This window comes from Opisthocomus hoazin, chromosome 6, assembly GCF_030867145.1.
Source record: "Opisthocomus hoazin isolate bOpiHoa1 chromosome 6, bOpiHoa1.hap1, whole genome shotgun sequence".
Lineage (NCBI taxonomy): Eukaryota > Metazoa > Chordata > Aves > Opisthocomiformes > Opisthocomidae > Opisthocomus > Opisthocomus hoazin.
Genome location: NC_134419.1, coordinates 31,763,215 through 31,872,604, shown reverse-complemented (window position 1 = coordinate 31,872,604; position 109,390 = coordinate 31,763,215). Strand labels below are relative to the sequence as shown.

General features: G+C 47.6%; 4 protein-coding genes across 11 annotated transcripts; 3 read left to right on the top strand and 1 right to left on the bottom strand.

The window, feature by feature from the left end:
• Positions 1–12,215: 12,215 nt before the first annotated feature.
• On the top strand, positions 12,216–43,059 carry SOAT1 (sterol O-acyltransferase 1). 8 transcript variants are annotated; one of them, XM_075422550.1, is made up of 16 exons: positions 12,216–12,306; positions 15,572–15,701; positions 23,555–23,613; positions 29,187–29,335; positions 29,432–29,491; positions 29,921–30,028; positions 31,732–32,014; positions 33,172–33,250; positions 33,944–34,025; positions 34,742–34,787; positions 35,909–36,038; positions 36,446–36,543; positions 37,070–37,168; positions 37,681–37,816; positions 38,604–38,749; positions 39,605–43,059. In XM_075422550.1, the coding sequence occupies exons 2-16, from the start codon at positions 15,578–15,580 to the stop codon at positions 39,659–39,661; spliced, it is 1,656 nt and encodes a 551-aa protein (XP_075278665.1). In that variant the 5' UTR covers positions 12,216–12,306; positions 15,572–15,577; the 3' UTR covers positions 39,662–43,059. The 8 variants fall into 8 exon arrangements, with proteins under 8 accessions (XP_075278665.1, XP_075278664.1, XP_075278671.1 ...); XM_075422549.1 differs by having other exon boundaries at positions 15,568–15,701; XM_075422554.1 differs by lacking the exon at positions 12,216–12,306 and adding an exon at positions 12,318–12,423.
• A 1,530-nt stretch (positions 43,060–44,589) lies between these two features.
• Positions 44,590–62,862, top strand: AXDND1 (axonemal dynein light chain domain containing 1). The gene is given in 25 exon segments (XM_075424101.1): positions 44,590–44,686; positions 45,140–45,321; positions 45,691–45,791; positions 46,383–46,513; positions 46,866–46,950; positions 48,067–48,123; positions 48,245–48,347; positions 49,028–49,048; positions 49,050–49,150; positions 49,642–49,779; positions 51,212–51,319; positions 51,944–52,064; positions 52,620–52,721; positions 53,844–53,951; positions 54,390–54,624; positions 56,620–56,833; positions 57,442–57,535; positions 58,203–58,411; positions 58,973–59,019; positions 59,022–59,068; positions 60,038–60,283; positions 61,015–61,152; positions 61,304–61,512; positions 61,866–62,017; positions 62,765–62,862. Coding segments are annotated over 25 exon segments (3,144 nt in total).
• A 3,478-nt stretch (positions 62,863–66,340) lies between these two features.
• NPHS2 (NPHS2 stomatin family member, podocin) lies at positions 66,341–73,397 on the bottom strand. The gene is made up of 8 exons (XM_009939588.2): positions 73,121–73,397; positions 71,394–71,497; positions 70,397–70,469; positions 70,009–70,091; positions 68,948–69,151; positions 68,177–68,232; positions 67,259–67,337; positions 66,341–66,619 (listed from the first exon to the last, which is right to left on the bottom strand). Exons 1-8 carry the CDS (start codon positions 73,395–73,397, stop codon positions 66,341–66,343), a joined length of 1,155 nt encoding a protein of 384 aa, XP_009937890.1.
• A 2,119-nt stretch (positions 73,398–75,516) lies between these two features.
• On the top strand, positions 75,517–94,529 carry TDRD5 (tudor domain containing 5). The gene is made up of 12 exons (XM_075424145.1): positions 75,517–75,531; positions 76,454–76,692; positions 78,282–78,740; positions 79,550–79,677; positions 82,431–82,648; positions 83,570–83,776; positions 85,797–85,863; positions 86,816–87,016; positions 88,269–88,430; positions 90,459–90,608; positions 93,055–93,271; positions 94,096–94,529. The coding sequence occupies exons 2-12, from the start codon at positions 76,461–76,463 to the stop codon at positions 94,293–94,295; spliced, it is 2,241 nt and encodes a 746-aa protein (XP_075280260.1). The 5' UTR covers positions 75,517–75,531; positions 76,454–76,460; the 3' UTR covers positions 94,296–94,529.
• Positions 94,530–109,390: the final 14,861 nt, after the last annotated feature.

Here is a 109,390-nt window from a genome sequence, read left to right as displayed (position 1 = left end):
AGCCAATGAGGGGCTCTCTGTGGAGGGAGGAAAGGGCCTGGATGGCCAGTGTTGTAGCAGAAAAGACGAGTGCGACTGTGTGTAGAGACTGCCAGCTCACTGCAGCATCTCAGGCATCCCGATTCTTCTTTTATTTGGTCCTGTGTTTTTGTGTTAGGTAGAGTGTGTAACTAACCACCCTCAGGGATCATAACTGTGTGGCCGGTCCTTGTGTACATATCTATTAGCTATAAACAGCAACACATTAACTGCACTGAGGTTTTGCAAGAACTGTACCCGCCGTGGTATAACCCATAACCTTCTCACAGCCGCCATCAGAGTAAAGCCAGAGCTGGGGAGACGTGGAATAAGCAGGTTACAGGACTTCTTCAGTAATTGTTTTCCTGACTGATATATTTCTGGAGGCACTACAGCTGTGCCGCCCTTCCCCAGCATCTGTTTAAGGCACGAAAGGTTGTAGAAGGGTATGCTAATTAAGAACACCATAAAGAATGTTGTTTGTTTGCCTTTTTTCCCTGGAAAATGTTGCCTCTACTAACCAAAAATGATGACAAGTCTCTGCATCTGCTGGGAATTGCAAATTAGTACTCAGCTTGCACAGTGTGATCACTGATACAGTACATTTGCTGAGGTAATATGAGGTCTCTCCACAGTGCTGGTGATGATTCAGGCTTTTAGGCATTTGTCTGCAGGTGGGTCGATAGGAATTCTGTTTTGCCACCAGAGTTTCAGAGTTGCCTTAATTCATGTTTAGGAGCCTATTTTTTGTGGTTCCTAATCTGAAATCTTACTCGCTTGTTGGACAGCGAAGGGGTTCTCTAGTTTGCAGACAGAAGCTCTGCTTCCTGTGTTTTCTGTTTTCTCTGCCTAGAGGTTTGTGGCCATAGAGCTGACATTTGGATAAAGGATAGCAAACGCTTCAGAGAACAAGGTACCATGGTAACTCCATCAGCACCCCTGAGACCAACCTCGTTCCACCTTAGATTCCTCTGATGACTACTGTACTTTGAATAATTTGTAATTTGAATTAGAATAACCATTTGAATTAGAATAACCATGATAGTCCAAAACAAAATAAAGGCTACATTAGCCAGAACAAAAATGTCCTTGTCTTGTTTTTCTAAGATGTAGAACTAAAATAAGATGGAATGAGAATCATAGCATCATTTAGGTTGAAAAAGAGCATAAGACTCCAGACTTAGCAGTGCTTCCCCTCCATGGTCCTTGCTTCACCTGCTAGTTTCCCCTTATACCTCCTTCACCTCTCTTCTTGCCTCCTCACCCTGTCATTCATGCTCAGAATACTTCACCAGCCAGCGAGTTACTGGCACCTTCGCTTCCCTTTTCTAAATCATACTGAAAACCGTGTTTGCCAAAGTTGCCTTTGTTACAATAACTAATCTCTCCTGGTATTGCTTTGAGCTGTAAATTGTAATTGCACTCCTGGTATTGTTTTGAGCTGTACACACATCTGAATTTAGTCTTTGATCTTATAAGGAAGCCCGAGGGTAAAATTTCTTGCAGGATTGCTGCTCTGTGTTATAAATTTAGGATGGCAGGGATCCAGCCTTGCTCTGGACCACTTTGGTCTGTGTCCTGGCCATGAATGGTGTCCTAAATAATTAAATCACTTTTTAAAGTCAAAGTTTGGTCTAAAATATTGTTATTGTTTCATTCTACAAAGTCCAGATAGATTCTTCTTTGGCAGGATTTTTTATTTAATTATGCAAGAATTGTAAGTGATTACTTTATCTTTCAAATGACATTGTGTTCCTTCCTCACACAGTTATGTAGTATTAAATATCCACGCTTTTCAGCTTCCAGCTTTAATGTTATTTCTTTACCAATGCTCAGTAATGTGAAACTACTCTAAAGAAAAATGTAATTGTAGAACTGAAGCAGGAGGAAGCATCAGGGTTTTGTAAGCTGTTTCTGTGAACGTGTATGTATGTGTGTGCACACAGAAGAGACTGGTACCCAAGAGAGCAGCATGTACATTTGTAATTGAATCTCACTGAAATTTAAAACTTGTTCTTTCTGTTAAACATGCAAATATTTCTGTTCTCTTTGCAAATTCTGCCTCTCTGCTCATTACCAAACCTTTCAGAAAAGACATAAGCCCAAATCTTCATCTGATCAGGCTCTTAATGTGTTTTGTGTGGTCTTTATTTAGACTGTAAAATTGCTGAAGTAGGAAACGTCTTATAAAAAAACAGCTACACTGTCTCATTTTGCGTCCAAATTCTGCTCCCATACCAGCTGTGTGTGTTTGCCTAGCAGCAAGTCTTCTGTTAATGAATGACTTGTTCTCATTAGCTTGTCAGGCTGGATGTTTAGCCTGTAGTTCCCACTCATACAGAGCAGCGCTCCTTCCCTTGTAGCTTCTGGTAAATCAAACAATGAGATACATAAAGCCTTGTGTCTCTGCGTCTGACCTTTGTACTTGTAATCATTGACTAACACAGAATGCCAAAATCAAGTAACTAGCTGCTGGTTAAATGTATTTAACGTAAGCAGAGTCCTATGGACTGCCTGGTGTGGGGATTGTTGTAGGCTTTACCATCGGCTGCTGCTTCTGAGCCTTCTTTAAAAGAGGGGAAAATTAATTCCCTGATCGGCAGAACCAAAGGAGTTGCACTCGATATGTTTGTTTTGTGAAGCTGAGGTCCAAAGTGGATTCTCTGACACCTCAGAGGTTTTCAAAATGAGGCCCTGAGCCACCTCATCTGACTTTGAAGCTGGCTGTCCTTTGAGCTCAAGTGATCCCTGCAAACTTAAATTCGTATTCTAACAAAAGTTGAGTTCAGCTGCCGGTTTCCTCCATTCAGAGCATTAATTAAGACTCTGTCCTCTAACTACAGTGAATTTTTCCCAAAACTCATAGGAACTGAATATTTCTGGAACATCTGTCTCTCTGTCTGATTTGCATAAAATTAGCCAGCAGGTTCACAAGTCACTGGGAGGTAAAAGACAGCTGGGGCAGACAGACGCTCCCTTCCCCACACATGTAAGACAACTGTATAAGCTTTGTTTTCTTAAGAAAACCTTTCTTCCCTTTGTTCAGAAAACTTGTCAAGTGTGCATCTAATGAGGCCTGAAGTCATGCTACGTCCTCCCAGCTGCAGCCAACCTGAAATAATACCTCCCCAGAGCTAACAGCACATTTCGTACAGCTGAGGTATTTACTGTGCAATCCGAACTATGCAGAGAAGTTGAGACATTTAGGAGCGAAACCCGGCCATCTTCTTTCTGATAGTCTGAGATGATAGAGTTGCGCTCACACGAGCGTATATTGAAGTCTGCCTGGTGCCTTGTCCGTCTCTGCCAGCAGACACGGGAGTATGTCTGTTACCTCTCTGTGTCATCATCAGCTTTCTCATACCCGAGAGTGACAGAAAGGGGAATTTGACCTCAGCGTGCTAGAGACCGCCTGGCTGTCTGCCTTTCCCTTTTTGTCTACTCTTTCTTAGGATGCAGTCACACTACAAAATTACCTTGAGTCATCTGTCTTGGAAGTTTTTACCGTGGGTTTCTTGTGATAAAGGGCAGACATACTAGGCGCATTAATAATCTGCGCTGCTAGGGGAGATGCTGATATGGCGTGAATCCACTGTGGACTGTACCTGCTTCTGAGATGTCCGTCTACCTGAGCCAACTTCCCATCCCTCCCCAAAGTCGCTTCTGCAAGGGAGCAGTTCTATAGCTTCAGTCCACAAAACTTGCCTGATCATTCAAGAGACTCCTTCAGCAGCCATGGCAGCAGATTATTCTGTTTCCCTTTCTCCCGGTTTGCAGAGAACACACCTATCTTCCTCTGCTTTTGATGGCCCTGGAAAACATTCTGTCTTCCTGGGAAAGAGATTCAGAGTGCTTCTATTTTCTGCCTCACAGGGAAGCAGAAACTGTGAAATTATCAGCATCCTCTGTTTGTATGTTCCCTGGAGCTGTTATACAGTGCAGTCTGAAATAGAGATCCGGCCTCAGGGATTTGCTAATGATGTATTCAGCCTCAGCATGGCACATGCTCATTCCTGAGGAGTTACTGAGTTAGCATTTATAGTTCTACACTTTTCCTCTGAGTAGATGAAACCGTCTGATTTTCCCTCAGCACTGAGGTCTTGCGCGTTGGATTCTCTTCTCATGACAGCTTACTTGGAATGTCACCAGAAAGCTTTCAGCCTGGATCCTTCCTCCTAAAATCACAGACTACAGTAGCATCACGCCAGAGATTCTCCTATAACTTGCTGTCTGATCAGCAGGCAACAGTAAAATGAAGTCTTGTTAGACACCATTTCAAAATAATAAAATGAAGAATTCTGTGCTGAGGATGGGTGATTTTTGTTGTGGGCAATGGAAGCCTTTTGCAACTGGGTGAAGAAGCTCATAAATAGGAAGCAAGGAGCAAGGAGTCGATGAGGAAAGCACAAGTGGAAAAACTGTGGGGAGCGAGCGCTGCTGGTTGTTTCAATGGTGCTGACGTGGGTCCCTGCTGTAGAGAAATGGCAGTTGTAAAGGATGAAGTGATTTCACTGGAGCTTTACCCTGTTCTCTGTTTGGTTTGTCAATTCATGGTTCTCCAGCCACTTTATGCAATGAGGGAAGTTTTTGTGGTGGCAAGGGTTGAACTAACAGGAACACTTTTACTATATATCATATTAACTTGCTAGTGAAGACGAGACCTCCCTTGCATGACCTACATGCTTGAACCCAGAATCCCTCTCCTGGGCCTGCCATCTTCAGATTTAAGTCCTTTAAACAAGCTCAAGTCTTCATCTCCTCATCCATATTTCCAAAGTATGTAAGCCTCAAGGCACTAGGCCAACAACGGAATAGTGCTGAGCACAAAGATGTTTTTGTAACCACATCAACTCAGCCCAATGCAGATCAAATGCAGCAAACCCTGCAGATTGCTTCACCTCCCAGTGTAGTTCCACTATAACCTCCCATTTTTGCTGGTCCTCAGCTGATAGCAAAAGCTCCTCTTTCAGCTTTGTAACTCTGACTTTTATTTTTTTTCACTTTCAGTGAAATGCTGTTGAGAGCTGCCAGAGACTCAACTGTGACATAGATCTATCTGAATTCAGGGTTTGGAAGTGTTCCTTCACGCTTGTCATCTCCTTCAATAAGCACTGCATTGTACCAAGTCTGTACATTCTTTACTGCTCTACTTGTTGCTATGGCCAGAGATGCCAAGTTTCAGTCCGACTCTTTTGGGAGACTAGACAGAAATCTGGATTTTCCTTCTGCTTTGTTTATGCTCCTGGCTCCTACAGTGTTCTCCCTTACCATCACCCAAAACTTCTTTCCAAGGCAGGAAGGTTGGAAACCACTGCGCTCTCCAGTCCCTCAACCTGTATAACCAGCAGCGGTCTCTCCTTGGCCTGCATCATTGCGGCAGAGAAGCGAACACATGGATGGATTCCCTCTCTAGGCAGTGGTTTCCAAAATCGGGAGAAGCAGAATGGAACAGATGGGAATGGCCTTGAGCAGAGAAGAGGGAAGCTTTTGGCAGGGGAGCTACAAACGCATGGTGTTGTTGGTCCCTGTCAAGCTTGGGAAAGGCTTTCACAGAAGGGAGAGCAGCAGGACGTGCTGCCTCATTGCCATGGAAACAGCCAAAGAGCTGGCTGGGCAGATTTAGAAATGTCTCCTGCTTGGGACTACTTTCGGTAGGTGTCATCTATCTTTGCAGAGCTTAAAACAAGGTGGAAAAGAGGAAATGCCCAACAGTGAAAGCTGAAAATGTGTTTTCTTTCTTGGTTTACAATGGAGAGTCAATCTTACATGGCTTCATGAATAGATTTGTTCTCCTTTGAGAAATAAGGCCTGGTTTTGATGGGGATTATTTTTCCCCATCTCCTCATCTTTTGGGGGGTCTTTCATTACAAAGATCAACCACTTTTGGCATTATGATTCTAGCTGCCATGTCAATGCCCCTAGACTTCTCCATGGTGTTGCCCATGCATCTTGCAAGCACACTGGCTACCTATGTGACATTTCTCTGTAAGATCTCTCCTTGATGACCCTAAGCATCTCATCCTCCTTCAAAGAAGCTGATCTGTTCTCACCGTAGCAACTCCATGTTTATTTCCCCACACCTTTCAAGTCCGATACCTTTCCCACAGCCTCATAATGATATTTTTGTAGACAGTCTAAAAGACTACCAAAAAAAATATTTATATTACAGCTCATGTATGAAAGCCCTGCCCTAAGAACGTGCTTGTTTCTACAACTGGGGAGTGGGGAAAGCCGTGGAAATCTCCCACATTAGAAAAGTGAAAAGGTTGGTTACTGCGCACAGGAAGTTATTAGTCCCCATCACCTGCACTTTGCAAAGGACAGAATAGATGAGACTGTACAATTACCTGCAAACAACTGTCTTGGGAATCCTCCTGGACCGGTCATTCCATATGCACTGATTCTCTTCCATGTCCACCAGCAGTCCGGGCATTTAAACTGTAACAAATAAACGGGAGACAATGAAATGGTAGAAATGGTAGAGAGTTGGGGTTGTTCAGTCTGGAGAAGAGAAGGCTCCAGGGAGACCTTCTAGCAGCCTTCCAGTACCTGAAGGGGCCTGCAAGAAAGCTGGAGAGGGACTTTTTACAAGGGCATAGAGTGATAGAACAAGGGGTGAGAGCTTCAGGCTGAAAGAGGGTAGGTTTATATTAGATGTAAGGAAGAAATTCTTCACCATGAGGGTGGTGAGGCCCTGGCCCAGGTTGCCCAGAGAAGCTGTGGCTGCCCCCTCCCTGGCAATGTTCAAGGCCAGGTTGGATGGGGCTTTCAGCAACCTGGTCTGATGGAAGATGTCCCTGCCCAAGGCAGGGGGGGTGGAACTAGATGGTCTGTAAGGTCCCTTCCAACCCAAACCATTCTATGATTCTGTGAAAATACTGGCTTACACTGTTTTGTCTACATAAGCACCTTAGCAGCTGTGAGGAGAGAAATAGCGAGCTATTTTGTGTTTACTTAGGAAAAAGAGAATGCATCCACATTTTTACAAAATACGGAGAGGAAGAGATTACTACTACAGAGTAGTAAGCAGTCATTAACCTAGGTGTAAAATGTCTAGTCTTCCACCTGCTGTGTCTTACCTTCCCAGGGAAGGGTCCCAGCTGTGTAACACAGCTGGCAGTCTGTGGAGTCACAAGGAACATGTATGGTTGCTACCATAGGAACAGGAAGGAGACGCTGGCCAAGTCCAGTGCTGCGTTTCCACAAAAATATTTAGAAAGCCCTTGTACGCAGGAGAGTCAGGACTAGTAACTAGACCTGTTTGTTCTGGAACTCATTTCTCTGAAGTCACTCTTCCAGGGCTGACTGCGCATTTAATGCCGTGTCTTCCTGCTGAAACAACTTCAGAGACCCTCGCATGGAGGCAGTTCAATATTTTCATTAATTTTAATAAGCAGCAGAATACGCTGCAAAATAAATCTGAGATTGGTTTGAGCTGGTGTCACAAGGAGAATGATGATAATATATGGTGTGGCTGGGACCCAGGTGAAGTTCTTTCTGAGCCTAACAGAAAGAGAAAGGTGGTGTGTTGCAGACAGTAGAGAACAATGTCAGAAAACACAGTTCACTTAGCAGGGTTAGACTGTAGTTACACCTATACAGATTCAATACCTTTCATGATTTGATGCTTAGCCAGATTAGAAGGACCTTCTCCTTTTTAAATATACTGAAGAAATAACCTCCTCAGTTTGAACAAACAAAAAAACCCCCAACTTTTAGACCAGCCCAGCTGGCAAGATTCATTCTATTACTTCAAAATGGTAGGGAAAGGAAAAATTATTTGCTCCTCAAAAAAATAACGCAGGTTTCCCTTTTCAGCAACAGAATCACAGCAATTAAGTTCGCGCTTGCACCTTCTGCTTGGTCGTGGCAAGAAACTCAACGTTTGAATTTCTGAGTGTGGAGAGAAAGCCAGCAACCTGCTGGCTGGCAGTAGGGCTTCGCCCCTTTGTTTTAAGGATCATTTCAGTTCAGTAGCAAAAGGTGATGTGATCTTTGAGTAAGGATGCCAGTGCCCTCTGCCGAGAGAGATGCGATTTGTTTCTCTCCGACCGTTTCATCTGCCGGCAAACCCAGCAACTTCATCGCATAGAAAGTAACTGAGCGAGAAATTCCTCACTGGAGTCAGAGTTTAATTCCTGCTGCTTCTGTATTTTCTCCAAAGTTTGCTAATCTGAATCTCTCTCACCAAATATTTTGAAAACTCTATGCCTCGTACAAAGTAAAGAGGAGCAAGGGTAATCCCATGCAAAATCTTGACATGATGATAGCAGGAGCTGTGAAAACTTGAACCAGAGTTTTTAGAAAGCAGTATTTGTTATTTATAAACATTTCAGGCATCCTCAACAATGTGATGTCTGCTGGAGCTAGGTTTTGGGTTTCCTGCCAAAATTCAATCATGCGTTATCAGATGAGGCTGAAGTCATCTATGGTTTCTTAAAAGTTTTGGGTTTTTTTCCTTAACTGCAGCACTTGCCTGACTGAGTTTGGGCATCAGTCTTATTTCCACACCATTTTTTCTGGTTATGCAAAAATGGAAGTTCATTCATTGCTACATTGGTAACCGGCTTTGCATTATAGATCTAACATTACTGTCATTTTGTTATTTTTTTAAGAAGGGAAAAAGTTAAGTGAAACTTGTAACAGTATTTTTAACCACTCGAGGGAGCTCTTTCATTTAGCCATTAGGATGTTGCTGTTGCGCATCCATACTGGGAAATTATAAACCATACTTCTAAACAGCTTATACTGCACTTTACTAAAATATGTGAAAGTATTGAGGCTCTTGGGTGACTGACTTTAAAGTCCAGATAGAAGTTTTAAAGGAATGAATCCTTCTGCTCAATAAATGCAGGCATCATAAACAGCCACAGCTACTTACTCCCTGGGCTGACTGACACCAAGAATCTTAAAATAGAAAATAAATTAGAGTTACACAGAATTAAAAGTAGGCAGCGTTAATCACATCTATTTTGCATCAGTGCCAAAAATGACAGGAAGAAACAGGACCAGGCACAGATTTTGTTCAGGGCTTGTGAAAGCCTCAACCCTCTGCCTCACCTCACCAGCCGCCCCCACCTCTCCGTAACACTGGGCAGTACCGGCCATGCTGCTGCCGGCCCAGTGCCTCCCCGGGGCTGCACAGACCCCAGCAGCCATCGTCTGCCCTGGGCAGCACAGAGGCGTGAAAAGCGAAGGCTTTTCTGTGTGCTCCCTGCGAGCTGATAGGCATAGGGCAGGCTAGGCCGGTGACCACTGCACCGAGGATGTCTGCAGTCAGCGGGCAAGGTGATGGCACATAGTGTGCGCAGGGGAGCTGTAAGTGGTTATACAGACTGCGGGGGGGTAGGGGTGGGGAGCGAGAGAGAGAGAGAATGAGGGAAAGGAAAGGAAAGGAAAGGAAAGGAAAGGAAAGGAAAGGAAAGGAAAGGAAAGGAAAGGAAAGGAAAGGAAAGGAAAGGAAAGGAAAGGAAAGGAAAGGAAAGGAAAGGAAAGGAAAGGAAAGGAAAGGAAAGGAAAGGAAAGGAAAGGAAAGGAAAGGAAAGGAAAGGAAAGGAAAGGAAGGAAAGGGAAGAAAGAAAGAAAAAGAAAAAAGAGTAAAAGAAAGAAGAAAGAAAAAGAAAGAAAAAGAAAGAAAAAAGAAAAAAGAAAAAACAAAAATAACAAGAAAAAAGAAAAAATTAAGCAAAAAGAAGAAAGAAAAATAAAAAAAGAAAGAAAAAATAACAAAGGAAGAAAAAAGAAAAGAAAAAAGAAGAAAGAAAGGAAGAAAGAAAGGAAGAAAGAAAGGAAGAAAGAAAGGAAGAAAGAAAGGAAGAAAGAAAGAAAGAAAGAAAGAAAGAAAGAAAGAAAGAAAGAAAGAAAGAAGAAGAAAGAAAGAAAGAAAGAAAGAAAGAAAGAAAGAAAGAAAGAAAGAAAGAAAGAAAGAAAGAAAGAAAGAAAGAAAGAAAGAAAAAAGAGAGAAAGAAAGAGAGAGAGGGGGGAAACAAGCAGTGCTGCAGCAATCCAGTTGCTGCCTGGCAGTGGGTAGGTGAGGGCAAGCGAAACTCAAGCAGAAGGCTGGGGTGTCAGGGCCACAGGTTCCCATGCCAACAAACAGGCAGGACCACGCAGTGATTCAGTCAGGAGCACTCAGGAACAGTGGTGGTTACGCAATCGTTGAGCAACGCAACCCCTAGGATTAATGTAAAACCCTCTAGAAAATCAAGAATGCAAGCAGCATGGCGACAGGCAGAGTAAATGCTGTAGCTGATGAAACAGCGCAGCGATTTGGACTGGTGAAGACAAAAGCAGATGATGGGTGTGAGTTGGAGGAAGCAGAGGTGGAAATGCCCTCTTCCAATTTCTTGTGTAAAGGATAGGAAGAAAGGTAATGAGAGCAGGGCGCTTTGCTTTTCACCCTTGGCGAGCTGCAGGTAAACTCCCTTGAGAGAGAAGGGAAGGCAGGCTGCGAAGAGCCTCTGCTAGGGAAGGAGTGAGACCAGGGAGGGAGCTCAGTGCCCATCACACCGCCCTGCTTTGGCCTGGGAGATTTGTCAAGAGGTGCTAATAAAATCTGGTGGCACCTATTCACCACCTCTTTAAGGCAAAATAGGAAAAGCAAACCGACTAGCTCTGAAGGTTATGTGCCCTTCTTTTTGTTAAAGGTTTCCTGCCGCCCGGGGTTAGGGTTTGACTAACTTGATGAAACAGTTTCATCAGCAATTTGTTGACCTTTAGGAAACTTTTGGAAGGTGGGTTTTTTTTTCTTTTTTGCTTTTCCACTTGCACACCCCACCAATGCTGGCACCACAAGACACCAGTGTAAACACCTAGCACAGCATTGTCAGCGTGAGGGCACCAGTGATCACATGTAGCCTGGCTTGACAGTATCTCTAAGCAGCATTGTGTTAAAATCGACTTCTTAAGAATAGGGGCAAAGTTATGTGAAAATTCCTGGTGCTATCACCCATGCAGCTATTTTGCATTTCAGCAACGATGGGACTTCTTTCTTCTATAAATTAAGCAGCATGAAAGATTGGTGGTGGGATAATAGTGTGAACACACAGAGCAAACTAAATCTGTTTCAGACTTTTTCATTCAGCGGCTCTGCTCCGAGTCCTCACAGATATCTAAAACAACTTTGGAGTGGTTCCAACAGAGTTACACATTCAAAAGAGCGCATCTCGAGTGGGTGTTGGTCAAAACAAATTTGTTTTATTAACAGGTCTGATAAGGTGAAATGTGATAGTAATGTTTTAATACTCCATTGTAGCTTCGTACTTTGGTTTGGTTTTGTTTCAAGGCGCACCCGAGTATGGATTGCGCATAGCACAGCCCTGAAGTCGTGAGAAGGAAAAGACACGTACTTGCTGGTAGAAAATTAGCAGCTTAGTTCTCCTGACTTTGGGAAAACTTTCTCATTCACACGGTGAGATGCTGCTACCGAGAGGTTACTAGAGTTTGTTTGCTGGTGACGTGTTCCAGTGACTCACCGTCTGTCACGAGCCTGTGTCTGCCTGGGGAAGGAGAGCAAACGAGGGAGCAAACCCCCGCCTTTCACCCAGGTTTTGGCCCTCCGGGGTACAGGCTGGGGCTGGAAGGAGGCCTCGCCAGCCAGGCCCCCTTCTCGGCTCCCACCTTGCCAGCCAGCCGTGCCTCTCGCTCCTCAGGGCAAAACTTGTGAGGGGGAACACCCCCTTAGACCCTGCTTCTCGGGGAACGGGGTGCCACTCAGATTGGCAGGCGCTCCATTTTTCCTTCCCTTTACAAATGTTTGCCCTCGCCCCCGTAAAGCCGCTTGGAAGCGCCTCACCGGGGAGGACGCGCGTCTTTGCCGAACCCCAGGGGAAGCGCTCGTTGAGCGGCCCCTCCTGTTCCCGCCGAAGGATGAGGGCAGATAAAGCCGCCGGGTCCTCCAAGCCTCCCAGCCTTGAAATCAGTTTTCCTCCCGCGGGGGGGTGCGGGGAGGAGGGGGGGGGGTCCTCAGGGCGAGGAACAAGGCTCGGGGACAAGGCTCAGCTCTGCCCCCGCTCCACTTCCCGCCTCAGAGGGAGCGGGGTCAGCCGGCGGCGGCGGCGAACGGCGCCGGAGGGCAGGGGGCGCGTGGGGGAAAGGCGGGAAGCTCACGTGCCGCCTCCCCGCCGCCCCCGCCCCCGCGGAACGCCTCCCAGCCAATGGGCGGCGCCGTCGCTTCCCCCTCCTCCCCCCTCTGCGCTGTGACGTGGGCGAGCCCTAGGGAAGAGGCCCCGGCGCGCGGCGGAGGCGGGAAGCGGTCGCGGGGAGAGGCAACGGCTCGGTCCCCCTGAGGTGACGCTGCCGGGGGGCGAAGACGGCCGCTCCCCCGGGCCTGGCCGGCTCCGCTCCCTCCTCTCCGGCGGCTCTAGGCCCGGCCCGCCCCGCCCCCGGCGGCACCGGCGCTCCTGGGTGGGGGAAGCGGTGCCCGGAGCTCTATCGCAGGGCCGTGCGGCTCGGGGGCCGGGGGAGGGGGGGGGGCAGCGGGCAGCGGCCCGCAGGCCTCAGGGTTGGGGCGTGGGGGGGGAGCTGGGGGCTGGGTCCGGCTGCTGGACCTCGTCCGCCGGGTGAAGGTGTGGGGCTTGTTTCCGGGGGGTTAGCGGGGAAGGGGGCCGGGCTTGGGTGCCCTTGGAGCAGCTTCCACTCTGATCTGCGGGTTTCGGTGGGTTCGGGTTTGGTTTTTTTCTTTCATTTTTTACCTGCGGAGTGAGCTGTGGAATGACCTTAACTTTGTTGGGGTAGCTGCCCGCTTGGTGCAGAGCTCTGCCGACGCCGGGAGTGTAGCGCAGCGGGTCCGCTGGGCAGCCTTGTGCCCCGGAAAAAAAACTGGGAGGTGTTTGGGAGAAAGTTATGATTTGGCGTACGCAGTGTTGGAGGCAGAAGATGTGCCCTCGCCATGCTGCCGAGCCTGGCGAAACGCAAAGGTGTGCTTGCTGTAGGGTGTTGCTTTACCAGGGCATGCTTATAATTGCCGGTGTTTCGAAAGGGGAGATGAAGAAACTCAAGGTTTCTGAGACCTTTTACGAGTACCATAATGCAGCCGTGCCTATAAAATCAGGGAGTTTCTGTTGCCAAGTCTGATAACGGGATGTGTCTGTGGTTCTGGATGACCTGCAAGTGCCCAGTGTGATGTAAAACGAGTGACTATTTACAGCTTGTGAGGGCGATGTCGTGTAGCAAAGGAGGTAGTGAACGTTTCGGATTTAATCGCGGCGTTTTGTCATGATTGATGTGGTTCTAGCAGAGATTAGAGGGGAGGTCTGGTGCCGCTGTAGGCACTGACGTGCTGATAGTTGCTTAGGTACTGTAATGTTTTATTTCTCATCATATGGAAACCAGACTGGGAAAATGTTTGTTTTCATAGATTTCTCCTAGTATAGTTCTTGTTTGGTGTGAAAAAGGCTTGTTGTGATCACTTAACTGATCTGAATTCTTTAAGTTAATTGCTTTAACTTTTTTTTCCTTCCTCTATCCTGAAATTCTGTATTTTTAACTCTTTTCTATTAGCCTTTCAGTCAGATACTCCAGCCACTCTGCACTGGAGAGGAAACAGTGCCTTCTTCACCTCCTGAAGAAGCTGAAAAGTGTGCTGAGAAAAAAAAATTAGACTTGTGATCCTCTGTTAAATCTGGAAAACCTGCACCTTTGAGGACAGATGTGGCTCACAAGAACAGCTTAACTTGGATCAGAAGGCAGCGGAGGGACTTTTTAGTGGCTCCAGAAGTAACTTGTTAGTGCATGAATCCGTGTGGGAGCTTGATTTTTTTTCCTCCTCCATGGCTCTATAGACCCTGTTGTGTGATCAGAGTGATCCATTCTTATTCTTTGTTAGGGTTTTGGGCGTCTCTCTTGTGTAAGAGCAGAAAGATTGAAATGTCTGCCTGTCCAGGATCTCCACCTGGTTGTAAGCCCCAGGTGGGTGAAAAGATCCTTTGCTCTCATGCTCTCACCATGTGGCCGTGTCTGTACTGGAACCTTGTGGGAAGGCTGGGAGCTGGAAGGAGTGATGTCTTCGTGATGGTGACCAATTTGTGTTTCAAGGCAGGAGGGGTATGCAGGAGGGCTGCAGCAGTAATGGTGTACAGAGCTGGTAGAAGTGGCCGTGTCCTTCTAGCTACCAGTGAGCGTAGTTATGGTAGGAATATTTATGAAATTCTTGCCTGTTTCTTTCTGTTCTTCGTGCAAATGCATTATGTAAATTATGATAGTGTGAGCTATCAGGTGTTGTACAAAGCCAGCTGGGAAGTTTATCATGTTTATGGTCTTTGTTTTATAGTTTGTAGACCTGTCTGTGATCTCTTGGGACAGAGGGACCTAACAGAGGCAGTGCAGCAAGAAGTGGTGTTGATTGAATTAGTGAATTGTTGTTTAGTATTGTAAAAGGGTTTGTTGGGGTTTTCCCACCCCCCATTTGCTGTGATGCCCAAAAGGAGAATGGGAGACTTCTACCAGAGGGACAAACACAGGAAGCTGAGTCCTGAGCACGTCTGATCATAAGTCTTATTCCCCTTTTGCAGAAGTGCCAGCCTCAGTATTCTGAGGAAATCTATCCATAAATAATTATGTTCTGCCTTCTTAGCTTTTCTACAAGTGCATGAATTTTCCTTGCCTAACAGCTCATCTGTGCTGGTGCATGCATTCTGTTCACTAGCAACAAAACACATGTCTATTTAATTTGTGCCAAGGTGAAAAAAGATATTAAAAAGGAGAAGTGTTGGTTTGAAAATGTGGTTACATACAAGCTTGTGGTTTTCTGGAAGTCCGGTTCTGAAAATTGTCCCTGGTTGCAGCTACATCTTTGAGAACTTCTTGAGCTGAATTTTGTGGAAAGTGTGCTGCTCGTGACCAGGTTAGGAACCCCTTCCCCTCTTTTTATCGAGAATTTTCTGTTTTCAGCCTAGCTGTGGTGCTTCAGGTGTTCCCTTCTAGCAGCTTTGCCTGAAGCAGTGACCTTTGTCATTGACTCTGGCGCAGTCCAAACCTGATTCTCTCTTCCTGTTTTTCCGTGGTTTGCAACGCAGCCGTTGTCTGGCCAAGCAGAGTACAAGGATCTATTGAGGAAGCTGCTCATTCAGTAAGAACTGAGATCTTGACAAGAAGGGGCTTGGCTCAGGCAAAATAATGCGAGTGATTCTGCAAAACCAACCTGCCTGATCTCTCGGAAGACAACTTTTACTGTCAGACTGACAATTGGAAAGCATTTTCAAGGGCTCTTTGGACTTCTAAAAATTTCACAAAGGCTTAAGTAATATTACATATTTAGGAGGTTTGTAGGGGAAAGGAGGGAGCTGTGGGGAGATGTTTTGGTAGTGGTGGGGGAACTTGCTTGGTTTCTTTGTTCCTTTACTGCGTGTAGTATGGGAGAGGAAGTGTGATCCAGTAAATGACTAATACAAGCGTGTGCTTAATTTCCCCTACCCTTGCTCTGAGTTCATGATGGAGGCAAGAAAGTCTAACTTTAGTGCAGAGAAGGTTCTGTAAATTTATTCATGAACAATGCAAAGAGTAAAGAAGTTTCTTCTGTCACTAATTACCTGCTATCCTTTTCTGGTCTAGCTAGGCAACAATGGCAGGTGAAGACTGTGTAAGAAAACGCCAGTCTGGCTCCACTACAACCTGCAAGACCGCTGAGAATGAAGAAACGCCGAGGAGACCTGAGAGCGAGAGGTTATTTCAAAACTCGAGCAATGGTGAGACTCTTTCACTCAGGATTAGTTGCATCTCTGGCACGTGATCTCCTTTAAGCTGTCGTTTGTGGCTCACAGCTCTTGCCTCTTTCATGTCAGTTTTTCTGCTCATAGAAGGGCTTCCAAGGTGGAGCTCCCTGTGTACCAGCTGCACTTCTTCAGCAGGTTTAGGTTGTTTGGAGTGCTGTCCCGCAGAACTTTCCCTCTGGAGCTGTGTAGTGCAGTGCTTACAGGGATCTAGAGTAAAGAAAGTGATGAATTGTCCCAGGAGGAACATGTGTGATGAGGAGGAGATGCTTTAGTGCTGTAAATGTTGCAAATGCATCTTGACAACTTGGCTGCAATAGTGTAGAACAACACAGCTGAGTTAGTATTCATTTGTGTCACGGGCATCTTAAAAGTTACGTGGCTTATGGTTGGCTTTGTGGCTTGCGTCCTGTCCCTTGATTTGCAGGGGCAGTTGTGTGGCAGCTGGAATGGTTTTGCCTGTGGACACTGTGACTGTCTCTTAATTCCTGAGTTATGCTGTGCCACATGCCAGCCCAGTGGATGGTTAACAATGAAATCACAGCTTGTTTTCTTTCTCTTTGCGTGACGGAATAAGCAAAGCACTGAACTAGTTTATCACGATGTGCCACGTAAGTGTAAGTTCCAAAACCCTAGTGCCATGACTCAAGGAGATAATTGTTACTGGTATGCTTCTGAATATTGTTGCTGTTTCGTAGTACTTCTTTCAACTGAAACGGGGGTTGGAGCAAATTGAAGTTTAGGACAAGTCAGATTTCTTCTTGCAAAACATATGTTGGAGAGAAAGCCATCCCACAAACTACTTGGAGAACTGGAATTTTAAGCTGGTGGTGGTACCAATGTTTTAATTGAATCAAATGGGACTGTTCCATTAATGCTGTTTTTAGAAAATTGCAAGGAGTTGATGGCTACTAAAAAACAGTTATGATGGGTTTAGAAGCAGGCTTCTACCTTTTTATCTATGGAAACAGCTTAACTATTGTGTGTGAATTTGAGTTCTTGCAAACTTGTGGGTAAAGAATAAATATAGCTGTTATAATTAGCACTTGATAGGTGGGTGTGCCTGTTTTTAAAAGCCTTTCATTTCAGTACCTCTGAGATGTGGCACAATGTCACTGCAGGTGAGATACTGTGGGTGCGTAGGAAGTAAACATTCTGGGGTACATCTCTTGAAGGTGTACTGAGCTTTCATACTCGCCGTGCACTTGGTGGGTTGGCTGAGAACAATGCAGTGTTTTGAATACAGTAGAAACTTCAGTGAAGGACAGTGGGGAGGAATACTGGTTAGTTAAGATTAAGTGCCTCTTACCTTCTAGAGCTGCTGTCAGTTCAGCACAGGTGTCACAGAGATACTTGACAGTTACCAATTTCTGCAGACTTTTTGCTCAGCACGGTGATGGGGACAACAGGAACTCCACAGGGAGGTAAGAGACGGGAATCTAACGTCTGACCGCATTGCAAACCTGAGAGGAACATGCGTCGCTTGGTCAGAAATACCTCCGTACGGTGGGGTTAGATCAGCATCTCTGTGGCACAAAGGTTGGGGCTGTACAAAACTGAGGTGTTCGCGTGTTCCAGATAGTGGCCTCTTGATGTAGTCCAGTATGCTTGCGCCAGTAGGTAGGTTTTTGTGTGAAAACATAGCTGAGGTGGAAGAATTTCTCAAAGGGAGTAGCCGTAGACTTCTTTTCTCACTTTCTTTTATCCTAGCCATTCACTTCTGAATAGCTGTTTCTAAGGCACTGGTTCTGATGTATACAAAGGCAATGTGAGGCTGCTGTGTCTGGCAACATCCTCTTTAACGTCTTAACCATGGGCGTTGTTTTGAGTTTTAGACAAGATGCATGTTTATTGCAGTCAAGGGATTCTAGCCAGGTCAAGACAGTATCTTGTATGCAAGTAAATATGTGGTGTCTTTGTAGCAATTATTTCTGTAGAAAAACTAAATCGCTAATGTGATTTCCCACCCTTGATCCTCCCTGATTAGCAAACATAATCTGCTTTTTAACTCAAGAGTTAATGTGTCAAGGACCAATTGACTTGTTTCCAGAAGCGTGTGAACTTTCTGCAGAAACTTCTAGGCCGTTAGTCCTTTCTTTATTGAAACTCAAATGCATTGGCTGATCTGAAATTGCTTGGAGGAATAATTTTAATCCATATATTGGCTTTAGAGCTACATTAGGTCTGACTCTTCTGTTTGTATAGTTTAGGTATTTTTTTTCCTTTGCCTCATCAATTCTGCTGAAAACTGTCTCATTGCTTGCTGAGTTCTAAGACTGAATAGTTTGTACTCTGGTACCTCCAAATTTAGAGCAGTGTGGAAATATTCATAGCTTTGAGATTGCCAGAAAAATTCTCTGTCCCTTGATGTGTGTGTATCTTGTAATCATTCAGCCTGTAATTTCACTTTGGCAGAGTAGCTGAACTTCAGTCTCGTTTATCACTTCTCTTCCTTGGATTTGCTCCAGTGTCATAATTAAACAATTAATTTGGTCCTGGCATAGAGTCAACAGGTGATCTAGGCAGCAATAATTCCCTGTCAAAAGCCAGGCTTCCTTAATAAGATTAGTCTTGCATGTTTTCAGCTGGAGATACATAAATATGAAACTGTTCTGCTTAATGGGATATTGATATTGGATGGTACCCGTTGCAGGAAAACTTACCTGGAATGAGCATAACAGAAACTGCACAGGCAGATCTTAGAAGGTTAGAGAGGACGTGGCTCTTAAGCGTGTATCTGAGGGCCTCTAAAGTGCGAAGATTGCACCATTCAAAACAGTAAACTTATGGTTGGGGAATATGCCCTTGTTTCCTCAGAAAAGGATTAGAAGTGTCTCCACAGACTGATCTGCAAACAAGCGATGTGGCATATCTTTGTTTGATGTGAGTAAGCCTGTTTGGTAATGCTGGCCTTAGAGAGGGGTTGTCATCTTCCAATGAAGAGGTTACTATTGAACATCGTCGGTGCAAAAGTTCATGCAGCTGCATGAATTGTGTGCGCCTCCTGATAGATGTAGGAGGAGGAAGTTCTGAAACGGGAAACAATTTGGAAAGCTTTACAGTTTGCTGTCTGGCTCACAGCAACAAGTGTTCATTGTATCAACAGGCTGTTTCTTATGGATTAGTGAATTTGGGAATGAGATGTTTGAATTGAGTTTCTTGGATGTGTTTCAGGGGATGGATCAAGCAGAGCTGTCTTGTCTGAGATGAGCTGGATTTGGGTAATTCTAGGCGCTGTCGTGTTTTGCAACCTGTGGGTTTGGTGAAGCCGGAGCAGTTTCTTTTGAAGAGCCTGTGGTGACGCTGGCATGACACAGAGAATGCTGATGTTTCCTCCTGCTGGTGAAGAGGCTGTTTGGGTCCAATGTCCCTGCAGAAATGACTTTTTAACTGAATTCTTTGCCCAACTGTGGCACAATGACCTATGGCCTGTACATTCTTTAAGCAGGTCAGCTGAGCTCTGGGAGCAATTGAGTCATAACTCATCTCTGCTGAGTGGCCATGTAAGTCAGAATAAGGCTTATTAGCATCAAATTATTAGTGTCTGTTGTGTTGTACCAGATATGGAAGACTTTCCCTCTTTACAATAGCCTTGCACTACATTGGCTTTAACATTGCTCTCAGTCAAATAATAACTGCAGTGTTTCTAAAGACAGAGCCTTTGAATCCAGGTATCCAACAGTAACTGGAAATCCTTCTGCCTCTGTTGCTTTGACCTTTTGAGTAGTAAGTTGTCTGATCAAGAAATAATGAAGATAATATTTTTAAACCCTTTTAGGGAAGGGCAGTATTGGGTTCAGTTTCTCTGACTTTCCATGAAGATCCTGGAGCTAAACAGATCCTGACATCATTAGGGGAAGGTGCTTCAGAAATGAGTGGTGTGCTTCGTTGTTCTGAGAAGTGTCTTTTTTTTTAAAGTACATATGACAATAAACTGAAGTTTATTTGAGTGCTTTTCTGCAAACAGGCATTTTTGTCTTGAATGCTGTGCAGGGATTTAGATGGCACCAGTCTCCCTGGGTGATTTTAACTACCCAATAATAAACTTAATGCCACAATGCAGGAACAGTTTGAGTTGGCAACAGCTCAGAGTGCTGGGCTGCAGGCAGCTTCTGTGGCTATTGAAGTCACCACAGGCTGGGACTGTAACGCTGCATGCAAGCCACAGCTTTACTCAAATGACTTCTTCCCACTTGTGCCCTCGGTGGACTGTAGCAGTTAAATAAAATTAATGCTTTTTGGCACAGTTAATTTTTGAGAGCTTGCTTAGTAGAGTGCTGGCTAGCGTCTTGCGCAGGAGGTGGTTTTGTTGGATCCCAAGCTGCAACACGAACGGATCATGTGAGTGGGATGCTTCTCTAGTCATGTCAAATGTCACTTATCTGTAGTGTATAAGAGCAGGTTGAGGAAGGAACAATGAGATCCTTTAAGAAAGGTAGTTTGTAAATCTCTTGTGAAACTTAAGTTGCTCAAGTTTTCAATAATAAGAAGCTTTCTCAATCTTCAGGTGATCTTTTGTTAACCTGGTTTCCTCTGGAAAAAAAACAAACTTTCATTTAAAGTAGTCATTGTTCTATTTTTTTCTTCTGACTTTTGTATGTGCTTTGATTTTTGGGCTGTGCAGATGTGTTACGTCCTACAAGGATTGGTTTTTACAAGCCTAAGACAAGCGATCAGCCACGTAAAGATGTTATCGATGTCTTTGGGAAGGGAACGGAACTCCCTGTAAGTTGAAACATCTGCCTGTGAGCAAAGCTGTTTGAAAGCAAACCCTGCTTCAGTCTCCTGTGAAATTTGCTACTATTTCATACTAGCCTTCGAAGATGATTTTCTTCCTTATGCCTTTAAACGTACTTCCTATTTTCTTAAGGCGTATCCTGTCTTGCTTTAAATGCTAAGGTTTGCTTGCTGTCTTGTGCAGCCTTGAGTCCATTTTTGTAGTGGTATTGCAATCCCAAAATGATACAGGGGCATCCAGTCTGCATTTTCAGTGTCAAAGGAAAATGAGGATTTAGACTTCAGCAGCGCACAACTCCTTTCTAAACTCAAAATCATGGGATGATTCTCTTCTCGAGTGACCTCACAGAACCTAAGTAGCAGCTTGCGCAACAGAAGATGAGTGATTCAAGAAGATGATGAGTTATGTGTTCTCTGGTATCTGCCTTGTGACGCAGCTTGAGTTTATGGGGCAATGGAACACAGCAGAATGAGTTGTTTCTTCTTCTGCAGGAGAATCTTTGTTCTGGAAAAGAAGCAACAAGCTTACAGGTGGTTTTACATGGGTTTATGAGATGCATATAACGAAGACATGGAGATTTTGATTTTAAAGCCTTTAAAAGATGCTCTGTGTCTAGTCTGTGCATATATGCTGGTGTGTGGGTGGATAAAGTGATAGGAAGGACACTGCATACAATCTAGGAATTACAGCGTCAGCAGGTCAGAGACTGGCCTTGTTTCCTGTACAGCTATTAAAGCTGTACATTAGGTGTCTGTAAAACTGTATCCATCTTTAACGCCTTGTAAGTCAAAAAGGCTGTTTTATTTCCAAAGTGCGCCACTCCCGGGTAGCTATAATAAGTGAGGCTTCGAATGCAAGATCTGACAGGAAATATATGGTCAAAGCAGCACTTATTAATTTTTAGCTTAGCTTACTAGTGCAACCACTGAAGTCTCATGTGTCCTGTCTTCTTTGGCCGTGTTGGACAGCTTCAAGGAAACTTGGTAGTCTTGAAGACTGGCAGCTGGAAGAGACACAAAATTCTTATCTTTTTGCAGGAGGAGGTTAGTTGTGCTTTGAGCTCAATGGCTCTGCTCTGTGTTCTAGGAGGTAAGCCCAAGGTGGTTCTTAGCGTAGTGGTAGTAGCGAGGGGGGCTATGAATGCAATTGTGCAGTGGCGCAGAGAGGGAGTAGAGCCATTGAGGTGATGTGAAAGGGATACAGTTCTGCTGCTTGTGGGACAGATTGGTGTTTTGCTTTTTTAATTTATTGTCGGGGAGAAGAGGGAATCCATGTGAGACCAGAAGAGCTTACGAGCTGAGTGGGACAAGGGACGCTGTAGTGGTACCTTACACTCTTCTGGGTTATTTTCCAAACTGCTGCTGTTTGGCAAATGTAACAGTATGATGAGCTTAAATGCTGAGATAATTTTATTGTCTCGGAGGTGAGATGCTTAGCAACCAGGAATTCTATTTTTGTAAAAATGGATCTTTGCATGTAGCTGAAAGTTCATGGTATTAAGCAGTTTCCTTGTTTGTTGTTGCATTACAAGGCTGCTAAGTAATAGGCTGTTGTTGCTGGTCTGTTTGTAAGTCTATAGCTTGTGTAGCAGTTTATAGACAAAAAATTATCCTCCTGCTCGGCTGGGGGAGGAGTTAATGCTAACAACAGCATAGCTTCATTGAAGATGAAGTCTCTTGCCTAGGTAGACCTGCTTCAGAGATGACTCGAAAACTTCTTAGAACTGGTTTCTCATAAGAGCACCTTTGGACTAGTGCACATTGTAGAAGCACTTGCTTTTGTTAAAACAGCACGCTGCTTTTTGTGTGCATAGGCTGTGCACATACAAGGAGGACAAGATGAGGAGGCTGCATTATGAACGGGGATATTGCTATGAATCTGTCTTGTCACACAGCAGCACAACATTGGCACCTTTGCGGCAAATCTGTTAGCTCATGCTTCCCTGGAAGGTTACTGGGGAATCAGTTCAGTATCCTCGTTTTCTGAAAGTGGTTAATGTTGTGTTAGAAACTGAGCATGCAAGTTGTAATGCTAGCTGCCATGTGTTACTGTGTAAGGTACCCTTGTATCTATAGTTGCCAAAGGACATGCACAAGGCAAGGTTTGTTGCTGCCTTTTCACTCTGACTAGTATTTTAGGGGGGTGGATATTGCTGCTTTAACCTTACTTTTCCTTCATGTGCAAGACTCTGTTTTAAGTAACTATCTTCCGTGTTGTAGTTCTTATTGGAGTAGTGAAACACCAGCTGGCTTGCCAGCACTCTACAACCATTGCAGACAAGCCTTGTCTTAAAACTCAACCGGTCTGAAATGTCTCATGTGTGTACGTTGTTCCTCTCGATGCAATAGAGGCATCTCAGGTGTGTATAGATCTTTACGCAAGAGACAGGTGGTGTTTGAGGCTTTACATATGAGCCAATGGTACTAGTAATGATAAAAGTCAGACGATGTTCATGGTGTGGTTAGACCTGACTTTGCTTACGCGATGGAACATTGAGGAATACCTTCAGCCTGATGTCTAGCACTTCTCCTGGGGGCTGAAAGGGGCGGGAGTAGCCAGGTTTGAACACAGAATAACCTTCCAGCTGGCCATTTAGCCTGTCTTCAGAGCTGGTTATGTTATTTTACAGATAGTTGTGGCTTGACTGACTTGGCAATGTGGAGACCTCCAGACAAACTAATTTTGTATCTAGTTCACTGTACATAAGATAAAGCTCTGATAAAAGATCAGCACATTTGCGTATGACCTTCTAAGGGTTGTTCTAATCGCTGCTTCAAGGCTAAATATGTTTAGGGACCTTGGGAAGATCTGCAGGGCTGCTGATGGAAAATAAAGCTTTCGAAAATCCAGCATGTTATCAGCTGTTGACTGCCTTAGTGTTGTGACCCTAAATGGCTGTTTCAAATACTTGGTCATAGCTTATGAGTTTCCTGAAGCTTAGTTTTGTATTTGCTGGGACCCTGTTAGAAGACAAAATTTGCTAATGAAAAAGCGGTGATTGAGCTACCGTATGTTGTGCTTTCCGTGATCTCAGATGTGCAGCTCGCATCACTGAAAATGCAACTGTTAAATATTTGCTTTCCTTCCTTAGGCCGGGTTGATGTTGACCATGTGATAACAAGGAAAATGCAGCTAATAGCAGAAGCTGAGGTAAATATACTCTAATGCTTGCTTGTGGGGAAGAGCGGGATAATTGACCCTGAATGTCTTTAGGAGGGTCACTAGTCCTGGAACACAAATATCTCTCTTCAGTCATAGCTGTGTGCAGTGACTTTTATATAGCCCTCATCCTCTCTTCTGGCTCTGCATAAGAGAGGTAGTATTGTCAAATGCGGCTCTGTCTTATTTGACCCCAATAGGTTGAAGCCCAAACATAAGAATGATAAGTAAAATGAACTTCTCTCACCGCTAACTTTAGGCAGTGTGATTACCAGCTAGCCTGCTTGCATATTTAGTCTTTAAAACGCTCTGTGTCCTGCTATCCACTGAATAAAGGGTAGCATGTAACCTGCATCCCACAGCTTCTGTTGCCCTGGCTGTGGAGATGACCTTCCTGAGCCTTGGTCCCACTCTGTTTGTCACTGAGAAATGTGCTCAAAGGAAGTAGCACTGGGTTTTTCTACCCTCGTGGGCGTCTGTGTGAGCTGCCATTGTCTTAGCTTATGTTAAGGTGATTTATGCCCAATTTAAAAGAAGTTAGGTAACAATGAACTGCACCCTCGTTGTTAAGCATTGTTTTGTAGCATGCATGTTCTTCAGGGCACATCGTCCTGCACGCTTGCTTCATCTTGTTGCAGAGAATTCCATGGTAAAGATGAAGTAATCACGTTGTGCCACCCTTACATGAATGTTAGGGAGTGGATACTTGTGAGACAGAAAAATATCTTGCGCCATTGAGATGTTTTCCTGTTTTAAAGTCTTTTTTGTTCACATCTATAGGTGGTGTGTAATTTATACCAGATATAATTAAAATGTGTTTAAATGTCTTCTGCAAAGGGTATACTGCTTTTTGTGCTGAAACTCCTAAAATTCAGCACATTAGAGGGATAGTCAGCTCTGAATTTTATTTCATACATTGTCTTCTCTGAATGATTCTTAGTGAGGACATGATAGGGCAAGCCTTATATCTTTTCTCTGCAGACAAAACAGCCACTGCAAATCACTATGTTGGTAACAGATGCCTGCACGAGAAAGCTTTGACTGTTAAGTGCACGTAGCTTTAAGTTCCAGGGAACACAAGCTGGTTGCGAGGGGAAAACGTGATCTTGGATTTCTTTCTTCAGGAATGTCTCTTGTTTCTAAATTTTTTTTTTTCTGGCCACCAGCTTTGAGACACGCTAATTTGTAGACAAGGTGATTTCTTACCCACAATGAGGACTGAAGGAAACCAGCAGTGGCACTTCAATTACTGAAGTTTCTCCCAAAGCACGGGGAGTTCAGGTTTTAAACCCTGAATTAGGCAGCTTGCAAATTTCTTTAAGGTTACTCAAAGCTACAGTAATAGCTATAAGGCTAAGTAAAAAACATATGTCTACTGCAAAATTCCTGAGAATTCTGGAGTGCCTAGCCCTTTCGTTGGGTGAACTGAACGAAAGGCTTAGATTGTGGTTTATTTTTTAGGTGATAGGTATCTGAGGTGTAGACAGATGCTTGACTTCTGGAAAGTGCTGGTTGTTGGCAGTTCCCACTGATTTAGATGGGATTTGTAGTTGCTGGGTGTTATATGAAATAGAATGCCTTTATACATCTGCAGTCTAGTCTGATAATTTAGTCCTTTGTTCATCCTGAACTGAGTTGAGAATTGTGTGTTCTGTCACTTGGTCAGGGCTGGATGTGGTCATGTTTCAGTGACTGAAATTACTAAATCTGTTGGAATGAGTAACATGCCCGGGAACTCTTGAAACTTTCTCTTTGTAAGTAAGCCACAGGGTTACTTCCCTCGACTTTCTCTGAGTTCTCATCAATTACTGGCCAGCTTCTGGCTGGCATGGCATTCTTTTTGTATGTGCCCTTCTTGTTCCTTGTGATGATCTGATTCTTTTGTTTAAAACTTGTTGGTGACAGCGGAGTGGCCTGCCTGCTTTCTTGTCTGAGACTTCAAGCATACTCTAGGAAATGTGGTTATGTGCTCACCATTGCGGGAGGCTACGAGGAGGCTGTCAGTGTGCATGCCCTGTCATAGTGAAGGCTGGTGGGAGGTGCATTCTCTAAAGTTTCATTTCTTTGGTGACTGGGTGAAATTTACTTGGCTGATTGAGCACTGACAGTTACTCTGGCAATTGCTCAAGTAGATCACCCTTTGAATGGCAGTAGTAATAGTAGATAATACAGCATGATATGTTGTGCAGTTTTGTTGTACAGAATTACAGTCACTGTACGGTCTATGCTCTGGGTGTGTTTTCTTTAGTCTGATGAGAACTCACGCCCTGCTCTCCCACTCCAAACACACACGCATGGTGATATCAGCCCTCGAGGGCTGATATTAGGAGGAGGCAATCTCAGCAGAGTGCTAACTAAAGGGAAGAGGTAGTTTAAGGAAATAATTACTGTTAAACTTTTGCAGAGAGGAGATTAGGCTGAAAAAAGGGGAGAGACTTTTAAAAATCGAAGTGGCGGGTTAGCAGGAATGGATAGTGCTTTGTTTGGCATGGAAACTTGAGCGTTCCAAGAGGAGCAGGAATTACTATTTGACTTTTTTGGTAGGAGTATGTGCATGCAATGCTGTGAAAGCAGGCTATGCTGGAGAGCACTGGTATCTTCTGTTACAGGCTGTACTTCCAAAGAACTCAACAAACTTTTTTCTCCTGTTTTTAAAGGAACAAATCCACATCTCTGCAAGAGACAATCCTCCGCCTCACAGAAAAGCAGTATCTAAGAGTAGCCACCTCCTAAGAGCTTCTGTTTTGTTAAGCACTGCTGAAGCTTGTTTATTCTATTCTGGCAGCTGCCAAATAGGGGAAAAAGGTTTTTATTAAGTTAAATATTAATCTGCTGCTTCTCCTACTGCACCTTCTGTTTCAGGAGATCTCTCTGGAACTGACCAATGTGAAACAGGAGGAATGTAGAGTTCTGATGCATCTTGACTTCAGAGTTTTCTGGTTTTGTGATCTCATTTTGGATTGTCTGGTATTACCTGCCGTAGAGATAAACTTGCTTGCTTGGCTGTTGTCACATTAGACAGTAGCATTTTATAAGAATACATCATCTGTTTAGTGTGTCTTGTTAGCCTGAAAGCTTTGCTTCTGGAGCGGGCTTTTTAGCTTAGTCTATTTGGAGTCTACTGTATAAGATTGGTCTAAGCATGCTTGGAAAACGAAGGCTGTATCATGGATGACAAGTGTCCATCAGTGGAAGTCGGACTTTTTAAAACATAGGTGTGGAAAGAGGTCTGTGTAAGAGACAAACATATCACTGCTGCGGCTTAGAGCTAACAAATCCTGTTTCAGTTGTCTGGCTTCTCTTCATAGACTTTGTGCCTGTTCCTTCATAGCAGAACCAATGCTGCTCCTGCTTTCTTAGCACAATAGGCACTGAAACAAAAACACCTACTGACAATTGAGCTCAAGTGTCACAAATGCCTTCTTGAGGAGGCATCATTTTTGTGCACAACTTGCAGGCGCGTTCTTTCCCTCCTTGAAAATTGATTTCTTGGTTTTGTTACTTTTCAGCCTTAAATATTAGAAAGCAGGTAGCAGTCAGGAGTTCTGAAGGTGATCAGGGAAACATACGTGTTTCTTAAGCAGCTGATCAGTAGGAAGACTAGATGAAATAATATGCAGTTATCGTGTGGGAGGACTTGGACCTTGAAGCTGGAGACAAATGTGAAAAATCCCAGGCAAAAGGATGGTCAGAACAATTGTTGGTAGCAGATATTTGCACAAAAAACCAAAACACAGTATGCAATTAGATTTGAAGTCATTTCTTGAAACTTGCCTATCTCCTGTGCTGAAGATGAAGGCTATCTGGCAGAGTGTCCTGAAAAGGCTATGGCTCAGGAACTCGGGGGTTAGCTTTCAGCCATGCTTCATCACTAGGCTCAGGTATTGGGAAAAGCATTTGGTGTCTGAGGACTTGATGTTGAGGAACTGAATTCTCAGGCGTCTTATGAATCGCTGTCTTCTGAAGTGCTAGAGATCTTAGGATCTTTAGATTCCCAAGGTTCTCACTGAAATACAGTGAACACATTTTGCCTTTTTCTTTCCTTGAGGGAATTAGTTTTGCCTGCTTTTTTCTAGTTAGAAGAATAACACTTATGCTACTGTGTAAATTTAGACGCTGTGCAAATCTCAGGATCCTCTCTGCATATAAAGAGTTAGAGAATTTGCACTGCAACAGAAAGCTATCCAGAGCTCACTGTGGCACTTTCTGCAGAAATAAGTAACTTTGAATATTTTATCATTAAGTTTCTTCTAAATGAATCTAGTTTTAAAAACTCTGCCTGGGGTATGGGAGATCAGGCCTTTGAAAGTTTGTGTTGTGAGGCTGAATAGCAGATCCAACTACATTGCAGACAGGAAAATACAGGAATGAATTAAGTGTGCTAGTTTTCAGGCAAGACAAAAGGTATATGAAAACATCTTAGCATTTTACAGTCTGCCTTTTGAAGATGAGTTATAGCCCTTGTCTGGATAACTTCGTATTGGGAGGGTTAAATAACGTTTTCCTTTCTAGAAGACGAAGTCTCTATCAGGTGAAGCAAGCAGTCTTTGACCAGGGGGGTCCGTGCTTTATCCACAGCTGATTATTTTTTTTTTTCACTGTATCAGTGCATTTTTCCAAAAAGATGGTAGAGAGGGGGATGCTCATTTATGGGTGTTCAAGCACTCCTAGAAGTCGAGGCCTCTAGTAAACTAGATGCTTTAGAAGTTGCCTCTGCCAATTAAAATGAGAGAGGAAAAGCATGAAAAGGCTAAAAATGGTGCAGCTTTGTCACAACTGGCTGTAACAGAGAAGGCAACCTGTATAAAGCTGTCTGAGGAAAAAGGAGCATAGGAGATTCAATGGGGATATTTGATCCCCTGAAATCTTGGACTTCAGTCTTGCTGCCTGCCACTTTTCTGTCTCACTTCTCAGTCTCAATGCTTAGCAATGTTGCCCTGTTTTGTTGTGCTAGTGAAAATTTTCTGTGCATTCTGTAATTTCAGTGGTACATGAAAGGTTCATCCAAATGGTGGTAGCAGTGGGAGGGTAGGTTTGACCTTTCTTCCTCTACTTTTGTCATTGGGATCGCTTCTGCCTTAGTGCATAAGAGCATCAATGGTGATTGCTTAGCCACAGGTGTGAAAAGGTCCATTTTTCCCTCAATTAACACTAGGTGGGCTAAAAAGTAAATCTTGTTTGTACTTGTTTTGTATGCAAAGAATGTAACTGGCTAAAAACAAATGTTTTCTGGGGCTCATGTATGAAGTTTAGCTCAGCCTTCTTGGTACCATGAAATACGTGAAATACCTGCTGCTCCAGACATATATGACAATCAGTATGTTTACTTTGCTCCTCTGTGTTGCATCTGACAGAAGATAAACATTATCCACAGTCCTCTGGCCTGAGGTGTGTGAACAGGCCAGGATAAGCCCCTGATCTCGTCCAAGTTGGCACCAACTGTTGGCAGATGGTGCAGGATTGTTGTCTTGATGCCTTGCTCTGGGATAAAAAGGAATGTAAATATTTTATGAAAATGTATCTAGAGAATTAAACATTTTTCTGCTCTGTTTTTACTCTGTCAGCAATTGAAGCCAGCTTTTATGAAGGAAGTGGACAGTCACTTCACAGAGTTTGTGAACAGTTTGGTGGCAAAATCAGCGCTCATGGATTCGTCATCTTCAGCCCCCCTCTTCCCAGCTTCCTGTGCAGAGAAGGAACTGCATAAAGCCAAGTAAGGCAGTTTTTTAAGTTGTTCCTGTGACAAGATAATGTTTCCTGGAAGCCTTATTTCCTTTGTGGTCTCAAATGTTCTCATCTTTGTTTGCAGGACCTTGAGGGCCCCTCCAGAACATGGGAAGATCTTTACTGCCAGGAGGTCCCTCTTGGAGTGAGTAACTTAACCTCGCGTGTTCCATTAAATTGACTGAAAATACCCTTGGTATCAAACTAACTAGCCTTTGCTTTGAGGTACTCTTCCCACCACCCCCTGCGGTCTTGTGTTCAAAACCATGTGGACAAATCTGTTTAAGCTTCTCTGTTTCTTTCTAATCATCTCTACTACAGCTTCCAGGCTTCCCTGATGTAAACCTTAGTTACAGTCCTCTCAGGACCACTGAGATTATGGCTAATTATCCTTTGTCTGAGGACAAACCGAGGAAGCGTCTGTGTAGACTGCACCCAAATTGTGCGTTAACTTCCGTCTCCTGAACTGGGGTGGCGGTGATGTCAGCTTACTGTGAAGCCCTTTGGAAGCTAACATACTGGAGGTGTGATGCGCTATGCGAATGGCCTGACAGCATTTGAATCTCTCCCTTAGTGAGCTGTTTGAAGTGAGTCACATCAGGACGATCTACCACATGTTCATCGCGCTTCTCATTGTCTTCATCCTCAGCACACTTTTAGTAGACTTCATTGATGAAGGAAGGTAAGAATGCTTTGGGAAGACAGGACCAGGGCTGGGAAACGCTTGCTTCCAAAGCGCCAGCAATACATGAAAGTGCAGAATGGTGCAGAACGAAGGGGGAATCCTTCCTTGGATGTTGTTGGAAGCGGGGGTTTCAACTCGACATACTTAAAAGCTGGAATTCCTATTGAGGGGGCATGATCATTTCAAATTGGATAGCTAGATATTGGGCAAATCCTACAGAGTGGTGTGTCCCGCGAGCATTATGGCCAGCACGGTTCAGACCAATGTGCTTTGTTCATCACAAGGCTGGCAAAAGGGAGAGGTCATCACTGAATGTGGACTACTTTAGTTGAATATCTTTAATGAGATGGTAGCTTTCGGCTGTTTGCGTTGCTTGGAGAATGTGTTTAGAAAAAACTTTAAATACTTCAGCAGTCCTTCCTCTGCTTAAAAATGACAGTTCTGGAACACTGTACTTGTGCTTAAATAAAAATAGAACTTCTTGTTTTTCCTGGGGAAGAATCTGAAGGACACTGGCACAGCCTCTAAGATTGTGCTTTGCAGGTAGCCATTTGTGAAGAAGATTGTGAAAGACTGCTTTCTTCACACTTGCTTGTTGCTTTAAATAGTATCGTTTTGGCAAGCTGTGTCCCATGTACACAAGTAGGATTACATGTTTATCTGGCTGATTACCTGGTCTTCATTGTACAAGACTAGAGCTGTATCTTGTTTATAAGCGCTATCCCCCTTGCCTAGGTATAAGAATGGGCTCATGCACTATTGAATATTGTTTAGCTGATCCTAACTTAATAGTGTGTGCACATTGGGGGAGAATAGGTATTTACCTCTAAAATCAACTAATAGGGCTGGATTCTCCAATTACTTAAAAAAAATAACTTCTGTGTTCTCAGCTAGGTCTGATAATTTGGATCCAGTTGCAGTTGAGCCTCTGCATGAGAACAAATAAATTCTGTTGGTGTACTCTACTGCCTTCTCCTCTGACCTTTGTTTAGAAGAGCTGCTTATGCGTAGGAGTAAGCTATGGTAACTTTGATAACCAGTAAAGTTGAACATCCTTTTGTTTATGTCCTTATATTTCAAGCTTGATTAATGCACTGAAGTACCTGGTACACACCCGTTGGACATATTTGGACTGACTGTCTAATGACCCTAAGCATTTTGGGTGACATCTAAACTGAATCGATGTGAATGCCTACAGATTCCACAAAGCAGAATTAAATTAGGTTTGAGTGCTGGATACATCATTCCTACAGAGGTGGGGAAAAAGCCTCTTTAGGTGTTAAACTCCTGGGAAGTAATAGTGATGGTGTCCTGGGAGCGTTCTCCGAAAGCTCTTTTGGACCAGCAGTGGATCGTATAGTCACGTGCTTGTTCTTAGCAGGGATGAGCTTGAGTGTACTCTGAAAGCACATGCTGGTCTTAAAGATGTGCCTAAGCCCTGTGGGATTTTGAAGGTAAGCTGTGCCTGACAGCATTGATGGCGTGAGTCCTTCATCTCTTATTTTCTGGTGTGCTTGGGAGTGGTCACTTAAATCTGCCACAGGCAGTCCTCTGTGAGCTGAAAATTGCCACGGTCACTATCTAGACTGTCAAACTGTTATGATCTGGAAGCTTGGCATTTTGTAGCCACTTAGTAGAGTAGAAGTATTTCTGATGAAACAATGGACACTGAATATTGTCCCTTTCCTTGTCCCTTCTAGGCTGGTCCTAGGATTTGATCTCTTGGTCTTTGTTTTCGGAAAGTTCCCAGTCGTCTTCTGTACTTGGCTGTGCATGTTCTGTGCCACGGTTATCATTCCATACCACCTCTTCGTCTGGTGGGCCCAAGGGTATTGCAGTTCCTCCCATCGTGTAATCCACTCTCTCTTCTATGGGGTGTTGTTCACGCTCTTCCAGACAGCTGGGCTTGGATTTGGACCAACATATATTGCTGTATCGTATGCCCTGCCTCCGGCTTCCCGCTTTATTGTAATACTGGAACAGGTAGGTCCCTACCCAGTATCTTTGGATGTATTGAATCTTGTTTTCAGAATGGAAAGGGTCCTGCTTCCTAAGGAGCGGAGTGTTGCTTTTAATCATGAAATTAAGCCAGGGCTGTGGATGGAGTTTTTCTTTCACTTGAAGACAGACTTACATGCAGCAAGTCTAGTGAGATAAAGCAGGTAGTAAATTTCATTGTGACCTGGAAACCGTGTGGGTTTTTTACCCTCTAGGTAAGATTTTACTGTGGGTTTTTTCTGAACGTACTTCAAGGCTGAAATTCCATTTATTTCTACTTGTCTTGTGGATGCTAAATGCTTAAAACCAATTTTAAGAACCTGTTGTGCCATAGTTCACAAGGAAACTGTAACATTCCTCTTAAAAAAACAACAAACAAACAAACAAAAATAACCAACCTCACACACACACACAAAAAAACCAAAAAAAAACCCCACCAAAAACCAACAACAGAAAAAGCAAGTACATGGTCAACAAGTGGTTCCTGTTTCTCTTTCTGTTCTCAGAAAGCAACTGTCTTTGTTCTGTAGTCAGAACGCTACTGAAAGTGGAATTTTCTTTTCTGAGGGAAGGAGGGGAAAGAGCACAAGAGTATGAAGGACTGGTCAGACCATCAGGCTGAAACAAGGATGGTCAGAGATGACAGTGTAGGCTTGAAGAATTAACTTTGGAGTAGCCCTCCTTTTGGTCCTTCAGGGACTATTTATGTGTGGCACCACCTTATTCCAGTGTAGTGGCAATTGCTCTAGAATACATCTAAATTCAAGGAGTCAGTTTCAAGACTTTGAAACATACTGGCCTATTGAAATGGAAAAAGATTTTTTTTTTTCCTCCAATTTGAAGGTAATGTTAATTGGTTAGTGACTTACTGGTGTGATTCGGAGGCCTTGTATATGCTAGGGTCCTGTGAGTGTAAATGAGATGTGTTTTGACTCTACTGAGTTGTGATTTTTAACGCATGTTTCACCTTGTGGTGTTTTAAATTCAAGTCAGTTAAACAGGAAGCAGCCCTTTCCTTGTAAAAGGGGTAAATTGGAGAGAAACAACAATGTTGAAGGCCTTGCCTTAAAATGCTTGATATAGTCTTTATTGGGAAGTCGAGAAAGTGAGAAAATTAAACTGATACTCTCTCGGTCTTACAGGTTCGTCTCATAATGAAGGCTCATTCATTTGTCCGGGAGAACGTACCCAGAGTCCTGTCCTCTGTAAAGGACAAGTCCAGTGAGTAACTTGCCCTACTTTTTACTTTGGCAGCAGTGCACCACCAGCTCTGTTCTCCGTCCGTTGGTTTGAGCTGGCCTCATGAATTGGAGAGGCAGGATTTGAGTTTGAATGGGCAAGTGATGAGGCTCTAGGCTGGACTTCTGCATCATAATTTCAGCCTGAACCTTTTCATTTGGTATTAGGCAATGAGCTAGACTGTTGTTCAGGCCTAAGTCATTGCTGTGTCTTAAGTCTTGCTTCAGCAGGACTCTTTATTTCTGCTTTCAGGAGAAAAAGGTCTGTAGAGGCTGCCTGCGCACCTCCATTTCAATGCTCTAGTAGAAATGACAGCAATTGTAGGAGCATAAAAGCTCTTTCAGGAAGGCATTCCAGACCTGAACACGAACCTGTGTTGATACAGGCCTTCCAGCTTCATCTTCCCTAGGAGAAAAGGGAATTTGATATCCAGGTGTTAGCACCACACGGCCCGTTAGTCATCCTCACTTGTTAACTATGGCTTCATGGGGAGGCGATTCTGTCTGATAAGTCTAGTTTGTTTTATTCTCTGCAAATCCCATGCCTTTAGTTCCAGACTGGTTTTCTTCAGGTGATAAGGGTTGTGTGTTGTGAAAAGGGTACTGGGGAAACCGACCCTTGAGTAAGCAGACAGATTGCAGAGTGTTGTTGTTGTTTTATCTCCCTCTCTTCCAGGCACAGTACCTATTCCCAGAATTTCTCAGTACCTGTACTTCCTCTTTGCTCCCACCCTCATCTACAGAGACAACTACCCCAGGTAATGTGAGCAACGCCAAGAGAACAGAAGTAGTCTAGAAACGGAAGCCAACATCAAGCGTCCCTGGATGTCATCTATTCAGTTGATGAGTTGGAGCTTTCATAAAGACGTGGTTAAGTCGGTAACCTGGCAAGGGCAGAACTCGGTCATGAAAACTTACTCTAATGCTAATAGTATTTAGACTTTACAGTTCTAATTTTATTCCTGTGGGAAGTGCACTTGAAGTGAAACAAATTAAGAGCTTGCTACTGAATATCCAGTGATACACAGTTCCTGCAATAGGCTTATGTGGTTTTTAAGTGGTGCTAACAAGCAGCCCTGTCTTGGGGGTCTGAGGAGGTAGGCTGAAGCCTTTAAAACTGGGAACTCACAAACTTTTCTGTGCTTTGCTGGGTTGCGGTTTGACAGTGTCAAGTCAGCAGTCCTTTACCTGACTGTCGGACAGATCCCCACCTCCTATGTAACTGCGTGGTGCTGCCCTCCAGGTGCTTTTCCGTTTATGGAATTGTCGTAGTTGTCCTGCTGTAGTTGAAAGTGAGCAACCAGCAATTGGGCAGACATCTCTTGGATGTCAGGAGATTGAGAACTCTGGAATTCAAAACCCCCCCCCCCTTTTTTTTTTCCAGAGTATAGGTCAATAAAATCAATAATTGAAGCTAGGTTTTTGCTGCTTTGAGGTCCTATTTAGATATGATATCGTGTGTTCTTTTTCCTAGGAATCCCACGATAAGATGGGGCTATGTAGCTACCAAGTTTGCACAGGTGAGTAGTGCAGCTTTCTGAAGAGTGCGCTTTCAGACATCATCTAAACTGTGTTGCTAAACAGTTCTCCCTTTAGTATTAAATCACTGTTCCCTTGGTGTGGGCTTACCAGAAAAGAATGTTTTGGTGACTAACAGAAACAGGGATCTAGCTGCACTGATGGTTGTGTCCAAAGAAAAAAACCAAAGTAAATCCTTGGTTAAACAAGCCTTTAGGCTCCATTCCAATACAAACAAAAGCTGCGTGTGTGTGGAGCACTACCCGTGCTCTGTCGCTCTTTCTTTACACTGATGTTGTATTGTCATGCACAGGCACCGCTATCTGTGTGCAGATATCCAGACCGATTTTGAAATAATAAGGCTGGGAGTCCAAATCTTCAGTGCTTATTTGAGCTCAATGTTAACCTGACCTTCACGATTGTCTGGACGTGAGCTTCAGTTGCTTCATGTGGATGTGTTTCCAAGTAATGGCGTTGCATGATTGAAACTTTTACTGTCACACAATGCATTCATGGCTTAAAAAGCAAAACAATATGAAAAAAAGGGGAAAAAAATGAAGTGTGAAAAGGGCTTTGGCTGCCTGCTCTTTGACAAAGCACATACCTGGCTTACAGCAGTGAGAGTATTTAAAGCAGTGCCTGGCACTTTGACCTCAACTTCCAGAACAGGGGTTCATGAGCCAGAGAGGGCCTGAGGTGATTTGGCCTGCAAACATCTCCTTTGAGATAAAAGAAAAGTGAGCTTTAATATTAGATTTAACTACAGTAAGTATTTTTCAATTATTTCTGCCCTTGTCTTGGACCTAGATCACAGGGTACTTTCCCCACTTGCTTTGGCATTAGCACAAATCTTTTGTTAGAACTTCTGAGTTGGTAGGACTAGGAGAAACAGCTGCTGTGGTGGAAAAGACAAGTTCATTTTGCTCCTGGCTGTCAGTGTGCTACAGAGATGGCTGCAGTTTACTTTCTGCCTGGACCCTTAGGGAAGTTTATTAGCAGTAATGCAAAATAAATTATTTTGACTTGTGTTGGCAGCTCCTGTTCCTTTCCTAGAGCTGTCAAGTGGGAATGTGTTAATTTGTGCATTTCTCTTACGGAGTGAGACTTTTCCTTTTTGTTCCAGGTGCTTGGTTCACTCTTCTATGCCTACTACATCTTTGTGAGACTTTGCATTCCTCAGTTTCGCAACAGTAGTCAAGAAACCTTCAATCTCCGAGGGCTGGTTCTCTGCATCTTCAACTCCATCCTACCAGGTGAGACCTGGATTCATGAGTGACCTTTAAGGAATGGGCAGAAGGGAGGGGAAGCACTTCGTATGAGATGCACTCATGACAGGCAAAGATCAGCAAAAGAAGTCTGGCGGGCAGGCTTCAGCGTTACAGTGTTAAACTTTAGAGTCAGCAGCACGAAGTGAAAGCTTGGCCTTGAATTTGACTGTCTCAAAATGCAAGTTCCAGGCTCAGTGGCAGCCTTGCTGTTGCCATCTGCCGTAAGCATGGCCTGGTGTGGTGAGAGACTGAATGCTTTTGCTTTTTTGTATAGAGAGCACAAAGCGTGTCTGTGTCAGTGCCTGTATGAACAGTCTGGACTGCATGATGTGGTCTTGCTTATAGCCAAGAGAAACCGCTCCAAAACTAGTCTGGCTCTACCTTGTTTCTAGGTGTGCTGATTCTCTTCCTGGTTTTCTTTGCGTTCCTTCACTGTTGGCTTAACGCGTTTGCTGAGATGCTGCGCTTTGCAGACAGAATGTTCTACAAGGTAAGAAGCAGGAGTTATAAATTATAAGGCAAGCTTTATAAAGCTTCTAAAACTAATTTTCCTACCAAGAAGGAAAGAGGAGAAAAATGAAGATTATCATTCTACAATACGAAGCATCCACGGGGTTTTACTTGTTTTATGCTGTTAGGGCTTATGTTTGTTGCTGTGCTGTAGAATGGATCTGATTTCTCCTTGGCAGTCTGAATTGCTATTGAGGTAGTATACCCTGCGCACAAATAGAACCAGCCGCCAGACTTACCGAGTAGCTCTGTCAGCACTATTTTTATTCTTTTATCATCTCAGCCACTGCAGTTTGGGATAAAAAAACCCCAAAACTTTGATAAATAAAACCAAAGTTTGATGTACAGAGTAGAATGTTGAAAGTGTGATCGAATGCATTATTTCAGTGTAACTTGTTATATTAGCTTGGTGTTGTTCTGATTGATATTTTTCAACTTGATATCCAAGAGACCTGTAGCATGTTTTATGCTTAATTAGATTTACACTCTTTCAACTGTGCTTTCAGGACTGGTGGAACTCCACTTCCTATGCAAATTACTACCGAACCTGGAACGTGGTAGTGCATGACTGGCTGTATTACTATGCCTACAGGGACTTCCTTTGGGTGAGTAACAAGCAGATGTATTCTTTTTGTTAATTAATCACTTAACTGCCAAGGAAGACAGTACATTTGTCAAGACGCAGCATCACTGTCCATTGAGAAGCACAAAAATGTCTTGCCTCAGCTGTTGTGGGTCGCCAGTGGGCTTTTTAGAGATCCATTGCTCATTTTTGAGTCCTTAATGTGTGCAAAATGTGAGTCTGAGACGCAGGAGTATAAGGATTGACTCAACAGTCTGATCTCACGTTGCGCAATTTTGATGAGCTGTGGTGGATAGTTCATGAGTGGGCTCAACCTGAGTACCTATGCAGGAGGCCAGAAACATGACTGAAGTAAACCACCTAGAATCCAAGGTACTCTGTAAAGTGTTTAGCATTTCATGTGTGCCGCTTGGCTGGAGCGGGCACTTCTTAGCTCAGGTTAAAAAAAAAAAAAGCACCACACAAAAGTTGAAACAACCGTACTAAAACCACAGCGGAATATCTTATAATACTTTGTATTCTTCTCCCTTCCAGTTTTTTGGTAAGAAGTTCAAAGCGGCAGCCATGCTCTCTGTCTTCACAGTATCGGCTGCTGTGCATGAATACGTTCTGAGCATCTGCTTTGGCTACTTCTATCCAGTTCTCTTTTGCCTCTTTATGTGCTTTGGAAGTAAGTTCCCAGGAGAGAGTATGCAAGTGGGTTGTGGGGTTTGTTTTTTAAAGAAGCACCTCTGATAACGATGCCAGTTACTCCTCAGGCCGTAACGCACAGAACTGTTTCTTGTCCAAGAGTTGCAATTGTGGGTCCAAACTTTGTGAATGGATTTTTGTAGCTGAGTAGTTCAATAGATAAACATGTATATACACACACTGGGTTTGCAGGCTTGGGACTTAGACGAGCAAGGTACTGATGGAGAGGAAGAGAGCTGTATGTAACATATTGCTGTTCATGTGACACTATGTATTTTAATAGCATTGCTTCCTCTTTGCCAAGCCTTGGCTGAATTGCTGTATGTCAGCAGGTTGGAAGTCTTCCTCTTTGAAGTCATAGCCTAAGACAAGTATTACTTTGCTCCTGCAGTGAGGAAGAGAGCCCATTTAAAAGTTAGAGCTCTTGCATTTAATTTTGGGTTTTGAGTTAGAGGGCTCTAAAACTCTAGGCCACCTCTGCCAGCATGTCTTAGTCACCAGTGTAACACCAACAATATTGATCCCCAGAGGCATACGGCTGGGCCAGCTTGTTGGCAAACTTATTGGAAGTAAATGTCAGAATCAACTCATGGTATTTGCTCTACTGCCAAGCATAATCAGATTTTCTTGCGCTCTGCTGACCTCACGGAGCAGCCTTGTTGCTCCAGAGGTGAAGGGAGGGAAAGATCTAACGGAGTCAGTTGGTCTTTGATCCTTTAATCCCGAGTTTGTTTCTGAACAGTGCTTCTCGTTTCACCTCTTTCCAGTGGTCTTCAACTTCATCCTTAATGACCGTCGGAAGGGGCCCATCTGGAACGTGATCATGTGGACGTCGCTCTTCCTGGGCCAAGGTGTCATCATTTGCCTCTACAGCCAGGAGTGGTACGCCCGCCAGTACTGCCCTACGGAAAATGTGAGTGACCGACCTCACTGCGGGAGAACTGACTGTGCAAGTGGCTCGTCCCTGCCTGCTGAGGGGACAGCGCTGAAGTTAAATGGCACGAGCCTTTCTGGCAGTGTGCCGTATTGCTTCATTAGGAGTTACAGAGTCTAGACACTGTAGAGAACCTAGGAAAGCTTTTTCTAACAAAATTGCCTTCAGAAGTGATTTTTCTATGCCAATGGGATTTCACTACTTGAAGCTGAGGGTGTTTTTCCCCAGTCTCTGAGGATGTAAGCAGCTACTCGAGAGTACGCTGGGCCGTTCGGGCTGTGTGAATGGAACTGCAGTGCTTGGCCAGTGAGGTCAGGAGAAACTCTTGTAGGAGGCCACAAAAACTGAGCCTGTTGTGCCTCTCTGGGGCTAGAGTGGGCAGCAGTGAGAATCAGTTGCCTGTAAACGATCAGTCTCGTGTTTTGTTGGTGTTACTTTCTCTGACTTACAACTCATTTTCTTGGTACCAGATTCTGTTCTACGTAAAACTTCTTGCTGTCTTTGTTGGTTTCAGCTTTAACCAAAGGCATCCTCAGGCAAACTCTGTTTTAAGTTTGATTTTCCTCAATTAAGAGTTTGCCATTGTAAATGACTCATTTCGTGGTACCATGTGCCGCTAGATGTAGCGTTTACCTGATGTGTCAGAACTGGGGTAGGGTGGGTGGCAGACAAACAGCTTGTGGCTGTAGCTACATTTCCACACACTGTTTAGTGAGGATAAGAACAGCGTTGCGGGATGTGCAAATGCGGTTTGATCTCTCCCATTAGGGGAGTTTGACTTCGGCAGACCGCTGGCTGCCTGTCACTAACTTGCTGCCTCTCCTTGTTTTGCAGCCCACGTTCCTGGACTACTTAAAACCACGCTCATGGTCGTGTCATGTGAAGATGTAAAAATGATATGCTCTGGCCGTGTCATCGCAGAAAATCAGAGTTGTCCTCCAAGTATTTGGACCAATGACCTAACTCATTATGGACTTTTTCTAAGGGAAGTTGTGCCTCCTGATTGCTGGGGAGAAACTGTATTTTTTTTTTTTAAACGTTACTGAGGCAAACCAGTTGACCTGGATTGCAACAGGCTTCCTAGGCAGCATCTACTACGTGCTGTCCCACTTTGAGCCATTTCCATGCCAGTAAAGCACTGAGCTGAAGGTGGAGTCCGCTGGAATCCTACTCACCCAGGGGTCCCCCCAAGCTGCTGCTCTTCTGGATGACAGATAGTCTAGTCAGATTTGCTGGTAGCTCATTCCTGGCATCCGTCCATCTCCTTTAGCTGTCCCTTTGCAGTGTTTTTGGTTTTTTTTTTTTCTCCCTTTTGGTAATGGGATGTCTATGAAACTTCTGTTCTTTGTGATCCTGTCTGCTGCTGTGGTGCAGACAAGTGGCAGAGAGACGGGGTCTTTGCCTCCTTGCTCTGAAAATAGCCAAAGTATTCCTGGATGGCTTTGAACTGCATTTGATGCGCGCTGGCTGCCTACAGATGTAAGATGGGCAGAAGAAGAGGGGATTGTCAGTTTACTTGTGGCTGCACTGGAGAATCAGGTTCAGAAGCAGGGCACGGTGTGTGCAGTCTTTATGTGACTTTACCCTGAAAACTGATGTTGTCTCTGTATGAAGTTCCCAGCTGACTTGCAGCATTTTTGTTCTCCGCAAGCCCTTGCAACTTGAGGAACAGTTTCTTCTAGCTCTTTCTTTCTCTTGCTTCAGATTCCTTTAACACAATTAACTTGTAAAGGAGCTTTAGCTTTAACTGGGCAGGTGTTTGAAGGTATACATGTTGTTAAGGCTTCCTTTAGTGAGAAAGGCTTGAAATACTACCACCCAACTGTAAGAAAATGCAATTGGCTGTACAGGTACCTGGTGCATCCTCTGAAGCGGCCGCGTCGCATTCGGTGTGCCAGCGCCTTGTGGTGCTGCTCACTAGAGCGTGTTGTAGCAGCTGCTGGCACCACTGGTGGGAGAGAAGGGCTGGCACAGTGGCTGGGCTCAGAGCTGCTTGGTCATTTCCCTGTCTCTGCTCTTATGCCAGTGGGGACTTCAAGTGAAGACCGGTTTCCTCGGTGTTGCCCTCTTCTTTCTGAAGAGGTAGGACATCTTCCCATATGCGCTGCTAAAGGGAGAAGCGTGACGTGAGCTTGGTGTTTCAATACCCATTAATTGGGTAGAGTCCCTTCAGTTTCCTTGGTCTGTCAGACCTAAGCATGAAAGGGTACGAATGTGGTATCTGGGTGTGTATCGCTCTGGTTCCGCTGGAGCTGTGCTGCCATTCTGATGGAGGTACCTTAACGTTGGTCACAGGGATTTCTGCATTACTCAAATGTTCTTTACTGACGCTTTTTGGTAAACGCATTTCTTGACTGACCTACAGCCTAGGTATTGGATACCAGCAGCATTGGGGCTGTTGACGCACCTGTCTCCCAATCCACATAAGACTATCTTTTGGGCCTCTGTTTTTACCAACCTGAGTCAAAAGTAATGTCGTAAAAGCTAGGCAATACTTGAACTCCTCCAGGTTTTCGGTTTTCTGTGAGAAGGAATCCCGCTCTTCAGAAGGGACAACTGTGTTAAGTCAAATTTGCCAAATACAGTGTTCGCATGTGTGGCTCTCCTCTGAAAATACCTCCACTAGCGCTTGCTTGTGAAACATTTGGGCTCATGTTGGAGGAAGGGGTTCGTGCATGTACTCAAACTTGGCAGTATTAGTGTGTAAAATCCTGAGAATGAAATGGATTACTTTATCCTCATTCAGTTTGGTTAATCCTGAATCTTTCACCGTACTGTTTGTGGGAGGGACAGAAGTGCTGCAGCATCTGAGGTTCCTTTTTGGGGAGAAAACAAACAAACAAAAAACCCCACCTGTTGGCCAAACAGCTTTGTCACCTCCTTAGCAGAGGATGAAATTCAGTCCAGCACTGCTTGGCTGTGGTGCTCACACATAGAGATGTAACTGCCCTCAAACGGGTGCGATGGATTAGGGACTTGGTTGGTCATCTTGATGCCCATGTCAGGCCTTGTTGCTGTCTTGGTGTTCTCAAAACCAGATCAAATCATAGCACGCTGTGCCAAGGTTTGGTGATTCCCTTGCAGCTGGCTCTGTCGTATTCCCGATGAAGAATATCAGCATTTAGTGTGTCAGCACCCTGAGTATTTGAAGCCTGAGGGGCTGAGCACCTGACGAGCAAGAGGCAAGCAGAAGGGGAAGCTCAGCTGTTGGAATTAGTTTTTGACAGGGTGAGGTTTTTTGCCTTGTGGATCGAGGCATCTGGCAATGGTGCTGTCAGGGCATTAACAGCTGGGATTACTTTCATGGGTTCTTAAATTGCTTTTGAATGTGGGCCTACTTTTTTTTTTCTCAAGAGTACTGGAGGGCAAATACTAATTCTTTTGCACATTGCTTGTTTAATTAGAGTCAATCATACCATGTTTGTTTGCATGTTCTTAGGCTGTGAGTGCCAGAGCTGGCAGTATGGTGTTCTGGTCAGTAATGAGGATGCCTACTTTACAAGTTCTTAATAACAGTATATACTGTTTTCTGTGGTTCTTGCCAACACCAGAATTGTGCAGCTTGCTTCCATAGTAACTCCCCCAGTTTTGAGGTGGGAAGCCTCCAGCTTTGGAACGGCAGCCCGTACAGCGGGAGCTGCTTGCTCAAGAGCATTACAAAAATCAATATTAAAACCAGCGCATACTTCACCGTATTCGTGCAGAAAAGAGTTTGTCCTCAGGAAGACTGAACTCTCTGCGGAGCCTTTATGCCTAGTATGTCCTTTCCGGTGGGATTAAATTTAGCTTCCAGCCTTCAGAGGTGAAGCAGCCGTGCGCCTGAGCGCCTGACTCTGTGCTATCCTGCGACAGCCGTCTGAGCAAGGCTACACGCTGTGGTGGGAGGGGGGGAAATCCTGATGTATTTTTATAATATGGAATGGCGTGGTTAATGTGAATCAGTCCAGCTGCTAAAGGAAAGCCGAACTGTTTGAGCTCCCCCTTCTGCCCTTAGGTCAGCTGGAAGGACAGCAGCCCAGCCCCTGCGCTCTGTGGCATCGGGGTTCAGCCTTGTCCCTTCTCCCCATGCTCGCAGCTGGGGCCCAGAAGCCATCACTGCCCCGTCCGCTGCGGTGGCACAGGCGGAGGACGGCCCAGCAGCCACTGCATGCTGCGCTGTGCCCGGGCCCTGGCACCAGCAGTTCCCTGTATGCAACCCATACCCTGTTCTGTCGTGCAGAAGAGCTGTTTATAATCTACTGTATTACAGCAGTTGAAATATATTTTGCTATTAGGGGAGGAAAAAAAAATCGCCTTGGCCTGTTTCTTTCTTCTCTGGGGCTTCTGGTTTGGGAGGGGTTGCAAAGGGGAGTGGGGCTGGGGGCAGAGTAAGAGGTGGGGGGTTGCTTTTCTGGGAAGTGGGTGGCTGTGGGGACAAGATGTGTGGCGGGGGAGGGAGGCAGGGAATCTTCTAGAAGGTGGGGAGAGCCCTGTGTTTCCCTGGTCATGGAGCCAGGGAGGAGCTGCCCACCAGGTACAGGGGGCTCTGCCTCAGGGGTCTGGGGGCTGCAGGCCAGCGGGTGTGGGGTGGCCAGAGCCCCTTCCCAGGAGCAAGGAGGGGAGAGGGATGGAGACGGCTGCCCTGTGGCAGGCGCACGCCTGGAGATACCAGGCAAGGCCGCTGAAGGGTAGGGAGGAGATCCCCATGGCTGGGTGCGCAGGAGGAAACTCCACAAGCCCTTCTTCGGCTCCTAACAATCAGCAGATGTTGGCACTAAATACCAGTGGAGGAGGGTTGTTGGGGGTTTATAAGCCACGCATCAGCTATTGCATCTCTGCTAGAGGAGAGGACATCCTTGGAGGTGCTGGGGAGGAACACGGGGAAGGAGTTGATAGCTCTTGGAAGAGACCAGAGTTGCTAACCACTCCCTGTTTAATACATGTTCAATTGGAGCAAGTGCCAAGTGTGTATCACGTTTGTGATTTCTGCCTTTATTTTGGGCCCTGAGAAAGGTTTGTGTGCCAAGAACGTGGTGTGATATTTTTCCAGCTGCGTACCACACGTGCTGGTCAAGTCTTGTCTGTGTCCTTAAACTCTAGCTGCTACTGAACAGTGCTATTAATCTTCCCATCCTTGCTGGCGGGGATACCATGTACTGCCAAACAGCTGATAAGAAATTTCTTTTTTTCCCTCTTTCTGTTGGAAGTTTTAAGCAAATTTTTGGATTTTCTTTCCAAGAAACCCTTTACAGGGCAAGACAAGCTCCCTGGCAAGGCGACTCCTAGATTATACCTACACCTGTGAACATATATCTGAAGGTGCAGCAATGTCGTTAACCTAGTTAGAAAACACAGGACACAAGGATACAGCTCAGGAGGCCGAAAATTTTTCCTACCAAAATCATTTGTAAAGAACAATACGTACTGGCAAGGCTAGCAGGGGGAAAAGGCTTCAGAAGAGAATTCATGGAGATTACGAAACTAATGGAAATATTTTTTTTCATTAATAAGATACTGCTAAGAAGAAAAAGTGGTAAGATTAATAACTAGAGAGAAATACAGTTAACTCTCTGGCCCAGTTCAATGTGTAAAAGAAGCGGTTGTTCTTAATGTGGTTTGTAGACGGAAAAAATGAGCGCCGCTATGGAGAAAGCGGCAAAGCATCAGGGGCTTCCAAACTGATGTACCTAGTGTCAGGTGTAAGGGTTTGGGGTTCTTTTCCCAATAAATAATAACAAAAAACTGCTAACCCTGTGAAGGACAAAGGCAGGTTTCATTCTGTTTCTACGTCCTTCGTTACTGCAAATGTCCTTGGCTAAGCGTTAAAATAAGCATTCACCATGCCCGCGCCTGGAGTGCCAGCTCCCGGACCGCGAGCCGATGGAAGGAAACGGAGCAGTGCCTCACGGGCAGGCTCGGTCGGCCGGGACCGCGGAGGTAGGGCTGGGCTGCGGGCTCCGGGGTTGTGGGTCTGACTCCCCGTCCTTCCCGCCTCCCTCAGCAGGTGGGTGCCTCTCTGCATTCAGTTTTGCCTTTGTCTAGGCAATCGCTGGTATTTTAGGGCATTTGTGTCTTTGCAGAAGGCCGACAGCTAGCAATCCACGGGAAGGGAGATGGCTTTAGAGAAACACACGATCTTTAGTTGCTTACAGCGTCCCTTGGCGTCTGTGCGCCTGGCACCTCAGCGCAGTCTTGCGACTGTACTTTATCTCCCATGGTTAGAAGGTAACTGCTGCTCTAGGACTCACTGGAGATCGAACGACCCCTAAAAATGGTGAGCGGGCAGACATCTTGCCATGGTCTTTCTCAGCCCTGTATTTTATCACCGGTTTATGCCTTCACCAGCAGAATAAGCGCTGTTGAAATGGTTCTGACAGTGCTGTTTTCCAGAGATCCACAAGCTGAGGGGTACCTCGAGGATGCTTGGCCCCATCAGGCCTGTTTCTTCCTCCCTGGAGCGCAGTTTTGTTCCGGAAGAGGTTTTCTGAAGCCTGACCTGTGCCAGCAGTTCCCCCTACAGCCCAGAGTACTTACAGTCCCCGCAAACCACCAAAACCCCAGTGGGCTTCAGGGTGAGTGTGTTTCCCTCTCCTGCCTTTGTCTGTCCAGAATTCTCTTCGGTGCAGGTGCGTGTTCATTCCCTGGCCAAAAGGGAAGTTTGCCAACCTCATAAGACAATTTTATCTTACATTGCATCGCTTTTCTGACCGTACCATTTGATGCAGATCCAAAACATCGTCTTCCAGTGCCTACAAAACGTGCTTGCACCCCGGTGCTGCAGTGAAGCCCTTGCCGAGGTGGTTTTGTCCACATGGGTTTCTTTAGCCCCAAGACAGAAATAATGATGCTGAGCTTGTTTAGACGGCTACCCTGACCTCTCCCACTTCTCCTCTCCCGTGTTTCTTGCTAAGAAGGGACAGCCACATGTGCCTTGTCTGCAGGGCTGCCTGCAAGCCCCAGATCGGCTTTGGCATTATCCTAATCGTCGGAGCAAGTTCAGACACCTGACGGACCACCCTGTCAGTTTGACAGGCGCTGGAATGTAAGCAAAGCAGGGATAAGGAGTCCAGGGCGGTGGAAAGACGCTAGAGCTAGGAATGTGGAGCTAGATCTCTCACTTGGTCTTTTTTTAGGGGAGGTGGTTCTGCTGCCTCACGGGGCTGGGTGAAGGGACCAGCTGTCCTGCCCGGCTGGAGAGATTTGAGGGAATGACAAATAAATGAGTTGCTAAATTAGCCATCCTTGGAACCGTCCTTCCAAAGGATGCCAGGCTCACAGGGATGCTCTGTGATTCACGATTAAGGAAAGAAGCTCTTCTGGCTTTAATGGATTTAGCAGGGAGTAGCTTTACACTTCTTAGTAAATAAGCAACGCTTAATGACGCTAAGAAATGAAAAATGTTTTTATCAGACAGCAGATATGCATGCAATAGGGCATTGGCAGCAGATGTGAAAAATGGATAGGCAACGCGAGGTTAATTTGCCCGAAACCCATGATCTCATCTGCCTTTGGCCCAGGGGAGGGAGTCCTGGCCGTGAGCTTGGGCTGAGCAGCACAAACCCGCGCTGGCAGTAAGGCAGCAGTTGGGTTGCCTGTGGGGTGGCCACTGAATGAGCTCTTCCCTCCGCTTCAGGGATGTCTCTTACCTATGTGACATTGCCACGGGCCAAGAAGCTAAGAAAGCCATGACTGGCAGAAGCTCTTCTGCGGAGAGTCATTGGGAGCAGAGCGCGAGCTGTGCTACAGTCCCACGCGCTCCTGTGAGTGCCACCGTTCAGGTGTTTGGATGTGTCACTAGCGAGAGGGGAGGTTCTCACACGTATCCCCCAGTGTTACCCCACTCCTAAACCTCATCGACTCTCCTCGTGGCTACAGCCCCCCCCCCCGGCTCCCCCACCACAGCTCAGAGTTGGTCGTTTCAGTCTGCTTTCGGACGTAGATTGTTTCTGTCAGGGTCTGGATGCACAGAGCGGGAAAGGGAAAAGCGACATGAAAAGCTGCTATGTGAGCTTCCCTCTCCCGGCTGCCAAACCTGTGTCCTCTTTGGGCAGGAATTGGGAGTCTGTCCACATCTTTCGTGTTGATGTTTTGTGCTCTCTCTCTTTTCCATCCCCAGTGAGCACCCCCGTCGATAGTCTGGTTCCCAAGGAATTTCACATTGTGAAGAACAGGGGAGTATTGCCCTTGACGTGCTTCGATGAGTGAGTGATTTCTGCTTTACGAAGGTTTGTCCTCAACCATTTGGAGCGGGGGTATAAAGCGATGAGAGGCTGAGGACACTGCCCAAATACACCTCTTGCCTTCGGGAGGGGAAAAGTACAAAAGGGGTGATTGTACAAATCCCGTGCCACCGACCAGGCTGCAGTTAACCCTGCGGGGCAAGGTGACCCTCCTCTCCTCAGTCCCTGCTGCTTTGGGGGTGGCTAACGCAGAATTTCCTGCACGCTCATGCTGCTTCTCAGGGGGGTTCAGTAGCTGGTTGTGAATGTAGAAGCTGAAGTCTGGTTTCATCCCTTGAGGCAACGTTTGGAAGTTTTTTGCTGCTGCTTGCTGCTTCTTTTTTTATTTTTTTAAATTTTGATTAGTTTAGAATTGCTTTCTGCCATAAAGCTGAGCAGGCTTTTGGCCATTCTTACTCTCACTTTATGCTTGGATAAACCTAGACCTGCTGGCATCTTGAATCTGACTACTCTGGTGGGGTTTTGTTGGTTTGTTTGCAGGGTTTTGTTTGTTTGCTGTCTCCTCTGTTTCTAGTTCTTCAGGCTGGGGCTTTTGAATGGAGTTTACCAAGCCTTGCCCAAAAAAGGCTACTGAGACTCCCCTTGGTCTCTCCAGACAACTTACTAAATTTAAAGGAGCTTCCTTCTCATTGTTCAAGGATTAGAATACTAAGATTAGGAGTGAACTTCTCACAGCCTCTTTGCCAACATGATGTAACAGAACATTATCTTATTATTTCAGTGGTCTCCTGCGCTCGGTCTCTGGGTGGGTGTGATGTGGATACGTGCTAATCCTCTGGCCCCACCACTAACCTTTAAACCCATTGGTCACTTCTTAGCCAAGTACCATGAGAGGTCCTAAAGGGAGAAGGTTGCGCCAAGATTTCTGTTGTTAGGGGAAGAGCTGCAGGAGGCCCAATTCTCACGTTAGGCTCTGGATGCTCCCACTTAAGAGCAACCCTGTAGACCCTTCTCTGCCTCTCCAACCTTCGTCAGGTTGTACATGGGACAAAGAGATTGAAGGAGAGAGTGGGATCCTGTAGCTAGCACTGGAAGGGTTTCTTTTCCATCAAGTTCTAACATTTGTGTTCGTCTCAGTAAATACACAACGCTCCTCAAAGACCGTGAAAAGAAACTACGGCTGTTCCCATCCCTGTAAGTACCGCCCGGCGTGAAGTTGTTTTCAGAAAAAAACCAGGGGTTTGAATTTCATTTCCTGGGAAAATATCATAACATGCCATACAGAATAATGATGTGTCTCCTTCTGGTCTGTCAGGAAACCTGGGAGGTCAAAGGTCATCCAGCTGATGGAGGTGATGGACAGCATGTTGGAAAAAGCTGGAGTAGACAAGATAATCAGAGTAACAGGGCCTTCACAGGTGGGTAACTCGCTTGTACCTGAACAACTTTCCTGTACCCAGAAAAACAACATCCTGTTTTCCCCAGTGTTTATCTAAGGTGCCTGCTAGCAGCTAGTTCCTGCCTAAGCCAGCTGTCTGTAGGTTATCAAATTACCAGCAGTTTTCTCTCCTGATCTTCTGTTCACCTTCATCTGATCCACGAAGACCGAACAGTTAGCTTGCTGACGTTATTATTATGGAGGAATGAAGGCAGTAGCTGTCTCAGCTCTTTGTTGGGAGATAAGCTGCTGTGTTACAAAATGGGCCACTGGAAACCTTCATACACCTAAAAAGGAGATGTCAAAGAGCATCTGTACCTTGCTCTGTCTTATTTTCTGTTATTCTTGCATGGTGATGGGGAAAGATTTTTGAAAAATGTAGAGCACTGCCTCAGTAGGAACTCGAGCTGGAATTAGCAGAGAAGCTCCCATGGATGTTGACAGGAGGGTAGTCAGGATAGTGCATAACGCGTTTGAAAATTAACCTGTGGATGCATGCGGGGTGGCTCTTTGCCTTCCCCTTTATACCTTTAGTAGTATTATGCCCTTAAAGGGAAACCTCCTTCAGAAGAAATGAGAGATCTGTGCTAACCTCTGTTGGTAAAGCAGTAGGCTGGTCAGGTTCTGTGCAGCTGTGATTTTTCTTGCCTGTTTTGCCAGCTGCATGACATGCTGGAGCTGTTTGAAGGTGGAGCAGAATATCTACAATATCATTTTCCATGAACTGATTTGGCAGGTCAGCGTGGAATGCGTGGAGAGAGGACAACTGCTTTTGAAGCTCAGGTCATCATTAGCCAACCCTTAATCCCCCTCTTGATTTATGGCAGAGTCCTCTTAGGGCTCAGCGTTAGCTGTCACAGTGTGTTCCTGATGTCCTTGCTGAGCAAAGCCAGCCCGTCGCGATGTCATTGGTGTGTGGTCTGATGCCAGGAGTGAAATAGGATTAGTTAACAACCGGCGGTAATGAGCCTGTTAGATAACCTGGAGCTTGAAGTCAGTGGCATTGTCATCACACTCGAGACCGTGGGCACCTCACTGGTGTGACATTCAGTGGAAGTTCTCACACATAGAGTAGCTGGGACTTCTCTCACAGCCAGGAGTTCCTGAGCTCAGATTACCACTATTTGTAGCAACTAAATTGTTCCAGAGTGTTTAAAATTCCCAGTCCGAATGCCCAAAGGATTGCCTTCTAGATAGCTTCTTGTGCAGTGAATGGGGTAAGAGAGATCTGCACTCTTGGGTAAATTCCCTTTTTCACTCTTTTTTTCCTGCAGGCAGAGGTACATGGGTCTCCTGGAGCGGATTCCTGAACAGATGAAGACCCTCTACGAAAAGATGATGGCACAGCGTTTGGTCAACAGGAATATTACAGAAGAACTACTCTATATTAAAGAATCTGTTGGACAGCTAGCCAGATCTGAATCCTGCCTGATCCTAAGAAATTATGTCTATGCCCTAGTCTTAGTCCATTGATTTTGTTTGGTTTTCTAATAGTCCTGCCATAAGAGCAGGAAGATAATTTTATTATTTGAAGTGGAGCTCCAGAGACTACATTTGGGCCTCCTCACACTCTCACTGCACCCTCTTAGTGACAAATAACATCAAAGGATGGGGGACTGCAGAAAGGGGTTGTTGGAGCAATGTGCGTGCAAGGGAAGGGGAGGTCTGCAAGATGCCTTCCACCCCTACAGCGAGATGATTGTGTTGGAGGAAGAAAGCCCTGCGTAGGGGTGTGATGGTGCAGCCCCCCCTCACACCTGGCCATCCCAGACCAGCCAACATTGTATTCTTGCTTGCGCTGCAAGAACAGCTAGCTGGTGTGCAGTGAATCAGGACGACTTGGCACTTGCCGTGTCTTTGTATGAGAGCAGTGAGTTCAGCCGATCAGGTGCTTCCTGACCGCACCTGAATCTCCTGATGCCTGGAGTCGCACCCGACTGGTAAATGTCAGAACTGTACATTTGGGAATTGTACAGTTGCTGTCTGCATCGTGTGGACTGTGACCAGGATGGAAAATTACTGATACCTATAGTCAACCATCTTGAGACCCTATAAATAGTGGCACCGAGGAAGGCCCTTTGAGCTCTTCTGGTCTGCAGCGGGCTGCGCCCAGTAACTCCCTCTGAGTGGGACACCCCTCAGAGTAACTCAGGAACTATTTGGGCTGATCTCCTCGAGACTCAGCCTTCACCCATTGAGAAATCATTTGATTTGAAGTGAGTGTTTCACTGAACTCGAGGGGCATGTTTGTGATTGTGGGTGTGTAAATCGATTCAAAACTTAATATTCTGTTACTGTGATTGTAATAGCAAATTCTTTCTAATCACCCTGTAAATGCTAAGTTAACCAGTGATTAACAGCTGCTAAATCCCTGTGATTCTGTCTTTCTTTAAACTGTGAACACACACAGAATTTCTGCTAAACATATTCCTTAGACATAAACCGTTGTGGTCCAAGGCTCTGGTTCTGGATCCAGCCGCATCTAGGCTCCTCTCTGAGAAGGAGTTTAGAAAGCAAGGGGGTTCAGTCTGAACCTGGTGACTCAGCGGGAGGGTGTCCCTTACCCCTTACACTTTTTCTTGCACTCTAGAAATCACTTTCTACTCAAAACCCCCTTTGATTTTGTATTCCATTCATTTAAGAAGTAATAGAGTGAACCTTGCCAACAAATGCTGTAAGATCACATTTTCTAAATTTTCAGTAAAATCTTTTCTTGCAAAACCTTTGAGTGATGATTTAAGCGACCTAACCACTCATCCACGACAGGGGCCCACCAGTCTGTGCTTGCCAGAGTAGAGACTTTTGGGTTGGGCTCAGTTGCATTAAGCCTGTTCCCTGCTGTTTCAGTGAGCTGTACGAGGTACAAGAACGTGACGGCAAGGTGACCAAAGAAGCAGAAAAAGCTCAAGAGGAGCTAGCTACAGCCATGCAGGAGGCTAAGGGGAATGCAGAGTAAGTTGTTTTCAAAGCTGAGGTTGGGAGATTTCTGCGGCGTGCTGATTTCATTCTCTTGGGGTCACTGGGAAGGAGAGGTAAGGGCTGATTTCCTTCTGGGGAAGAGAGCTTGGCTGTTTATGACACATGCTGCTATTTTGCTATAAATACTAAACCCCTCAAATGGATAGAAAGCTGTTCAAACATTTCTAGTTTTAAGTCATGAAACTTGCATTTGTTGCTCTGGTGCTGGCATTCCCTTTTTTTCATCCCACTTTCACAGCTGGGGAGCTCTTCATAGCCTAGCAGAGCCTGCAGCTCTGGACTTCTGTGGGCATCTTCAGACACCTGAGAAATCAGGGATTTAGGTGATTGGTGTCAGAGTTGTGGTGCTTAGGCACACAGATTCCCTTACAGAGATTTGTATTAATCCTGAATCTAGGTTGCAATGGGAACGTCAACAGAAGGGTGTTGTAGGGGCTTAGGAAAAGAACCTGTGAACTTACTGGCTGTGCAGGAGGTGACAGAGGAAGGAAGGAGAGAGAGGAAATGTCTGAGAAAAAGCAGTAGGAATTGGGAGAAAGACAGCGTAAACGTGAATGAGGAACACTGGTGTGCAAATGTCATTGTCTTTTCTTCTATCCTCTTGGACGAGTATCAGGACTTATATGAGCTACAGAGAAGATGACTGGAAGAGCAGGTTCTGCTGCTAGCCCGAGAGAGAGACATTTGGAGCTCAGCTGCGTATGACCTGGCTCTGAAGGTAGGTGCAGGAGATCCATGATATGCTGCAAGGTATGAAACATCACAGCTAGCAGCCTTGTTCCAAGAGCAGATTTCAACACAGAGAACATTTTTATGCAATACGATCAGGCAGTAACACACCTCATACCTGCCCTGGCCTCATTTCCTGTAGTCTGTTGTATTTCACACACAGCATTGTTGGTACGGTTCTCCAGGTTCTGTGCAGGAAGAACTTCTGTGAAATTAACATTTCCGTTCAGAGATGGGTTTGACTAAAAAGTTTCCTAGTCCTCATAATTTAGAGTATCATACCCAGATCCCTTACACTTCCTCACAAAGTATCATTCTTGGTTATTTCTGTGCTTCCTTGTTTGTGTCCCCCTTGTTTGCGACCTCCTACTTTATCCCATTCCTGTTTAAAATCTGTTAGCAGAACTTATGGGACTGTCCAGGAGTTCAGATGTTTATTTGTAAGGAAAGTGGACTCAACCGCTTGATGTAAAGCTACCTTGTTAATGTCAGATGCCTCTCCTCTCAGAAAAAAACAAATAATGTTTAGGGGTTTTTTTTTCAGATAGTAGCCAGAAACCAGCTCATGTTGGTTCGCAGGCTCCATGTTAGTGGAAAGACACTGACCAACCTTCTCAGGAATTTCGTAGTCCTCTGGGCCTCGAAGGTAGGGGCCTGTCTGTGCTGGGTGCCTGTGCAAAGTGTGGGTACGTGTGGCTGGCGTAGCTCTGCAGCTCTCAGTAAAGCATTCCATGCTTTGGCTGTTATTTGAACTTTCGAATCTTGGTCTGGTTTCAAATAAGCATTAAAATCTGAATGAGTTCAGTCTGCTTTTCTCTCTTTTTTCCACGTCCCCTTTTCTCCACCTCAAACTTTTCTCTTTTTTTCCCCCATTTCCCCTTTTATTGTGGCTTTCTTTGCTCTCCCTGTTCCATCTCCACAAAATCAAAACAGGCCCAGGCTAGTGTAATTTTGGCCTCATAGATACGGGGCTGCATCGTCTCTCGGTGGCATACAAGCAACAAGCAGTCAAGCGCTCACCGGCTCAGTGCAAAACAGGCGCTGACTCTTGAGTGCAGTGAGATTTGGTGCAGTCTGCACGTCCCACACGGCTCTGCTTTTCTGCTTGACAGATTTATTTCAATAATCGGGTCTCTAACGGTAACTCCAAAGAGATGCTGTGTGTTAGTGGTTGAATTCAGTGGACCTAGGATCATACCCTCCTGCTGCAAACTAGAGTGTCCTTTTTGCAGCTGTCGTTGCTATAACAGATTTCTTCTGTTTAGTTTGGTTCATTTTAACTTGAATGCATACACATTGATGCTTCAATAGAGCATTCAATTCTTTCATGTACTGATACAAAATGACACTGAGAGACAATGAGGTTTCAAGTCCAAAGTCATTTTGTATGTTAAGGTGATTATATATCGCAGGCTTATTGTTAGTTCATTGTGATATGTTAAATAAAACAAAGCATAAAAGCAAGTATAAAATGCAAAAATATACACAGTGTGTGCATTAATAAAAGACACCACTTTATAGATATCAATCATAGAGTTAATGTCTGAATTTTGAATTGGATTTTCCTTTTTGCTGGAAATAACGTATTTTCTTAACTGACACGCAGTGTTTGTATTTCTTGGAGTATGAGAACAAGAATCTCTGAATAGAGCCTGGTGGTTTTTAGTTCTCTTTCAAGTCACAATTTTTATCACAAACTTGGTATGTGTAGAGTATATATCTTGACTCTTGGTTTTACCTTAGCTACTAAAGGAGTTTTTCCTCTCAGCTCTCATCCCTTCTTTCCCTCTGCTTTAGCTCCTCTCCGATGAATGAAAAGCTACTGGATGAAATCCTACAAGATATCAAGAATTTGATACATATAAGATTTTGAGAGGTTAGACATATTATTGAGTGGTATCTGCTCAGCAAATTACTACGTGTTAGCTGAGCACCGGTGAGCATCTATGCCCATCACAAATGCGAACGAAAACACATCAGCCCAAATCTTTTGTGCTGAAGCTTAATCCAAGAGTCTACACATGAGAAATTATAATTGTCCAATATCATGGTTCAACCAGCGCATCAAACTTAGTCATGCATTTGAGCGCTGTCTGACCGACAGCTCTGGTGACTGATAAATGACATTAATCTGTAGAAGCGCTCATAAGTGTCACCAATAAGTTTCCAATTTATTGTGCTATCTACTCGCTATGACATCTTTATGCTCATGGACTCCTCGTACTTCTCTTACCTGATTTCCATTACCTTTCTGTAGCAGCCAAGGGGGGGCTGAGCTTTTAGGGGCACGGCGAGCTTGGTGCTCTTCTTTCAGATGCTAAAAGAAGACCTGCAGCAGTACGGAGGGGAGGTGCAGCTGAGGAAGACTGAAAGCCTGAGGAGCGCTGCCAGCCAGCAGGAGCACTGTATGGAGCTGGGACAAATGGTGCTGAATCGACATCGGGACTTTGCTGGAGCGTTGCCTTCTCAGCAGGCTGCCCTGGAAGAAATAAACCACCGGGCGTGTGAACTCTACCAGCAATACAACATAAGGATAAGTGGGAGTAATGGTAAGCGATGGCCAATTTTGCAGTTCAGTCTTTCCTTGGAGATGCCAGGAAAGCGGCAGGTAATAAAGGACCAGTTCACATAACCTGTACTGGCTTCTTCCAAAGCTAAAGTCTGACCCCCAGATATGTGCTGGAAATCAAGAGCATTCAAGGGATAAACTCCAAGAAACTTGACTTGAAGTGACATGTAAAAAGATATCTGAAATTTTAAATGTGATGCAGTGCAGAGAACATGTAATGCGGGTATAACACAGGGAAGTCGCCTGTTACGTTCAGAGGGAGTGTGGGCAGTTTGTGATTATGTGGATAATTTATGGGAAAGAAAATAAATATAAAAGGAAAGAATGGGTGTTTAAAATGTAAAGTAAAACATCATTTTGAAGATCATTAACCAGATAACACTGTCTCAGAGGGTAATAATTTTTTAATTATCACTAATGCAAAGTTATCTTAATCTAGATATTGAATTATCCTGATAATAAAGTATGTAAATAAATGTTTTCTTTGCTGATATAAAGTTATCGTGTCTTGTGTAAGATAACAAACATTTGTTGGGTAATTTGCAACCAACCTTCTCAACTTGTGCCTCTGCAAGCCCTTGACTCATTTCTGATTTCAGAATTGTTTCATCTCTGATGTTTTTTTTATCATCGTGTTTCGTTTTAGCAGACTAAAACTAAACTGAACACGTGCTGTCAGGAACTGCTACTCATGTTTGCTAAGATGCTTCTTGTACTGTCATTTTCTTCTTTCACTCAGGGCTATGCTGTGCTTTTCCCTACATGACCTTATGCTACATGTTATATTTCTGCCTACTAAAGGAGCTAAGATGGAATGCTAAGTCTGTCCGTCATGAGAGACAGCTAAAGGAATTAAATATTCCCAGTAGTTCTCATTAGAAAGTGAGAGAAAGAAGAAGAAATGGGGCCGTAATTGGCCAGACACCAGCACGACAAAAAGTTAACAGCACATTGTCAGAAGCCTGGATAGTTAGTTGTGATCTGAGCAAAGGGCTAGGCAGCACAGTGCAGACATCTGGTGCAAAATTGCTTTACCCAGTAAAGTAAAAAAAAAAAACCAAAACAAAAAAACCCCCACGAATTTTAGCCTATTTTAACGAAGGCTTTGGGAACTGGACCATGGGAAAGGTATTCTCTCAATCCATACGAGGCAGAGTATTTTGAATGGGTTGGATTCATTTTTGCACTGTAGCGTGATGGCCTTTCAGTAGAAAAGAAAAGGTATCTCTTCTCTTTACATTGCAGCTAAGGTAAACACAGTGAAAATGAAAGAGGTTATAAAGAACAGGTAAGAGAGCACACTGAGAACTTGGTAATTTTGTCCTGTAAGGCAATGGCACTCAATTACGGGAAGTAAGTATTTATTATCTTCTAAGATCTGATTACCTGATCTCAAGCAGCATGTGGCAGAAATACAAAGCATTTGGTATTTGATGACAAGGATTAGAGATGCAGAGAGAACAATGAGATATGAGATTGTTTTAGACAGGAGATATGACAGGACTTACATGAAATCTATAAGGTTTGGCTTCAGGTCTTTGCTTTTATTTGGTCTTCCTTGATCACATCTTAGAGCCTTCACAGTGTACCTTCTTTGTGAGAATTCAGTGAATGAACAAGTAATTTGCTACCTTGTCTGGGTATTTTTGCACATCTGTTCTTACTATATCACCTATGTCTTTGAAGAATTGGGTTGTAACTGCAAAGCTGTTTTAGACAGAATTATATTAAGCCTTTACCCAACAAGGGAGCTAAATTTGCCAAGACAAGAAGAAAAGTCAGGGCTTCAAATCAAGCCCATTTTCTTTCAGCTTGCTTTGAATTCAGTGCTTACTGAACAGCTCATTCATAGTCCTAAGTAAAGTCAGTTCCCACATAGGCTGTTCATCCCTCTTGGCATCCCCCTTTGAAACCAGCTTTGTTTTTGTTGGCTGAAAGAATTGTAATTAAAGGTTCACATTTTCTTCTCCCACAGGCACAGCTAGGTTTTTGGCAGCCTTGGTGAGAAGTATGGAAGATTGGTTATTCAAGGTGCAAAAGCTGAAGTAAGGTTCTGGCATGCACGAAGCTGAGCTGCGGGCATTTTATCACAAGATTCCTGCGTGGCTGGCCCAGGTGGATGCTGTGATGAGCTGTATAGGCTCCAGCCAGTTGCATGAAGCTGAGAGGGATAAGAAATCACATTTTCTGTAAGGACAGAGGTGTTAATTGTGTTTGAGCTGGCCTTATATGTTAAACTACACTCATAAGAAAAGAGAAATGTTTTTTTGTCGGGACTCTGGTGCAGAAAACTGACAGTGGGATAAACATCATCTGCTGAAGTGTTAAAATTATTGGTGACTGCCTTTCGTTGGCTTTGATTTGGCAATATCTGTGGAAACAGTTGGTGGCTTCAGTTATCACTCCTGGAACTTTGTCTCAGTCAGAACTGCCACCTGCTTTGGGAATCTTGACATTTGAAGAAAAACCAAAAATACGTGATTCATTTACAGTCAGATTTGTGGGGGCATATCCTTCCTTGTGGTGCTCCATTGTCTTTGGTAAATATCATCAGGAAAGAAATTATGTGCAGAGCACACGTGTAACATCTGTGTAAGATTACTTGCAAGTGCCAAGTTCGCCCACAACTATAGCATTAACAAAAAAGCCTGTGTCTTGTTTCCAGGATATAGTATTACTAAAATACGTTGTTTTCCTTGAGCTGGGAAGCAAAAGGTGTCTTTGAGACAGGAGATCCTTGGGTCTGGTGCACTAGAGGTCACTTTGTTTCTGGATTTGTTTTGTTTTTTTTTTTCAGGATGGTACCTAGAGAATTTTTTCAGATGATTCAGCAATGGGTTCTGTCCATGAATAATGAGGTTGACAAGAACATCACACATCTTAATGAAAAAGTAAGTGCAAGCCTGAAACTGCTGGGGATGAGAGCACTATATCTAGTATTCACTCTTTCCTTTCATCTCCATCCAGCCAGAGCACAGGTGTGAGGAATGCTTGTTTCTCCTTCAACGCTTCCTTTCCTGTTTGAGTAGAGTTGTGGCTTTTGTCTTCCAGCCAAAGGAGCAGAGGAGAACTCCTCTAAAAATAGCTGCAAGGTCTCCTGTACTGTGCGTGAATGCAGTTTTATTGTTTTGTCTTTAGCAAGCACTTCCTGATATTTGCTGTTCAGAGAGCTGTTGTGGCTGCTGGCTCTCTGTGGTTTTGCTTCTTTCTCCCAGGACAGTAGACTAGAGTCTCTCACTGTGCAATTTTCAAATGTTTTATAAGTGTGGGGTGTGATTTTTGGTTTGTTGCTGAATTCTGGACATGAGAGTGTGCTGATAAGCAGCATATTATCCTAAACAAGAACTGGGCAAAGGATAGATTCGTAGCAGGAGAAGAAATGTTTGTAATGGGAATGAACATGGGAGAATAAATGGTGAAAACACATTTCTGTCATTAGGTCAGTTTGCAAACTGAATTAGGTAGGACATTAATTTACGTCAAATGCACTGACTTCAGACTATTTGGCAAGCCTGGTCGTTTATTTCTGGTTTAGGTTTGCTCTGATGTTTTGTGCAGATGACTGACCTGCACCGAAATCTGACCCTGTGGCTAGTGAATTTGCTGAGACACATGACAGCAGACCACTTGTCCTGGGAGTGTCCCCAGCCGCAACAGTCAGACACCGAGACAGATGAGGAGCTCAGGATTCTTGGGGCTCGTAAGCTGGAGAGGGAAGCTGAAGAGCTGGTTGCAGAGATGGGCAGACTTTCTGGTTCTGTAATCAGGTATAAGCAGAGGTTTTCCATTTCATCTAAGGGGCTTTTCTGAAGAAAAAATGTGTAGTGTGCTGAGAGAATGATCATGGTGACAGATCCCATCAGTTTGGTTGTCCTTGGATCTTTCCCCTTACTGGAATTTGTAGGGAGCCTAATAATATAGGAACACCTAAAGAGAAAGGCAGTGCCTGCTTTATACCTAGTACTGCTATAAAACATGCTAGCATCTGTGATCGCATGGGCTCTGCCCACACTTCTGAGGGTGACTTCCGAGGACATAAGAGTAGTACAGGCAGCAAGTCTGCAGTCCAGGTCACCTGGAGCAAAGCCTCTGCTTGATTCGAGATCTGTGCTCACACGTCCTCTGTGCACCTCTGTACACCTCAAGCTGTCCGAGAGGTCGCTGTGTGAGTGGAGCAGGCAAGGATTGCTTTCTGCAGACTTCTTTAGTGCAGAGGTAAACAGATAGCTCCTGTGTCCTACTGACAGCAGCGGGATCCTGACTGAAGGGAATAAAGTACTTAAGGGCGGGCACTCCTGCAGGGCCAATGACATTCTGCATCTTTGCAGCTGCTGCTGCGAGATTGTCAATGCAATCATTCAAAAGAAGTGGTCTGAGATGATTTAGAAGCTGATTTTGAGCTGGAGGAGCTGAAGATGATCAAGGTAAAATGTGCCTGTTTTCCAGCTGTCTAGGTCTAAGGTAGAAAAGACTGCATCTGCTTTATAAAAGGTAGAGAAAAATATATGTGAGGGTTTCAAGTAGGAGGGAGACTCCTGCTATCCCAGTGGATTACCCAGGTCCCCCAAGTTTCCTACTGACTCTGCAGTCCTGGGAAGCAGATAAACCTGGGTCAGGTTGTATTCAGTTTTCATATTTCCTTACCCTGTTTCAGGGTATATATGTAAGGGCTCTCCTGCAAGATTTATTCTGTATGAGTGACAGTATATCCACCTCTGGTTCAAAGCTTGTCAGAGCCATGTACATCCAGACTCGAGTGGTGCTTAGGAGCTCCTGGAGGTACTTGGTGCCGTATACCCTTATATGGATGCAGCTGAAACTTTGTGCAGTCAACTGACCTACCTGCTGCCTCCTTATTCTACACTTGCACATGAAGCTCTCAATTGCTACCTCTGTTTAACCAAGCTTTGCCTGCGCTTTAGGAATGCGAGAGGTAGAGCCTTCCTGAAGCCCAAGGCTTTCCTGAGCACAGGCCAAATGGCATTGCTTCAAAGTATGTAAGAAGCTTCTCTGCAGGGATTGAAAATACTTGTGGTTCTGTTCTGCATTACCTTAGTGAGTGAAAAATGGACCCCTGGGATTTATGCTCGTTTCTCCCCATGTGGGCTGGGGCAGTGGCTGTGACATAGATGTTCTGCACTGGCCTGAGCAGAAGCCTGTTGGAGGAATTAGTTGATGGGAGTGATTAGCTGGTGACAGATGCCATGTCTGAAAACTTGGAGAAATGTGTTTCCCTTTTCCTTTGTAGGATGAGGATGGAAGGGTCCAGGTAGGTCACTGGAACAGATAAAGACAGAAAGGTGGAATAATTTAACTGACTGAATGAATATGATAACAGCTATTTTTCCTGCTCAGTAATCCCTGAATAATAGTTTGCTGTTACGTCTTCCCAGACAGAGTGCTGTAATTGGATTCAAGCATGTAGTCTTCTCCTTTCAGAGGTCAAAGGCACTCCCGTCTCCTTTCTGCATTTAGAAGAATTGAGAAACCTCTTTGGATCGGAGGTAGAACTGAGAAACTTCTTTGGATCAGAGGTATATATAGACTGCAATTGCTGTTCTAGGTTGAACCAGTCTGAAGACCTGCTTCAAAACTTTTCCTTAAGGAAGCAGCTACAGTTCAGTCTGAGGGAGGGTTCAGCATGGGGACCTGTACACACCCAAAGCGGCAGCTAGAACTACAAGGTGTTATGATTGTAAACTGGTTAAAAATCACAGTGCTTCTTGGGAGGGCAGGTCTGAGGCAAAACCAGAGCTTCAGTGGAGCTAGGACATTTTACTCCACTGATAGATCAGTTCCCCATGGTGTAGGATAGCTTTTGCTTCACCCATTGAGGTGGACTTTGGCTGGAATGCTGGTGGTTGCCTTGCCCAGATCAGGCTGAACCTCCAGTTTAATTCCTTACGTGCTAGATGCATGTCTGACACTGCCTGTGATAATTAGACATGTTTTGTAGATGGTTGGCCTGGCATTGGCCTAATTTCATGTGAAACAGGCTAAATTCTTATGAGGAGGAAATGGATGTAGATCTATTGTTTTGAACAATTTGTTTGTGCCAGTTCTGAACTCAATCCCCAGGCAAAGTGGCACTGTTCACGACCTTGCGTACAGACAGTGCTCATGTGCTGCCTCTCATTTTCTGTGTGCCATGGCCTATACAAAGCAGGTATGCCACAGTGGGTCCTGCTTATGTAATGTTCAGTAATTAGCATATTTGTTTGTGATTTGAAATATATTCATACTTAGGATCTCCTAGGTAGCTGGAGTGCAAGTCTAAATATGTGCAAGAGAAAGTCAGTTAGCTTTGCCTAGGTTGCTTGGATGGACAAAGGGAGCGTGCTCCTAACCTGATCCTGATGGTGCCTTACAGGAATTGCAGTTCAAGCTTAAGGACGCTATAATTTCTTCAGCTCAGGGAGAACTTGAAGCTGAAGATGCCAACAGCAATAGGAAACTCATAACAGAGGAAGAAACATTAGAAGCCAAGGAGGAAATAGCTGTTCTGCAGGTGACTGTAGTGGCTGCAACATGCCGCTTTCCAGCAGCGCCGGTTTTTTTGTTGCTCAGAGTATGCAATGTGAAACAAGGCTTAACAGCTGCCTTGAATGCCACTAGGCTAATGGTTTCTCCTATTTCTTGTTCCCTTTCTCTCTCGGCAGCAGGCAGGTGCTGGTATGGATTATCTGACTGAGGACAATGAAGCTACTGCAGACATGATCAGATATGTAGGACATGACTCCAACATCCACCTGAAGTCTCTGAAGTCAGACATCGTTTCGGTTACAGGGGTAGGAGTCTCCACTGCACCCACGGTTTTAGCCTGTTGGCAGAGATTTGGAGCAGGGTTTCAGCTGTCTGCTCAGATTTTGTTATGAGACCCCATTTAACATTTGCGTCAGACCTGCTGGGGCAGTGCAAGGTGCTGGTGTTCTCCCTGCTTCCTCTCTGCTTTGTATATACCCTTGCACAAAGATCAGCATCTCACCCTTTGCTAGCAAACACTGAGTTTTAAAATTAATTCAGTTTGCAGGGTTTACGTAGATGTGTCATGAAGTCCTTTATAGATCTTTTAACGATGCCCTTCTCTGAAACCATAAATGTGTTTTATATAGTCAGCCAATCCTACTGAACACTCCAGCTTTCTAAATCTTTCTTTTGGGTACCTTGCCAGCAGCTGCTCAGATTTCAGGTTTCAGCATTATCTTTGCTTCTGTCTTTCAGAGAAAGAGAGATCCGTGCTCAGAATGCAGAGAAGAGATCTGAAGGTCTTGAAGAGAAGCTGGAAGAAGCTCTGCAGAGAATCAAGGAGCTGGAAAGTGAGCTGGAGAAAGAGGGGAAAGTCATCCCAGAAGCAACACATAAAAAAGGGGGAGGTCAGGAGAATCAATATTCTGAACCCCCTCCCAGACTCAGAAAGGGAAGGAATCTTTGAGGACACCTCATTCATCTCTTGTTTAGTGCAGGACCCTCTCCTCCTGGGCACATCCTAGGGTTTTGTCTAGACTCTTTGCCAGAGGCCAAGCAAGGAGGCTTTTAAGATGATTGCAGATCAGGGCAGGAAGAACTGCTGAACATGGTCTGTTTTTAAGACGAAATAATTTTGTTTGATGTTGATGTATGACACAGGGTCTATATCTAGGAGATCACCGTAATTGACTTCATCTTCCTTGTAAAAGAGTGTTCCGTATTACAGTCAAGAAGATCTGTTTAGGATCACTGATTTGGGGGTAGAGAAGAAATAATGTTCCAAGTCCCTTCGCTCTCAGAGGCCACAGACCTTTTGTGTTTATAGCACAGGACACTCTTGCTGTCTCCAGGAGTTATCTGAACACTGCTGACCTACTGTGTGGCAGTGAGTTCCTTAGGTCACATCTTTGTTGTGGATGGAAGCATTTCCTCATGTCCTTTCTTAGCTGGATCTACACTGATAGAAGAGGTGTGGAGAAGGAGAAAGAATGGGAATTAAAACTACTTCCCTTAGTCCTTCAGTGTATCCTGTCTCATTGACATCAAAGTGGGAGGAGAGGCTGATTTGTTTGTTAAAGATGTGATACCTTGGGCACGTTTTACCTCTGTGGTATTTTTAATGGCTTTGGTTTGTTGTTTTGTTTTTCTTTCAGAAAAATGTTTCCAAGAAACCATCTCAGAATTCACGGCCTGCGCAAGTCCCAAAGCTTCTTCTGGCCAATCCAAGGGATCCAGAAAAAGCAGCCATTAAAGAACAGCAATGCCTGAGTAGTTTCTTAGTGCCCATTCACGTAGCATTTTACCCCCGATTCACTGCCCTTACTCCTTACTTGTTACCCCAACATGTCTTTGCCATCTCAGCATTTATGCCGTTCTTCTGGCTGGCTCTGCCACTTCCACGTCTGTCTGTCTTGTTCTCTACCTCATCCCACAGCTCTAATATCTTTACAGCTTGTCTTCCTTGCAATACCATTGCTATCTCAACTTTCTCCTACCCACACCTCTCCTGCCTGCGTGCCCTCCTCGCCTTGTCCTGTGCTTGCCTCCTGCTTGTGTTCATCAGCCTCTTCTTGTTGCTCTGTCTCTTTCAGCCTTGTCGCTCTTGGATCGTGCAAGTAAGTCGTTTGCACCTCTTTCCTCTCGTATCAAGGGTTTTTTTTCTCAGCGCCAGCATGGCCTCGTCGTGTATCTGAGAAGGGGTACCTCCTTCACCTTCCGGGCTTCAGGTGATCCAGTTACCACCTAACCTACCTGGTTAGGAAGAAATTGTACAGAAACTGTACAGAATTGTACGGACAAATTTTGTTCATCTCTGAATCTTCTTCTTTTGAAGGTTTTGTCCTTCTTTCAGAAACTGTGAGGCAGCCTGAAGCTGTTGCATGATCCTGAAGGCCTTTCTCAGACTGCTGCCACAGGAGAGCTGCCTGCAACCAAAGTCACAAAACCCAACTTCAGGAGATGCCAGCTCACCCTCTCGGTGCACTAGGATGGCATTTAAAATGCATGCTCTGTCCCCCTGTGATTTCTGCCTTTGGCCCCGTGGCTCCCCATCTGCAGTAACCCCTACAGCCTCAAGAGTGAGGAGACCACCAGGGCCTTCTGCCTGTCGGGTCCCCAACCCAAGGCAGTCCACATGGCTACAAAGCTCTGCAAGGCCAGCCAAGCCCTGCCTGGGTTTGGTGTGACTCTGTGGCTTGACCCACTCTGAGCTCAGAATAGGAGGTGGTGAAGCTGTCAGGAGTCACATCAGCTCACAAACAGCCCTTGCCAACTCCCCCAGAGTAAATACTATTTTGGAAACATCATATATAGCTAATTCTGAAGTACATTTTTGAATGATGTTTTACTTCTGCAAGGTTTTTGAATGTGATATCTCCTGGGGGTAAAATGACAAGTTTCTGACAACTCTGTATATGTAAAAGACAGAGGATCCTGCTGGAGCAAGGCGTGTTCTTTGGAACCGCAGATGCTCTTAGCTATCACCTGCCTTTTCTGTAACTGCAGAAAAGTTCCATGCTTGGAAAAAAACTATGACTTCTGCAGATACGAGTGCAAATAGGGTAATGTGTGTGCCCAGACATAGTACTGCATGTCTCTTGACAGTTCTTTCTCAGGCTAAGTGTTGTCCCTTTGAGGCATTATCTGCAGAGGTGTTGGTCCTTGATGTGCCAAGGAATCTTGGTCTGGATGGATCATTTTACACGGAGTTAGAAACACAGGCAGTGAAGTGTTCAGAGAAAGGATCACCTGCAGCTCGCTCTGTGTAGTGTTACACCCTTTTGCCCTAGGTTGGGAAACAGGGGCCTGTTCCAGCAGCAGGAGAAATAACTAGAACGAGCCTTAGAGAAGTAACTAGAGAGCTCATGTGCGCCTGTAGAAGATGACAGAGCTGTTGCACTTCCCAGAGCTAGTTTTCCATGAGTTGATCACTACTGAGATCTATTACAGACACACAAGCAGGAGCCGCAGCCATCCTGCTGACCTCTCCTGAGAGGGTTGCAGTGGCAGAATGATTTGGATGGGAGGTCACACCAGGAGCTCGGATGCTCGTGTGATAGCCGAGAAGTTCACAGGCAGATTTTTCCCACTTCCCAGCCACGTGTAAAGAGGGCTGGTTCACCAGGTGTCCTTGCTGTGAAAAGGCTGGCAAATACTTGTAGAGAAAGTATTGAGCATTGAGAAGTAGACCGCAGGGAAATGAAAGGACTGATTAAATATGCAATATGTGGTACTTAGTACAAGTGGGACGCTTGTCCTTTGCAGCAGCAGTAAGACAGTGCGTACAGGCCATCCTCGTGACACAGCTGCATTTAACAGAAGTATTACTGATGATATATGCCAATGTGAGTGAGTGTTACCAGCAGGCAAAAAGGGACTGAATAAGACTGAATAAAATGAGTGAAAACACCAGAGTGAGCGACTGGCTGGGTAACCCCTGCTAGGCACGTGCATGATGGCCAACTACCATGTGGGCAATTAAGAGAAGGGCCACAAAGTGACCTCTGTGTTGGCCTCTACAGGCCATGAGCAGCAGGACATTGGTCCTGGGAAGGACTGTGCAGGGGAGGTCTGCTTTGAGGCAAGAGGAGATGCTGCAGGTCAAGTAAAAGGGCAAGAGCAGAGCTGACATCCACCCAAAGGGCACCAGGATCAGAGAAACCGAGTGCAGTGGTGTTTCCTTTGACAGTGCTCCCTATCTTTGCCAAGGGAAAGGATCGCAGCGTCTGTAGGTTCCCAGACATTTCAAATAGTTTTGGGGAGGGAAGATGTATAAGAGTTTTGAAGATTATAGGAGATTTGAGGGCTTTCTCTGTTCCTTCCCTGTGTGTAGAGGTTACCAAGGCAGCTGCAGCAGGCAGAAGCATGACTGTTCTGGAGGCTTTCAACTGCCTTTGCCCCAGCGGTGGTGGATCCCCCCCGTGCCAGCTCAGTGGGAGTTGGTTAAACAATCACCTCGAAAACGTCCGGACGCCCACCAGCCCAGCCCTTGTCCTGCCTCCCCCTCCAGTGGAATCGAGCAGCAGCACAGCCTGCCTGTCCCTGGCACCACCAGTGTGCCTTGAGGGGAGCTGCGGAGCCGTAGAGGCTGCCCTTTGCTCCTCTGCCTTTTCCTACTCGTCTACAACTAGGCCTAAACACCTCGGTTGCCTCTGCGTGTGTGTGTGTGTGTGTGTGTGTGTGTGTGTGTGTGTGTGTGCATGGGTGGTGACTGAGATCCCATACCCAGGACCGCGCCACAGGACCCAGCTCATTGCCTCGTCGCAGGAGGAGCAGACTGGCAGCGACCACCAACCTGCCCGTGTGCTGAGGCCCTTCGTATTCCCCCACCGTCTGTCGGGCTCCCATCTCTGCCTGCCCGACAGTTCAGTTTGGGGACGGGGGCATGTAAGTCTGTCCTTCCTGCTGAGGTGATGGGGCAGGGTGGATCAAAGCCCAGGGGCCAAGCCCTAGGGTGTCGGGGTGCCTCTGGCCCTGGGACAGGGAAGGGATGACACCCCCACTCCCTCTCCCCCCTGCTCATACATGTGCCAGCTCTGATCCTGGCACTCTGTATTTTTCCCTTTCCAAAACAAGCAAAGGCTTCTTCCATGTATGATCCACTTTATATTACAGACCTGGGCTGACTTCCCTGCTGCCTCCAGAGCAGGACCTGCTGGTGGGCTGCCTTCTGGCTCCTCTCTGAGCGTGACTGACCAGGGGCAGTGTGGCAACCATTTCTGGGACAGCTCTCAGAGCATGGGTGAGTCCTTCTTGTCTTTCGGGCTTTCTGGGAGCTTTGTGGTGCCTGTGAGAAGGCTGCTTGCTGCTGGAGGACTGTGGATAGCCGGAGACAGCAGGTTCATGGAATCCAAAGGCAAGGGCAAGATGAAAGCAGCAGGTTTCTCTGCAGTAAGGGAGTGCAGTGCATGGAGGTAACGGAGCTGAGCAGCAGCAGGGGCACTGGACAGGATCTCAGCTGCCGTCCGCAGGGACTCAGAAGCAGCCTTTTCCGCCTCAGCAGCGATCACCTACCAAGCAGGGGAATAAAGAAAGTTTCTGTGAGTCTGGGAGTAAAGAGCCATGGACCATTCATTACAAAGGGAGGTTGCCACCATGCAGTTCCCAGGGCCAGTGGGATTATAATATTCCTGCTCTGTGAAAATCATGGCATGTATTAGACCTCTTGATGCTCCCAAAACTTTGGGACTTCATGTCTAACTTGTTTTCACTAGGCCCATCAGGGCTCACAGCTGGGCATACCCTTGCTCCAAACACATGGCAGGGGCAGCCCCCAGCCTAGGCTTGTGGGAGGGGTGCTGGACACCAGCCTTATCCAGGCCTCGAGCAGCACAGTGCAAGGGAGGGAGACCAGCCTGGGCTGAGCAAGGCGCAGGGTATGTGACAGTGGTGACAGCCCTGCAGTGGGCTCCTAGAGGAGAGTGAAATGCTGAGGGGGGAGAGATCCCCTTGGAGATGACTGTGAGCCCAGGGATAACCCCTGGCTGCAGCTCCCCTTGCTAGACACAGCTCTTGAACAGGAATTAAAGGAGACATATCTTCCCAGAGCTGTACCCTTCTGTGGCGTGTCCCAGGGACCTCAAACCAGGGGTGGGAAAGGAGGGAGGGATGCTTTGGCAGGAGATGGGAAGTATTTGGGGTTGGCATACCCGCACTTTGGCCTGTCTCTGGGCCTCTGCTTCCACAGCCAGGGACTGCCGGACTTCAGCAGGCAGCTGCACGTTGTTACTGTGGTAGTAAGGGACAGGGATTAGCTGGGCTCTGGGCTCTCCTGGTAGCACTGGATGGTCAGTCTGAGGCTTGGAATGGGCTCATCAGTCAGTCTCTGCAGAGCAGGTCACTCGTGCTTTTTGCTCTCTGGGTGTTCCCTCTTTGTATGTTCCACTTCAGCCTTCTGCCTCTATTCCCATCCTTCTTTTCCAGCCTGGTTTTCTAATGACCAGGCTTGCATTATCACTAGGGAGCAGAGAGACGTCTTCTCTCTGTGCCTCTGAGGCTTGAAGTCTAACCTCACTCTTTGTGAGAATCCACTGGGAGACTGATCTTAAGACAAGCCCAGGAATTTCCTTCTGTTCATAGATTTGCTCATTCACCACTTGCCTCTCTCTTCCATGGCCCTCTATATGATGAGCATGTCCTACCTTTCCACATGGGCTTCTGAGTGCTGAGCCCATCCCAGCCAGTGCTAAGACCCTGAGGCCTCTGGTCCAGAGTGGGACACAGAGGGTTCAGTGCCCACTGCAACTCTTGGTCTACCAGAAGTGGGTGCAAACTCTGCCTGCAGCAGCAGTGAAATGGTGATCAGATCCCAGCTAAGCATCCCACCCCAGATGTCAGCGCAGGAGCAAGCACAGACTTTGCATGTGGAAGTTTTACATGAGGCAGAGGCTGAAAGGGGCAGGGGAGAACAGGAAGGTGATGGGTGAGGCTCTACCTTCTGCAGAGTAGCTGCAGCGAGAAAGCCAGAGGCAAAGAGGAAGAGGAGCAGGCAGTAGTGCAGTGAGCAGGGCAGGACAGACCCTTGCAAAGGGCCAGGGAAGTCCCCTCTACCAGCATTTCCTACCTACATTTCTGTTCTCTCCACTTTGATCCCCCAGCAGCCTGTGACGGCGTCCAAAGCCACCTGTGAAGAGGAAGATTTTCAGAGCATGAGGAGAACACCAGCCCTGCCGTAGGCCCCTTACAGGGAGTAAGACAGTGCGAGGACTTTAATTCAAGGGAGCCAACTGCAGGACTGTAAGGGAGACTGACTAGTTTTTGTGTGCTATTGTGTGAAGGCCCTCAGAAATAAAATTACTTCCCTCACTTCACTTCTGATTTGTGTTTGCCCCAGGGGTTTAGCCTGATTTAATTAGTCCATGCTGGTTCAAGTGTGGAACCAATCCAGTTCCACAGGAAACATTCAGTTCCTGACAAGTGTCATGGCCACAAAGACCCACTGCTGGAGATCCCATGTATATTGGGTTTATGGCAACTCACTCCGGGTGCAGAATACATTTCTTATGCGAATCTCCTCTCTGGGGTAGGTACTGAAGCTGGGGTATCACAAAGCACTGATGAAGCTGGTCTAAGTGGTCACTTCATGCCGCTCATACCATACTGCCTGCTACTCACTATGGCCACCTGTGTGGACCACACTGTATATGCTTTCCCTAAAGTGATCTGAGTCAAAACACAAACAGAAGAAAAAATCTCCCATTTTTCTGTGAAGGACACACATGTTGTTATTGTACCCTTGTGCAAACAAGTGTCTGTGATTTTGAGGAACTGATTATCTGAGCTTCTTTGTGGAGCCTCAGTTCACCCCCTGCTCTTCTGTCTCCCCCCTGTGGAAGCACCTTTATCTCCTGGCTGATGCTCTTCCTCTCCAAGAGAAGTTCAGAGAAGGCTCGGTGTGCCAGGAGGCGCTTTGTGGTGGTCTGCACCAGCAGCTGAATGGCACTGGAGATACTGGTCAGGGTGGTGAGGAGAAGAGAGGCATTCTCCAAACGGTAATAGCAGACGGCATCTATCTCCAAGGTAACCATGTCTTTCGTTACCACCTAAGTGGAAGACATTCATAGATCATAGGGGAGAACATGTGGGGAGATGGAGCTGGTTTTGCAAATCTGACGTAGCACAGAAAAACACACCATTACAGGAATGAAGAAGACTAGCTGGATGGTTAAGTCTTTGCAGTTTCCACCTCCGCTACTGACTGACCTTGGGCAAACTATAAAACCTCTGTATCTCAGTGCCCCGAGCGGCATCTTTGTGTCCGTCTCCTCAGTACAGCTACTGAGTTAGGGACAATGAGCAGTTGTCACCCTGCCCACTGCTGCCTGGTCCACTGCTGTTCTGAGTGCTCAGGCTGTGTCCTGAGGTGTGTGCTCGGTGCTGCTGAGTACTGTCTCCAGAAGGACTTGCTGTATACCATGGGGGTGAGCCTGGAGATGCTACCAGACCAGGACTGTCCGTCTGGGAATGCAGCAGCACAGACAACAGGTCCCAAAAGGAGAAGAGGGGATGATTTTTTTGCCTTCCATTTTCTCAGGTGTTAGGGTTACTCAGAGATGTTTTTTCAAACTTTTCTAGGCAGGGATGAAGGCTGGAAGTGTAACAGCAGGGAGACAAAGGGGATTTCTCATACGTTCACAGGAATCCAGGAGCTGGGGCTTTGCAAAGAAGGCCCAATGTAAGATCTGCAGCGAGATCCTGAGAACTGGCAGTGCTGAACAGTATCTCATGGCTAATGAATTGATGCTGTGTGACCTGGGACCAGAATCACTATCTTAAACGTAAGCTGCTTTCTTAACATCAAGGCAAAATCAGGACTCCCATCAAGCACGTGACCAGTCACAGGGAGATGTCATGATAAAGACATCCAAAAATTAATATAGAGAGGAGGTGTCCACCATACCTGATGGAAGGGAATCTCTAGGGTTTTGAGGCGGAGGTCTACCTTGTGATATGTATCCAGACAGGGAAGGAAAAAGAAAAGGCCTGTGGGAGGAAGAGAAAGGCAGCTGATGATCACCAGAAACACAAAAATCGCCTCTCCTGCTCTGGGGATCAGGGGATGATTTGGCACGCAGAACTACAAACAAACAGCAATCATAGGCCCAAGTTCTGAGGCTGCTTTTGCAATGGGAAAAGCTATTAGAAGGTACTTGTCGTAAGAGGAAGGGAGCAAAGGCATCCCATCTCCTGACTGGCTGTGCCTGCTTGGAAGGCACCATCATGTGAGCTTTGGTAGAGCGTGAAGAAGAGCAGCAATGTGGCTGGGGGGAGCTTAGTAAACACCTTACCAGGCCCTCTGGCTCTGCCAGGAAGGAGATGCCCAAGTCGGAAAACGATGGCTCTCTCGTACTCCCTCACTACCTGCAGAGGGAAACAAAAGGTAGGCTGGAGAGGAAGGTGTAGGGCTAGGGAAAGGGGCCTCACCAGTACAGGAGGATGTCTGTTCTGGGAAAGCCGTGCAAAGGGAAGGCTTCAGCAGGGGTGAGCTAGTGGAGTCACCTGTCATTGAGTCCCTTTACCCCCTCAGAGGACCTGGCCCAGAACTGCTGCTGGCCTTGTGTGCGAGCTGCATCGGAGCAGCCCTGTGACAGCCTGAGATTTGGTGAGAGCATCCCATGTCAGAGCTGCCCAGGGTTTCCCAGTATGAAGCCAGGATTCTGCTTCTTTATAGCCTGGCCAAACTTGAACATCTTGAACTAAAATTTTCCATGTTGGTTGTTAGCCTCTAAGGGAACCGTGTGTGTGCTCACTGCATAAGATCGGAGCCATAGTACTGACACTCTTGTTAAGCACAAGTTGTACATGAAACTTTGTGAGAAGTGGGAGTCAAAATACACCTACCTTTAGCCATGCTATAAATCTGAGAAAAGGGGAGGAAGAGGGAAAATTTGCTATTAACTGAGAGATCAATCTCTCTTAAAATTTTTAATTCAAAACCTATTTACCCTGCTGCTGCAATTTAGCCATCTTTGGGCTTGGAAGCCTGAAGGTTGTGTTTGAAAGGGAATAGACCTGAAATTTTTTTTAAAAAAGGGAAACCTAAGCCCCTGTCTGCTGATACTGCACCAGGAGTATTCGATAGGTAGCAGGTTGATCCCTGTGCAGCCCTCTGTTGCAGCAACGTATGATAAAGGATAAGTCAAAATTAATGATAAGTTGAAGAAGTGTAAACAGAGTCTTAGAACAAAAAAGCTCTATGCTCAAGTCCAATACATGCTCAACCAGTGAGTTACACACATCAGACACCAAATATCAAACCTAGCAAGGCCCCGTGACTATTCTCACCTTCATGCAGAACCAGACAGAAATGGGGAAGGTCATTATGACGAACAGGAAAGACAAGATGGTCAGCAGCCACTCGCAGATACCCAGACCAGGAGACTTTACACCTACAGAGAAATTCAACATGACTGTGTTAGGAGAGGACTGCTCCCAAAACACTGACAGCCTGACAAGTGCCTGCACAGATCAGCTTCAGTGCTGTCCTTCGCCTAGACCCAGTGTCTGTGAAACTTTTGGCTTGCTCTGGAGCTGTGTTAAAGAATACTCCCTGCCCCAGGTGGCCAGGAGCTGCCAGGGTGGACTGATGGGTTTTGTCTCTGCTTTACTGGCAGGAATTGAGCCGTGCTTCTCCACAGTGCCTTGACTAGAGAGCAGCCTTTAGCCTGAAGACCCGTAGCCACCAAGTAGTGTTGAAAGGCTTGGAATGGGCAACTTTTTGGCTGAGCTGGGATCCCAGAAGCTTACCTGCAAAGATAGGCTAATGGCAAAGATTGTAAATAAGCGATAGGTTTCAACACGCACAGCCTGAAGCGTCCTTCTTCCCTGTCAAAGTATCTCAGATCCTTTTTGGAACGGGATTTTATTGGCATCCCAGCTCCTCAATGTAGTGGGACCAAGGCACTGGTGCTGCTGAAATCTCCCTGTGCTCTCCGGCAGTCACATCAAGGTGCTGGAGACTGACTGGGGTGGTCAGCCCCAGATGAATATTACTTTCTACATCTCCCCAAAGTGAGCGTGGGTCATCTTGATCTGGTTGCCCTTTGTTGTGCTCCTGCCTCAGGGAAAATCTGCAGGTATGGCATGAAATCAGAAGGAATACTTCTGGCTGTACCTAGACCCAGAGAAGGGACCATGTTTTCCAGCAGTGAAGTTAGCATCCTGCATCCCTCCCATTTTGAATCCCTTCTAGCCCTTCCATCCCTGCCTGTTCGCCTTTGCAGCTCTCTGCAGAGCCACCAGGTCCTGAGGGAGGTTCAGATCCCGAGAACCTGCATGATCACTCTAGCTCCACAGCACTGCTCGCCAGCTGGGATTCCTGTACTTGAGGCAGAAAGAGGCAGTTGAGAAAAATTAGTTCCCGGAGAGACAGGAGCAAGTCTGAACCTTCGTGTCACTCTAGGACAGCAGAGTCGCTGGTAGGGAAGCGGACAAGTGATGCTGGCTCCTGTAATACACATCTGCCATGCCTGCGGTGATGCTGGGTCCAAAGAGGCCCAGCCATCCCTCAAGAAGACTCACAATGCACCCTCCTATCATGGCAGGCTGAGAATCTGCCTAACACACGTCCTGGAGAGGAGCTCCTCTCAAAGGTTGTCTGGAAGGGGAGCTACAAGCGTGCACCTCAAGCACATTTCTTCCCCACAGTGCAGTTCTTTGGGCTGTGAACTGGCACTGAGGCTAACTCCGTCCACCTAAAGAAGGGCAAGCAAGAACAGGAAGCGAGTAGAACATGAACAGAACTGGGGAGCTGAAGCACAAAGGATGCTAGGGATGTAACTGCTTGTTGCAAAGTTCATTGCTGTGCTAGACAGTGCTGACCAGCCTGGACTGACTGCAGAAGCTGGCTGGGAGGCTGGCTGGAGTCTCCCATATCCTGTCCCAAGGATAACTACGTGTCTGTGCAAGGTGGGTGTGATGACACTCACCGTGCAGAGAGCAGAGTCATACTGTGACCACACAGGGTCAAAGAGCCCGTAGCTTTCTGATCCCTTCCCTTCCGTAAGCCATACCTTCCTCTTGCTGCTCGCTGTCCAGCAACGCCATTGCCTCCATTTCTTCATCAGATATCACATCGTCCACATCCACCACCGTGGATGTGTGTACCCTACCGTCAGTCCCTGCGGTGCTCTTGATCTCCTTTGCTTTCTCCTGCTTTACTTCTCCCCTTCCTTTGCCAGCTTCTCTGCTGCTCTCCCTCTTCTCTCGTTTGCTCTGTGTAGCTGAGGACTCTCTGCGTCTCTTGTGAGACTCCCTGGAATTGCTCCGAGACCTCTTATCCATCCTCATCTGTGCCGAGGAGCATGAAGCTGCCTGAGGGAGTAGGATGAATCTGTGCTTGAATTTATTGCTGCAGGCAGGAAAACCAGGCAGGGGAGGAGAGAAGGGGAGGTGTCAGATCAAGGGGGCTAATTTCAAGTTTTATCACAGGCTTGTCAGACATAATGGACAGTGAAGAGAGCAAGCTGTTTTCCAGCTGCTCTGGTCTCATCACGCATGGCTGTGGGGATGGGAAGGAAGTTTAGACCCGCACAGGGTGGACTCCAGGAGGAGATTCTGTTTGTGTCTTCCTGCCTTTGGAAAGAAAATACAATCAAAAGCACTCAGATGATTTTTAGTAAATGGTTTCTGCAAAGCTGTTGAAAAGCAACCTAAAAGTAATTGTCAGACAAGTGTCTCTGAAGACCTCAAATGGCAAGAATGGCCCAGAACAATAAGTACCAGGGCGAGAAACCTTTACTGGTGAGACCAGTGACTTAAAGGATTGTTTGGAGGGAGTGTTGTGGAGAATGTCTGAGTGTGTAGCATCTCACACTGGTATGCTCGCTAGAAACCCTATGGCTGCCACAGTGATGGGATGTCAGCAGCAAACTGCCTCTCTCTAGGGTCACCTCTCGTTTTAGCAAGGAGGGAAATTAGCTGGTCCCAGTTCACCCATGAACTTCCCTGAAGGGGTGCAAAGCATGGAGGCCATTGCAGGGTTAGAGCTGTTGAATCGAAATTGCCAAAAGAGTTTGTGCCTAAATGCCCACCTAGTTATCCGCAGCAGAAACGTGGCAGAGCAAATGCAGGAGCTTTTTCTTTTCATGCCTCACAGCCTGTGGTGACAGCTGCAGAAACCTCTGCAAGAAACACTTTTAAAGTCTTCTAAAGTCACTGACCATGCTAAAGAAACCAGCACCTGGCTAGAAATCATACTACAGCAAGACCTGGCTAGAAAAATCGTATTACAGCAAGACAAGGCTGGAACGTAAAGCGGTGACTTCACTGTCAACGGGGCAGTGCTGAGCTCAGGAATGCCTGGCCTCTGGTGCGGAGGAGCAGCTGGAGGCAGCCAGGAAGCCAGCTGGGGAGGTGCTGCTCTTGTTTTTTCATGGATTCCTATTTTATTAGAGACCTGTGGCCTTCCTGGAGTCAGGATATTGCAGGCAGGGAGGGAAGGGGGCAGGAGCACCAGCTCCCTGCTTTCTCTGCTCCACCATGCTGGGTGCCTCGTCAGCAGGTCACCGGGGAAGCGGTGGATGGAGAGGGATAATGGCAGAGGAGAAAAGTTGGGTGAAAATGGGGTGTAATTAATGAATCTGTACAGTGTATTTGCTTTGGAAGTGCTCCAGAATCTTTTGTACTTTATTGTACTCCTCCATCCCCACGGGATGTTTTCGGCTGCTACCTTGGGATGGGGAGAGGCTTCCAGAGCACGTGCTGATGGGTTTGCAACCTTTGCTGTCCCATAATCTGCAGACTCAGCCCTCCTCATGATATGGAAATAGACCATGCTGTTGAGGTTTCTCAAATAAACACAAACCCTTAGCAAAAAGCCATCGCAACTCAGCTTACCACGCTGTTTGGCCTTGGGAAAGTCACTTACCATCTCCCCGGTGCGTTTTCCTCTCAGCGGGACTGAAAAATACAAGACTACCCCTAATTATCTTGGCGTTTGGGTTTATAAACATTGTTGCCTTAAAGGAACTGGTCCTTCTTTTGTGCATGACTTTCACAAAGCACTAACTTTTCCTGTCAGAACTACCAAACACTGGTGAAGGCAGGCGAGGCAGCTCGGTGCAGGCCACGGGGCTCCGTCTGGTGGGGCCACGCTGCCTCCCCGCCACGGCAGCTCCGTGCAGACTCTGGGGCTCGGTCCCAGGGGACACCCTCCCTCCGCACCGCGGCAGCTCTGTGCAGGCCTCGGGGCTCGGTGCCGGTGGACACCCTCCCTCCCCGCTGCGGCAGCCCCCCGGCTTCCCGACCGGCCACCGCCCGCCTCAGCGGGCCGGCGGGAGGCCGCTGAGGGGGACCGCGTCCGCTAGGCGGCGCCCTTGTCTCCCCGCCGCAAGGCGGCGGTGCCCCGCCCTCGCGCCCCGGAACGGCGGGAAAGGCAGCGCGCAGGCGCAGAGCGGGGTCACGTGAGTGGGGCCGTGGCCAGGTGGGTCAGGGGAGCGCTGGGGCGGCCTCGGGCTCTGGAGGCCTGGGGGGGGGCCCCCAGGCTGCGGTTCGGGGGCACAAGAGTCTCTTTAGGGGGCAGTGACCCTGTGGGGCAGAGGGGGCAATCCCCAGGCGCGGGTTTCGGGGTGCAGGGATCTCTATGAGGAGCAGTGAGTGCATGGGTGGGGGGGATCCCCAGGCCCGGGTTTCGGGGTGCAGGGATCTCTATGAGGAGCAGTGAGTGCATGGGTGGGGGGGGATCCCCAGGCCTGGGTTTCGGGGCGCAAGGAGCTCTGTGAGGAGCGGTGATCCCCTGGGGGGGGGGGGGGATCTCCAGGCCTGGGTTTCGGGGTGCAAGGAGCTCTGTGAGGAGCAGTGATCCCCTGGGGTGGGGGGGGATCCTCAGGCCTGGTTTTAATGGCGCAGGGATCTCTGTGAGGAGCAGCAAGTGCTTGGGGGGGGGGGGGGGGGAATCCCCAGGCCTGGATTTAGGGGCACAGGGATCTCTGTGGAGTGGCAGGGTTCATAGAGGGCAGTCCCTGGTGCAGGGGTTTAGGGGTGCAATACACGCTGTGGGGATGCAGTGCTTCTAGGGGCTGTGAGCCAATGGGAACTGGCAGTGAGTGCAGGAGGAGTATTTTTCTTCCTACTAGCTGCTGCGTTTGGATTTAGTATGAGAAGAATGTTGATAATACACTGATGTTTTCAGTGGTCTCAGCTGGGACAGTGGGTGCCAAAGGGTGGCAGCTCCAGGGGTGTAGGCAAGGAAGTGCAGGGGTTGGTAGGTGGTGGGTGTTGGTGAACCTGGCTTGCTCACCTCTCCCCCCACCAGCTTTCAGCTGCTACGTGGTAGAAAGTCTTTTGCCTGTATTTGAGCAGCTGTGGTACAAGTTGTCTTCTGCTTGCTTTTGTTTCCCCTTTAGTGCAGACATGTCGAAGCAGGCACAGCTTATGGAGATGCTGAAGAAGGAGGTGAGATCGCTGCTAATGGCTGCCAAGGAGGGCTTAACCCCAGTACAACTGGAGCAGGAGTACAAGGCCATGATCGGCAAACCTCTCCCTGTACGTGACCTGGGCTACCGATCCACCTTGGAGCTGGTGGCAGATATGCCTGAAGTTGTCAGAGTCTGTCCTTATGAGAAAGGCACTTTTGTCCTCAAAGGTGAGGTTTAGTTCCCTTATGGGTGGAGGAGTTGTTTGGAACCACATACTGGTATGTGCAGGGTGGATTCCCAGAGCTGTAGGTCACATATATCTGTTATTCTTTTTCTCATATAGCTCTGTTTAATTTCTTGTCTTTGATGTTTCTTCCTGTATTTTGATCTGCCTTTTAATACTTTTCCGCTCTTTCCTCCTGAAAAATCACACAGGCTTCTGGTTATTTTTGTACATTTTGCATTCTGCAGTTAGTTTAGGAACTGCAGCAACATTTCTTATGGGTACACTAGAACTGGTAAGCATCGCTTTTCCTGTAAACGCAGACTACAACAGGCACTGAAACCAGGTATGGGGCCTCTCTGGAAGAAGCTGTAACTGTTTCCCCCCTGTCACCATGGGAAGTTTAGTCTGGGTCAAGGGATCTCTTTTATTTTCTTTTTCTTTGAGAAAGAGCTGTGGAAACAAATGGTAAGTGCAAAGAGTTGACTGGGGAGGGTGAAGTGGTTTTTTGTTTTTTTTTTTTTTTTCTTTTGGAATGCTGCAGTAAGACAAGAAAAAGTTGTTTAAAACTTGGAAAAGACCTGGGCTGGTCTCCAGGGAGACGTTGCCTGGGTGCGCGGGTGCTCTGTAGTGGGGGTTTACTGTAATTCTGGCTGAGGGGAACAATGAGCCGTTTACTGTTTTCCCAGCAAAACTCGTAGCAGCTGGATTTCCTGTTGTGATCCTGTATCCAAGAATTTGATATGCCTTGCTACCTGGATCTGGATTTATAGGGTTGAGGGTGCAGATTGGTTGCTGGCTATTAAATCTGGTTCAGTCCACTTTGCAAAGGGAGAGGAAAACTGATTGCCCTGCTGGAAATGAGCAGTGATTTGGTGTGATTGCTTTTGAAAGAGACACCTGGTTCTGAAAAGGAAAAAGGAAAGGAAGGAATGAAGAGGAGCTTTGCTTGTGTAGAGCTTTTAATGGTGCACTGTTGTCCTGGTTTTGGCTGGGATAGAGTTAATTTTCTTCCTAGTAGCTGCACTGTTTTGGATTTAGTATGAGAAGAATGTTGATAATACACTGATGTTATTAGTTGTTGCTAAGAAATGAAGGACACTTTTCAGTTTCTGATAATCAGCTAATGAGCAGGTGTGCAGGAGCTGGGAGGGAGCATAGCCAGGCAGCTAACACAAGCTGAGCAACGGAAATACTCCTTACCATAGACATCATGCTCAGTATATAGATGGGGGTTGGCCCAGAGAGTGGGTACTTTTTCTGTGAGTTTGAACTTTTTCCCTGAGGTCCACAAAATCCACGAATTCCGTGATCACTGCTCGGGGACTGGCTGAGCAATCAGTCATTGGGCGGTGAGAAAAAATTGAGCCGTGTACCACTTGATTTGCATATTATTATAATAATTATTTCCTTTGTTGTCTTATTTAACTGTCTTTATCTCAACCCATGAGTTTTACTTTTAGTCCATTCTCCTCCCCATCCCACGGAGGGAGGAGGAGCGAGTGAGCGGCTGTGTGGTCCTAGTTGCTGACTGATGGGTTGAACTACAACGGCTGGTTTGGTAGTCTGATAGTTTCTTTCTTTCTGTTGTAGCCATTGCAGATGAGACCACTGAAGCAATTGCCAAACTGGTTGCCAGACAGAAGAGAAGTGGTAAGGCACGGAAGAATGCTGCTGTGAAGGCAAATGCTGCTTCTCCCTCTAAGAATCCACAGAGTTTCCCTCAGAGGGGCAGGGCTCCAGTCCTGCCAGAGACCGTGAAGGCTGAGCTGCAGGTTCTACTGAGTTCCTCACCACTTCTGCTCTTGGACTTTGATAAGGCCTTCTTCAGACGCTTTGGCCGGGCGTTCCAGTACACACAATATGGATTTTGCTCCCTGTTTGAAGTCCTCAGAAGCGTGTCCGATATCATTGCGATTGAGCGGACAAGAGCAGGTTCCTTGCTGACCCTGAAGAAGTACCTGGCAAGTGAAATAGAGAAGGAAGAGGTGCCGCAAGGCAAGGCGCAGGAAGAGGTGCCGCAAGGCGAGGTGCAGGAAGAGGTGCCGCAAGGTGAGGCAGTGTGTCATTTAACTGAAAGCACGTAACTCTCAAGTGCCGTGGCCAAGCAGCTCTGTTTCAGGTGGATGTTGTGGCATTTCCAGTTGCTGTAGCAGCCCCGGTTCCCCTAGGTTTTAGTACAGAGGGGCTGTGGGGTGCTGCAGAAGCAGCTGCCACAAGGAAGTTGTCTTGGTAGCAGGGAGCTCAGCTGGAAGTTTTCTACAGGTTGCCACTGTATTTTGGTGTGGGGTGAAAGAAGGGATGTTTAGCCCGTTCAGAATACAGACTTTCTGAATGTGCGTGCAGGACTGGAATTTCTAGTTGTTCCAAGCAGTAAATAACAAAACTAGAAGGATCCCCTGAACATCTGTTCCACAGACTGGTAAAGCCCTTCCGATGCGCTTTTTGAGACTGAAGGTTTAGCGCTAGTCTGAAAGGCTGAGGTACAATGTTCTATAAAAGAAAACAGACTGCAGATGTCCTCAGCGTTCCCATAACAGCTATGAGAGAAGGCAGAAAATCACATACAGTTCCTGCCAAATACCTGACTTAGATTCTGAGGAAAATTCATTTTAGCCTGATTCTAGCAATTGAGTTAACTCAGCGTGCTGACAAGAGCGAGGTTTTTTGGGTTTTTTGTTTAGTTGTGTATTTAATTTATTATTAACAGTGAAGGGTGCCTTTCAAGTGAACCCTCATGGCTGTGAATGTTACAAGAGATGAGGAAAATGGCACTTTCGTTTTCAGATGTCTTCTCTTTCTGCTTAATATGTAACACTGCATCAGTCCAGTGAACAATAACAGCCAAATTATCTTTGCAGCAGCACCTGCAGTTGAGATGCCTCCTTTGGAACCCAGCTGTGAGACAGAGAGCTTCCACCTGACAGCAAAAGAGAAGTCAGAGCCAGTGGGAACACAAGCTGTAGAGCTGGGTGATGGCCTCAAACAAGTACGTGGCTGGATGAGCGACCTATAGCTTTATGATGTTGTAATCTGGGAGTGATACTATTTTTACTGCTTTTGTTTCTGTTGAGTTTGTATTGTTGATGCACTGCTGCTTCCAAAAATCTTTGTAACTGTTTTAGATGAGTCTGGAGTTGACCAGAGTCCTGCTGACCTGGTACCTAGCTTTATATGCCTTCCAGACTAGGGATTTTTCTTGTCATGTTCTTGTCTCTTTCCAGTCTTGAGTTCTATGTTACAGATCATCTGAGGTCAGTTAGTGTCGTCTTGCTCCCTGATAATAATGGTGATACCTTTTGGTGTACTTACTTGTAATTGGACTGTAATAACTTTGTTCTGAGACCAGCTGTGTGGAATTTCTCCTGCTGCAGCAGGCAGAGTTTAAGTGTGAAGCAGGTGTGTGACAGAGCTGGAGAATGGTCCTCAGAGACTTAGAGTGCTGCAGTCTCAAGTCTACTATTTCACTGGATGTTGAAAATTTTGGGGTTTGTTGATATGTTTAGCAGTGTATTTTTAGAAAGATGGAGAAGGAACAGTACAAAGGCTCCAAACTGCCAAACCTGATTGGGAGAATTTGTTTGTGTCCCCCGTATATTTTTTTCTTTTGAGTATCTTTAGGCCTTCCTTTTCTCAGGAAAATCCTCCTACTGGGAGTTAATTTCTCTGCCAAGCTCATCTTGTGGCTGTGTACAACCGTATGGTTGGAGCGCATAGGCAGGGAAAGAGTCTCAGGAATTCTTCCCAAATTTGGTGTTTTGTGCACTAATGAGCTTGGAAGCCTGGGACTACGAGTTGGGCTTTGCGCAGCACTTCATAAAACATACACTTGAGAGATTTTTGGCAGGCTGTTCTGATCCTTTAAAGAAAGCTTAGTTTGGTATGAAGTTCACAGCGAATTCCCCTAGATCAAACAAAGTCTGCTTGCGAGGGGAATAAGGTCCTGGTAACCCCAACCTCAAGTCAGATTTCTGTTCCTATGTATCGCAAAGGGAACCTGTGTAAAGATGCTAGCAGAAGAAGTCTTGAAGGTGAAGTATTCCTCATGAAACACCCAAGTTTGCCATGTAGTTTTAAAAAATCCATAACAGGGCAGAAAACAGGCTGGAATGTGTTACTTCACATATGCAATGAACACTTGTTCATCAGGATGCTGCGAGGTAGAGGGGAAAGATGCAGCCTGATCCCCGCCCTGCTGCAAGGTATCCAAGTATCCAGTCACAGGAGACTAACAGTGGAAGTGTCGTGGGTGACGAGGACTGAGTCAATCCACTCGGCCCTGAGAACGGTGAATTATATAGAGCTGCTTCTCTCGGCAGCTTTATCTCACTGCTCTGAATAGAAGGAGAGGTGTCATCCACACCACTCTTGGCAGCTGCCATTCCAGCTTAATGCAAGGAGTTAGCCAGTCTTGCAAGCCGTTCTTCTTGTATGTCTAGTGTTAGTGTGTTCTGTTGGTTTATCTTGTCATGATTTTGTTGCTTTTCTGTAAACATGTTTTTAAGTAGATGACATCTGCGTCTTTCACAGAAAGGTCGGTTGCTAGGACCAGTGTGTGAGCTACATCATAAAGATCATGGGTGCCCTTAACAGTCTCATATGAAGAGCATTCTTGGAGCAAAACTGTCCCTCAGAAATGCCACTATTCACAGGCAATTCTTAGAGGAAATCCATGAAATTTAAGGAGGTGATGCTGTTGCGCTGGCAAGAATTCCTTCAGTTGCTCTTGAACTCAAAAATGTTAACTCACTGTTTAACTCAATGTTTTAGTCAAAATTTTAAACTCTAAAAAAATTCAAGGGCATTGTCCCTTGCTCAATCTGCCAGAGAAACTCTCATCTGCCTCTTTAAAATATGGTTAAAAGAGCCAGTATTGCAAAAACCCGTTGTTTGCAGTAGAATTTAGCCAGATAAGCAATGTGTGCTGGAAGACAAATTTTCCATACATTGACTGATGTATAATGCAGTGGCAACTTGTAGCATATTCATGATGAGTAAAATTGAAATAATTTTGAGTTCTGATGATTGGAGGAGTGCTGTTCATTGGCAGTGAAAGTAGCTGATGTCTGATTAAGATTCCCATCCCACTAGTTCAAGTGAAATAATGTTTTCAGCATTTAAAGAATAATGCAGAATTGTAAGCTGTGCTAACAATTCATTCACTCATGTACAAATTCGTGAAGAGTGAGAAAAGGCCAGAATTTGTAGGTTTTGTTTTTATCCTTGGGAGATAGCAGTAGTGTGAGTGAGATGCATTTGTGCCTTCTGTCACTTTTGAATCATTTTCAGATAGAGTTTTGCTGGTTCTGTCGTGGTCACGGAACATAGAAATAGCATCTTTTGCATAAAATCCACCAAACAGGTGGGTTGTGTCTGCGTGGTTTTTTGGTGTGAGGTTTTGTTCTGCATTTTTAGCAATACCCATTCAATACTTTTGTCTAAATATGTGCCATGACTTCAGATCCTCTCCTTGATTCCTTGCAGGAGTGTGAGCAAGGTATTTTTGTTGCACCCCTCTTTACACTGGAGGGAAGGAAGAGAGAGAGTGTGAAAATCAATGCTTCCATCACGGTGAAAGTTTTAATCAGAGTTTGCAGAAATTGTTGGGATTCTCTGATACTCTGTAATTCACAGGTCCCCAGGAAAGCAGAACTATTTTTTTACCTTAATAGAAAGGCCAGGCATGTGTGTTCGGTGCATGACAAGGCATCTGAGTGCCACCTTTCTCTTATCCCTTTGTAGCCTCAAGATTTGGAGCAGTCCCTCCTAGCCAAGTTGATAACTCCAGAAATCCCCCCAGATGCTGTTCAGGACAGAAGCCTTTGCAGTTTACCACCACTGGAGAGAAGGTGCTTGGTGGGAGTCTTCGTCGGATTCGTCATCTCTCCTAGCCAGTTCTACATCCACGTCTGCAGCAGGGAAACGTCTGATAAACTGCAGGATATGATGTTTGAGATGAGGTGCGAACAAGCTATGCTGATTCAGTACTACTGCCCGTTGTGTGTGTGTTTGTGCTGAGGGAACAGGGCACCCAGCTGTAGGTTATGGTCACTGCTGGCTTGACTATTTGACACAGGTATGCCAGTGCTGTACTGAAACGCGTACTCATAATGCTTACCCGTTTCTTTTAACTAGCAAGCAAGAAGTATGGTTAATAGCAATTCACGGTTGTTTGGAGGTGTCCTAGACAGTCCTAAACTTTAAAAGCCTGGAGAGGATGTGGAAAGGAACTTCAGAGTTCCTTTACACCTTTCTGTTGTCTGTGCTGCAGTTGCTAATGTGCTTGGGTAAGGCTTTTACTTCCATCTCCAACACTTACCAAAAAGCAACAGGTAATAGGCCTTTGTCATGCTTGTATTTGAAAGCAAAACCCCATCAGTGGCTTTGTATCAGTTACGTTATGCCCTTGGGATTCTGTTCCACCAAGACAGTGCTACAATTGCTGTTAATTGTGTGCGAAAGTAAATGCTTGATGTCCATGGGGCACATGTAAGCGTGATTATAGACCCTGCAGGCAGATGCTTTGTGTATGAGCCGGTACTCCAGAACCTGGATCATAAGAAGCACTGACGTGTCAAGGTAATGTTAAAAATTAATAACTAGAATGGCTGTATTTAGCCTCTGATTAATCCCCATTAATTAACTTTTTGTTGGACCCCAAGAATATAATTCAAATGTTAAAAGTTTGGGTTTGCATTTTTTTATTGTCATTTCAGTTAAAGAGTAGGAGAACAGGCATGTAAAGCATCTGTTAAAACAACTCCTGAAAATTTGTGTCATGGGGCCTTGAGAAATCAGGATTTTTCTGAAGCCCTGTATATTTCTCTTTGTTCATCTCCTGCATTCTATCAAGCACAATTTCTCATTATGATCTTTTGCAGACATTGTTACTCAAATAGACTTGTTTCTGATCGTTATATAATGCCTGAGTCTTCAGTACAACCTGGACAGCTTTGCTGTGTGACAGTCTCGAAATGGTGGTACCGCGTTATCATCCACCGTGTGATCAATGACCAAGAAGTAGAGGTGTTCTACCCAGACTATGGAAACCTCGAAATTGTCCAAAAGTCTTGGCTGAGATTCCTCAAGTAAGTAGATTACACATGGGTGACAGATGGTTAAGGTTGGAAGAGGCATCCGGAGGTTGTCCCGTCCAGCCTCCCTGGGCGATCTAGAGCAGGCTGCCCAGGACCATGTCCAGGTGGCTTTTGAATGTCTCCAAGAATGGAGACTCCACGACCTCTCTGTGCCACCTGTTCCAGTGTTTGGTTGCCCTCATGGAAAAAACGCTGCTTTCCAGCTGGTTGGCCCCCATCATGTTCTGGTGCATGGTGGTGTTCCACCCCAAGTGCAGGACTTCATTGAACTTCATGAGGTTCCTGTCTGCCCATTTCCCTATCCTGTCAAGGTCCCTCTGAATGGCAGTGCGAACCTTTGGTGTATCAGCCGCTTCTCCCAGTTTTGTATCATCAGCGAACTTGATGAAGGTAGACTCTCACAGAATCACAGAATGGTAGGGGTTGGAAGGGACCTCTGTGGGTCATCTAATCCAACCCTGCTGCCGAAGCAGGGTGACTACATCAGGCTGCAGAGGACCTTGTCCAGGCAGGTCTTGAAGATCTCCAGAGAAGGAGACTCCACAACCTCCCTGGGCAGCCTGTGCCAGGGCTCCGTCACCCTCAGAGGGAAGGAGTTCTTCCTCATGTTCAGCTGGAACTTCCTCGGCTTCAGTTTGTGCCCATTGCCCCTTGTCCTGTCGCTGGGCACCTCTGAAAAGAGTTTGGCCCCATCCTCCTGACACCCACCCTTGAGATATTTGTAAGCGTATATTAGGTCGCCTCTCAGCCTTCTCCAGGCTGAACAAGCCCAGCTCCCTCAGCCTTTCCTTGTAGGAGAGATGCTCCAGTCCCCTCACCATCCTCGTAGCCCTCCGCTGGACACTCTCCAGCAGCTCCTCGTTAATGAAGATGTTGAACAGTATTGGACCAAATGTTGACCCCTGGGGTACACCACTAGTTCCTGGCCTCCAACTAGAGTTTGTACTGTTGATCACCACTCTCTGGACCTGGCCCTTCAGCCAGTTCTCAGTCTACCACACTGTCTGCTCATCCAGTCCATACTTCCTCAGCTTCCCTTTGAGGATCTTACAGAACGCAGTGTCAAAAGCCTGACAGAAGTCAAGGCAAGCAATACCCACTGCTCTCCCCTCACTTAGCAAGCCAGTCATTTTATTGTAGAAGGTTGTCAAGCTGGTCAAGCATGACTTGTTGAGTTCATGCTGATTAATTCTAGTCACCTTCTTGTCCTAGGATTAGTAGTTCCATCACCTTCATAGGAATCAAGGTGAGGCTGACTGGCCTGTCTTTCTTCAGAAAGACATCCCAGCATGCAGATTTCCTGGAAAGGATCTGGGTTTATATTGCATTAATGGTGCCTTGCAGCCCCTTCCATACTTACATGCCAATACCTCAGGTGACATTAAGACTGTTTTGCTGATTGCTCCAGGCCTTTTGCTCATCAACCCTGTCCATTACTCCCTCACAGTGACTACGGGCTAAAGCCTTTCGTGTTTCTGCCTTCATTCCTCAGTCTTTCTTCTTGCCACTGTCTGTCACTATGGGGCAAGCTCCCTAATTCTCTTTCCTGGGCTCTGTGAAGCAATGTAAACATCCTCCTGAATGGACGTCAGTCCAAGTGTTGTGCGTTTGCAGTGTCAGAGTTATTTGTTCTCTGCAATTCAGTACCTTTTCCATATTTTCTTCTTCCCTCTCATTTGCCTCTATTCATGCCTGGCCATTGGCATTCTTTGGTTCAGAAGTCATTGTCCTCTGTCCGTAACTTTGCAATAATAAGGGGTTATGAAGGGAGGATGCTTGGGCAAGGGGAGGCCTAAGGGGCGAGTTGTTATTGCTGTTTCTGCTGTGCCCCTTCTCTGGATATGGAGTGTTTTCCAAAGCTTCTCTCAGGTTCTGTTCATAAGTGCAAAATGCAATACATGCCTCTATTCCTAAGCTGATTTGAAAACCCAGAAGAAGAGGAAGTTCTGCTCTTCTGTCTGGCTTTGCTCCGTTTTTGCAGTTTTGGTGATGGCTTTGTTTTGTATTGTAGGTGGTGCTACTTGAAGCTCCCTGCTCAGGCCATCCCGTGTTCCTTGGCGTGGGTAAAACCCATGGAGGTATGTGTTCACGTGCAGTTTTGTTTCTTGGCATATGTATGAGAGCTGCCGAGTAGAGGTTGGCTTTTTCTCCTGATAAGGGCAAACTTTTGGATGGATTCGTGTCCCACTGATGTTTACAGCAGAATGGCCGTTACGTTCGGCAGAGTATTACTGCGCAGGTCTCTGTCTCTGCAAGTGATCACCCTTCCACTGTCTGTTTTCCTTATGATCAGAGTATTCTTGCTTGCGTTGTTGCAGAAGCAGATAGGTACTGTTAAGCAGATGACCAAACTTGTTTCTTCCTCTGCCAGTAGTTTTCCAGGGTCCTTCTGAAGCCTTGGTAGCTCCAGCCCTCCGTTTCAGAAATTTCTTCTGTGATGGAGCTTTAAATGAGTTGGTTTGATGCAGTCAGCATAGCCAAAGCATTACAGAGGTCACAGGAAAGTTACTCTGTGCTGGGAAACCACTTGGTCAAGAAGCCTGAGAAATACAATCACTGAAGAAAAGCATGTGAGCAGAGTTGCTTCTTATGTGTTTTAAAGGCGTGGACTTCCTCTAGTTTTTGAGAGTTAAAGAATCACAGTTTCCATTGCAGTGAGGCTTAGCAGCTTCTTAAAAACTTTTGAGTCTTTTAATGTTTATAATTGCATGATTGCAGGAATTTAAAAAAATAAACCACCCCAAAACTGTATTTTAGGCAATTGTGATGAAATCACTGGTGAATGCCATCAAACCATGTTTGGACGTAGGTATTTAGGGTGAAAGGGCATTCCCAGTGCAACCAGCATGGCAGGCTTTGGGGTAGTTTGATTTGGTTCGGTGCTGGGCAGCTTGTCTGCCTGACTTTCCTGTATTTGTCCCTAGCCTGACCTAGCTTAATTGCCTTTTTGACAAGTGCCCACAAGGGAAAGTCTCAGGCAGTGGATGTTGGTCTGTTTATAGTAACTTCACGTTCTTGTTTCTTCCTCAGGGTAGGTGGTCCAATGCAGCAACTCTCCTATTCAAGAAGCTGTGTGGCTCCAAGCTACTTGTGGGCATCGTGGATGAATATGTGAACGGCATTTTGCATCTCTTCCTGTGCGACACATCCACTGAGGAGGATGTCTACTTCCACTGTGTCTTGAGGGATGAAGGATGTGCTGACATCTGTGGAGAGAATATTCCTTCCCAGGTCAGGAGGGAAGCGTGTTCTGCTGAAGGGAAGGGCAGGAAAAAGATCCGTTGGGTGCCTATAATGGGAAGATCTTTAGCTTGAAGGAAGTAGTTTTGCAAAGAGCAAAACTAGTATTCCCTGCTTTGCTGTAACTTACCATTGTGTGACTGCATCCCATGGTGTCTGACTCTGTGGAGAGAGCTTGCTTTTTGGTTAAGGCAGAATCTGATGATACAGCAGAGATGTTCAGGTTTACTAGAACAAATTGTTTTCATCCTGTCTTCAAATAGTGGATTAGAAGGTTTTGATGGGTTTTTTTAAGCTGATTAGCTTGTTAGTATTGCAGATTCATCAGGAGCTGACTCACAGCTTGGATAAATAAAATGGAAGAATAAAATCGCTACAAATGTTCTGAGCATAAGGCCAAACTGAGATGGAATTGAGAGGTTAAGAGATGTGTTAGTTACTTCACTACCTGTTGTTAATTTCAGCAAGTTCTGTTAATCATAATTTGAGGCCCCTGATTCATCCAAGCAATTAATGAGAACAAGTTGATTAGATTTTATTGTCTGACTTAAAGTAGTGCTACATTGTGGCAGGGGCAGTTGAATGAGAAACAAGGTAGTAAAGTAAATTATTTTGGCCTTCTCTGCTGTAGGCATTGAAGATTAGTTATGTCATTAACAAACTGCATTACGGAAATGGTCTTGGTTTAAAAAGTTTCTTACTTTGCCAGTGAAATGTACACTGTTGGGCAGTGTAATCGTGGTAGTTTGCATGTTGTGCCTTGGACAGACGTTCAAGTTGTAAGCCAGCGCAGAGCATTTATGATTTAGGCCCCTGTGTGTCGTCATGTGAATGTCTCAGCTCAGTTTCAGTAAGAACTGTGTGGATATGAAAACTCCTGGAAAGGTGCTGTCACAATTTTATATCTCGGCAGAGAGTCCGGCCTGACAGCCCAGAGTGCTTCTGTCTGTTTTATTCAGTAGATGCAGAATGTATGTTTTGGCAGGTTTAGATCCTGTGATTATATTTTTGCATGTGTATGTCCAATTTTGGGGGGAGGGGGGCATTGCTGAGTAATTTGTTGCTGGTGGGAGAGGAGTTGATTTTCACAGTAAGAGAATTTCTGCAAGAATTTGGAGCTAACTTGTGGGTGATGTGCTTCTTCATAAAACCTATTGGAAATTTGCTGAATCCATTTTATTCTTTGTGGTAGTTACACCAAGGTTTTCTTGACTATACTGGGGTTTTGGGTTTTTATTCCTAGGGATTCGAGGAGCTGAACCCTTCGGCCTTGTACGTTCAGCCCAGTGGAAAGCAAGAGAATGTTGAACTAATGGAGCCAGACCTTCACTTGCAGCAGGAATCACTAGAGGCAGATAGTGAAACTGCAACCTCCGAGCGGAACAGGGATGAACAGTGTGACCAGGTGGGAGCTTGACTGTGGTGCAGCTATTGTTCAGTGAAATCCGCCCCAGGGCTTGGTTAGACATGTGTTGTTTTAGTCCCATGCAGGTTTTTTGTGGAGTTGTTTTTTTTGCTTTTCTAAAACGCAAGCAGAACAATAATACAAAAACAATTGCACATGGACCACAAATAACACCTCTAGCTGCTTGTCCTCTGACCCCTTTGCAGACTTTAGGGTGTCTGTGTGCTCAGTGATTTCTCTTAACCTCCCACATGCACCATAATTTTCCTGCTAGAGACAGAACAGACTCAGTTGAGAACTCAGAGCAGTACCAGATTCCTGAGATCAGTTTGACTTAGCACTTCTATGTTTGGCACCCCTGGGAGCCAAGAAGTAGTGTGTGTTCCTCTCGCATTTCTGGGGTTTGGCAAACGGTGTGTAATAACTCGGAGTATCATTTAAATGTGGGAAAAGACCAGAAGAACTAGTGGTGTATTATTTGCATTAAGGGTCTTGCTCGTTCTAGACTAGCGTGAAAGGAAATGATTTGCTGTCCTGACTGTTGCAGGGGGTAAGGCTATACACAACTACAGGTTTATTAGAACGGTAACTCTAAAGGTGAATGATATCCAGATCTCGATATCTGCTTTACACCTTTGATTTCAGAGCATATTAAAGAGAGGAGCCCTTTGCTATTTGACAGGTGGAGAATTTGATGAACAGAGGGGTTAAGCAGGGAGTAGAACCCAGGGTCTTGAGTGCAATCTAAGGCAGTACGGTTAGAAGCACCAGGAACAATTGTCTACAGGTGACTCTCTCTACTTTTCTGTGTTATTTAAATGGTAGCATTTTCATGACACATTTTATTATAGGGGCCAAAGCACCTTTTCAGTAGATGTCAGCTGTTGAAGTGTTCAGCAGTGGGCTTGCTCTGGGCCTGTTTTTCTGACATTTCTCTGAAATAAGAGTAGAAGCTAGTGTAATGTTAGCAGCTTCTAAAGCAGTCATTTTACCTAGGTTTTGTTTTAGCCAACTGTGTTTCTGTACTAGAGAGGCTCTGTATAAGCTATCTATCTTGGATGTTAATGGCCGTGCACTGTTGATACATCATTTGAGCCAAAGGTGCCAAACCAGCGTCTTTATGTATTTGGAAGAAATTAATGTGGCTGAGACTCTACAAATCCGAGTTTATTGTGATTTTTATGGGAAAATCTGGTTAACTTGTAGCAAGATTCATGTACATAAATGTCAGACGTAGCTGGCAATTTGGAGACTAGAGGAATGTAAATGCATTCAGGTTCTCTCCTGTCTGATTTCAAGGGTCTTAAAATCCTTTTTGAGAAATTGCAGTCATCTAGATCTCTCTTTGTTAGATTTTAACCGTTTTCTTCTCTGCTGTTCTGTTCAGGTGCCCAAAACAATTCCTTCTCTTCCTTGGTGCCTCATTAACATGATCATGAATGTCAATTATAAAGTTACTCAAAATGTCTTGAACTGGAATGAAACGTGTCTGGTATGACACTTGTTACTGCTCAGCTAGCATTTTCTGGTAACTCCTCTTAAGCAGTGGGGAACTCCCTTTGCACTGGCCAATCTTAGATTTGCCTCGTCAGGATTACCACCACCACCCCCCTGCCCTTAAGTGCGAAATGGCTGGACACTGTTGTAGCAGCTCTGATACGTTAGGACACTTCTCCGTGGTAAAACTTCTCAGAAGGCAGCAAGCAATAACTGGAAAACATTGCTTGAATAATGCTGTACTTTACAAGTGATAAGTTTTACTGTGGAGCAGAGAAGTTAGTGACAAGTTAGTTTCTTGTTCACATTGTTTCCCATCCTTCCGTGTTCGTTCTGTCCTTTCCAAGTAGCCCAGACTTCTCCAGATAGGCATCTTAAAACTTCCAAGCAGAACAGAAAAGCTCCTCTGCATTTCTCTCTCGGTTAATCTCCAAATGGTATCATCTGATTGCTCCGTAATTTGCTCCAGTGGATCCTGCTTTCTTCTGCCTGCACTAGCTGTACATTTTCTTGCTTTGTCCATCTCCTTAGCAATGGCATCTCTCTGCTAAGGAGGAGATACAGGATGATGGGCGGCCACTTCTGGATGAAGTCAGTGTCCTAAGAACAACAGACCAAGACCCTGAACTTGCACAGCAGGATACAAATGAAACTGTTACAGAGCTTGTGGCAGTGGCTAAGGTAATGGCTTTTTTCTCAGCTATTGCTGTTGAGAGGGCTTGTTCTTGTTTTTAGATTGTTTGAATAACCCTTGGATTGCTTTGACATGTATTTTCTTTTTTTAGAAAAAGTGACCGACCAAGAAATAATGACTGGTTATTAGCATGGGCTCAGAGCTGTAGGTTTTCCTCTTTACGGTTGTTTCTGGTGTTACTGATGATGCCTTGACATGCCAGTGGAGCACAAGTGTATTGTGGAAGCAAGACCGACTGCTTCAGCACTTCATAGATCAAGCCTGGCACTTCTTCATTCCTCTGCTTCCCCTCCATTCACAGTTCTGAGGATTGCTGGGAGTAACTGGGAGTTACTGTGAGACCTCTCTGCATCACACAGGCCTCTCTTCCTGAGTCAGGAGAATGGGTTTGGAAGGGTTACGTTTTGGGCTGTGATTTGAGGCATTACGTGGTGCTGGTGTTGCAAGTTTGCTTTTTAAATAGTGGTTAGTGATGAGTCTTAACGGGGCCTGCAGCGTGGCGTTTTGCAAATGCTCCGCTCTGGGTTCAGCGGGGAGCCAGTTTCACTTAGGATTTGTTGAGCCACAGAAGGCATTGCCAAGCTGGAAATGGGAGCGTGCCTACAAGGTTCTGGACAACCACAGCTCCTTACACATCTGGAGGTTGATAGTGGCTGAGACAAAGCATTTTCTAGAAGGAGGAGAGGAAAAGCTGGAAGAATTGATGGCTCTGGAGGATGTTAGCTGAAAGGGATAGACAGAAAGCAAGCTGGGAAGAAGGATCTTGAGGGAATGAGAGAAGAGAACAGTTTCTGGTGGGAAGTGTGGGGATGAGGATGGAGGCAGGTGGGTAGGTAGCACTAGGGTCCTTGTAAGCTGACTTAAATGCTCCCCTGCAAGTATTAAAGTATGTGAGTTTCAAAGCATAGGAATTTCCTAACTGGATCAGAGAAGTCCTGGGCACTTTTTCTGTCGCTGGCTGTGATCTCTGTTACAGTCTTTAGAAGAAGTGACAAGAACTTCTATTAAGGAAGACCATGGGATGGAAAAATAATCCTGCCTGTAGACAGGGGGGAAACAGTGCATCGGTCAGCTAGTTATGAGGACAGACAGGAAGATTTCCGTTCTCTGATTCCTGTTCGTCTCTTGGCCTCAGGGTGTTGTAGAACTTAGAGCGGTGTTCCCTCCCTTCCAGTTTTCACTGCTTGTGTTTTCCTTTTCAGTGGTGGTGGGCTTAATTGCATGGATCTGGAGGGAGGGTAAATACTGCCTTACTTGCTGCCCCTCACAGCACTCTCTAGGATATCCTGTCTCCTTTGCCTCTTCTGTAAACTGAACAGCCTCTTTTTGAATGATTTCCATCCCAGCTTTTTCCAGTGCTAACAGAATTTTCTAGTGTCCACCCTTGCACTCTGTTTCTGCTTTGTCCTGGAGTGGCAGTGACACTACCTGTCCCCCAACAAGGACATCGTGGGTGGCGAGGGGAGATAATAATCATGTTTTAACCCTGTTCTTTCAGTTGTCCTTGCACTCTATTTTTTTACTGCATGTTGGGCAGAGGTTTTCAGTGGGCCGCTGGTATCAAGCTGAGTAGCTGGTTAATTGGACTCCAGTGACGCCTGTGATTCCAATTATTCTGTCCTGGCATCCTGTCAGCACTGAATTTCTGCTGCTCAGCCATGTAGCTCTCCTTGCTGCTTCAGGAGTGCCTCATGGTCCCCTCCTGGGAGTCAATTTAAATTGCTTAAATCTGCTTGTGTAAAAGCAATTGTTTTGTTCTGGGTGAATCCTCTGAACACTCACCAGTGGGTGAAGCACCTCTGGATGGTGACTCACCCCTTCTGAAGATGGATACCTTTCTTCTGCTGCCTTGACAACAGAAGAAGCCTAGAGAGCAAGCACCTAAATTTTGAACAGCTGTGGCTGGGCAAGGTGAATTGCTACTTGTCTTACCATTTCATTATTTTTCTCCTCCATGCTGAATTAACAAATAGAAACGCTGGCTCTAGGGAGAGCTACTCTAGTATCTAGTCTGTGTCTGAGACATGGGTGATCATTCCAGGAACTTAGGTTTAATATGTATTCTTAAGCAAAAATGCAGAGGGACTTCCTCTGACTCGATTCCCACTCCCTTGCAGAAGCTCCCTGTCGTTGCCAGCATCTGTTCTGCGTGGGGCTGCTGAGAGATGAGCCAGCTGTTAATTCTTTAGCAAAGACATGGTGATTTGTATCCTGTAATAATCTGTCACTCTTTTTAGCTTGCTGTGCAGGAAAAGCTGCCCTTTGGCCAAGGTTGTGAGTAACTAGTATTTTAATTTTATTTTTTAAAAAATCGTCCAGTTGCTGACATTCCAGTTCTTTGTGGGCTTTGAGAGCTAGTAAAGATCAGGGCGGCTAGTGAACAGAGTGTGCGCTAATCACACCCTCTCCTGAGTGTTTTATATACATTTGCAGACACCTCATTCTCTTGGAGAGTCCTCAGTGCCTGCTGTCTTATTCAAGTCAGTGGAAGACTTTTACACCTCCTTTATCTACTCCAAGCAACCGGCAGAAATGAGCCAAGATGACCCTGATCAGATAGAAAGATTTTCCAACAAGGCCCAACTTCGTGAAGCTGTCCATCCCTCTGTTCTACTTATGGCAATACCGTTTATGCTGGACAACCGTAACAGTACGAATAGATTTGTCAGTAAAATTTAACACGGCAGAAATCTGAGCAGTCTGTTACTGTGCTAGAGGAGTCTTGCAGTCACTATTGGGTGTCCTAGGCCTGGTGCTGCTTCTTTGCTAGAACAGACAAAAATGTTGGTGTTTCCGTGGGATGGCGATGCGACAATCGTAAATGACTGGATGCAATGCATCGGTTTGACCTTTGTGCAGCAAAATGGATTTCTGAAGGTTTAGTGGGAACAAATGAATTGAGGGTTATTTCTCTCTCTGTTGACTTTTTTTTGTCTTTTTGAGACTTTCTGCTGCTTTCATGCAGAAGTCTTTGTTTCTCCACTCCATACGGTAGCCGGCGTTCGTTCCATGCTGACAGTCTCTCAGTCTCCCAACCGTAAGGGACAAAAGCAAAAGGTCCCTGTGGAGGTGTTTGTCTTCCCTCTTCCAAATGATGAAAGAATTTACAACACCCAAAGGAGAGTTGCCTGATTTGCAAGGTAGACTAGGTGACTTGCCGAAGGCAGTGCCTCTTTGTGCCTTGGAACAGAGCTGTCTGCCATCTGTCTGGAGTGGAGGCCCCGTTCTCCAGGCGCGAGCTGCTCAATTCACATCTAATTTCCCACCTCTGGGGAAAGGGGGTTGACCACTGGGAGGAGAGGGAGAGGCTCTCTTGGGTTGTACCATGTTGGGCTCATCAAATACATGTGCAGTAGAAAGTCCTCTTGCCATGACCTGGTAAGGTCCAGGCAAAAGGGATTTCAGCCTAAACTGTAGCTCTTAGAGTTGCCAGTGTAGATACCACCTTTCTTTTCTGTCTCGCTCCTTATGCAGGTGAAGAGAAAATGAAGAACCAAGACCTTCCCGGGAGTCTTGCTGTTGGCCTGTGCAGTGCCCGTGGGCTGTCTGACCAAAGGCTGTCTCAGAAGCTGTACGTCCCTCCCACCACGCTGCCTGCGGTGTTGGCAGCTGTGCGCTTAGCCACTTGCAGTGACTACTTCCAGTGGCTCGCTGGCCTGAGAAAGAGGGTGTGAGACGAGAGGAGAAGCTGCAGCTGGAGCAGCTGCCTGGGAAGGCTGCCTAGAGCAGTGAAGGCCCTCTGTATTACCATGCTGTCATTTTCTTTCTTCAGAAATGTTTAATCCCTGTGAAAAACTTGGAGTCTGACATCTGCTCAGATGTGCCTGGTACATGTGATGGCTGTTAGTTTTACTTTCAGGAAAATAGCTTGGTTTTGTTGTACTGATTTATTGCTCCTTAATGTAAAGGTTCAGGAGAATATCGAAGTGTCACATCGTGTTCTGTATCCTTTAAGTTTAGGAGAGGGAAACTGTCCCTCCCTCCCTCAGTGCACGAGCAATTTTGATATTGTGGCGGGAGATGTTTTTGGCTTTTAACACTGGATGCTCTACACACTCCTTGCTGTTAGGAGCTGCGTATCTGGTTGGTTGTATCCCAGCTTAGGCCTCAGTCTGTGGAAGTGCCGGTAATCTGCGAAAAGAAACCTCCTGCCGCAAGAAAAAGACGCTCCGATTTGTTGGTGAATCAAGATGCCACATGTACAAAGCATGAGGAATCTCGTGTTACAGATATTGGGTGAGATCGACAAAGAATCCAGTGAGAGAAAGCTTGGAGCTTGACATTGGCCGTGTTTATGTAGCTCCCTATCTGTGGCAAGAAATCCTCTTGGGCTTGAGTTTATGAATGCAGAGAAAAGCTGTGAAAATAAAGTGCCCTAGTTATGAATGCTGGCATTCAGCTGGTTTGCTGGTGCCTAGGCTGTTCTTTGGGGCTTCAAGGGCCATTCTGTGCCCACCTGCAAATGTGCCGGAGGTATACTTCACCGCAAACCACCAAGAAAAGCTCAAGTGAGGGCTGAACATTATTTCTGGAGTGGATTAAAGCCCAGCATAAGAGGATTATTAGTTGGACTAGATGATCTTTAAAGCTCTCTTCCCACCCAAACCATTTGATGATTCCATAAATATTTTGTTTAAATTTCAGGGGTAGTTTTGGATGTGAAAGGGCTTAAAAAAAAATGGTAGAAAGAAAATCTGGGGCTCATTAGGCAATGACTGCACAGAAAGCTAATGAAGGAGATGGGATCCGAGGGGTGAGGAGCTGTGGCTTGAGCAGGGGCTGTACAGCCCTGGGGCGAGGTTCGGAAGTTGCCTGACTTCTCTGGTCCTGTGTTCAGGCTGCGGGCCGGGCGTTGGTGCACACGTGTTTGTCATCCAACATAGGGAATGGCTGAAGCAGAGCTGAGCTCGGTCAGAGCTGTCTGGGCAAGGGCGTGCTTGTCTCCAGCAGCACCCTCTCTACTGCAGAAGTCCCCTTTGGTTTCGGGGAGGTGAGAATTGTGGCTGCGGTAGGGTGTCCCAAGGAGACCCCCCCCATGTCTTCCCCTGCCTGTTGCCGAGCTGGAGGAGCTGTCACCCTGTCCCTGCCGCTGTTGGGTCGCTGCTAGGTGGCAGCCAAGGCCAGCTCTCTGCATCTTGGCTTCTTTCAAACTAAAATTCATCTTCTCTGGGTGTCTGGGACGGCGAGGGAGACGACGAGGTGGAGAAGACCCTGCTGGGTGGGCAGCATGCCCATGGCTGGCTGGGGCTGCCTCTGTCCCTGCTCCCTGCCTGGGGCACAGTGGGTCCCACCACTGCCGGAAAGTGTAACTGGGGGGTTCTGGGGATGGATCCCACCGCTGCTCAGCCTGGACTGTCCCAGGAAACTGGGGACAGGGAGGTGCTATGGGGGCCTGGAAGGCGGGGACACAGAGCTTACTTGTGTGCAGGAAGGGAGCCAGTAAACGCTAAGCAGTATCAAGGAATCCCCTGCGCCTTGGGAGCTCCCTCTGCAAGGTTGGGGTGGGAGGGAGCGTATTCTGGGCCATTACCACTGCGCGTCGCCCTTTTTGTGCACTGTACCTGGGTACCTGCTGGAGGCGGGGTGCAGGGCTTTGCTGCGATCCCTTCTACCTTTTCTGATGCTTAACTGATGAAGATAATAATTTTTTGCTATGAGATTTTGCCATTCATATGTGGTCTGTAAGTTCTTGATTAGTTTTTCAACACTCTTTCGATTAGGATAAAAGGTGCATGCAGAACTGAGCCTGGAACTCCCAGCACTGGGGGGCAGAAAGCTCACCCAGAGCTGCTCCCCTGCTCCAGGGTGACCTGGGCTGATCTTCCCAGCTGTGCGGTGGCACCTCCCTTCCCAGAGCAGCTCAGGTCTCGTTTCTCATGCCCAGCGGGTCCCTGTTTGGACATTTGTTGCTTAAGGCAGTGTGAAAAAAGAGAAAGGTGCCTCGAGGACTGGAAAGCGATGCTGTGTTCGTGTCCCTGCTGCAGGGCATTGCTGTGCCGGTGCTAGGCAGTGGGGAAGGAGAGGTGGCTGTGCCGGGGCCACGTGCTGCCGTGTCGGGGTAAATCTGAGCAAGCTGTGAAGTTCAGAGGGACTCAGCCCTGCGGAGGTGGTTGATGAGGAGGAGGAAGGTACTTTGCTCTGCGACAGCCCGGTCTCTGCAGGTGTCGGATCGTTCTTGGAGGGGCTGGGGGTCCCCCTGTCCTCCTTGAGGAACATCTCCACGGGGCTCTGGGGGCCCTTCCACTGGAGCGCCTGGCAGGGATGCCCTTCGGATGCATGTGCAAAGGGGTCCTGCTCCCCTGGAGCAGCTGGAAGCGGAGCTGACTTCCTCTCCCTCCTCCATAGCTATGGGGTGGCGGTGCTGCCGGCAGAGGTTATCGGCTGGGAGTCCCGGTGGGAGACAACCAAAATGTTTAGAGCAAATTAAAAATTGAAAGACGGCGCAGCTCTGCAGCTCTCCCTAAAAGCCGGGGTGAAGCAAAACGCCGGCGAGGTGTGTGCTCCAGGGACTCGCTAATGGACTCGGGCGACGGCTGGGGTCAGCCCTGCCAGGTGGAGGGAGCCGGGGCGGACGGCTCTCTGCCCTGCTGGGGTGGTGGGAAGCAGGAGCTGGCATTTCGGTGATGGAAGCATGGGGTCCCCTTGAGCTGGACCTGGAGTAGCTCGAGGAGGACTCTGGTGACCCCCCAGCAAGCCCCCAGCTGCGGGTGGGTCTGGGAAGGACGAGGAGTGATGCTATGGGCAGGGATTTAGTTTCAGGGGGGGGTTATGGAAGAGTTTCTCTTGGCATCGGTGAGCAGCTCACTGGCCGTGGTGGTAATCGGGTGCTTTGAGTTCTAAACGGGCTGTCAGGAAGCATTTTGCTGGCAGGGAGGAGGCTGGAAAACGACAGCTCGCTTGGGATGAACAAAGTGCTGCGGAGGCGGCCGATCGCCTCCCTCCCAGCACCCTGATGTGCAGAGGGCGTGGCGGGAGCCTGGGTGGGGGCACCCGAGTGATGTGCCGGGGACACGGCGGGTCCCGGGCTGGTCCCTGCGGTGGCCGCTGCCACCGTGGCTGGTGCTGTCCCAGCATGGTTCAAATTTTCCAGATGGGTGCATCAGCCCATCCCCTCCCCACCCTGCTGCGCTTTTGGGTCAACCCCTGTTTTGCAAAGTGGGGTTCAATTCAGCAAGTCGTTAGAGCCGATAAACCAAAATCGAGTGCTTCTGACCCCAAAAACCTTTCTCTTTTTATTTTTAGATGTTTTTTCGGATGGAAATTGAGTCTTTCCCTGGTTTAGGGAGGATAAAGCTGCACTCAACCCTGCATCAGATTGTTTCACCTGACCCATGAGTAAACGCTTTTCTTTCCTGTGACCTGGAAGGATTTCTTTTTCTTTCCATTTGGCAAGAAAAAAGAAAAAGCCAATTCTCAGTACAGGTCACTGCAAAACAAGGTCTTGAGCTGGAGCTAGCTTTTCATCCCAAGCACTGTGCCAAAACCCATCAGCTCTTCCCTCCGCTCCCGAGCGCACGCGTGGGTCCCTGGAGTGGCTCCCTTTTTCTTGCCGTAAAAAGCCCCGCTTTCCCCTGCCTTTCGCTGGGAGCAAACAGCTTCCAGGCGGGAGAGCAGCCTCTGCCACTGGGTTTCAGCTGAGCAGGCACGGGGACGGTTCTTGTGCCTTGCTGGCTTCTCAGATGGTGACTTGGCAAGCCACCCCTGGGGTGGTTTGTGCCAGCTAAACCCCCTTCATCCCTGCAAAAGCTCGTCTGGGTTGGGTTTGAGTGGGATGCAGAGAGATTCCTGCTTGCGGGGAGGAGGGTGAAGGAAGCGTGGGGCAGCAGCGCTGCTGGAGAACCCTTTGGGTGGGAAACGTGGCCAGCGCTGCCTTTTAGTTAAACCAGAGCTGTGTTTTGGGGCGGCTGGGGCTTGGTGCCAGCCGTGGGTGTCTGCACGCATCCCGTCCTGCAGAAATAGGGGTGCGGGTGTCCTGCTGAGCACCTGCTTGCATCAGAGTGGGTCCTCCCATCTCCAGCTGGGACCTGGCTGCTTGGGTGTTGTGTCCAGCATCGGTGATGCCGCTCCAAGCGTGCTCCCGAAGGAGAGGAAGAAGGGGGGGGGACCTCACTGGTGCTGTGCGATGCCTCGAGCTTGCAGGTGGGGAGAGGGAGGTGTGAGCAGCACGCATGGCATGGGCTACTCCGCATCCGAAGTTTTGGGCAGTAGAAGCACCAGCCCCTGGGGACCAGTGGAAATTGGGGATGTTGCTGGTGAAACCCTTCACTGACGCTGCTGGATTGGCTCCTTCCTATTGAGAATGGGTTGGCAGGGTGAGCAAGCAGGGCTCAGGACAGGCAAGGCTTCCCCCCTAGCCCTGCCTGTGTGCTCCCACCCCTCCCCGCTGCCAGGAGATTTCTTTTCTGGTTCACCTCTTCCAAGGCCGAAGCTGATTGCAGAGGGGTTGCAATCTCACTTGTGCTTTTAATCCCACTGCTGTCAAGCTCCATTAGGAGGTTTGCCATCATCTTGCTACCTCTGGGGCTGGGCCGCCGCTCACCCGGCCTGAAATGAAGACAAGCCCGGGCTACACTGGAGTGGGCAGGGGCCGGGGAGGCAGGGATGCTTTTGGGGCCATAGCAGTGCCTGCTGCCCTCCCCAGCACTTCCAGCCGTCAGGGAGGTGTGAGACCAGCTCGTTTTGGTGGCCTGGTTGCAAGGATGGAGAGGAGCTGGCGTGGCAGCAAGTCCCGTTCCCCAGGCATTGAGGGTGCTTGAAAACCTTTCGGCGCTGCAGCCTCAGCCCATGCTCTGCTCCACGCCTGGAGCACGGCTGCATTTTGCTAACCCACTCGCGACCTCCCCCTGCTCCCATCGCAGCGCGGGCGGCTGTGTTCACGCTGCCTGCAGCCGGGCATCCCTCGCCGCCCTGCTGCTTGCGGCTCCCGGTCCTCAGCGGGAGGAGGTGGTTGCGAGAAGGGGAGCTGCTAGGTGAGAAACTGGGGCTGAGCATCCTTCCCAGCCTTGCAGAATGGGCTGCACAGCTCGGCAGTGGGAGGGGAAGATGCTGTTGCTCGTCCCTGCCCCGACCACCGATGCCGTGTGGGCATCTCTGGGGACTTCCAGCATGCCAGGCTATGGGGAGGTTTAAGGGCCTGCCCTACGACCAGCCCAGCTCATCATTGCTCTCCTGAGCTTGTTCCCAGCACTTTCACAGCATCCTCTGCCCACAGGCTTGCAGCTGATGCATGAGGAGAGCAGGAAGAAGGGCGGGGAGGGTGCGAGTAGGGAGCACTGGAGCCCTAATGGTGCCTGGGGGCTGGCTGGGGGTCATCGGCGTAACGTCTCGATTTTCCCCGACCTCTCTGCCGGCTGTGCAGGAGGAGGGCAGCCCTTGGCCGCCAGCGCCGGGGCTTGGCAGGCCCTGCCATGTTGATTATGGCCATAGCGGGGCTTTGAAAGGCTTCTGTGCAGCTAGGGAGGCTGGGGAGGGCTCTGCTGCAAAAAGAGGGAAGAAAAACCTTCCTGGGGCTGCCCCGTGTTGGCCCCGCTCGGAGCCCCAGGTCCCACAGGGCGTGTTTTCTCTGCCAACCCGATGCCGCACTGTGCCCACCGCCTTCGATGAACCTCTGCCGAGCCAAGCAGGGCTGGTGGAGGGACCCCTCCGCCGATCGATGCACCGCGCTTCCCCGAGGAAGAGGCGAGAGCCGACCGGTATCACCTCCCCGCGGCCCCTCTCCCCTAACCGGGGGCTCTTCCGTGGGCACCGGGACAGGGCGAAACCCCCCAGGGCTGCTTTTTCTTGCTGGAGAGCCCCGGTTTGCTGGTGTGATGCAGCGTTTCCTTCCCGGCACCGGGAAAAGCTGCTCAGCTGCATCAAATATTTAGGCTCTGTGTCCGTGGGAGGGCAGAAGGAAAGATGTGGCTCATGGCAGTGCTGCGTTTGTTGTCGAGGGGGAGGTGACATAATTCTTCCCCATGGGACCCCCTGTCTTGGCTGGGGAAAGTCCTCCCTTCCCCTGGGCCAGGGGGGTGAAAATCAATTTTTTGGTTTCTCCAAGTTTTCCACAGGCGCTGCTGTTCCCAGAGCCATCCCAGTGGAGACAGCTGGTGGTTTTGCCCCAGGTGTTGACCCTTTCCACCCTTTTTTATCCCAGACTTGCCCAGACCCCTCCTGCAAGGATGCCTGCTCCCTTTGCACGGCTCACGCTGTGTCTCCCGGGGAGGATGAACCCGGAGGGATGTGTTATCCCAGTTTTTGGCTAAACAGCCCGCAGTGTGACACGGGACAGTTCTGCCATATCTTCACTGTCTCGAGATAAGGTAAAGAGCATCCCCAGCCCGTGGCAGGGCTCCGGAGCACACGGATAAAGCTCCCTGTTGTGCATTTGCCACTAAACAAGAAAAATAATGAAGACAGATGGTGAGCAGCCAATGGCTCCTTAACCGGGCACTTAAAAATTGCAACACGGGGTGGGGAATAGAAAAATAAAAAAAAATCTCCCCTGACTGCTCCAAATACGACTTTAAGTGGTTCATAAATCAGAAAAAGCAGGCCTGGCCCGGAGCTGGGCGAGCCTGCCATGCAGATCCTGGGCAGGCAGGGTGTTATTGGAATTCATGCTTTCTTAAACACGGGCAAAATTTTATCTGGAAAGATAGTATATCACAGAATCACGGAACCATAGAATTGTTTAGGTTGGAGGAGACCTTCAAGATCATCGAGTCCAACCAAGATCTAGAGCAAGAAAGTCTGTTGGGTGCTCGGTGGGCGCCTTGCTGTGCCCGTGCCGCTGCTCGCGCTGCCAATGGGGATGGGCAAGGCTTGTGTGCCCGGGGGGGGCTGCACAGATTTCCCCTCCGTAGCTTCGAACGCTGCGCCTGGGTACCCCCGGGCTCTCCCGCTGCTTCCTGTGCCCGTGGGATGGGGGATCAGAGTGGCTCTCAGGCGAAGCTCTTGGTCCTGGGAATACGACGGGTTAATGCTACGCTGCTGCGTAATTGCAGTCCAAAGCTGTAAACCCCCACCCAGGGAGGGGAGGGGGAATGTCCGTTGCATCTCTGGTTGTAAAATACGTGAGGGCTGAGCTTTAATGACATTTATCTTTGGGAAGGAGACAGCATAGCTCTCGCCTAACGACATTACTCGAGGCTCGTTCTGCATCCGAGACGGATGCCACCATGGTGGGCAGCCCTGTGTCCCCCTGTCTGCCTGCTGTGCAGCGTGGGCAGCCCCGGCCCTTGCCGCCCGGCTGGGAGCTCCTAGGCGGTCCCAAGTGATGGAGAAGGATCTCTTTTTTTGGGAATGTGGCCTCCCATGACCAGTTCCCAGGGGAAGACAACCATCTGCCCCATTGAATGGGTGCACAGGTGCCATGTCGGGTCTCTCCTCCAGCCCACCGCGATGGGGGAGGTCTCTGCAGTCCCCTAAATTTATTGGATTTGGGGGCGTGCAGCTGCGCAGAGACCTCCCAGCATTGTCAGGAGGTGTGGCACCGATGCATGGGCATGTGTGATCCCTGGGTTGCATGACGGGCACGTCCCTGGCCGCGTCGTGGGGATGACGGGGAGAGGTCGGGGCTGCCGGGCAGCTCCAGAGTGTTTCTTGTGTGGCCATTTGGGTTTGTTTTCCAGTGCTTGAGCAGGCAAAAGCGAACCCACCGGGGTGTGTAATGACTAATCCACGCCTGGCGGGAATGTGCTGCGGAGGGGAAAGCTGCGCGTCGACTCTGCGCTCCCCAGGGAGCAGGTAGGCGTAGGGGGGGGTCTGCGGCGGCTGAGCTCCCCAGGGCCACGCTGGGAGGGAAGGAGGTGCACTGAGGGCATCGCGGCATCGCGCCCAGACGCTCGAACAAGCTCTGTGCATGCTCCTACCCCCCCAGCCAGGAACATGGGAGGGCTGAAGGCTGCGCTGGCTGACTCCCAGGGTCCTTTCCGTGGGTTAATGCTCCCACTTACAGCCCTGCAGCCCCGCTGTCTGGAGCGCACAAGGCAGGGAGGTAGCTTCAGACCCGTGAGGAGCGGGCTGGAGGCTGGCGGGGATGGCATTTTGCACTGTCAGGCTTTTTCTGATTGATACGGCAGCCCCAGGCTCTGCTAAAAATGAAAATAAAAGCAAGATCCACCGTGGAACAAAATAAATTCCCCTGCCAGCAGCTGCAGGTTCAGCTCCCGAGCATCCTCCGGCATCAGCGTTTCGGGCCGGTGGAAACGCCTGCCCGAAGAGGAAGGGAATTATTGATGTGCTGAAGTGCGCGGGTGCGAGGTGGGAGGGCGCGAGGGCATCCGCAAGAGCCGGGCTTCAGGCACGCTCCGCAGCGTGGCTGGGTGTGCACGCGTGGAAGGCCTGCAGGGTTTCCACGTGCAGGTACCACCGGAGAAGGACCTGAGTGAGGGTGGGCCGCGTTCTTCAGCCCAATGTTCGTCCTAACAAGGAAGGGAGCGAGGTATCAGTACGCAGTAGCAAAGTCTGTGGGCTTAGATTTTTTGCGAGGGAAGAAAAGCAGAAGGGAATAAAAGTGTTTTATGGTTTTGCTTTAAAACGAGTCAGTAAAATCCTGTTCAGTGCTGGGAAGGAGAAATCTCATAAAACTCGCATGAGCTTCCTGGGCTGATATGAGTTGAGCTGCGATACTTAGAAGCTTTAACGTCAGTTGTCCGCGCGGGTACTGCAGTGTCCGAGGGCTGCGGAGGGTGAGGTTTTGGCAGGTTCACGCTCCCCGCGATGCCGAGGTACCCGTGCCCCTGGGACCGGAGCAGGCTGCGCTGCGTTGGGCTGCGTGCGGTGCCTCCGAGGCGGCAGATAGCAAGATGCCAGCAAGGCCGGGGTGCTTTGCAGGTGCTTTGTGTTTCCCTTGCCCCAACAGAAACCTAAATAAGAACTTGAGAAGTCTTTTGGATCAAACTGCTGCTCGCTTTACCAGCAGCGCTAACCCCAGGCGCTCCAAACATGCCAGCTGGGCTTCCCAAAGCGTGTGTTTTATTTAAAACCACATCGACTGAAAAGAACAACTTTGGGTTTAATTTTCATCCCTGCTGTGGAGCATCTGGTGCTCCTGAGCTTTACCCAGCCACCACAAAGGCTAGAATCCCACCTTGCGTGTTCTGTTTGGTCGCCTCTGGGCTGCTTTTGAAAAATAACGAAACGATGATAGGAAACGTGGCTTGTGGGGAAAAAAAATGAGACCAGTAGCAGAGTCCCGCGAGCCGATAGCCCTGCTCGCCGGAGCGATGCCGTTTCGCCTTCGCTTTGTCGTGATCTTCTGCAGCGCCCGCCTGCTTTGGGCTGGAGCCGTGGGGGTGAATCTCAGCCCGGCATCAGCCAAGTGACTCCTTAATCCCAAAGAAACCCTTTTCCGCCTCCATCCATGGAAATAGTGACTTGTCAGTTCCCGAGTAAGCCGCAGTAATGCCTGCTGGGCCCTGGCAGCGCTTTCCGAGGGCAGAAGCGGCTCTCCCTGCCTTCTGGGCTGTCATCGCCTCCTCCCATCCTGCCCAGAGCAGCCCAGGAAATGACTTTCTCACTTCTCCCGGCCTCCTCCTCCTCCTCCTCCTCCTCCTCCGCGCTCGCCTGGTTGTCTCTAATTCACATCCCTCTGGCAGCTCCCAAGCCCAGCTAAGGGAAAAAAGCATCTCTACAACCCTGCGCAGAAATACTCCGCGTGCTTGGTTTTCTCGCTCAGCGCTTCTCCCTGTTTACCAGCCCTCCGGAGTGCCGGGGTCGGTACCACGGATTTCTTTCTCGGCAGGGGGATCGGGAGGCTTCGCTCCTGGCCGGGCTGCGCGCGGGTGTCCGTGCGTGCCGTACAGCCCTTGGCCCGCAGCCGGCAGGCGCTTGGATCCTGCGGCACGGAGGGTGAGCGCTGTGACAGGATCCGCTTCTCTCGCCTTTGCATTTCATAATTCATCCTAAAGGCGCAAAGCCGTGTTTGCATCCGAACGAGGGCTGATTTCCTCCCGGCTGCTGGATCCTGGGGAGAAACCAGCGGGTCGGGCTCCTGGCAGCGGCAGTGAGGGCTGGGCTGGGCTAACGGGGAGAGCGATCCGTGGCCGGCGGGATGCCCTGACTGACGGCGAGGGTGACGGAGGAGGAGGTGAGTGGTGTTTGCTCCCCAGCTTCAGAGCTTGCTCTATGGGGAGAAAAAGTATTGGTGGTGTCCCTTACTTCAAAATGGACAAACTGAGGCACAGGAGGGTTCAAGTGACTCGCTGTAGCGGAGGTCTTCCATTAATCCCACCAAGCTGCACTGCCTTGCAGTAGCTCTTGTGCCCCGTAGAGACCAAAATCGGAGAGGAACGGGCGAACACGTGTTCCCCTCGCCCAGCAATCCTCACGCTCGCAGCCGTCAGCTCGCGGTGCAAGGCGTGAGATTCGATTCTCTTTGTCATAGCTCACAGGGGCGAGCGGCTCTCCGCTTCCAAAAGCGATGCCAGCCGCAATCTGTACTTTCCCCGGCTGAACCTCTGGCTTCGGAGCATCAAGGCTTCCCAGCAGCTGGAGATACTTCTTGGGGGCAACACCTTTCTGCGCGCACGCGTGTTTGCGGCGCTTGGGTCCACGCGGCGATGAGCTGAGCTTCTGGCGGAGCCGGCAGGGCCGTAGCGTGGCCGGCCGTGGCCTGGGCAGCCGATGGACGCTGGAGGTCGGCTCTGGGGGGTACCCTGGTACGAAAAATAGGGAGTGAGCTTGGCGTCCTCCCCCCAGGCCCCGGCTCAACCGTCTCGCAGCCCTGCGATGGGTTTTTCTCCTGGGTGTCTGCAGCCCCGGCTCCCCACCTGTGCTGGTGGCCAGGAGGATGTTGTCAACTGGGACATGGTGGGATGGAGCAAGCAGGGGCCGGACCCTCCAGACCCCTGGCATGGGGGGGCCGAGGCAGCCCCCGGGGGTGCTCGGGGGGCTGCCAGGGTGGGTTTGGGGTGCTGCAGGACCTGGCCTCGGGGTTGCTGCAGGTTTGAGGGTGCTGCAGCGCTTGGCTTTGGGGGTGCCCTGGGGGTACCCGGGAGTTTGTGGGTGCACGGGGGGGTGGGGGGGATGCTGAGTGGGTGCACCCCGCCTTTCTCCCCGGGGGCTTGGGGGGCCGAGGAGTTTCGGGGGGCGGGGAGGGGGGCTTGTCCCCACAAGCCCGTTCCTGCGGACCCCTGCAGCCCATCCCGGGGCCGGGGCAGGGACGGGGGCGGGGGCAGCAGCTCCCGGGCAAACTCCTCCCCCGCTGCTCCCACCCCTCCCCCCCCCCCCCGGCCGGACCCGCCTCGGCTCTCCCGCTCCTCCGCTCCGGTGACTAGTCTTCCTATTATTATTATTATTGTTGTTACTGTCGCTTTTACCGTTACTCGGCTCCACCGCTGCCCGCTCCCGCCCGGCCCCGGCGCCCAGGTACGGCTCGGGCACCCCGCTGCCCCCGGGACTCCCCCAGCTGGGCAGGGGGTCGGGGTTGGGGGGGGAAGCTCTCGGTTGAGTTCGGGGCTGCAGTGGGAAGGGGAGCCCGGGCGGGGGGCGGTGGGCTGCGGGCAGGACGGGATGGGATGCTCCCAGCACCCAGTACCCCACTCCCAGCACCCAGCACACCGTGGCTGCGCCGAACCTCTGCGCCGCGGCCTCGTCCGCTGCGAGGTTGTGGTTCCCTGCCAAGTCCTGGTTGATATTTTGGGGTCGCGCGGTCCAGCTTGGCATCGAGCTGGGGTTTGTCGAGCCGCCGTTAACTCCTCCGGCTGCTGGGGTGGGCACGACTGGGGCTGCCTGGCTCCAAACCCGACTTCTTCGCGACCCGGCAAAGTTTATAAAGTCCCAAACCTGGGGTTTCAGCCTCTCGCTGCCTGGGTGGGCGCCCGAAGCCTCGCCACGCGGTGAGGGCACGGCAGCCTGGCAAACGCCGGAGCTCGCTGCTGAACCTGGCCGCAGAAATGGTGGCTGCCCTTGGCGGAGCGAAGGGAATCGCATCCCTCCGTTTATTCCGAATGATCTCTGTTTTATCTCTTCACCGTGCTGCGGTAATTAAAGGAGACCTGCGCTCGAGTTACTCGCCCGGCTTTTGTTTTCTCCGAAGGTTATCCTGGAGGATTTTACTCCCTCCAAAAGGGCGTGTGGAAAGATTTTGTGTTTTCAGCTGGATTTCGTTTGCGTGCTATTGATTGTCTTCCCAGCAGAGAGATTTTCTAAGGTGCGGTGGAATATTCCACCCCGATGGAGGCTTCTACTACCAGGGCTTTTTTCCCCCCATCCCCCTCCCAGCCTTGCCCCTCGCCTGCCTGAGCCGCAGAGTTTCCCCGTGATGCTGTTTGTGGGGTACTGGGTGCACTGGGGATGCTGGTTGGCATTCGGTGTCGTCCCCGCGGGATCCGATGGGCTCAAAGCCGGGCTTTGCCAGGGCGAGAGGAGAAAAGGCTTTTCCTAGGAAGGGCTTTTTCAGCTGTTGAAAAGCACGGAGGGGAGAGCGGCAGTAGGCTGCTGTTCTCCGTATCGTGATAAGCACCGGACCAGTGAGTCCGATCCCATTCCATCCGCTGGGATGCGAGGTCCTCTCCAAGCACGGATCCCCCGACCGCAGGCCTGAGGACAGCCGGCTCCGGAGCCCTGCCTTAGCCACCGGGCACGAACAAGAGCACAAGAGCTGCTCCCCTTTCTGGGGTCTGCTTCGTGGCAATGCCTCAAGCCCCATAGGCTCCAGGGCGAGCAGCAAACAGAAATAAGGTCAGGCCGTGGTGTTCCTGTTGTTCCCTGCCTCCCCCTTCTCCCCCTCCAGCCTCTATCCCCACCGCCCTCCATCCCTCCCGGCTTCTCTGCCCGCCTGACCTTCCCCGTCGCCGCTTTCCCACCAGGGTGAAATATTTATGGAGGCTCCGTTACCCATGTTTTCTTGAAAGCGCGTTTCACACTTCATTTGCGGGGGACACTAAGAGACTTTGCGACGGGTTTTCCTTCTTGCTGGGCGTGTGTGATGGTGCGTGCGAGAGCATCCCGGCCGGCCCCGCTGCTGCCTGGTCGGACTGGGCGAGGTGGAGCATCTCGAGCGATGGATGAGTCTGTATCCCCCGCCGCGTGATAAATCGGCTAGAAACAAAAAAAACCAGCTGGTCTGAAATCCAGCAAAGAGTTTAGCTCTGCAGAGCTGACCTGTGCCTGGTTGCGTTGCACCTCCTCTCCCCAGCTGGGGTGCAGCAGGTGAAAGAAGTGTGAGTGGTCCCATAAAGCAACCGTGGGTGATGTTTTCCCATGGTTTTATGGAAAAGTCACTCCTGGACCTGACCCGGGAGTGACTCTGCTTGGATTTACCCCAAAAAGCAGGTTTGGGGTCAGGCCCTGCGTCAGCCCAGAGCAATGCACGGCTCCGGCTTTCTGGGTCTGCACAACCGGTGGGCTGCGGTCCAGGATCCCGCCAGACGGGCCGTGCCGGGGGGATGAATTTTTTCCCGTTGGCTGGGAAAGCAGAGCTGTGGCTGGGGACCCATGCCCGTCCCGTGGGGTGGATGTCCCCACGCGGGCTGTCCTTCCACGGCACCGGGTCGGGATCGTTGCAGGTACCGCGGGCATCCAATTTGCGGAGCAGGAAGGGGGTCCGTGGCTTTCCCCGGGATCCCTGGGGTCAGGGTGTCTGTAAGCTGCCATCCCCACGGGTGACGCGGCTGTCGCTGGGTCTGCAGCCCACCAGGAAGGATGAGATAGGTGGGCAGAGCCGGCTGGGGCACCCGAAAAAGCAGAGGAGGCAGACCCCGGAGCTCCTCGTGGGGGTTGTCAGTGGCAAGGGGGGTACTGGGTTTTGGCTGGTTCCCTCCAAGCTGGCTGGTTTTTAGCGTGCTCCTGAGATGGGAGGAGCAGTTCATCCCTGCCCGGTGCCGTGTCCAGCTCCCTGCCAGCGAAACCCAGCACAAAGCCCACCCCGCTAAGCTCCCCTCTCCCGCCATGGCGTTTGTAAAAGCACAGGGGCGTTAAAAACACATGTCCTTAAGGCTGGGAGATGCCCATCCCCTGAGACAGCTGCAGGCCTGAGGCTCTGGAGATGGGCATCCCAGCTCCGGGGCAGGTCGTGTCTCCTTCCTGGAGCTCAGGGATGAGCGGCTGGTGGCAGCCGTTGGCAAAGGGCAGACGGGAGGCAAATGAAGGAAAGAAAAGAAACTTTTCCGGGTTGCTTTTTTGGGATCCCGACCGCGAAGCTACGCTGCTCCAGAGCCGGCACCTGGCCCTGCTGTGTGGCCCCGCCGAAAAGAGACAGTCTGTCTGCCTGGCGCTTTCGGGGAGGCTGTCAGAGCCCGCCGGACTGTAGTACTGCCGCACGTGGGAGGCTCCTCGCTCTGTATTGCTGCCTGAATGCAATTAGGCTTTAATGAGTCATTAAAATAAATCTCTGTTTCTACTCCAAGCGAACATGCCGGGGGGATGCTGACAGTCGGAGCAGCAGGTCTTGCATCATGCGGAGGAAGGGGCTGCGCTTCCCCATTGCCCCCCTCCCCGGGGCTGGGCCACGGCCCCCTCCGTCTCCCTTTTCCATGAAAAAAAAGGACTTTTCCCAAGATCTGTTCAGGTTTGCAGGTGCTGCGGGCGCGAGGTTAAATCGTAACCTGTCCTAGGGCTGGGGTTTTTTTGGAGGAGCGGTGGTCGGAGGGTTGTCTGCTCTCTGGTGGCGAAGGGCACCTGCCCAGCTAGAAGTGGGCAGAGGTGTAACCGGCCCCGGTTTTCGGCTCCCGGTTTGTTAAAGATGCTGGCGGCTGATGGCCATGTCCTTTTTAACCCATTCCTGGTGGGCAGCTGGGGGAGGTCTCAGCCGGCCCCGTGGCTGCAGGGAGATGAACACCAGGCA

Excerpts from the sequence above, each read along its gene's own strand:
- NPHS2 (XM_009939588.2), bottom strand. The coding sequence starts at position 73,397 with ATGAGGATGGATAAGAGGTCTCGGAGCAATTCCAGGGAGTCTCACAAG. Across the intron at positions 70,092-70,396 it reads TGGCAGAGCCAGAGGGCCTG|GCCTTTTCTTTTTCCTTCCC; the intron begins GTAAGGTGTTTA and ends TTCCTCCCACAG. Across the intron at positions 66,620-67,258 it reads AGAGACAGGCCAAAGTGCGG|GTGATCGCTGCTGAGGCGGA; the intron begins GTATGCCAACCC and ends CCTGCTTGGTAG.
- SOAT1 (XM_075422550.1), top strand. The coding sequence starts at position 15,578 with ATGGCAGGTGAAGACTGTGTAAGAAAACGCCAGTCTGGCTCCACTACA. Across the intron at positions 15,702-23,554 it reads ATTTCAAAACTCGAGCAATG|GCCGGGTTGATGTTGACCAT; the intron begins GTGAGACTCTTT and ends TTCCTTCCTTAG. Across the intron at positions 33,251-33,943 it reads CTCTGTAAAGGACAAGTCCA|GCACAGTACCTATTCCCAGA; the intron begins GTGAGTAACTTG and ends CCTCTCTTCCAG.
- TDRD5 (XM_075424145.1), top strand. The coding sequence starts at position 76,461 with ATGTCGAAGCAGGCACAGCTTATGGAGATGCTGAAGAAGGAGGTGAGA. Across the intron at positions 79,678-82,430 it reads TGGGTGATGGCCTCAAACAA|CCTCAAGATTTGGAGCAGTC; the intron begins GTACGTGGCTGG and ends ATCCCTTTGTAG. Across the intron at positions 83,777-85,796 it reads TCTTGGCTGAGATTCCTCAA|GTGGTGCTACTTGAAGCTCC; the intron begins GTAAGTAGATTA and ends TTTGTATTGTAG.